The following is a 128556-nucleotide window of genomic DNA, read 5'->3' as shown; positions in this document are numbered from 1 at the left end:
GGAAGAAAAATTGACGCAACGTGACGTGACGGAACGTGAACGTGACGTGGATGTTGTATGTGAATCGCACTTTAAACATCGAACGAACCGAAGAATGACGAACGTATCCAATAACACGAAATTTGACATTTGATTCGTATGTTTGGGGCTACTCGCCCGTTTAAAAACAACAAACTTTGGAGTAGATCGGCGGCGAGTAGCTCCATACATACAAATCAAATGTCAAATTTCGTGGTATGTGAGCGTTTGTCATTCTTCGGATCGTTTGACATTTACTCGCAACCGAGTAACTCAGGCCCCGGCCAAGAGGACATGATCCGCGAGTCAAGATGTGTTGCAAATTTAGCTGTCATTGCCAAACTATCAAACTACTCGGTGAGCTCATGGCAGATCAATAGAACAAGGTGCGCCTATTCGCTAATCATATTTAACTCGTAATAATCATCAAATTCGGGAAAATTTAAAGAATGCAGTTTTGCAATCTTAAAATTTGAATGGAGATTCTTAAGTTATTCGATTACTCAAAACACGACGCTTACTTAACCATTTGGCTATATATTTCACAACAAACAACATCTACAAAAACTCGACATTATAATATAAAATCATCATCAGACACAATGTCAGTTCAATATTATTTCACAATTTGCGAGAATACGCAATACTGTGTTGCATAGAATACATATTCGATGTATAAAAGTATATTTTCATTCATTATATTTTATTTTAGAAGTGTGTTGATTTCATCCTGTAAATTCATGGCTATAGAGTGGTTTTCACAATTGCATTTGCGACTCGGACATATTTGACGCTGTTAAATGCTATGTATTAGTATATGGATGTCCTAAGGGTGGAGTAACTAACAGTTCGGTTCTTGTTTTTAAAGGGACTTTAACCCAAAGGTCATTCGTCCCGGTGAGTAACTAACAACGTCTGCTTTAGCCCCGCTTTAGGCCGATGACGTATTAAACGCGACGCAATGCATAGTGATCGCTTTAGATCGAGCGTTTTTTGACGTATCAATAATATCACAAACAAGTCCATTCTACATGCAAACAGCCCACCACAAGGCTAGATATGATAACATGTCTTCATTTTGTAATCAATTGAATTTTTGTGAGATATTGAATTTAGTGGAAAAAATATAAACATTCAAGTCAATTCTTTGTTTTTAAGAGGCTTTAAATTTTGTAGCTCATTTGCCTCTGTTATAGTATGCGATATTTTTCTCAAAAACACTTCAACCGAACATCTAAACTGGAAGCATATCAATTGAAACATTTTCTCTCAGAGGCATTTGGTTACTTCTTCTCCAGTGTCTCATATTATTTTTTTTATTTGCTCAATCAATGGCAATTTTCATTTTCATTTGCATGTATTTTCCTGAAAACTTTATGGTAAGCCGCGGTGAACGATATTGAAGATCTTTTTTGTAAACATTTTTTTGTAAGCCCGTTGTTTAATATCGTGTTTTTTTAGAACACTCCCCAAACTGTTTCGCCGCATTAAAAACCGCATTGCTTCATGTTAAGGGGGGACCTCGGTCTAGAAGGTCTGGAAACAATCGATTTTTTTGACGTAGGACTACGTCTTACATTAAGGGTGACAAATCAGAAAACAGGTCACGTTTTTATGAAATAAAGTTAAGGTTAATAACTATTTTTGCTGTGAACGGATTATAATGATTTGCATACCAATCGAATCGGAAATTTTCTGAAATTTGTTTGATATGCTATACATTACAATCCCATAGTCTGTATATGGTTTGAATTGATGAAAATTGGAAGCATTCCCATTTCCCCATAAATTTGTTCTGTCCATTTGTGTGCTTTCCCGAACAGAGCTGTCAATAACGGGCAATTTATGCAGCCACTAGAAAAGAAACAACGAAGGAGGACAGCGAAAAGAGAATATTTGCGAAGTAAACTCCACCCTTGCATAGTAAGTAAGCTGTTGCTAGCGTATAAGTATTGCATCGCTTCTGATAAGCTTCTAAGTATTGCATCTCCTCTCAGAATTTTTTGTGCCTGAAACAACAAAGGTCGCTTATTTTGCTCGTTTTGTGTTTTACGTTTCCCCTCGAGTTGTGAACGCTAGCGAATATTCCTCTCGAAGTGCATCGGGCATTGCAAGAGAAGAGTGCAAATGATTATAGGTCGCTTCTAGCCATCAGTATTTGGCTTTGTGTGTGCTGCTTGTTTTCGTTGCGCAAAACATAGAACTAGATCTTTTTCCTGTACGCGTGAATAGCACACCTTCGATATTTTTAGTTGCCATTCGTATTTGGTCTCGTGCGCATCGGCTCTGTTCTGATGCAACAAGCTCCTAGCTTTGTTGACGGTTTTGACCGAGAGTCGAGAAACGAATTTCCGTAAACGGTCATTCTCGCGATGTCTCATTTTTATCGTTGCAACTGTGTGCATCTATTAGACGCGTATTTGATTTCAGTTGAATGGCGATGCACGGAAGATGCCTCTCCTTAAATATTCAGTGCAATACGTGCAATGATATAAAGAAACAAATTGCGACATATGACCAATTAGTGTATTGTTCTCACAAAGACAAGAAAGAATCGTTGCTAGTTATTTGTGAAATTTCGACGTATTCGCAAATAATATCCGAATAATAAACCAACAAATTTAAAAAAAAAGGTTGCGTAGTCCTACGTCCTAAGCGGTCGTGTCTCAGATGCAACCCCTCGAGTTTTTTATATTTGCATTTTTGGGAAGCATATGTCATCAGAAATGTTGCCCTAAAGGGATTTTTCGATATTCGATTTAGTTGGAAAGTTACAACCAAAAGTATGGAGTCACCTCAGGGGTTATTGCTATACGAATTTTAAAACGCGTTTTTTTCTTGAATCCATGTTTTTTCAGATGGTGGTGGAACAAATTTTTAGCCAAATCAGTCGAGTAGATCCTGAGATATCGCGTTAATTTTCTGCTACAATCTGTTGCAGATGTGATCCACGTACCGTGTACCGTCACACATACAAAATCCGTCCAAAAAGTATCATGACTTTTGAATGCCCGCGAATTACGTATATTCGATTTTCGATTTTTGTGACGTTATGTTGGTACCCATGTCTCTCACTAATGCCAATAAGTTCGGCCACTTTGAATGTTCAGTTAATTTTGGACAGCTGCTTCGCTTGCACGTATTTTGGTTCGTCCTCGATCTTTGCCTATTCAAAAAAAAAGTAGTGGTGAGCAGTGTTGAAACATTTTCTTCTGTACCAGAAGGGAAAACCATTTTTCTCATCTGTACTTTTTCTTTCAAAAATCTGTACGGTATAGGTTCCATCGGAATAATTTATTGTAGAGAAAAATCATGAAATATGAAAAAATATTCATTTATTTACTGGAAAATATTCTATTTACTGCATTCTACTTTTACTACAAATACTAGTATGTATTAACGCCATCGGGAATTTTTATCATGAATTTATTTATCCGTAATTCTGGGGTCAATGTAAGGGGGCGAAGTACCCATCTAACGAGGATAAGGAATCGAGACGGCCCCAAGCCGCCGAGGTGACGCAATCCGAGTCGAATTTAGCATACATTAAAATTTGCTAGCCTCGAATCACTCGTGTGTTTGATCATGCTTATACATAGTCTTTCTAAATATAGATTGCATATTACCATTCAATACAATTATCGATAGAAATTTCATACGCGGAAAAAATCTGTACCAATCTGTACTTTTTAACGAAAATCTGTAATCTGTACCCTACTGAATCTGTACCAAAAATAACGAAAAAAAATCTGTACTTATCCAGATGAAATGATTGATCAGTTTCATAAGGGCGAAATTCCTTACAAGTATCGTCTGAAAGGATTCTCGTCGGACGGTGCGACGTATGTTTTGCCCCAGATCAACAGATTGAATCGTTTGTTCCAGGCTGAAAAACCGGAATGCACGATGCTACATAAAGAGCTGATAGATTTTTATTTGATCATTCTTACTAATATCTGCGAGGCATCTTACGTTGTTTCAATGTTCAATAATATTAAATCTGAAGATCATTTGAAAAGCGACAAGAATTTTAGGTTGGACTCGCAGCAGAAGAAATTATCATATCAACGGACAGCGAAAGGCATCATTTCTATGTACATTTGTCACAGTTTTTTTCGTGGAGCTGATCAAACAAATGAGAAAAAAAATCAATTTTGATGATTCGACGCTCAAATTTACGGCCATGGTCAATCCCCGAGACTTTTCCAATTTGACTGGCATTAACGTTGTGTCAGAAGCGTTTCCAGGATTCTACAATGAGAATCTACAAGATGTGGAGAAATAATTTTGTAGCCTAAAGATAAAATTACACCGTAAGGAAATCACAATTTCAGAAAACGAGCATCTGCAAGGTTGATGGACTAAAATTGTATGCCTAAAAAGAATTGACGGTTCGCTCGGTTCGCTCTTCTTACTATGCCTCACTCTTCGGCAACTGTCGAGCGATTTTTTACTAAATATAATCAGAACAAAAATAAGCTTTGAAATCGGCTCAGCAACAATACGATGAACGCTATTCTGAGATCAAAGTGTTTGGTCAAACATCGTGGTGGCAGTTCGAAAGTTTAAAAAATGAAAGTATGCAATTTAGATTCAAAAAAACCTACGTATAAGCATCCTCAAACACACGAATGATTTGCAAATGTAAATGTAGTATTTTTTAGTAAATAAATGAATTTTTTTTTTAATGCTAATAGTTTTTTTTCTCTACAACGAATGTTTTCGATGGTACAGATTTTGGTACAGATTTCTGGAAAAAAAAGTACAGATGAGAAAATTTTTTGACCCCTCTGGTACATATTTAAATGTGGCAACGTTGGTGGTGGGTTATATCTGTGATTAAACCGCAAGGTTGACGTAGGATTACCGTAGGCTTAGTATAGGATGGGGAGTTTTCCACAAAAATATCGATCTTGACGAATCGATTTTCTAAACGGCGTACGTATCGACTAACTGGTTAATTCGGTACCACAGATTCGATTTTTTCCGAATCGACCTTTGAAACATCAAAAGCCTTTTACACAATTTATGTACTTATTCTATATGAGTGTTGTCATTTCTTTAAACAAGGAGTAAAGGTTTCATTTTTCTATTAAAACATCAACTGTCCACGAAAAGCCCACAAAAAGTCCAGAAAAAAATTCCAAGGAAACATTTAATTAAATAAATTAATTGAAAAAGTATTATTAGAAACTCAACAACTGGTATCTGCTGTAAACAAAGCCAGCCGTGTCGTACGCCTGGAATTTAGTCGAAGCCGATTCTTGGTTTTAGCGCCAGCTATAGAAAACAACCTTTCGACTGGGGCTGATGTCACCATCCAGTTCAGTGAGCGTATAAACCACAGGTTACAGTACACCGCACGGAAGTAAATCGTAGAAAAATCAAACTGTCTTTGCCTACAATTTCAATGAAGCGATCCAAATGTTGACATTATGTTTATAAAATTCCTTAGGTGATCTTTTTTTGAGATGTACACTGAAAAACAAATTTAGAAAAAGTTCGAAAAAATCGAAAGAAAAAAATAGATTTTCGCAATTTTTCGAGTACAAAGAAGTCGGAAATCGGCATAGAAAAAAACGATCTTCTAAATATCGATCGAAGATGGGCTCAGGCCCAACGAATTTAATTGTAGAGCCAAATCTTGCTAAGAGATAGGCTTTTCCATAACCTTCTACACCCCAATGACTAGGCACCCAGTGTAAACATCGTTAATAGCAATAATTTGTTTAAGTACACTGACTAGACGTCCCGCCTTACGCGCTTCCAATGAATCCGAAGATTAACACGTTGAGCCAGTTTCATCGCACCGAAAGTGGACTTTTTGTTTAGAGAGTCTCTACTGGGAACGATCGCAACAATATTGGAAAATGATTTTTATAAAGTGCCCTATTGATCCACAGGGACCGACGTGAGTCAGATGAAAAATTCATTCTTGGTCCTCTAGCTCGGTCGGGGCTCAACGTGTTCAATAAGCCGGAGGAACTAATGGATGCTAAATAGGGAGGAATGTTTGAAAAAAGTATCGTGAATGAAGAGCTGGACGGCCTTACGGCCGGAACCTCAACCATGACCGATGAAAAAATGGATGTCGACATTTCTTTAACCTTTTCGTGGCTTTGGGGTCAGCTGTCTCTCCGTTTTGACCACGTAATTATAGGAGGAAATCTATCGTTTGAAGTTCGCACAAATTTCTTCTATCCTTTGCAGCTGGGGGGAAGTTGGTAATGTTGGCTGTCTTCACTACAATGTTTATCTCCAGACGATCCATCTCCTCCAGTAATCTCATAGCATAATGGGCCGCTGCCAGGTTCGACCTAAAGACCACATCACCTTTGCGTGATACCTCTATGAAGGCAGCAACTTCCGGCAGGCACTTCATACTGTATATCTCCCCGTTCACCGCAAGACTCGAAAGAAGAGTGGCTTAGACATTCGCTTCTCGCCAGAGAAGGATCATCTTCGAGAACTTGGTGTGGAATATCCTTGGTGTATCCGGTCCCTTCCATTCCTTGCATTCTAACGTCAAGTAGGTTTCGTCATTCATTATGAGCACGATAGCGCTTCGCCGGAAATTTTTTTTCCCCAGCACCTCCAGCTATTCCATCTGACCTCGTCTGACTCTTCCGCATAAAAATATTCATTCTGGCCAGATTCTTCTCCACCGTTGGCTGGTCGCTTCGATCTCCCGGCTTAAAGAACAGCAGGGAGAGGATGTTGTAAATACCAGATCGGCTATATCCGGTGGATACAAAGTGCCTCAGGATGTCCATCTTCTTCGCTTCGGGTGGAGCTGGCAGTATAAAAAAATCATCAAGTTGCATGACTGTTTTCGCCATGGCTGCTGCCTGCGAATCACCAGCGTTGAGTCATTTTGTTGATGGCTTAAAAAAAGTAAGATTCAAGGGAAATTTGTTCCATTGTGAATTATCTTTTCTAGTTTTTTTTTCCATTGCCATACGATTTTTTTTTTCATTTTTTTTGTATACGTTCACACTAAAATCGTTGAAAAATGACTTCGAATTTTCAAATATTCCATTCGGTAATTTTAAGAAAATGGTAGAATTAAAATCGTGCTTGCCAGGCTTAAATGCTCTGACTGAGCGAATTTTTCTCAGACGTAAACAAAATCTGGACCACCGAAAAATTACAACTATGTGCCGATCCAACGGCTCTATCTACATAACGGCTATAACAACGATCCAACACTCTATGTTTTTCAAATACCTGGGTGTATATTTTGATTCTAAATGTACCTGGGGGAGACACATTGCGTATTTGAAACAGAAATGCCAGCAAAGAATCAATTTTCTCCAAACAATAACCGGAACATGGTGGGGCGCCCATCCAGGAGACCTCATTCAGTTGTACAAAACAACGATATTGTCAGTGTTAGAATATGGCAGTTTTTGCTTCCGATCAGCTGCCAGGATTCATATTCTCAAGCTGGAGAGGATACAATATCGTTGCTTGCGTATAGCAATGGGGTGTTTGCATTCGACACATACGATGAGTCTCGAAGTTTTGGCAGGAGTACCCCCGCTTACTCTTCGGTTCACAGAATTATCCTACAGATTTCTCATCCGTTGCAAGATCATGAATCCATTGGTGATTGATAACTTCGAAAATCTACTCCAACTGACTCCTCAGTCAAGTTTTATGTCTTTATACCATGTGTTCGGATTTCTTCCACCAATTCGATGCAAATCAGCTAGTTTTTAGCCTGATCAAAGCTGAAATTATATTTGTTTTTTTTTACAGTTCAAACTTGAATTATTTTTATAAACCTTACAAATTTAGTTTCTGAATCCGTGTGACACCTCTTGCAAATATGATTCGGTTTTGTTGATACAATTATAATGTTTCCTATAGGGAATTTCACAGTTAAACATATTTTCAAGTAATCAACTCATTTACTACTTACAAATAGCAATGGAAATAATCCCTAATTCAATCTATTTTTTTTATAATTCTTGTACCTTGTATTTTCACCTCTACCTTTGATTCTGTTCGCTTTGTGATGTTTTTATTTACACCTTCTCTTTGTTTCTCGCCGTCTGTCAAGACAAATTAACTGCCTCACATTGCGACAGGGACATCTTCATCTGCCCTGCGGTTCTGACCACAACATGCCCCGGCCCGTGAACCTGGTCCGATGGCCACATCCGGTCCAGCGTCACCCTCATTAATCTCTAACACTGCAAGCTTCGCTGTCGCTCGCTTCAGTACACCACTGTTTGTACGGATCCAGGCCTGACGTACTCTTCCATCTCCAGCTACTATCGGTTCCTCAACGATTCCGCGCACCCAGCATTTTCGTTTTCCCCCCTCAACAATGTACACCAAGTCACCTCGCTTCAAATTCGTTGCTTCACCAAACCACTTGGTACGCTGATTTATAGATGGAATATATTCTTTTATCCACCTCTTCCATAAGTTTTCGACTATCTCCTGTGATCGCTGATATGAATCCCGCAGGGCTACTGCTGGATTCACAGGAGGTGCATTGAGCCTCGGTTCGTTTGGAGCCATACCGCGAAGGAAATGTTTGGGACAAAGGGCTTCCAAGTTTTCCGATTCCTGCGTAACATATGTAAGCGGGCGGCTGTTTATAATTTCCGCCGCTTCGGCTATCACAGTTGCCAGGATTTCATCCGTCAATCGCTTTCCATCGTCAATTGTTTCGAGTACTGTTTTCGTTGAACGGACAAGTCTCTCCCAAACTCCTCCCATGTGGGGTGAGGCTGGAGGGTTGAAACTCCACTTCGTCTGAGCCGATGTCAATTCTCCTGCACATTCTTCGTTGATGCTGTGTAATTGGTCCAACAACTCCCTACTGGCCCCTTTGAAATTAGTGCCATTGTCCGAAAATATTTCCAACGGCGGCCCTCGAAGAGAGACGAAGCGTGTAATGGCCATCAGGCACGACTGCGTTGTCAGAGAATATGCTATTTCGAGGTGAACGGCCCTAATTACCAAGCACGTGAACAAAACGACCCACCTTTTCTCACTTCGGCGACCGAGCGACACTGTTATCGGCCCAAAGTAGTCGAGCCCCACGAAGCTGAACGGTCGCTGGAAAGGAGTTACTCGCTGCACTGGTAACGCAGCCATCCGAGGACATCTTGGACGGCTCTTGGTGACCTTGCACTGGATACAAGCTTTGGCTACTTTCGCCACAATACTACCCATTTGCGGGATCACAAATCGTTGTCTCAATTCATTTTTCACGGTTTCTCTGTAACCGTGGGCGAACCGTTCGTGATAATGCTGCACGATTTTCCAGGTGACGGCATGGTCCTTCGGCAGCACCACCGGGAATCGAAGATCGAACGGCAGGAAATCAGCTGGTCCCGCTCGGCCATCCATGCGCAGAAGGTTGTTTTCATCGATGAGAGGAGTTATCTTGTAGAGGAAACTGGTTTTCTCGATTTCCAACCACGCCTCGATTGGAAGCTTCGAGTTTTTTATAAGAATTTTCAGTTCGTCGCTAAACTCATCCGATTGTGCCATCCGCATTAGCCAAATTTCCGCCTGCTGGAACTCTTCCTGTTTCAGTGGCGTCCGTGACACCGCATGGGCAATCGGAATAATCTTCTTCATCTGCTTTTCTGTCGGTTTCAGCGTTTCTAGCGGCAACCCCTTCACCTTTTTCCGGCAATTTGATACAAACCGAAACACGCAAGCCATCGTTCTTACCAGGACCGTCCACTTCGAAATACGATTTACATCTATAACAGAGGCGGGAAGCTGTACGTCATGGACATGTAGATGTGCTTTCAATTCTTCCTCGGTATCTGGACGCGGCAGCTTCTGCTTCGGCCAATCTGCTTCTGGCAGATACAGGAATCTAGGCCCGGTAAACCAACTGCTCGTAGAATTTACTTCAGGATCTCTCGTCCACTTAGTTAGCTGGTCTGCGACGTTCATCTTCGTAGGAACCCAACGCCATTCCGAGAGGTTTGTCCGGGTTAGAATTTCTCCAATGCGAAGACCAACAAACTCCTTGTAATTGCGTTGATCAGATCTGATCCACGAAAGCACGGTCGTTGAGTCCGTCCAGAAAAACTGCTGCCTAATACTGAATGAATGACCGTTTCTCACCGCAAAGGCCACCCTAGCTGCCAATACTGCCGCTTGTAGTTCGAGTCGAGGAACGGATATTGGCTTTAATGGTGCCACCTTCACCCGACTAGTCACCAACACACACCGGATCGTTCCACCAATCACAGCTCGGAAATAGGCCGCACACCCGTACGCACCTTTACTAGCGTCAGACACCACGTGCAGTTGAAGATCTTCGAGTTGGTCCCTTCTGACGTCTCCGAAGTAACTTCGGGGAATTCGGATCGCTTCTATCATCGGCAGCACTTTTGTCCAGCGAACCCACTTCTGAAATGACTCCTCGTCGATTTCGTCATCCCATCCGCAGCCAGTTCTCCACAGGTCTTGAACTAACATGCGACCAAATACGGTAAACGGAGAAAGCAGACCTTGAGGGTCGAACATCGCCATGACACAGCTCAACACGATCCTTTTGGTTGGTCGTTTAACCCCTTGCAGAACTGGTTGATACTCTTCTCGTTCGGCGGTCGAAAACAAAAAAACATCCTCGTTGGGCTCCCACACGATTCCCAGAACTCGCTCAGTGTGCGTGTTTTTGTCCCGGCTGAAGTGGACAGTAGGATTCACTCTCTGTTCACCCATCGCTTTCAGAAACTGCTTGGAGTTGGACACCCAGTTCCTGATCCTGAAACCACCTTGAGAGTGAATATGTTTCACCTGTTTCGCTAGATCTATAGCATCTTCGATGGTGTCCACACTATCATAATAATCGTCCACGTAGTGCTTTTGAACGATCGCATCCGAGGCTCGTGGAAACTCAGTCGCAAATTCCAATGCGTTGAAATTTTTGATAAACTGCGCCGAACAGGGGGAGCAGGAAGCCCCAAACGTAGCCACGTCCATGACATACACTGTCGGAACATCGGCAGGATTAGACCGAAACAGAAACCGCTGAGCCTGTTTATCTTCCGCCCGTATGCGTATCTGATGGTACATTTCTTGTATGTCCCCACCGAACGCGATTCGCCGTTCGCGAAACTGGTTGATCACCGACGGCAGAGACTGCAACATGTCGGGACCTTTTAGTAGCTCGGTGTTGAGCGAAATGCCATCCACCGAGGCTGCTGCGTCCCACACTAGACGAACTTTGCCAGGTTTTCGTGGGTTGAGCACCACATTCAAGGGAAGATACCACACCGCATTCTTCTCTGTTCCAGCTAACTCCTTCTTCGTTACTTTATGCGCGTAACCCTTCGCCTCATACTCCTCTATCTGTTGGTGGATATTTTGTTGAAGCTCCGGATTTCTCTCCATTTTTTTCTCTAGCGCCTTCATCCGTCGGACCGCCATCGGATAACTGTCCGGGAATCTTCTCTTGTCTTCACGCCACAGTAGACCCGTTTCGAATCTATTGCCGATCCGTAGCGTCGTTGATTCGAGAATTTTACGTGCGCGAAGGTTGTCAATGGACTCTGGGACTGCGATGCAAAGAGAACCGGTGTCCTCCAGCAAGTACTGGGTCCGCAGCATCTCATGGAGATCCTCGTTGCTGATCGGTTCAATGGAATGAACGTTCACATAATTTTCCGCAACGACAACTGCTGCAGGAGTTTCTGGCCCATAGATGGTCCACCCTAACTTAGACCTAACGGCGATCGGCTGACCAGGCTCGCCGACGCGCGTTTCTAAAGGAGCGAATACGTACAAGTTGTCTAGACCGATTATAATACGAGGTTCTTCCAAAGCGTAACTCAATACTGGCAACCCCTTCAAATGTGGATAACGACTTCCGATCTTCTCAAACTGCATCGCTTGATTCGGCATCTTTAACACTTCCACCGTACGTACATTCTTTAACGGGAATATTTCACGGGATCCTCTAGCCGAGAGCTTGAGATCCACCTTCTTCGACTGATTCTCGTAGCGCTTTACATTGCCCGTCCACGTAACGACCAACGGTTCAATAACTCCTTCCGCATTCAATTCGTTGATTACGAACTCCTCTACAAGTGTTGTGGATGAACCTTCGTCCAAAAAGGCCAGAACATCTATCGCGTAGTTTCCGAAATAGAGTGTAATTGGCACCATACGAAAGATAACGGCACGATTTAATAGTCCGTGAGCATGACACTCAACATTAAGCAGCTGGACGGTTCCCTCGGCTCGATGCAGCAAAGGATGATGTTCTCCTTGACATCCGACGACATTACATCGAACTTTGAAGTTGCATCGACTTTTGCCGTGGTTATTTAGGCACAGCGCGCAGAGTTTATGTTGCTCCACTGTTTTCAGTCGATCTATGACACTGAGTTTTTTAAAATCGTCACAGAATCGCAACTTGTGATCTGTTCTCTTGCAAACCCAACAAGGCTTGAGCGTCTTTGACATCGTCAGAACCTCGGATTCATTCGGGATTGAACCGTGAACATGAAGGAACTCTTTTTTCTTTGGGTTTCCTTTCTCGGAAGACGAAACTTCGCTCAGACTGAGCGCCGAGAACTCGGACACTTCCGACACATCGGAAACGATGTCGTTCATAAAATCAGTGAAAACGCGTAGCGGCGTTCCTCTATTCTGTCTCTTATACCGGACCCATTCCAGTTTATAATTGGACGGAAGTTTGTCGACTAGTTCGTTCACCAACATCGGATTATTAAGATGGTCCGACAGGTGAGCTGCCTCAAGGTGATCACATAGTTGCTTCACCGTGATTCCGAACTGGATGAACGACTCCAGACGATCGGCTTTCGGAGCTTGAGCGCCGCGCACCTTTGTTAACAACATCTTGAGAAGTATTTCTGGTTTGCCGAAAAGACGTCGAAGATCATCGATAACGTCAGGAACAGAGTCGGGTAGAACAAGTCGGCTCCTTACAGCCTCTAATGCACTCCCCTGCAGGCTATCCTACAACCGCTTCAGGTTGTCCAAATTTGAGAACCCACACGCCTGCGTGGTGTACTCGTAACTACTAATAAAAATAGGCCACAACTCTGGTTCACCCCTAAAAACTGGCAGGTTTTTGGAGAAGGCTTGTCGAGCGGCTATCTGTTCTCTGGACAACTTCTGGACACATACATCCATTTGCTGCGAACGCCTTTGTTGCTGCTTCTTCGTCGACGATTGTTGCTTCTTCACCGACGGTTGCTTTTGCTTTTTTCCGGTCAGCAGACGAGCAAGTAACTCCCTTTCCTCTCGAGACAGCTGCAACTCTGCTTCACCCACCTCTTCCTCGCTATCATCTTCGGTGTCATCATCGTCTTCATCCTCACTTTCGGCTACATCTTCTTTATTCTCTTCACGTGTAACTGGAACATTCTTGGACGGACCTGCTATCTGATCCTGTTGCTTGGACGGACCAGCTATCTGATCCTGTTGTTTGGAGGGGCCAGCTATCTGATCCTCCTGCTTCGATGAAGTCGGTGGATAGTTTTTCGTGACAGACTGTTTTTTCAACCAAAATTTCACCTTTTTCTCGGTGAACGTTTCATTTTCCTCCTTTGCATCACCGACAGCGCTTTCGTCGTCAAGAGCCGGTTCTGAGACGGCCTTTTTCGCCTTCAAGAAGTCGTCGAACATCCTTTTGCGTCGATCTTGAAAGGATTTTTCCTCAGCCAATTCATTTTCCAGCATCTCGCGCTCCTCTTGCAGCTGACGCTCTTTTAATTCCCTGTCCTGCTGCAGTTGCTTCTCCATAAACTCTTTCTCTCTTTGTCGACGTTTTTCCTGCAGAGCTCTTTCCATTTCGAGTCGCTTTTCACGCAGGATCATTTCCTCCTCTAAGGCTTTTTCTTTCGCACGCTGCTCCTTCTCCAATTTTCTCAACGAATCTTCAAGCGTTCCGACGCTCTCCGAAACAGACCCAACGGACGATCCACAATCGCTCTTCGTTTTCAGTCCTGTCGTCTTTTTGGCATCGCTCCTTGTAGTTTTCCGAATTTTCGGAGCCTGCAGCGTGTTAACGCATTTGCTGCAGTTCCACTCCTTCTCCTTCACTGCTTCCGTAACGCCAGCACACGAGTAATGAGCCCACAGCTCGCACGTATCGCACTGCACCATATCGCAGATTTCGTTGGGAGCATTGCACATCAGGCAATCTCTTTTTTCCGAATCCATCTTTTGAGGTTAAATTTCTTTGATTTTGTTCGGATTTCTTCCACCAATTCGATGCAAATCAGCTAGTTTTTAGCCTGATCAAAGCTGAAATTATATTTGTTTTTTTTACAGTTCAAACTTGAATTATTTTTATAAACCTTACAAATTTAGTTTCTGAATCCGTGTGACACCTCTTGCAAATATGATTCGGTTTTGTTGATACAATTATAATGTTTCCTATAGGGAATTTCACAGTTAAACATATTTTCAAGTAATCAACTCATTTACTACTTACAAATAGCAATGGAAATAATCCCTAATTCAATCTAATTTTTTTATAATTCTTGTACCTTGTATTTTCACCTCTACCTTTGATTCTGTTCGCTTTGTGATGTTTTTATTTACACCTTCTCTTTGTTTCTCGCCGTCTGTCAAGACAAATTAACTGCCTCACATTGCGACAGGGACATCTTCATCTGTCCTGCGGTTCTGACCACAACACCATGAGTACCTTACCCACGACGTGCACCCTTCACCAGGCATCTCCAACCAAGTTTGCTTCCCATACTTTTGCAATTCCTCTGTCATTTTTATCTGTCCATGCGACAAAAAATCCATGGAATACCAGATCACCTACGCTCCAATGTTATTCCGTCGATATTTTCGGAAAAATATGGGAAAGTTGGATCTGATAAAATGTTCTTTACTGACGGTTCATACATAAACGGGTCCACTGGCTTCGGCATCTTCAATGAAAATTCCAGTGCCTCTTTCAAACTCAAAGATCCTTGTTCCGTGTATGTCGCAGAAATGGGTGCGATATACTATGCTCTAGGGATCATTGAAACACTGCCCATCGACCATTATTTTATTTTTTCAGACAGTCTCAGCTCAATAGAGGCAATCCGCTCAATGAAGGTTGATAAACGCTCATCTTATTTCCTAACAAGAATAAGACATCTATTGAGTGTTTTGGTCGAAAAATTATTCAAGATTACCTTAGCATGGGTTCCCTCTCATTGCTCGATTCCGGGGAATGAGAAAGCGGACTCGCTAGCTAAGGTGGGCGCTTCAGAAGGCACACTTTTTGAAAGGCAAATTGCCTATAATGAATTTTTTCACATTCCTCGTCAGGACACACTCGTTAGTTGGCAGCGCATGTGGAGTGAAGATGAGTTCGGTCGTTGGTTACACACGATTATCCCTAAGGTCTCGACGAGTGCATGGTGCAAGGGATTGAATGTAGGTCGTGATTTCATTCGCGTGATATCTCGGCTTATGTCCAATCACTACAACCTAAACGCGCATCTCTATCGCATTGGGCTCGCAGCAAACAATCTTTGTGATTGTGGCGATGGCTACCACGACATCGAGCATGTTGTCTGGTCGTGTATCCGGTTCCATGCTGCTCGCTCTCAGCTCTCTAGAACACTGAGAGCACAAGGCAGACAATCGGATATCCCCGTCCGGGATATCTTAGGTAGCCGGGATCCTGATCTTCTGCTTCATCTATACCTGTTCCTCAGAAACGCCGATGTCAACGTTTAATGATGTTTCCTTCGTTGTATCCCCGTTTCATATCCCTCCTATCCAATCGATAAACTTTTACTTAGTCGCGGCAATACATACACACACTGTTTACAGATGCACGGGCCAAAGGTTGTGCAGTCCACTGATCATTCAACAAGAGCCAAAGGTTGTACCGCTCATGACAACTCTACACGAACTGATGATTGCGCCGGCTAGTGACCATTTTCTGGACTCCTCGAGTCGAGAAAGACGCACCACGCTAGATATGGGGTACAGACTAGGGAGCGTTGCTGATTAATGGTCAGCTGCATCCCAATAGGAAGTAGCCCGTGTCGGGCACACGTATAGAGCATCGAAGACTGCAACATACCAATTATGAGAACACTTGTAATACTAACCTCGAGCCAACCGCGAGTAATCGGTTACATATTACTAACATAGTTGTAAGACAAAAATTGTCAAAATATTGGATTCCCGGCCCCGTCAGGCTAACGCCACATGTGCCTTAATAAAAAATATATTTTGGAAAAAAAAAACTATGTGCCGATACATTGAAGAAATGATACAGATCAGGTTCAATTGCAAGGACACGTGTTAAGAATTTCATGAATGAATGAGACTCGCTAAACTATAGCTTACGCTCACATAACGTATATACATAAAGTTTTTTTTGGGTGTTCCGCGTTAGACCTCTGACTATATGTTCACTTTATTTCAAAGTATAATACAATCCCAAAGTACACCCATATAAATTCTGGTAAAAGAAGCTACCAAAGCATTAGTATTGCAAACATTAATTCTTCTTCTTCATGAATTGCCCTTACGTTCCTAAAGGAACTCCGTCGTCTCAACGTAGTTTTTCTTGCGTCATTTTTTTAGTACTTAGTTGAGATTTGTAAGCCAATTAACACGCCTTGAATGCATTCTTAGTCGTATGCTCTAGAAAACGCGTGACCAGAACGGGAATCGAACCCGAACCTCCGGCATGCTAGGTGTGTCGGCCACGAAAGCACACCATGCAAACTTTAGTAGAATGTATATTAGGGTGCCAATGAAAATGGTCATCTCGAATTTCAAAAATTTACTCCGTAAAAATGTTCACCACCTCATAAAAACACACTATGCAATATATCAGCTCAATCGTACTTGAGGGCGAACCGCTGTCTAGAAGGTCGGAAAATAATGAATTTTCATGATTTTGTTTTCGGATGTTAAGAATAAAGTGAAGTGTTCGGGTATTTTGGTTATTGTTTAAGGTATATTTGAAGATATTTTTTTCCCATTGTTTGAGTGCACAAATAATGATTATTACGTTGTTGACAGCTGCATGTGCAGATGTTGTCTGAAAATCGATACCTTGATTGTGGTATCGGTTCTGAAGCAACGGGGTGTCGCAGAACGAATTCCAATGAATATTTTGAAACTTTAGGACAATACCTAAAGCGTTACATAGCTGTTTTTGAAAATTCGAAAAATTGTCAAAAAGGCCGCCAGTTTTGTTAAATATGAGTTATATTTAATGAAAAATAGCTGTTTGGAAGCTCATAAAAAATCGAAAAAATTAAATATCAAAAAACGGCTTTGTAACGCTTTGGATAATTCATTTTTACACGTTGATAAAAAATTTCAGCCAAGTCGGTCGAGTAGATCCTGAGATCTCGAAACCACCAGCTGAAAAACATGGTTTCGAGAAAAATGCGTTTAACATGTTAAGCCCCGATGTTTTCCTGCTGCGCTTTCCATTCAGCCTGCATCAAGAGCGTTGGCACAGTATCAGTGTCGGTCCCAGTTTCCAAAAATACTTATTGTATAAATAGAAAATAGTCGGCAATTCGACTAGAAAGTAGTCACATTTTGTAAAATACCCGAAAACTTAAGTTTTTTTTTAATTTCAATTTTAATTTAATTTCAATTTAAGAAAGTTAAAGAAAACAAAGCATGAATTCATTTTCTATCCATTTTTACAAATGATTTTTGGAATTGTCTAAGTTTACTCTTTGAGAAAATTTAACAATAGCGAGTAACACTGTCAAAACTTCTGCCTTTAAAACAACACACGATCCTTTAATGTAAGGCTCCAAACTTGCAGCGCCGAGTCGTTTTGCCTTATTAAACAACTAAACCGAGTCATTCAACAACTTTCGAACGAGAGCTTGTGGGTGCGTCAACTGCAAACCTTGAAAAGAAATTCATTCGGTCAACACATACGCCTTGTTGTTTCACTGGGAAAACCTGCACACTCGAATCCAATGTGCTCAGAAGACCTTTAAGGACAAAAAAGACATGCTCCTAAGCTCAGCGTTTACCACTCTAATTGATGTTTGGCCTAAACACAATGAGTGAGAGAAATAAGTGGAAACAAAAATACACGCATTTCACTCTTCACTTCCCATACCCCGGCAGCTGGAGGCAAATGAATCGAAAGAAAGTGATATTTTTTATTCACCAAAACGACCGATGCAAATTTTTGCCTCTCTACCCTTTGATTCGAATGCTCGGATACCAAACGTTGTATTCCGTTGGTACCGAACGTTGGTGGCTGATTGCGAGAGCTTAGTCGAGCCGCGGTCATGCAGTTTACCATCTCTCAGACGCGTACAACCAATTAAGCTGCGAACACCTCGTTTTTGCGCTCTTAAGTTGTGGACATCATCGGAAAGCAGCATTGTCATCTTTCGTTGGGTGGATATCGCCGTGCAAAGACCTGTTCAGTTACAGTGCAAGTGTTCAAAATATTCCGTGTCCTACGCAAGCTTGACTCACTGGCTGGAACAAAGTTAGGTAATATACGCATCACCAAACTGGACAAGGTCTTCGATCTGCTCAGTCACTCGACATCGTCGAAATCGCGCGGTTCCGGTTAAGTTGACGGGTTGCATATATTGAGTAATAGGCCTTGTTTCAGTGTGATAGCCAGGGAACTCCGCGAACGTTAACGCAAATTGCAAATCAAAGTGTAATGAAGAGAAGAGAGCGATGAGATAACTTATCGAAAGCTATCGCTGGTGCCGACGAGGTCGCTTTTATTCGTAGCGCAGAGCTTTTGCAGAAAGTGAATTTGTTGCACTCAGGAGTTCGCCAAAGAGAAATTTTCAAGTGTTCGAGTCTTACGCGGAAATACGAGCATGGGTGAGGGCGGTGGCGGCACCACAATGCGAAAAATGAGGTTAAACTGTTTGGTGCTACTGCTGACGATTGTTTGGAGCGTTACGCTGCAGTTGATAGCACGAGTTGATGGGATTTATGTGGTGGAGAAAGCCGGCCGGAAATCGTACGTGAAGCTCAGTCCCGCACAGTGGACCGAACCGGACGATGGCGGACTGTGGTCATCCCTGCTTGAGGAATATACACTTGGGTGAGCGAAAGATTCTAAACATTATGGAAAATGTGATCGTTTTGATGCTGACATTCACATGATAAAGCTCGACAAACAGATTTATTCTGTCACCCTTAAATAAATCTGAGATAAAGAGTCGCGTTAAATTTCATAATCGTTTTTTATGAGGTTGTTGCATCCGGGTCGTTGACGCCAGAACTGCCTCGCAGGGTTTTGTCGTAAGCGGGTCGGGATGACCGCAATTTTCTGAGTCAACAATGGGCCGCAGGATTTCGTATCCAATCTACCTTGAATGCAGGATGTTGATGGTGTGTAGCCTGACCTACATAATCCTTGTCAATCATCTCAGCCTATTCGTCAGGCTTTGAACCAAGTTGTGGCATGTTGAAGTTTATATCCCGTTTCACGAATATACAGTCAATCGCAACATTTAGTATTCATCCCGTGTTGGTTTGTCCCATATCAAGGTGCTAATGCAAATCCCTGGGGTTATAACTGTGAAAGTCACTTCCTCTTTCAACTCTATCACACAGCTATGCTATCGAGGCAGCAAACCGTTAACTACTTTGAAAATGAACACCATAGTTAAATAAACAATCCTTTGCTTCATGGATAATCATTGCAGAGCGTTCAACATTAAAGATGAGGAAGTGAATTTGTTACATTTTAGTATCAACCGCATTATTTTATTTTGCAAACGGTGTAATCTCGATATTTGTGATTCATTTCCAGAAATCCTGTGTCAAATCAGATATTCAAATGTTCAAAACATATAAATAAAATTGTCTTTTTCATGATTTACAGTAGTTTTATAGTATATTTTTACGGATTCACATGTTTATAAAATTATAAAATCCACCGTCTATTGGTGTCATGCACCCCTCATTTGAACTCATTTTTAATCAATCATTTTTAATTTGAACTCATTTTTAATCAATCACCAAATTGTGCACGTATTCGGACCTTTCATGGATTATAACACTTACAAATATTGTAAACATCATGCGTGCATACCATTTGTGTCAGATTTACGTAGCTAAACCATGTAAATAACGCATTTTGATGACCTCAATTCTGATCATGAATTGTCCGATTCCCTAATGTTGTTTTGTCCAGATGATTTCTATGGCAACTACTTGGCGCGCTGCAGTTTGTTTATTGTGTCCTTCGAGCATAGCACAAGTAAAGTTTGCACAAGAAAAGGCAATATTCTGAGCCTAAATTATGAATGAATCAATATGATGACAGTAAACTCAAACAAAAAATGTTCGAAAATTCGAATGTTTTCATTCAAAAATGGTGATTTCTAAAACCGGACAAACCGTGATCATTTTTTGGACAAACAATGATCAGAGGTGGACAAACCATGGTCATAATTTCTCTTTGAGCAAAATCGTTAAAAACACAAAAAATTTAATAATTTCAACGCCTTGTGGTAGTATTAGCAACTAGAGACTTAGGACTTTTGAACAAATCCAAACTCGTGTTGATTATATGTGATTTTCATGAAAAAAAAAATCGATTTGCATTTACTGGTCGCGTGAAAACAACCTAAATCAGACAAACCAAGATCATTTACCCTATATATGCCATAGCAATATAAGAGCAATATGAACGAGCGAAACAAGAGACACATTGCAATAAGCACGCATTAAACCTTTTCGCATACTTGCCACATACACGGCCCAGACCCAAAAAGGGTGTAGGTTCACGTTTATGCTTTCCTTTCCACTCATAGAAAACACTTTCCAAATTTTATAATGTGGTGTAATATTATCACGCATTTATGCAACAGCATCAGTGGCTATGTGGATAGCGTGGTCGTGTAAAACAGCCTTGCATTCCAGCCGGCCTTCGTTCGATCCCCGCTTGACACCGTTTGGACTTTTTTTTTGGGTACAATTCCAAGCTGACGTTCAGTGTGAGAGAAAGAGATGTCTGCTCCTGTGTCAAATCTGCACATACAAACATTTTAAAACTTTTGAAAAAGTTGCTACATATACCGTGTTTTCGACATAGTACTCTGCAACATTTTTCAAAATTTCACACAATATATTTGATCTACCGAATCATCCATATAAAAAATCGCTTAGACAATTCCAATTGCTTATTTTCTGTCTTCCGTATCCGTTCCCATTTCTGTTGCATTTGTGCATGTGCTCCTTTACTATCGCTCTAGTGCGATCTTCCTCTCTAACACTTTATTTGTCTAACTTCATTTTCGGTATTTTAGGGCCGTTTTTAGTGAACCGAAAGCCGCCATATTCTGTTCCAAAACGGCATCGCAATACAAGAGTCGATTTTCGCTGTAAGGGCTCATCCATTACCCATATTTTAGGGAATTTCCATCGTTACTGATGATTCAGAGCCAAAATCAGTAAACCGGAAGTCAAAACAAGATTATATTCGTTTTCCTCTCAACAACTATTTTCACTTGTTACCTATATATAGGGTTGGGGAAAAAGAAATGTCGTATTTCTGATCGAAATTTGACGCTTTATTAAACATACTTAAAATTATCCAATTTAAGTCAAATATGCGCCGTTTTGTTCGCAAACTTGTTGCCATTCAGAAGGCGTTTTGCATGGACCGGAAGAGATGATAATCACTTGGAGTCCGGACTATACGGTGGGCGCAATAGGACATCCCATCCGAGCACCCGTAGCCTCTGGCGGGTCATCAAAGATGTGTGAGGCCGAGCGTTGTCCTGGTGGAAAACAACACCATTCCTATTGATCATTTCTGGACGCTTCTGGTCAATCGCCTGCTTCAAACGGTCAAGCTGCTCACATCAGAGAACCGAGTTGAAGGTCTGGCCATAGTTGAGCAGCTCATAGTGGATGATTCCCTTCCAATCCCACCAAACACACAACAAAACCTTCCTGGCCGTCAATCCGGGCTTGACGATGGTTTGGGCCGGCTCACCGCGCTTCGACCACGACATTTTTCGCTTTAGGTTGTCGTACGTGATCCACTTTTCATCACCAGTCACCGTCTTCTTCAAAAATGAGTCGAGTTCGTTCCGTTTCAGCAGTGCATCGCAGCCGTTGATTCGGTCTAAAAGATTTTTTTGCGTCAACTCGTGTGGCACCCATACATCCAGCTTTTTTTGGAATCCAATCTTCTGCAAATGATTCCAAACGGTTTTATGGTCTATACCCGGTTCCTGGCCAATCGAGCGAGTGCTCACATGCCGGTCTACTTGGATGATTTCAACGATTTTATCAGTTTCCACGACGATTGGCCTACCAGTACGGGGTGTATCTTCGACAGCCACTACACCAGAACGAAATCGAGCAAACCAACGCTGTGCTGTGCGAATCGTTACAGTATCGGGTCCAAAAACTACACGATTTTTTTCGACCGCCTTCGTTGCAGTTTTACCTCGTTTTATTTTACGTTTTTACTACCTAAAAACGTAAAATATTTCCAATTTCTTGCTTGGTGTACTCCATCTTTGACGCGCTATAATTGAGACTGAGAAGGACAATCACAACACTGTCAAAACGACAATTGTAGCACATATTGTCGTCTTTAAATAGCCGTATAGTATGACCCGATGCGATAAGTACAACACAAGATATGTTTAGGTGTTGTCATATATTGACAATATACGACATTTCTTTTTCCCCAACCCAATATCAGGTGTACCGGTAAACTTTACAACAGATGGCGTAACTTAATTATTATTATAGTGAATCTAATTTCCAAACATTCGTTGGAAAGCTACTGTCATTGCGCGTTTTTCTCAGTATATGTCAAAAAGTTGAAGCATAAACAACGTAAACAAGCCACTTCGAATATGTCGAATTTCTTTCCAACGAGATTGTTTTTGCGGGGAGTGTTACTTCATTACTTCATCATGAAGAAACAAGCTGCGGGAAGTCATCACATTTTGGTAGAAGTTTAAAGTGACCATGCTCAAACTGAGCGAACGAGTCAGTCGTGGTTTGCACGGTTTAAAAGTGGTAATTTTGACTTGGAAGACGAAGAACGTTCCGGACCACCAAGAAGATTTGAAGTTGAAGAATTGGAGGCTTTATTCGATCAAGATCTGTCACAAACGCTACAAGAACATGCATATACACTTGGAGTAGCTCAGCAAATCTGCTCCCTTGGCCGAGTGGTTAGCGTCATAACTAACATGCCGGGTGTTCGGGTTCGATTCCCGTTCTGGTCGGGGGAATTTTTCGTCAAAGAAATTTCCTCCGACTTGCACTGTGATCATGCGTATTCTAGAACTTGCCACTCAGAATGCATTCAAGGCGTGTTATTTGGCATAGAAATCTCAACTAAGTACTAATAAAAATGACGCAAGTAATACTACGTTGAGACGGCGAAGTTCCTCTAGGAACGTTAGTGCCATTGAAGAAGAAGAAGAAGAAGAAGCTCAGCAAATCATATTCAATCGTTTAAAAGCAATGGGAATGATCCGAAAGATAGGACATTGGGTGTCGTATGAATTGAAGCCACGAGACGTCGAACGCCGTTTTTTCGCGTGCGAACAACAGCTCCAATGGCATAAAAGAAAGGGGTTTCTGCATCGAATCGTTACTGGCGATGAAAAGTGGGTCCATTACGACAATCGTAAACGTAGGGCAACGTATGGATACCCCGGCCATGCATCAACATCGACGGCCGCGCGGAATCTTCACGGTCAGAAGGTTATGCTGTCTATTTGGTGGGACCAGCAGGATGTAGTGTACTGTGAGCTGCTAAAACCGAATGAAACCATTACGGGGGACCTCTACCGACGACAATTGATGCGTTTGAGCCGTGCACTGCATTATCATGCTAGGGGTTCGGGTTCGATTCCCGTTTTGGCCGAGGGATTTTTCTTCTGGCTTGCACAGAACTTGCCCTTCCAGAATACATTCAAGGTGTTTTATCCGGCATAGAAATCTCAACAAAGTGCTACTAATAAAAATGACGCAAGTAATACCCACGTTGAGAAGGCCAAAGTTTTCCGCAAATGGATCTGTGAATTGCCAGAAAGATGGGAAAAAATTGTGACTAGCGATGGGCAATACTTTGAATATTAAATTTGTAACCATTTTTGCAGAATAAAGCATTAATTTTTGAAAAAAAAACCAAGAAACTTACCAGTACTCCTATTAAATGGAGGGGGTTGGTCAGTTCAGGCCAGTTGGGAGTAGATTCGCTGCAAAAAATATACAGTCGATTTCGGACCATCATTTTTGAAAGTGACGTAAATAGGGGCTAGCATTTGAATTCATAGTTATTGACACATACTAGGTTGAGGGTTTTGCAGTATTGCACTAAAAAAAATTTTGTTTCAAATAAAAAAAATCAAAAATCGGCTCCATAAACACCATTTTCAAATTCCGCGGTCTAGCTTGCATTTTCGCCTTGATAAAACAAAAGGTGTAAAATGTACCGAGTTTTCTTTTTTTTTTGACTTCCATTGTTAACACACTGTAACTCAAAACACAATGGAACAAACAAAAAACAGGAAAAGACAATTTTTTGTGTGAAATGTACCCTTTATAACGATCCTAAACTTGAAATTGTATTATCAACATTACCCGAGATCACTACAGCCAGGATTTATTTTTCCTCATCCTAATATAATCTATGTATCCCACTGCAATTTAAATCTAAGCGTCTTCAAAAACTTGAATTTTTGAAATATTTTTTTTTCTGGGATCCTGGTGGATCCCAGACATTCGACCTGATAGCAATCTCAGGCAGCTCAACCCTTTGATTAAATTCAAACACAGGCTTAATTATTATAACGCAGATTACGCTGTTTTTTTATGCGAATTTTCAAATTAACGCGGTTTTTTACGTGGTACGTAACCCCGCGTGAAAAAAAAATTGTAATGGGTTGTACTCAGGTTGGGTTGCTCAGTTTTCGACGTAGAACGTATTATTCATTCCACTTGTTTATCACTTCGGATATCATTTTAGAATGCATCGAATTTTTTGTAATATTTTTTTTAGATTAAAAAGCTAAATAATTTTTTATTACTTCAGTAGACTCGAAAGAGTGGAGTAGAGTCGGAACCTATCAGCGCTTCTCGTTTATTTGGTTCAACTCGCATCAGACTTTCTCCTTCCCACTCAGATATCGATCACAAACTATGAACCCTTTAGCTTTTATATTCCGCATGAGATGTGATCGAACCCCACAACATGCAACTGTAAGGTTACCCTGCTGGAATTTGAGAGCATACTTTCATGAAATATACGATTATCAAAATAAATGCAGTTTATATCTATATTCCAAATTTCTAGATACTCTTCCATATCCGCACTAGCACAAAAAATTCTGGTATGCTGCTCTTCTTTGTCGTAGCACACCTCGATACAGAGGACTTCCTCTTCTTTTATCGTGCTGTGTGTTTATGTGTGTGAAATAAGCATTATGCATGAACGATATCCGTTCGTTGCGTTATGCTAACTCAGTTTTCATTCTATTCTATTTTTGCCTTCCGCCTCTAGCCCTGAGAAGGGCCCTTGTGGAAAGAATCTCTATTCCATACTCCTCCTTCACCCGACAAGAAAACAATCCTTTCCTGTTCGACGCTCTGTGGCAACCATGTTGCTTCGATGACCACCAAACGAGAATTGGCTTCAAATCGCGAATGGCCTATTTAAACCAAATGTGTTGAAAACGGGCAGAAACGAATGTATCAGTTACTCGCTATTGACAGCTCTGTTCGGGGATGCACACAAATCGGCAGAACAAATGTATGGGAAAATTAGAATGCTTCCGGTTTTCATTAAATTAAACTGTGTAGGCATTAGTGGATTGTACTGTATTGTATATCAAACAAATCTTAGAGAATTTTCGATTCCATTGATGTGCAAAGTATCAGAATTTGTTCGCTTTGAAAACAGTTATTAACGTTAACTTTATTTCACAAAAACGTGACCTGTTTTCTGATTTGGTACCCTTCCTGAAAGACGTAGTTCTACGTCAAAAAATTCGGATGTATTAATGTTTTATGTAACATACGTTATGTACTTATATTTGAACACGTTCGTGTGTGATCTAATTGGAGATCTAATCTAATCTAATAATCGATTCCACCTTTTTCTCTGCAGTTTCAATTCATCCTACCGTAGCCCACGTGTGATGCAGGCGACAGCCGCGGTCGTCAGTCAAACGCACCAGTATATTCCCGCTTCTAGCTTCTACATCAATAAACGTGTCGGGGAAGCCGTCGAACTGAGTTCGCCCACGGCGAAAGTCATAGGGCCATCTGGGTATGCCGAGAATCAGCTGAATCCTCCTAGCGGGCAGAATACTTTTACGCCCATGCGTCAAACTTTCGGTGGCGCCAGTCCAACCGAGCTGCTCGCATCCCCCCGGGAGGTATCGGAAACGGATCTGTATCTGCTGGGTGCGATCGAAAAGTTAGTCTACCGTGTAGATTACATGGAAGGTCGCCTACGGCGGGCAGAGCAGATCATTTACTATTTGATGGCGGGGAACAATCAGAAAATAGGTACCAAATTTCATGTTGTTTATGTGTAATAATTTAATTCTTTCTTTCTTTTCAGAAACATGTCCGGATAATTTCACCAGAGTACACGATATTTGCTATCATTTTGGGATCGAACGAGGCCTCAACTGGAAGTCAGCGAGTACACTGTGCAAATCATATGGAGGCCATCTGGCAGAATTTGAAACAAGTACCGAATTCCAGGATGTGGTTGCTTACATATTAAACAATCAGGCGAACCGAGGAAAAGAATACTGGCTAGGTGGGCTTAATCCCGGCTTATTATGGATATGGACTCAATCGGCCAAACCTGTCAATCCGAATACCAATCTAACGTCGATAACGGCCGGTAGCAAAATGTCAACATCTTCCTCAAGTACAACGACAACGACGAGTAAACCTGATTCCAAGCGGGAGGGAATCAAAATCGTAAACAACAAGCCCCAGAAGCAAATGGAACCCATTCTGGAGATCACCGGTTCTGGTCGATGTCTGAAGTTGTCATACAATGGTGCTCTGTACACCTACCACTATACTGGACAGGATTGCTCGTCACGATACAATTACATTTGCGAACTGAAAAACAAATCCCTGGATAACGAAATTTCGCGCATAGCGAAACAGTTGGAACTGGATTAGGAATTAAAACAAATTTAGTTTAAATATATTTATTTAACAATTAATTTATTGACAATAAACTCGAATAAAGCTACAAGAGTGTTTATTTCAAGATTCTTTCGACGATGAACTTGAATGCGCAGCCGGTACTAAACATTAGGAGGCCAACGGTGGTCATGAACAGCAATCGATCGCTTGGTCCACCCTTCAACCATACCGGGAGTCCGTCGTTCTTCTGAAATTTGGCCTGTTTCTCCTTCAGAAGCTTGTAGCCGACAGGGATATTATCTTTCACAGGTTTGGATTGTTCCGCAGGTTTCGGACATTTTTTTGTGAAGAAATTTCTTGTTTGCCATTGAAGAGCTCGCACATTGGGGCTTCGAGCCCCGAGTGTATGCAGAAAAGTCGCCATTTCTCAATAAGAGTTGTCAGAATGGTATGGAAAATTAATTTATCAACATCCAGGGTAACTAGATTGTAGAGAACCTTCAGGAATTTTTCAGATACGCATAGAATAGAGAAACATCGGACACGTCATTTATCAATTTGTTCCATAATACGATATTAGGCACATCCATCATATGAATAATTTTATGTGAATAATTGTATTTCAGTGTAGTATTTTTGCGCTCGTTGACTATTCGACGCCACGATACGATTTGCAACCGTCTGGCTGAAGCTAAATATTTCCTTTCGTTAGTCTTTTTCCGCATAGCTGGTTTCACCTTCCAGTAATCTGTAGCTTACACATATATAGTACAAATAAAAATATGAAAATATGAACATTTTAATCTGATTTACATAGCTCCGATTTCGTTTCTTTTTTTTCCATAATGACTGATTTGAAAAAAAAACTATTTCTCTGAAATATGTGAATTCTAACTTTTTCACAAACGGTTAAAAAATTAACACTTATCAATTAATTTGCACTTTTAGTTTTTTTCTTACCACTTCGCGCTAATTATAAACATATTTTTCACGAAACAACAACAAATAGTAAGACAAGGAAAACAATTTTTTAAGCCATTGGCAATCTTTTTTTTTTCTCTGTGTGTGGATTTGCTCACCCCACCCTTACTTTGTCAACACTCAATCTTACATTCATATACATGCTACTTGTTATGGGGTGTATTTAAGCTGGTTAAGTCTAGCGCTAGATTTCGTCGGTAGTATACAAGTTTAGAACGAGGTTCTCATGAATTGTGCGTAGGGATCTGTGGAATCCCTTGGGGTTATCAGAAAATTTCTAATTTTCGACATTCAATATGCTTACCAGACTAATAAAATTTTTGGTCCAATTTGTTTTATAATGAAATCCGCAAATAAAAAAAGAATTGTTGTAGTACGGTAGTTCGTGAATACTATCTAATGAGTTGATTATTTGTTCTACTCTTCCTATTCAAAATGTACACATACATATGTTACCTGCAATGTTCGGAATTGTGTTTTATTTAATATTCAGCTTTCACACAACTTTAATGTTCCATCGTCTCAGAACATTATACCAATTTTAATGCTGTCCAAAGAGTTGAAGTTCTTGTCCTTACGATAATTTACCAGAGATCTGAACTAGTGATAATCTGAAGGTACCCAATACCCGAACAAACCTTGAAACAAAAAGCCGGGTTCACAAAGAGACATGATGTTTGACGTTGCCCTGGTGGAATTCTATAACTGGTCTGGATTGCTCGACTATTTGCTGGAATCTATCGATGGGTTGCTGGTTGTTTAGGAAATAAGACACTGATTTCACAGAGTAGTCGGCCAAATATGATCACGCAAATTTTATTCCCTCGCAAAAACAACCAGGGAAACTTCACAAAAGAAATTAACCCCAACGTTGCACAACGTGATTCATTTAGAACAGCTATACTCAACGCAAGACCTGCGTGTCGCATGTGGCCCTCTTGTGTTAACTGTAACTCCAAGTAACGAAATCATTCCCTATTTTTTTTGCCGTAGGACTTCGTGTTTCAGTAATGGTGCCAAATAAGGCAACGGGACACGTTTTTATGAAACCGATATAGTAAATGCAGTGTTCGTTCTACGGGCAATGTGAATAAAGGAAATATTGCAATTCAAGCTCCGTCCGTTTTCAATTTTTTGAATATAAACAAGCGATTCGCGATTTCACAACTTTCATTATTCAAAAAGACATTCAGTTTGCGACCAGACGGCAACGAGGTTTTCCGAATGGCCTTTCTCAAGACTGATAGATAATATAGTTTAGTTTTCAAAATTGGCCTTTTTCAAGGCTTTCTAGGTTGAAACATTTAAGAGTACAATCTCGCTCAGCTAGCAGGCAGTAGTCTTCCTCAATGCTGGAAAACAAATCAACACATCTGATTTGTTTGATACAAAGGAAGAATGGAAGAGAGATACCGCACATAGTGGTGCAATTTTGTTTGGTGGAGGCTTCGCATCCATTTTCACTTCTTCTGGTGGAGATTGCTTCTGTGTTTTTGCATCACATCATTTCGGTATCTGTACCGGGAGATAGGCTTTAAATTTCCAAAACGGAAGCGTTATGTTTGGGGTACAAGAAGTTGAGCGCTAATATTTCGTTGCTGGCTGAACGAAGTGGAGTGACAATCACTTTCGAAAGATGGAAGGTGTGTGAGTGATGTTTATTACCTATTGACCAGAAACTTTTCTCCATAGCTCAAAAACTGCTTTGAAAGCAAACTGTTGAAATTACAAAAATCAACAAATATTGAGGAAATCACAAAAATCTATAAATATGTTTGAATTTCCATCGAAGTCAAAACTGGTCGAAGCATATCGTCGAAATTATCAAAAATATTGTGCTCGCTCCGGCCAACCTCAGCTTCTATTTTGTTACTGTGTTGAACAGATTGCATATTTTTTCGATTGCTTTCTTAAGGCGCGTCCATATTATGCTGAATGATGCCGATCGGCCTGTACCAGGCGGTATATTCGATTCGTTATGTAATGTGGACACCCCATCGGGTGCACGAAACCGAAGTCCCATCGGATGCACGAAGCCGTCACGAACACACGAAGCACAATGTCGTCAACGCTAATTTATTTCGTTTTGTTTTGGTTCGACTTTCTCGAATCGGACCCATTTGTTTCGGGTTGGGTTCGGTTTGATTCGAGTCGGTTTTCGGCACGTCGGCAAGCCCGGGCGGTACGTCCACATTTAGTCGACATTACCGGGCGGCCAAGGCCGATTGGCGTAATGTGGACGCGTCTTTAGAATATGCCCGAAACAAGCATAGTGCAAAGCTTGAACTGACGGGTAGAAGCAAAGCAGAAGAGAAACATTAAATAGCGCGTTGGCTTTCATACTGTTATGTGGAGTTTGATTGTATTTGATTGAGTCACACGTACAAATTGTTGATCTTATGCGTTATCAACTATATAACGATGGTGGACGAACAAATATGTAATCGTCTCGGACCGCACTGTGTCTAGCACGAAAGAAAAATTCACGATGCATACTGAGTGCGCTACGTGTATCGTGTATTGTTCTCGCGAAGACAAGGATGATTCATGAATCACCCATCTTCAACTGCTTCTACAGAACCACGCAAACGGTACTTTTTAGGGACTTTAAAACTTTCGACTGCAGAGTTATTCTAAATCTCGATGCATTCTGAAATAATATCCGAAGTATTCAAAAGCGAATTGATTTTTATATACTTTCTTGATAGAAGAGAGAGCATATTTGGATTTATTGGTGTAACGATGAAGATGTTTTCAATGATAGCGGTTTTCTCAGCCTCTCAGATTTTTTCGGTTCCTTCACCTTTAACCTTGAATAAGTCCAATTTAGAAAACTAAACTGAACACTCGGCCTTGAGCAAGACCATTTGTAAAGCCTCGCTGCCGCTGTCATCTGTTCGCTAGCAGGATGACTGATTAATCGTGATTGGTGACTTAAATTTGATTTTTTTAAATTTTTCAACTAATTTTCGTGAATTCGAGTATTGTTTCCGGGTTAAAAGTGGGTCAAAGTGCAATCCAATGGAGATTTTCTGTTTGCCTTTCTTTGAAGCGTCGCGAAACGTTCGCGCCTCTCACTCAGCGAATGAATTCGTTCATGGGTCATTGTCAGTATTATCAAACGTTCCATTCTTGAATTTCAATAATGACGTAAACAATGTGGTCGTTTTTTGCCACCAACCTTCTTTATTTATTAGGCCGTATGAATAAAAAAGTATTTACTTATTCTGCCCGTTTCCAAGTAAAGTAAACTTTCCTAGTATTTACTTGAATCCGTATGAATACAAGTTTATTCTACTAGCGAAGTATATACCTGATAAATGTTGTTTTATTCATACGAAATCAAGTGAACTTCCATTTTAGAAAAGTAAATGCTTAGTTGTTACTTTTATTCATACCAAACGTAGTGAAAACTCAATCTCACTGCTCGACTGCTCGATTCAGGTAAAGTAAAGCTGAATTTTGTTTTTATTTATATGACCTATTGTTTCTTCTGCGGTCCCCGGCACTAACACATGTTTATGGCCCCGGTTGAGTACCACTTATTTAGAACATTTGAGCATTCGTCACTTGAGAACAGCTATATTAATCGATTTAAAGGTTGAACACGAAACATCCGCCGAAAACGCATTTTTAACCGAAATTTGATTGAATCAGGCTAAGAGTGCATAAAATTACAGTAGGCCTTGGTTGTCAGGATAAGTTTATTTGGTTACATGAGGGAGCAAGCGCATCGCCATTCGGTCCTGCACGATCGAAACGAAAATCCCGGTTCACCCAAAGGCAAAGAGGCGCTCGAGGAAACTGTACGAACATTTGTTCTAAAAAGTTCATGGGATTCTTCCCATGTTATACTTCGGTTGACCGGAAGAATTCTAAATCAAGAATTTGTGTCAATATGAAAGAAGCCCAAATTCCACAAAAAGTACTTTGTCAGGCACTCAAACTACAGTTGTGAACTGAAAAGTGAATCTTCCGTTACTTCTGGGACCATGAACCAAGTGTGTACAGAAGTGGCTACTTCCTTTTCTGGAACAACATGAGGTGGATTGCGTATTCTGGCTGGGTTTGGTAAGCTGCCACTTCCACCAGACAGTGGTACAGCGAAAATAGTGTTTCCCAATGAGATGAATCCGACCAATACTCCGGAACTATTCGGCGTCGAATTGGCCGAATAATTCGGCATTGTAGAGCCCTGTGACCGTTTGGTCCTTCTCCAGGTAGTCGATGTAGATCACACCTTGTAAATCCCAGAAAACGGTGGCCATCACCTTTCCGGTCGATAGGACAGTCTTCGCTTTCTTCGGAGCACGTTCAACGGGTGAAGTCCACTGTTTCGACTGTTCCTTGATCTCTGGTGTGTACCAGTGGATCCATGTTTCGTCGACGGTCACGAAACGACACAGAAACTCCTTGGGCTTGCGCTTAAACATCGTCAAACACTGCTCTGAAGTGGTCTCATGGTTGCGCTTGTTGTTCGGAGTGAGCAAACGCGGCACCCATCGCGCCACCATTCTCATGCCCAAAATTTCATGCAGAATATGACCCACGCGGTTTTTTTAGATGCCTACTGTTTCAGCTATCTCGCGCACCTTCAATCGGTGGTCTGCCAATACGAGATCGTGGATTTTTGTCACGTTACCCTCCGTGGTAGCCGTTTCGGAGGAGACGGACCATTTTCGACGGGGTAAACGCGCCATACGTCGTGATATTGAATGATATTCATATCAAATAAAACACAATTCTTCTACCCGTCTCTTTTCACACAGATGCCTCGAAAGTACGTAAGGAAGTCGTCGCGGATGCAATGGATGTTGGATTAGCTGAATATGGCTACAGCGGATAACGGCATATCCATCAGGACAACATCAGTCAGTTTTGGGATTCCTAGGACCACCCTTTGCCAACAAGTCAAAGACAATAAATCACCGACGATGAAGCTCGAATTTATTGATCCAGTTTTTACCACTGTTAAGGAACAAGAACTGGTGGAGCATTTCCTGCAGCTGGTGAATCGATTCTACGACATCACAATGCGAGATGTCAAGGAACTGGCGTTCGAGCTCACTGAACGAAACAACATACCTCTACCATTCAACAAGAAGGAGCGAATGGCGGAACAATAGATTTTAAAGGCTAAATAGATTTTTAAAGCGCAATCCGACATTATCTTTCCAGAAGCCGGACACTTCTTCCGAAAATTTGGTAAATTTTTCACGAATATTTTCTAAACACTGCACGTGGAATATGGATGACCTTTACAGAAATTTTTGTGTAGTTTATAAACAACCCTAAAACATGTAGTATTTTAGACAACACTATTCCTGTTATTTCTACTAGAATAAACTGCTTGAAAATTATCTTGGTTCGTCATGGTCCGTTTTACCCAAAGGGCAGTCCTTCTTACCCCGCCAGCAAAATAAAAAGTAATTTTTTATCATTTCAAAAATTAATGAAAAAACGACAAAAAAAGTTATAAAATCAATAGCTACACATTTTTTAGTAGTACATTATTATATAATCAATGATATGCAGCACTACAAATAGGGAAAATCCTAGAGGACGTTCAACTAAAAATTGGTTTCCTAATGGGGTGGTCTTACCCCGTCTTCCCCTACCTGTTAAATTGAACTCTAGATAATGAAAGGCAATTTTTGAACCCCAACAAGATTTTCGTGTTCAACCTTTACTTGAAGAACTGACATGGCCTTCCATGAAAACAGGAATGCAGAAAAAGACGGGGCAATATAATTTAATTCCCATATATCAGGGTATTTGGGTGACCAGCAAAGCCAACGCATCGGGAGCAGCACATGTAAGTACGTGCAATTCGCTGCTCCTCAGATTCCCGTTCCATATTGCTCGCTCCCACTGTAAGGCAGGAGTAATGACCACAAGGTGCGTTTTTACGAGTCAACTATTTTCAAGGTTAACGTCAGCATCCGAGCTGCATAGAGTATACCCACCCGATACGAGCTGGAGAACGGACAGGGCAACGACATGTTGGAATATCGCTTTTATTGAGAAAACCAACTGTTAAAAAAACAATATAAGTATTTATTCTATCTTTCTTGAGGAGTATCGTATGCGATCGACTAGGTCAAGTTATGAAATATCCACATTTGTTGGCGAATCTGAAACACATATACAAATCCTAACTTTTCAACTTAAATCGTTGATTTACGCTACGCGTTTGGATAAAAGTACAACGGCACCACGGCGCCGGTAGCGCGCACGCTGTTCTCCACACTATGTGTAACGGCACGTGGAGAATAAATTACTAACAACTATCAATATTGCAGGCAACAATGTATGCTAAGTGAATCGGCGATTTCGAACGCGCGCCTAGACCCCCTCCCCTCCAATCCCGTTCTCTCTTTTCTTTCTATAGATAGCGCAGTGTGTCTGACCCGATGAGCGCATCGGTAAGACTTTCGATGCCTTCACTAAGAATGGACATCTCCGATCCGGAAGCGGACGGCGGCGGAGGAGCGGTAGTTCCGTTTGCAGATCCCGTCGGACCTATCGATGCTAGGCTAGTACTGGCATTATTGTTCCCACTACTGGCGGCCGATTGATTTGGGTAGAAAGACGCCAATTTGACTGTCCGATCTACGGAATTCCCGTTGATCAGATAATCACGGGATGTTTCCGGGCTATACTGGAACAGTGACTCTCGACCGTTTTTCAATGCAATAGGTGTGGATGGAACTGATTTAGGCAATTCGAATAGAGATTTGGAGTTCGAGGATGATTCTAGATTAGACCTGCAGTTCGGGTTAGTCTGGCTGAAGGATACGTTGTGATGAGGAAGCGGAGTCGATGGTACCGATCGGGAGAGACTAGTGTAGGAGATTGAAGCTTTCGGGAATATATCATCTTGATCGAGAATGTCAGATATTATTGGCTCGGATTCTTCGAGCTTAATCGAGTGTTGATTATTGTTCGAGGAGGTGGAAGGTTCGTTTAGCATGTCTAGAATATTGTTGGGATCGGAAAAATCGTCGCATTCCGAGGGAACAGGAGTCTGAGAAACAGATGTGAAATTGGAATGCTGATATCCATCATAGTTAGGAATCAGTGGTACACTACTGGACCGGGACTCAAGCGACATGGAAAGATTTTGATTGGGCAGCATTTGTGAAGAAGGTCCACAAATCGGTTGGAATGAAGGAACCGTATTTGAGCAGTTCAACGGGTTCGGGTTTACTCCAAACCTATAGCTTTGAACAATAGACGGACTAGGAGGAGCAGATGCAGGCAGCTCATTTTTAATATAAGGTTGTCGTGGTTGATATCCTTGGAGGGATTGTTGGTTTTGTTGCAAAATATTCAGGGTAAGACCATTGCTTGCCCCTTTTGTTTTGCGATGAATCGGTGTGTTCCGAGGACTTACAAACGGACTAGCATTGGGGGTGTTATTAAGGTTTGAAGACTTGGCCACCGGTACCCGCGGGGACCGAGGTCCTCCTGAAATTGGTACAAAACCATAGCACCCATCATGTGACAATTTCAAATTCATGTTATGATTCTTCTTACTATCTGCGCTATTACTAGTCGCACTTTCTGTGCAATTCATAGAACTACTATGGTGTCGCTGTGAAAGCATCGCCAGCGATGCTGAAGCTGATCCGGGTTGAAGACACAACTGGTTTTCTCCGACGGACCCTTCAAACCCATCCAGCTGTCCACCTATCTGTGGTTTGTCAGGCCCACCTTGACCCATGTTCTGTTCCAGCATACTTCTCAACTGTAAGAGCTTCACGTTCGTGTCGGTGTCGTCGAATATTCCACCGTAGCTTGTGTTATTGAGTGATGAACCAGAACTCGAACCAATGTTTGCCACCGTGTTCGCCAGACCGCCATTATTCTCCTCCGGGAAGTACTGCAATAGTTCCTGATCCTGATCCTGAGAGTTTTCCTCCTGACAGTTCAAATAGTCATCCAATGCATTCTTGTCCATGTTACAAATACTGATGACCCTCTCTCGTGGGATGATGAAATCCTCTTTGCTGCTTGTTACTAACTCCTGCGAGTCAATCAGTATCAGATTACCCATCTCATCATACCGTGGAGCGGTGTTATTTTGGGCTTCGATCGACTGTTGCTGCTGCTGCTGCAGTAATCTAAGCCGCTTCTGACGGGTTGAATGCGCTATGGAGGCTGCACGTTTGGCCGCTAAACACGTAGGTTTCAGCGAACTGGAAAGGGCTTGCTGCACTTGGTTTTGGGCGGCTGCCTTAAGTTGTTGCGCCTGGCGTACCTTTTTGCAGAAAATGTTGTACTCCTCGGCAGGGCTACGCAGTTCTCGTGAAACTGCGGCGGTTGTTGCCATGTTGTTGCTGTTGCTAGTATCACAGTTAAGATTTGTACTTTGCAGTTGCTCCTGCTGCTTTTTGAGCATTTCGCATGTGCCTCCGACGGATACGTTGTTATTGTCTTCGTCGGTGAAGTCTTTCCGTTCGTGTTTAATCGTTTGCTGAAGTACATCTCCGGGGTTTGCAGTGTTGGTGGAAACAGTAGGAGCAATTACAGGTTGATTTGTACTTATATTGTGCTGAGCGTTACTATCACGTGGAGGGGGCAGAACAGCGGAGGACGGAGCCGCTGGTTCGGATGGCGCTGCTTCTGAATCGATACTGCTTGAGAGAGTCTTTAGACGCTTCCTCCGGCGTTTCTTTAATGCAGCGTTCTGGGGGAGAAAGAAAAAAATATTACTATTCCAAAATTCAAATGTTTATGCCTCCAAATCATATATTATTAAGAGATTTCAAGGTGAAATCTAACATAAAAAATTAAACATAACAAACACACAGCACAACAAAAAACTGCTCATACGCTTATCAACATTACACGCTTCTCGTCAATGCCTTTGGAAAGAAAACATCAGACTAATCGCTTTTAGCCAATTGCTCTAAATCCGCTCCCTAGGATTAACAATCAGCAAAAAGCACAATGACTGCAGTCCGCGGGCACATTGGTGTTCACCCACGACTGCACCGAGACCGATATATGCGATGGTTGATCACGTTTCTCACATTCGCGTACCTAATCACTTCTCGCTGCTAAGTGTAACATGTTGAATTTTGTGAGGCTAGTAGAAGAAAACTGAGACGCTAACTTACGGTAAGCTTCTTCCTCTCCTTGATCTCCCGCTGAAGCAACTTCTTCTGCAACAGTTGTCGGCTCGCTATGCTAGCCGGTGAGTTGAGATTGTTCTTGGTGATGAAGCTTGCCAGTTCGTTGATCGTTCCGAACGAACCGGGGAGCATTGCTTCCGCCCACATCTTGACTACCTTCCATGCCTCCTCGTCGGTAGGAATGTGATCCTCTGGCACGACTTTCTGCTGAATATAAACATAGCATAGGCACATGTTACAGCGATTCCATGAATGAAGGATAGACCGGAAAAACTTGGCCACGTTCTTTCTCAAACCAACTATATTTTTCCATTATAGAAATGTTTTATATCCTTTTTTGTACCGCTGAATTGGGATGGTCCGAAAAATCGACTTTTTCGTACGCTTTTTTCGCAACTTGTTTAAACTCGTACCTTTTGAACCACTGAATTGATTTTTGATCTGTTACAAATAAACGGGAAAAAAGTTTGCAGGTGAACTTTATTGAGATGTTGTGACAAAAGAGACCCTAGCGGCTAAACCTCAGCTTTTTCGGAAAGCATAGCTGCTTTTTCATAACATATAAAAATAGTTTTTTTTTTATCTTCGCTTATTTTTCGTCGGCCTATTTCCGCCACTTTAGTGCCAATCACCGACATCAGGGAGGCGACTCCACCTGTTCCTACCTATCAGACTCAACAACTCATGAGCCGGGCCAACTTCTTTTACTTCCCCTCTGAAGGAAGACGTAACCAGAGATTTTTCGCCTCAGAAAATCCCAACGACGCCAGCTGGGATTGAACCCAGGCCGATCGGATTATGAGGCTGTTACGCTAACCATATAACCACTGGCGCCGTCGATAAAAATAGTTTAATTTCTGTGATATTTAATTTTCGTCTGGCAAATGAATTCAGGATGATGCACTCTAAGGCCGAAACAAAAAAAAACGTGTCTCAAGTTTTTTGAAAAAAAAAATATAAGAGTTCGACCAAAATCAGAAAAAAAATTGCTGTACATTCTGCCAAATATTGGGAATTTGTGTTTTTGAAGAAAGTTATCGCCTTAAAAATAGGCCCTTTCAGAAGCAATACACTTTTTCCAACGAACAATCCAATCATCGAAACACTTTTTAATGCAGTATTCAGGAAGTTCCTTCAGTTCACGCAGCGAATTTTTTTATGTCTTCGATGCTGTCAAAACTGGGACCTGTAATTTGAGTTTCGGTTACAGGAAAAAGTCACACAGCCCATATCTGGAGAGTAAGGTCCTTGTTAATCACATTCGTGCCATTTTAGGTCAAAAATTCGTTCACAAACGTCTCTCAAACGCCTCACAACGCCAAAGTTTGGCCCTCCGGAAGGAAATCCGAATGGACAACACCACGAATATCTAAGAAAACGCTAAACTTTACCTTCGCTTTTGATCGATACCCCCTAAAACCTCCACACGCCAGATTTGGCTCGATTTGCTCGATTAGTTCTTGAGTTATGCAGAAATTTGAAACGTCTCGTGCTCTCCAAAACCTTCACATGCCAAATGTGGCTCTATTTGCTTGATTAGTTTTCGTGTTATGCAGAAATATGTGTTTCATTTGTATGGGAGCCCCCCTTTAGAGAGGGGGAGGAGTGTCGATTCACCATAGAAACGTTTCTTGCCCCCTGAAACCTCCACATGCCAAATTTGGTTCCGTTTGCTTGATTAGTTCTTGAATTATGCAGAAATTTTTGCTTCATTTGTATGGCAGCCCCCCTTGGAGAAGGGGGAGGAGTGTCTATTTACCATAGAAACGTTTCGAAATTTGGAAAATCGGAAATTTATTTTCGATACCGAATGACTTATAAATGCATGAAACGTTGAGATCTGGTGTCATCTCGAAAAAAAAATTTAGATTTTCCAAATTTTCTTTACCCACCCCTTGGAAGATTTTCGAGGATCAAAAAATCAAAACTTTGAGCGCTTTGAGGCACCCCTACATCATGCCCGATTGAGCATGAAAAAAGTGTATTGCTTTAGAAAAGACCTATTTTTAAGGCGATAACTTTCTTCAAAAACCAGACTATTGATCGCGTTCGGGAGATTACATATCTTGGCGTGATTATTGATGACAAACTTAAGTTCAATACTCACATTGACAATGTCATCAAGAAAATTACCAAGAAGTATGGAATTTTGTGTCGACTAAGAAACGATTTAACTATTTGCAGTAAAATACAGCTATACAAATCAATTATCTCTCCTCATCTAGATTTTTGTTTTTGGCCAATGAAACGCAAATATCGAGATTACAGCGCTTGCAGAATAAAATAATGCGTTTGATTTTACAATGTAGCAGGTTCACTTCCTCATATTTGATGCTGGACGCTCTGCAATGGTTATCTGTGAAGCAAAGAATTGTGTATTTAACTATGGTGTTCATTTTTAAGGTAGTTAACGGTTTGCTGCCTTGATATTTGTGTGATCGAGTTGAAAGGGGAAGTGACTTTCATAGATATAATACTAGAAATGAAATAAGAACACCACATTTCTTAACATGTGCTTCACAAAATTCTCTATATTTTAAAGAAGTAAATGTTTTCAACTCGATGCCAAGACATATCAAACGTGCAACAACACTAGCAGAATTTAAGAGAAACTGTATTTCACACGTTAAAGCTGTATTTTCCTAACAGCCAACATTTTTTGACGTAGGACTACGTCTAACCGGAAGATATAGGGGGTGAAATGGAAATCTAGGCACTGAACAAGTAGGAAAATGCAAGATTTGGAACGCTTATAACTCGAGCATTTCTCAATAGATCGCAAAGGTTTTTGCATCAATTGATAGGAAATATATCTACGCATCTATCATAACGAATAACATTTCATTTTTCTTGAGATAAATAATTGAATAATTGTGAAATATCAAGCATTGTCCAAATGCACTATGTGCCCATTTTTGATTGGTCCATTTTGTGCTCCTCAAATCGTACCGACCAAAACGGGCAACCAGAGCAGCAGCGAAATAGAATGAAGCACGATTGGAAAGGAAAAAGAAAAAAAATTAACGAAACATTGGTCGCAGTCTCACACATGCGTAATTCTCGAGCCAGCCAGTCTGCTTAAAAATTCCCCGCTCCGCTGCCGTAACGATCATTCTCATCCAAACCGTACACCACATCGGTTCACATCACAACACATCAACAAACCAACCCAAGCAGCCATGTCTGGACATGGTAAAGGAGGAAAAGTGAAGGGAAAGGCAAAATCCCGCTCGAACCGTGTTGAACTGGAGTTCCTCGCAAGGGTAGCTAGGCCGAGCGCGTTAGTACCAGTGCACCAGTCCACCTAGCTGGCAATATATAGTTTCGGCCGCCGAAGTGATCGAGTTAGCTGGCAAAGCTGCTCACGACGATAAGAAAACCCGCATTCGGAACAGAACACATTCGGTTCGGTGGACATCAAGACAACAGGCAGTTGCAGCGAGTGGCGAGTGGCAAACGCAATCGCAAAACGGCAGCTGGTAGCAGAAGAAAAAAGTTTGTTCTTTATACAAACTGCTTTGGTGGCAAATCCAGAACAAGGCGGCATCGAGGGCGCTCTAAATGGTTTTTTTTCAAAACCACGAGTACTAAGTTTTCTAAATTGGAACCATTCCATAAAACAAGGCGCTTTTCAGGGCCATTAAACCTTCCAAAAAAGAGTTTAGGAAATACAGTTCAATGCTTTCTAAAACATTATCCAAAATAATAAGAAAACACAAATTGATTTTTTCATAATTTGTTTGCCAGGATCTGATGAGTATGTAAATTTGGCAGTTGTTCTGAGCTCATTGATTAAAATTTGTTTTTTAATTTTTTTATTAAATTTATCACCAATTCTTAAATTGTTTCCAGATTGAAAGTACAGTAATTTACACTGATCTCGACATTTAGCTAATTGGACGGACCTGTAATGCGACATATTTAGTTGGACATTTTTGTAAACATAGAGTTCGGGGTCCAAATTATGACCCCACATTGAAAGTCGACACTGTACCACTGTCATCGCAAATGTTCAATTACAGGTTAAAATTACCTCCAATCCGACACTGAGTGGTGGTAATGCGACGTGCCATTGAATGTAATTTACTGTACAATATGTCACAAGCTGGATGGGAAGAAATTTCCCAACTGTGAAAGCTGTGGCGGACTCTCCCACTAAAAGATCGCTTCAATTTATTATCTCTTCGGTTCTTCATCCGGTGTAAGGTTATGAACCCATTGGTGATCGGAAATTTTGAGCAGCTGATCGAGCTAAATTTTCACTCCGGATTCATGAGTTCATATCATGAATTCATCTCCATGCAGGTTGATCCTTCTTCGTATATTCCCAACCGTGTTTGTTTCCTTGACTACATCAATTCCTCTGTGCATTTTGATCTGTCCATGAAGCAAGATATCCATGGATATTCAGATTACCAACGATCGAGGATCGCTCCAACGATCTTCGATGAAAAGTATGGGGGTATCAATTGTGATAATATGTACTTTACTGATGGGTCCACTATAAACGAGTCCACAGGATTTGGAGTGTTCAACGAATTTTTTAGCACCTCACACAGTCTTCAGAATCCTTGCTCAGTGTATATTGCTGAATTGGCAGCGATATACTGGGCGCTGGACAGCGTCGCCTCACGACCTGTTGAACACTATTACATTGTAACGGATAGTCTTAGCTCTGTCGAAGCTATCCGTTCAGTGAGGCCGGAAAAGCACTCGCCGTACTTCCTTGAGAGAATACGAGAAATTTTGAGTGCTTTATCCAGACGCTGTTATGTCATTACCTTTATCTGGGTCCCTTCACATTGCTCCATTCCGGGTAATGAGAGGGCTGACTCATTAGCAAAGGTAGGTGCAATTGAAGGCGATATTTATCAGCGTCAAATCGCCTTCAATGAATTTTATTCTTTAGTCCGCAAAAATACCATCGCTAACTGGCAACGCAAGTGGAATGAAGATGAATTGGGCCGGTGGTTTCACTCGATTATCCCTAAGGTTAGCCTCAAACCATGGTTCAAAAGTCTAGACATGAGTCGGGACTTTATTCGCACCTTCTCCCGACTCATGTCCAATCACTGTTCGTTAGACGCGTTACTCTTTCGTTTCAATCTGGCCGGTAGCAATCTCAGCATTTGTGGCCGAGGTTACCACGACATCGAACACGTTGTTTGGGCGTGTGAGGTGTATCTTGTTGCCAGATCGAATTTAGAAAACTCCCTTCGGGCTAGAGGAAGGCAGCCCAATGTGCCGGTGAGAGATGTGTTGGCTCGGTTAGACCTTGATTACATGTCCCATATCTATGTTTTCCTTAAAGCTATAGATCTTCGTGTATGATTGTCCCTACATCCTTATACCCTCCTTTCCTTCCTTTGCGGGTAATTCGTCCCCTTGCTATAAATAGTAGAATATGTTGAAATGTAAATACACTATAGATATACGAATAGATTTAAGAAATGAGTGTTCATCAACATTGTTACAATTTCCTTATATCCCATCCTTCTCCTAAAAATATGTCACCTTCCTAAACTCGAGTACACCGCGAGTAATCGGTTTTCCACCTTACTAACCATAGATCCAAGAAAATTGTTTATATATATAGTTTTAAAATTATATTTAAGAATTCGGCTCCTTGCAACTTAAGTAACTGAGCCTGTAAAAATAAACGAATTAATAAAAAAAAAGCTGTGGCGAGTGGCAAACGCAATCGTTAAACAGGAAGGTTTAGCCGAACAAGATGGGGATATCGAGTGATAACAAAACAATAAACTCTTTAGATTGAAGATAATTTTGTGATCCTGAACGAGCGAACAAATCGTAATGAATGTATTTTTCTTTCTTCTTTCTTTGTTTTTAAGAGGCTTTTAACTTTGAAGTTCATTCGCATCTAGCCCAGTGGAGAGCCACAATAAAACCAGCCCAGAGGGGACTGTCGAAAGGGAAACCAAAAAAGGCAAAAACACAACGCCAAAGGTTCTTTTCAGAACCACCAACATGTTCATAAAGAGTAAACAGTACACTAATCCATTTTTCAGGTAGATAGGTAGGTGTTCACGTAGGAGAAGAAAATAAAACAATATATTTAAAATATATATTTAACAAGAGCTGTCCCCTTTGTATAGTCCTACGTCACTCCGGTTATGTCCCCGACTTTACCCACCCGTCTTTTTTATTTTGATAACGATGTTGATTGACGAAATTTTATACGAACGGATATCTTAAAGTGAACAGTTTTTTGATTTTTTTTTGTTTTTATTATTCTCAATGTATGACCTGACGAAGTTTTGTTTTAAACGGATGATATTGTTTAGACAATTTTGAACAATTTTTCTTTTATGTTATATTTTTTGTGCGTACGAAAAAGTCGATTTTTCGGACCATCCCAATTCAGGACGGTACAAAAAAGGATATAAAACATTTCTATAATGGAAAAATATAGTTGGTTTGAGAAAGAACGTGGCTAATGCACAGGCCAATAAACAAAATGTACATGGTCGGTTTTTGAAATCTGACATGATCATTTTCGCTGCCACCCTGAATATAGATATATTTGTTTGATATATCAACAGGCACATTACTGCCCTAATGATATTAGTGAAAATTCTTGATCAGTACAAAGAAATTGTTGCCGAACTGCACTTCGCGAATTATTGTAGTCGAAGCCTGAAGCTATTTTTTTTAACAAAGCACCATTCCCTGAAATTTTCCATTTGCCGCTGAAGAAATAATACGTCAACCTCAGACCTCACGTGGAAAAACAGATTTAGATCGTCAGCGAAGGAAAGCCGAGGTCCCTCCAGTAAGGGTTTCCAACATTTTCGGAAACGAAACATGAAAATTAATCTTCCTCTCAGTCGCTTCGTTTCGAGAAGGTACATTTCCATAAACGTCTCCCTCTCTCTTGTTATTGAGTCACAATGAACGCATTTGCTGCCAAGCATGACTCGTTCATCAGTTATGTTCACTTTTAACGTTCGTTAATTCATTTTATTTTAACGTCCATATAAAGTGAAACGAAAATTTGATATTTCTGATGCAAAACAGTAGTTACACCATTAATGAATGGCTCCATTGTTTACCTACCGTGAACTTATCTACAATTTGTAAATGAGAGAGAGAAACGCATTCAGCCTGGGTGTGCGGTCATTTCGATATGTCGTGAAGTTCATTTTACGGTGAAAAATAAAATGAACACCGACGGAGTAAAAACATTTAGGAACGAAAGCATCCGAATGGTTTTTGATTTATGTTGACAGAGAAACTGCTGGAAGAATGAAAAACACATTTTCAATTGAATGCGAAGGTTGATGGTTTCATAGTCCCATGGCGATTTTCAGTTGAATGTGAATTTGCCAGGCCCTGCCTCCAGTACAAGATTTACATCATTGAAGAAGATCAAAATTATCAAAGGACCAAGATGACGACTTTCTTGGGGTATTCCTGATGTTGCTGAGAATTCATCAGAAAGGCAATCGGCAATTGCCACCGTTAGGGAGCATTCGATTGAATAAGATTTCAGCGAATGAAAAATATTTTCAAACAATGTCTTTGACTAACAGAATTAACCATATCAAAAATCGCCGACCAAAAAAAAAGTAAACTTGTTCTGAATGACGCTGTAAACAAACTGAATGGCATATCGCGCTCAAAATTGACATTGATATTAAGACCACTGACAAAAATATTGAAAAATGTTCATCGGGAAGATTTAAAAATACAAATTCCCAGTATTTATTTGACAGAATGAATATCGATATAGGATCTCACCTCTCCCGTACTAGAAGTTCCGAGGTCCGGTAACTTGGGAGCTGCCAGCTTGGTAGCCTTCCGCATCGCCGCGTAGCAGTAGCGAGAATGACCGCGCGTCCCCAACCGCCGCGGCCGGATGCCGGGGAATACTTGCTTCATAACCTTTCCGAAATCTGCTGTCGACAGTGGTTTTATGTCGATTCGTTCACAGTAGGTTCTGATGTATTTAATTTTATTGCAAACGGTTAGTTCATGATTGGCCGCGGCAACCGGTTTTATTGTTACTTACGTGTAATCATCGTAAACCTCCTGCTTCGGAATGGACACGTTCGGATCATGCTCTAGATGCGAGCGTACCCAGTTAATGGTATGGTTAATCTCAGACCGGGTACCCAGTGGATTTTGAGACTGTCGCAGAGGATCTGCTGGAGCGGCCGAAATATGGATAGTTAGCAAACCGGAACTGGAGAAAATAGAGAAAATAGTGTAGCTCACCTGTTTCGGGATAGCCACCGGGCATACGCAGGTAAAGAAGTAGCCGTTCGGGTGGCCGGAGGATGGAAATCTTCTCAAGAATCTCAACAATTTGTTTTTTTGAGCAGTCACTGAAAGGAGAAGGATAAACAAATCAACCATGTATGGATATGCGGCATGATATTTGTATTGATAATTTGCCATACACTCTTGAATATCGCCACTGGTAGTTACTTCAACTTTGCTAAATCGGAAGAAAAATCTTCAACGCAAAATCCCTCTACTAGAATGGGAATCGAACCTGAACCCTCTGACATGATATGGGTGACGCTAACCACTCGACAACGGGAGTATCCACCGCCATGGGAAGCCTAATCAATCAGCTGAAAGACGGCCGATTTCGACGGAACCCTAGTTCCATTTCCAGCTTCTACATGGTGGTGGCTGTTCTATTAGCTTCTATTAACACCTTGATCGCCCCGTCACCCAGATGTGTGTGACACCTTTCTCGTTCAATTTGAATTCTGAAATTTGGAGCACCCCTTTATCTCTGCTGTCGTTATAAACCTGTGTACTCTATGATTTTGAAAATCCAAGATGGCGGCCGCTACAAAATGGCGGACTACATATTTTATCAAAACCCCATCAATATGGTTATCAAACGAAATGACTTGACTAGTAGAACATACCCATTTTAAATATACTGTTGAAAAATCAATATCTTTATGTCGTCTATAGTAGGTTCTTCTAACATATTTTCCAGGTCTTCACTTGCCTATAGTTCCTCAATATCCCAATCGGAACTCGACGAGATAATACTCGAAACTTCTAACGCTTCGCACTATTTCGTCGTTACTACTTTCCTCGCTTTAGGATTTAATGATGAAAAAAATCTTCGCAATCAATTGAACAGAATATTCCATATACTCCGATAAAATTGTAGTTATTCATCGCCATCGAATATAGTATATAGAGCAAGTACGTTCGGTTGAATTTCATTTTTTATTATCATTTCCAACACTGTATAATTGACTGAAAACTTATTTTTAAAAGGGGGGTAGGGGGGTCGAGGTTGCGTTACTTTCTGTGTATTAGAGATAGGAAATTGCGTTACGTAGGGGGTGGGGGGAAGGTGTTTCAAAATCCGGATTTTTAGCGTTACGTAATTTGTGCACGAAAAGTGGTAGCTTATTTTAGAACATTTTCGATGTGAACACCCCTTTTTTTAGAAAATGCCTTTTAAGCGGTGAACAATATTCTTTATGCACAACTCTAACATCACGACTTCGATGCTGTTGAAAATCCGAGTTATTTCTTCTTTAAGTTCCTCCAAATTTTGTGGCTTATTAACATAGCAACGGTCCTTCACGTACCCCCAGAGGAAGTAACCGACGACGAGAAATGTTGAAATTCTTATCATAAGAGGACAAAGTTTTATTAGGGCTTCGGTTGCTCGAGTAATACGATTTCACTAAAAATACACGTTCTTGTAAATTGTACATCTCGATACTAAAAACCATCCGATCAGACTGAAGCGCAATAAGAGTACAATTGTACGTTTTCTCAGAATCCCGAAATCTATAGTGTCATTAAAAGACCTGGTTGTCCATCTACCGTGTCTTCAAGAGTAAAAAAAGGAAATATCGCGTTTGGCTGCGAACCAGAATATGAGTGCATGTCAAATCAAGTCCCTGTTGACATTCTTAGTGACCAAACGAAGAATTTTACAAATTTACACAAAACTGCCAGATTGGATTTTGCAGAGCTTCACATGTTTTGGGAAAAGAATTGAAATTCTTTATTTTTTTTTTCAGACGAAAAAACGTTTAATTTGAACGCTCCTGATGATTGTCAGATGTATTGGAAATATTCGGCGAGAACCTGCAACGTGCCATTCTAGAAATTTCCAAGGAGGCTCAATAATGGTGTGGGCTGCGTTTGGTCGCCTGGTTAAATCCCCAATTTGTTTCATTTCGCACAAATGAACTCAGAAAAGTACATAGAGCTGCTAGAGAATAGTCTGTGATAGTCTGTGGGGTGAAAAATTTCAAAATTGAAAATTGAAAAACAAATTCAGCAGGACTATGCGGCAATTCATTCTTCAAGGCAAACCAAATTGTTTCATTCATCATTAAATATTGATGTGATGGAATGGCCGGCTATAAGCCCAGATTTGAACTCTATGGAGAATTTGTGGGGCATCTTATCACAGATGCAGATGATTTATGCAATCTGACTCTCTATTACAGCTCAAGATAGCAATTCAAGAGGAGTGGTCAAAAATTTACAATAACGTCCTTGAATCTCTTGTTGATTCAATGCCAAGACGTCTAGAAGATGTCATCAAGATAATATGGTCAAGTTTCTGAGGCGAAATAAGCTATACTGAACTGTATGCTATAATTATTTAATATGAAATGTTTTATGATCATCGAGTACAAGAGGAACAAATAAATGACATTCAACAAATTAACTGCAGTTTATTCTTGTGTAGCTCGAATATTCAAAAACAAACATGTTTTTTACAAAAACAGGTTTGAATCAGTATTTATTAGTGATGAAACGAATAGTCGTTTGGCCGGATGCCGGATATCCGGCAAGCTTCGAGACCAGATAGCCGGATATCTGGCGGCCGGACATTCGGCTCTTTATTTGCGAATACGAATACTATGAGAAATTGCATGTGTGCAAGAATCTAAAAAAAGATTACATTTTAGGGGTAATAAACACATCTTTACATAAAAACAATGAACTATTATTAAATTTTCTGTACTGTATAGAATGAACATCTCTTAGTAGAGTATCATGTTTCTGCAAGGAATATTGAACACATTTTGTTCTGTCAATGATTTTCTATTGAATGATAAATTTTTTGGCAGTGATGAAATTTTTGAAAAATATTGAAAAAAAATTAATACTAGTCGAGTTAGAGTAAGAGTTCAAACAAACAAAAAACATCAATCAATTATTTTCATTCAGGATTAAAAACTGTCTTAAGCGATAATAATCTGAGAGAGGGTACAATTACACTTCAAATCAAAGCGAATCAAATTAAACAGAGCAAAAGAGACGAAAAACTGAATTAACCCTGATATGCGAAGCTCACAACATCCTTTAGGTAAACAGTCCTAAACGAAGTGGCAAATGAAAATGATAGTCATTGTCGTGTTCAGGAAAAAATCTCATTGCTAACGAAATCAACTGATAAGCGAAAACAATTCGACTGGATCGCAATCACGTTCCTTACGTTTGATAGTCATTAAACTCTAAGCAGTACCCAGATTGGCAAGATTTGCTGGAGTTTATCTTTCAGCTATCTACAGGAGTGTTTACAAAGAAATAAAAGTGCTCTGGCCTGGCCTGGCCTGGTGTAGGAAGCAAAGCGTAATCGGTCGGATGAAAAATTTATAATGAAAGTAATAGTGTTAATGAATTTATGTTATGAGTTAATATCAATTTAATTTTGAAAAAAAAATGGTTTATCTTGTGTCGATAAGAAATTATTTTCTATTTTCTAATTTCCAGTTTCCGGTCGGATAGTATGCCAGTTACCGGATATCCGTTCCATCTCTAGTATTTATTCACAAAATTTTCATTGCACGCTATAATTATTTCGCACACTGTAGTGGTGCGGTGTAGGACTCATCAAAATGGAATTACGAATTTTCGAAAATTTATAAAATTTTATTACTTACCATTACAAAAAAATCTACAAATCTGATTTAAACTGAACGAATTTTCAAATAAATGAACTATCAAAAAGTTCAAATCTTGCCGGTACATGATTTCAGCGGTTTGTCTGCTCCTTGTCACGTTTTGAGTGAAGTTATCCACTATGCTTCACTTGACATATGCGAAGAAAAACAGGGTTGTACCAGAGAAGAGAAGTGGAACTTGAGTGAAAAAAGTGGCAACGATTTGTGGGGGGTGGAGTATCTAACCACCATAAAAACATTTATTGCATCCTAAAACCTCCACATGCTAAATTGTATTTCGTTTGTTTGATTAATTCTCGAATATTGCAGAAATTTGTGTTTCATTTGTATGGCAGCCACCCCTTAGAGAGGGGGGTGGAGAGTCTAACCACCATAGAAATATTTATTGCACCCTAAAACCACCATATGCCTAATTTGGTTTCATTTGCTTGATTAATTCTTAAGTAATGCAGAAATTTGTGTTTCATTTGTATGGCAGCCCCCCCATAGAGAGGGGGGAGGGGTCTCAAACTATCACGAAAACCTTCCCCGGCCCCAAAAACTCCTACATACCAATTTTCATGTTGATCGGTTCAGTAGTTTCCGAGTTCATAAGAATCAGGCAGACAGAAATCCTTTTTTATATATATAGATGTATAATGTCGTTAATATTTGCATTATCAAAATAAACTCATATGTATTGTAATCATAACTTGCTGTTCATAACAACATTTATGGTCGTATTCCACCAATGATGACAAATGTGTAATTTACGAATGAAGCTTCGCCATAGAAACTGGACATTGGATTAAAAAATCAAAATGTGATAAGAGCATCAGTTGAAATATGTTAAAGCATTCTCATCGGAATAAATTGAATGATACAATAATTATACGACCAAATAATGTATGTACGCTTAAAAAACAACATAAAAATAAGATTTTTGAATAAATTTTAATTTTTTTCCGTTTCGGACGTACCCCGTAAAAAGCCATTTTTATTTTTTAAAATACTTTCTGTTGGTATTGTATCTAGAATTTACAAGGTAATGAAACGTTAACATCAATTAATTTCTACTAATCAGCTTTTTAGTTGCCGGGGAAATTAACATCAAACTATATTTTTTAAGTGTTATATATATTCCATGTCAAATCGATATAGGTTTTCAGATTTTCGTGTAAATTGATAAATTTGTTCCTTATCGCAAAATATTAGATCCCATTCCATTTTAGGGTGGTTCAAAGAATCTAGTTTTTACCCTTTTTCCAAAAATAACTTTTTTCAAAAATTAATATCTTTTGAGCTACTAAACCGATTCAGATGATCGACATATCAAATTGTCGTTGTTCAAGGGCGCTATATTTTTTTATTTTTTTCTCGAAAGCTGAGGATTTTTTAAATAACATATCCAAAAATGTGTTCTTCGTTTTTGAATTATGACTTTTCAAATTTAACCAATTGTTCAAATAATCATTTCTCTCCTTTTTTCCAAAAATGACGTTTTTCAAAAATTCATAAAAAAAGGACGGCGCCAGTGGTTGTATGGTTAGCGTAACAGCCTCACAATCCGATCGGCCTGGGTTCAATCCCAGCTGGCGTCGTTGGGATTTTCTGAGGCGAAAAATCTCTGGTTACGTCTTCCTTCGGAGCGGAAGTAAAAGAAGTTGGCCCGGCTCATGAGTTGTTGAGTCTGATAGGTAGGAACAGGTGGAGTCGCCTCCCTGATGTCGGTGATTGGCACTAAAGTGGCGGAAATAGGCCGACGAAAAATAAGCGAAGATAAAAAAAAAAAAAAAAAATTCATAACTTTTAATCTACTGAACCGATTCAGATAATCGACACAGTTAATTGAAGTCAATAATTTCACACTTGCAAAAAGGGGAATTCTATTCGCATATATATATATATATATATATAGTTTAGTCGCATAGGGTGATCGAACGAATCTTAAAAACATGTTAACTTTGAAAAATCATAACTCAAGAACGAAAAAATCCTCAGATTGCGAAAAAAAAGATAAAAAATATAGCGCCTTGGTCCCGAAACCATGTAAACTATAAAAAACAAATACAATTATTAATCACGAAAACAAAATTCATTTTTTTCGCAAGTGCAATATTCCAAAAAATCCAAGCTCATTGGCTTTAATTTGATATATCGATCATCTGAATCGGTATAGCAGTTCAAATGTTATGAATTTTTGAGAATAGGAAAAAGGGGAAGAAATTAATATTCCGAACTATCGGTTAACTTTATAAAATTATAATTAAAAAAAGAAAAAAGAACACATCTGATTTTAAGTAAAAAATGTAAATGTGTAAAAAAAATCCTCAGTTTTCAAGAAAAAATATAGAAAATTATAGCGCCGTTGGTCTCGAAACCATGTAACCTTTCAAAAAATGGATACAATCAATAATTACGAAAATAAGATTTAAATTTCTTGCAAGTTTGATATTTTCCAAAAAAGACTAAGCTAATTAACTTCAATTTGATGTGTCGATCATTTGAATCGGCTTAGTGGTTCAAAAGTTATGAGTTTTTAATAAAAGCCATTTTTGGGAAAAAGTGAAAAAAATCGAATCACCCAAAAAAACAGGGTCAATGTTTTACCATAACGAAAACAAACTACCAATTTTCACGAAAATCTGAAAACCACTATATCAGTTTGGCATAAAATGGCTGAAGTGATACTGCAATAGTTCACAAATTTCAAAGTTCACGTTTCTCTTGTTGTCTTTCATGTCTTTTAGTGCGGCCATAATAATAATTAGGATTACTGCATTTGGATTGATGCTAGAAAATATGAGTATCATTAACTTCCTTGAATAGTGGATGTGATTCACTTTATATATGTATATATATATTTATATATATTTTCAAACAAAAACATGTGTCAAACTGCGAAACTAAAAACTTTTATACTGTGCCTTCATTTTTTGAGTTTAACACTCAGAGACCCCTTCAATAAAAATGGCATTGGAACAACAGAGTAAAACTGACATACAATTATGACGCTTTTGATGATTGCTTTTTGATTGGCGCGTGCTCCAACTAGCGAACCGTCAATTAAAAAGCACTCCAACTTAAAAAGCGCCTATAAGCGAATGTGTACAGTAAAACTGTAAAAAATATGTCCAAATTATACAATCGAAGACTCTTTTTGTCGTTTATGAGTTTTTTTCAAGTTACTGCTAGGCATGTTTACGGATTAATAGAAAGATATGATATGTTGATCCTTGAAATATGTTTGAAAGTTAAGAATTGGAAAAACAAATATAAAATTAATGTGAATGGAGACGACTTTTGTGTACAGCACATGCCACTGGGGCCTTTTGCTGATTAAGTAAGTAAGATTTCTTCCAATATGTCATAAATTTTCAACCATTGAGTCAATTTCAAAAATCGAAATATCCAATGAAATCTTATTCTTCTATGAACAACTTCAATCTGTCATTCAAACATACTCAGAAATTAAATACTACAGAAAAACTTTAAAGCTTAGAAAATTTTCCACTTGATGTTCTACAATTCGCTCTTTCACACCAAATTTCTATCTTGTCGCAATTTAAACCTCTCAAATTGAATTGTCAAAATGATAGGTCAAAGAACGAAAAGTATGAAAAATTAATAAGGGAGGGGTAAATAATAAAGCGAAGGTAATCATGGATTTTTAATAACCATCTTAAAAAAAAAACATTTCTTTTTTAATTTCTCTTTCAAATTTTGATAAAATTACACTGTATAGTTGAAAAAGGGCAATATTAATACTTGAATAAACTTATGTAATTATAAACATGTTTATATAAACCTTCCCATCTCATGATTCTTCATCAAAGACCTCGCGTCAAGACAGCAAGAAATCCATACACGCTCAAATCAAGTGTGCCTGAATAAATTATATTCTTCAAGTAAACAAGCGATGAAAATATGGACACTTTTTAGTCAGTGAATTGTATGGAGTTCCACTGCGGTGGTTGTACGAAACTCTCTCAACGAGACTGCCCAGTGGTTTCGTAACACTAGGATTAACCGATCTGAAATCCGATCGAGTCAGAATAACAGAACGGTCATTTTGGAATTCGATCGAGTCAAATCCAATCGATGGGTACAAATGTGGCAACCTAGCGACGGAATTCGATATCCAGCTTCGTGTTGCATTTCTGTGAAGCGAAAATGGTAATGGATTTCAAAATGAGAATTCACTTTTCCGTATCTACTATTGGGTTGGGGAAAAAGAAATGTCGTGTATTGTCAATATATGGCAACACTTAAACACATCTTGTGTTGTACTTATCGCATCGGGACATACTATACGGTTATTTAAAGACGACAATCTGTGCTACAAGTGTCGTTTTGACAGTGTTGTGATTGTCCTTTTCAGTCTCAAGTTATAGCGCGTCAAAAATGGAGTCCACAAGCAAGAAATTGGCCATATTTAAATTTTTCTACTACCTGCGAGGTAAAACTGCAACGAAGGCGACCGAAAAAATTCGTGCAGTTTATGGACCCGATTCTGTAACGATTCGCAAAGCACAGCGTTGATTTGATCGATTTCGTTCTGGTGTAGTGGCTGTCGAAGATACACCCCGTACTGGTGGGCCAAACGTCGTGGAAACCGATAATATCGTTGAAATCATCCAAGTTGACCGGCATGTGAACACTCGCTCGATTGACCAGGAACTGGGTATAGACCATAAAACCGCTTGGAACCATTTGCAGAAGATTGGATTCCAAAAAAAGCTGGATGTATGGGTGCCACACGAGTTGACGCAAAAAAATCTTTTAGACCGAATCAACGCCTGCGATGCACTGCTGAAACGGAACGAACTCGACCCATTTTTGAAGAAGATGGTGACTGGTGACGAAAAGTGGATCACGTACGACAACCTAAAGCGAAAAAAGTCGTGGTTGAAGTGCCAACCATCGCCAAGCCCGGATTGACGGCCAGGAAGGTTTTCCTGCATGATTGGATTGGAAGTGGGATTGGAAGGGAATCATCCACTATGAGCTGCCTAACTATGGCGAGACCCTCAACTCGGTTCTCTACTGTGAGCAGCTTGACCGTTTGAGGCAGCCGATTGACCAGAAGCGGTCGGAAATGATCAATAGGAATGGTGTTGTTTTCCACCAGGACAACGCTCGGCCTCACACATCTTTGATGACCCGCCAGAAGCTACTGGAGCTCGGATGGGATGTCCTATTGCTCCAAGTGATTATCATCTCTTCGGATCCATGCAAAACGCTCTTGGTGATACTAAGTTGGTCTCAAAAGAGGCTTGCGTAAACTGGCTGTCTGAGTTTTTTTGCAAATAAGGAGGGAGGTTTTATAAAGGGGGATAATGAAGTTGCCTTCTAAATGGCAACAAATATGCGCGAACAAAACGGCGCATATTGGACTTGAATTGGATCATTTTAAGTAGGTTAAATGAAGCGTCAAATTTCGATCAGAAATACGGCATTTCTTTTTCCCCTACACTATGTGTTCTATGCAACAGAGAAACGCATTTTCTGCAGGTGACTAAATTTTGAACGAAAATTGTGTCATTAATTTTATATCATTGATAAAATTTTAGAAACCCATTCGCTATCCAACTCTTGACGAGTAAAGTTCATTGTCGGTATTGTGCGTTGCCACTTTTGCTATTGTGCTATTGGTACGAGTGAATCGTGTACGAGTGAAGGTCATTGCTGTCCGCTTTCGACCTGACCTTTTGTGAAGTGGAACGAAGGAACAAAGGAAGCAGCGCTCTTGCAGCGAGCCGGATTGCGGCTGTTGAACTGATTCGGCATAACGGGATCGCCATCGCGTGACTGTCGCAAACGGGATTCATCATCACGTGGCTGCGTAAGCTATTCTTGCGCTATTGTGTTGTCTCCGTAGCGCGTAGCCTCTGTCTCTCCCTGATTAGGGCAGTAGAGCGCATTATTGGAACAACTTATATATTAAGGTACACATATTTATTATTAATATTATTATTCAATTCATTTGTTCATTGTTTGATATTATTATCATAATTTTTTTTTTGCTATTTTTTTTTAAGATTATTGTTAAAATCAATAATAATTTAGAAATAAGACAGAAATTTTTGTAAAATGGAGAATAGTGGAGGATCTCCAGAGATGGAGATCTCCGATAATGAATCTCATACAAGATCTGGGAAAAAACATAAACGAGTCCCTCATAAGGAAGATAATTCTTCTGGGGACGAATCCGCTCATCCTACCAAGCCCCCCTCTAAGAAAATTGCAAGCCTCCCTTCTCAACCCACTGTTACTTCCACTCTCCCTCTCCCATCATCGATTTCGCTTCCCCCTTCTGATGCCTCCGATCCAACCCAATCCTCGTCCTCGTCCTCATCCTCATCCTCGTCCTCGTCTTCCCCCTCTGTTGTCTACGCTTCACGTGTCAGAGTTTATCCAGAAGATGCACCTGGAACTGGCCCTTGGGTTGTTATCCTCCGGCCAAAACCGAAAGGAAAAAACCCTAACGTGATTCAGATCATGAAAGATCTGGCCAGATACACTTCTGTATCTGAAATTCGCAGGGTTAGACCGAACAAATTGCGAGTTGTCGTGAATGAACGGAAACACGCAAACGAGATTGTTGCTGATCAACATTTCACTCTCGAATATCGAACATTCATACCCTCCCATAACGTAGAAATTGAGGGGGTGATATCTGAAACGGGTCTGACGAGCGAACAAATAAAAGCAGAAGGAAAAGGCAAGTTCAAGAAGCTCCCCTCAATGGAAGTGAAAATCTTGGACTGTCGCCAACTCGGGAAACTTTCCCATGATGGGGACCAAACTAAATTTACGCCGTCCGACTCGTTTCGAGTCACCTTTGCTGGTGCCGCCCTCCCTGACTACGTTATGGTGGACAAATTGAGACTACCTGTGCGACTCTTCGTGCCAAAGCCCATGACTTGCAACAAATGCAAGTCAGTTGGTCACACTTAGGATTATTGTGCCAACAAGGAGCGCTGTGCCACTTGCGGAGAGCAACATGAGGGGAAATCCTGCAGTGCGACTGAGCATAAATGTCCATATTGCGGGGGATCCCCACACGAGCTCTCAGTTTGTGAAAATTACAAGAGTCGCTGGGAGAAACAGAAGCGCTCTTTGAAGGAACGCTCGAAACGCACTTTTGCGGATATTTTAAAGGGCGCTTCTCCACTGGCCCAACAACAACAACCAATCAACACACAAAATGTCTTCGCCACGTTGCCCGTTGACGAAATAGAAGCGGACACAGCTAACGGGGGCACACCGTTCATTTTCCAAGGGAATCCCCGGCGCAAAAATGTGACCACTCCCAAAGTTCAAGGACAAGCCCCTCCGGTGATACCCCCTGTTAGCATGCCTAAAAATCGAGTGCAGCGGACAAGCAAAATCAGGTTCCTCCTGGTTTCCGTGGGAATAATTCACCTTCGAATGGCCCAGCACTCGAGGGACATCAAAAACCCCAACTGTCCCTGTTATTCCGTCCAGTTCAACTTCCCAATCGGGATTTATAAAGTTGTCTGACCTTTTGGACCAAATCTTCAAGTGTTTTAATGTTTCCGACTCCATCAGAACCCTTGTCATCTCAATGCTTCCAGTATTAAAGACAATTTTGCAACAATTGATGCAAACATGGCCCCTCCTTGCAATGATTATCTCTCTTGATGTCTAATAGAGAGAGATCGGAGATATCACTGTTTTACAGTGGAATTGTCGTAGTCTTATCCCTAAATTGGATACATTCAAATTTTTAATTCATAACTTCAATTGTGATGTTTTTGCTCTGTCCGAAACTTGGCTTTCTTCGCGAGATGATATCTCTTTCCACGATTTTAATATTATACGCTTGGACCGTGATGATAGATACGGAGGGGTGCTTTTGGGGATCAATAAGTGCCACTCATTTTTTAGAATTGACCTTCCAACTATTGGAGGGATCGAAGCTGTTGCTTGTCATGCAAACATCAGAGGCAAAGACCTCTGTATTGTCAGCTTGTATTGGCCTCCGAGAGCTGCGGTTAGCCGCAAACAACTTGATGACATGTGCTCACTCCTTCCTGAGCCACGATTGATCTTGGGAGACTTCAACTCTCACGGAACTGCCTGGGGGGAACAGTACGACGACAATCGTTCATTGTTGATATATGACCTTTGTAACAGCTTCAATATGACCGTTTTGAACACTGGGGAAACAACACGTGTACCTAAACCTCCTGCTAACCCAAGTGCTCTTGACCTCTCGCTTTGCTCGAATTCACTATCGTTAGATTGCAAGTGGAATGTAATCCAGAACCCCAACGGTAGTGATCACTTGTCAATCAAAATTTCCATCACCATTGGGTCGAATTCTTCTGAATCTATAAACATGGCATATGACCTCACAAGACACATTGACTGGAAAAAATATGCGGACGCGATTGCTCTAGCCATCAATTCCAGAGATGGTTTACCTCCATTGGAGGAGTATAACTTCCTTTCTCGTTTGATCTATGACAGCGCGGTTCGCGCTCAAACGAAACCCATCCCAGGTTCCACCATTTCCCGAAGGCCTCCCAATCTACGGTGGGATAGCCAATGTTCCAAGCTTTATGTAGAAAAATCGAATGCATTTAAAGCTTTTCGGAAACGTGGAACCCCTGAAAATTTTCAAACGTATTTAGCCCTTGAAGATCAATTTAAAAACTTAATCAAAGGGAAAAAACGTGCTTATTGGCGAAATTTCGTGGGAGGTTTGTCACGAGAAACGTCAATGAAAAAATTATGGAAAGTGGCTCGAAACATGAGAAATCGCTCTTCAACGAATGAAAGCGAAGAATATTCACATCGATGGATTTTTAATTTTGCACGGAAGGTTTGTCCTGATTCCGCTCCTGTGCAAAAAATTGTTCGAGATATACCACAAGGTAGGTGCGATCTTGATTCCGAGTTTTCGATGGTAGAATTTTCTCTTGCTCTGCTCTCATGTAACAATTCTGCTCCGGGATCGGATAGAATTAAGTTCAACTTGCTGAAAAACCTCCCTGATGTGGCGAAACATTGTTGAATTTATTCAATCGGTTTCTGGAGAATAATATTGTTCCAGATGATTGGAGACAAGTACGAGTTATAGCTATTCAAAAACCCGGAAAACCCGCGTCCGACTTCAATTCGTACCGCCCAATAGCAATGCTGTCTTGTATACGGAAATTGTTCGAGAAAATGATCTTGTTTCGCCTTGATCGATGGGTTGAAACGAATGGCCTACTCTCAGATACACAATATGGGTTCCGCAGGGGCAAGGGGACGAATGATTGTCTTGCGTTGCTTTCTTCAGAAATTCAAATGGCTTACGCCGAAAAAAAACAAATGGCTTCAGTATTCTTGGACATAAAGGGGGCCTTCGATTCTGTTTCAATAGAGGTTTTGTCGGACAAATTACACTCTCAGGGTCTACCGCCTCTATTGAATAATATGTTATATAACTTGCTTTGTGAGAAACATTTGAACTTTTCTCACGGAGATTCGGCAGTAAGTCGGGTCTCTTACATGGGCCTCCCCCAGGGCTCATGTTTAAGCCCCCTTTTGTACAACTTCTATGTAAGCGACATCGACAATTGCCTTACACAAAATTGCAGCCTAAGACAACTTGCAGATGATGGAGTGGTGTCTGTCGTAGGACCAAACGAATCCGACCTGCAAGAACCCTTACAAGATACTTTGAACAATTTTTCAACCTGGGCCATTGGGCTAGGGATCGAATTCTCCACGGAGAAAACAGAGATGGTGGTTTTTTCTAGGAAGCATAGACCAGCAAAACCAAAGCTTCAACTTTTGGGTAAACCGATCACTCATGCTATGTCATTCAAGTATCTTGGGGTCTGGTTCGACTCTAAATGTACTTGGGGGGCCCATATTAGGTATCTGAGTAAAAAATGTCAACAAAGAATAAACTTTCTCCGTACAATTACCGGCACCTGGTGGGGAGCCCATCCCGAAGATCTTATAATGTTGTATCGAACGACTATTCTCTCAGTGATGGAGTATGGCAGTTTCTGTTTTTAATCAGCTGCCAAAACACACCTCATTAAACTCGAGCGAATTCAGTATCTTTGTCTCCGTATCGCGTTGGGATGTATGCCCTCAACGCATACCATGAGTCTCGAGGTTTTGGCAGGCCTACTCCCACTAAAAGATCGCTTCAATTTATTATCTCTTCGGTTCTTCATCCGGTGTAGGGTCATGAACCCATTGGTGATCGGAAATTTTGAGCAGCTGATCGAGCTAAATTTTCACTCCGGATTCATGATCTGTCCATGAAGTCTGTTGATCTGTCCATGAAGCAAGATATCCATGGATATTCAGATTACCAACGATCGAGGATCGCTCCAACGATCTTCGATGAAAAATATAGGGGTATCAATTGTGATAATATGTACTTTACTGATGGGTCCACTATAAACGAGTCCACAGGATTTGGAGTGTTCAACGAATTTTTTAGCACCTCACACAGTCTTCAGAATCCTTGCTCAGTGTATATTGCTGAATTGGCAGCGATATACTGGGCGCTGGACAGCGTCGCCTCACGACCTGTTGAACACTATTACATTGTAACGGATAGTCTTAGCTCTGTCGAAGCTATCCGTTCAGTGAGGCCGGAAAAGCACTCGCCGTACTTCCTTGAGAGAATACGAGAAATTTTGAGTGATTTATCCAGACGCTGTTATGTCATTACCTTTATCTGGGTCCCTTCACATTGCTCCATTTCGGGTAATGAGAGGGTTGACTCATTAGCAAAGGTAGGTGCAATTGAAGGCGATATTTATCAGCGTCAAATCGCCTTCAATGCATTTTATTCTTTAGTCCGCAAAAATACCATCGCTAACTGGCAACGCAAGTGGAATGAAGATGAATTGGGCCGGTGGTTTCACTCGATTATCCCTAAGGTTAGCCTCAAACCGTGGTTCAAAAGTCTGGACTTGAGTCGGGACTTTATTCGCACCTTCTCCCGACTCATGTCCAATCACTGTTCGTTAGATGCACTACTCTTCCGTTTCAATCTTGCCAGCAGCAATCTCTGCGTTTGTGGCCAAGGTTATCACGACATCGAGCACATTGTTTGGTCGTGCGAGGTGTATCTGGTCGCCAGATCGAATTTAGAAAACTCCCTTCGGGCCCGAGGAAGACAGCCCAATGTGCCGGCGAGAGATGTGTTGGCTCGGTTAGACCTTGATTACATGTCCCATATATATGTTTTCCTTAAAGCTATAGATCTTCGTGTGTGATTGCCCCTACATCCTTATACCCTCCTTTCCTTCCTTTGCGGGTAATTCGTCCCCTTGCTATAAATAGTAGAATAAGTTGAAATGTAAATACACTATAGATATACGAATAGATTTATAAATTGAGTGTTCATCAACATTGTTACAATTTCCTTATATCCCATCCTTCTCCTAAAAATATGTCACCCTCCTAAACTCGAGTACACCGCGAGTAATCGGTTTTCCACCTTACTAACCATAGATGTAAGAAAATTGTTTATATATATAGTTTTAAAATTATATTTAAGAATTCGGCTCCTTTAAACTTAAGTAACTGAGCCTGTAAAAATAAACGAATTAAAAAAAAAAATTTAGAAAAAAAGAAAAATTTATTAAAAAAAATAGTTAAGTAGAGATTATAACTACTTGTTCATAGTTTTCAAACAATAGGTAATAATAATGTTTTTTCAAATTTCAACAATTTAAGACAACCTGTTAATACCATACAATACATGGAGGGTGTACTGTAAGGAGAATTTCCATCAAATGTCGTACGTTCGAAGGTTCAAAAATGACTGCATCGAGCTGTGGCGATAGATTATATGCAAACTCGCAACCAACCAGCATAGTAAATACAGTAGTGGGAGTAATCCCAACGCAAGAACACAGACTTACATCGCGCGAATTGAGCACCCATCGCATGACATAAACAAGACAAAATTCTCCATGCCGAAAATAGACACACAACAAATCGCCAGCGTTAGCACTATCTAAGGTTCATTTTCTCGGTCGGCGCGTTGATAAACAAAATCGAACGATAAGCGTGCGCGGGAGCCAGATAAGCAGCGCACATGCAAGAAGAAGCATATCAGCTGTGTAAGAACCACAAAGCAAAAACAAACACAGAGAGAATAAAAGCACAACCAAAATGAACCATCATCACAGACTCGATGGGGAATGTTAATAAAACCAGTCTGTGGCAGTGCACAGATCTGTATTCGTGTCAAGAGAAACTAAAGCATGAATGATTTGTTTTGATAAGTTTTTTATTCAGATTTTCAAAATCAAATTTGTGAAAATTGGAGCGCATAAAAACAAGTTTTCTGCTGCGGCAACTTTATGTCATGTAAAACTGGAATGTTGAAATGTACAGGAATTCATTTCTCATTTCATTTGATTGCAGTTTTCGCATATATGGCGTTAAGCTTCGTGTCTCGTGGACGTCAGGATTTTCAGATGGAATAAACACATTTCTAGAACCAAAACTATAAATGATAATTAATTTCTCCGTGTCGAATAAGTGTTCTCGATAATAGAGTCAATCGTTTTCTATAAATGACAAAAATCTGGAACGAAAATTGTGTTTGCTAATGATTTAATATCATAATAATGAGGTTCTAGTGGAAATATTAGAAAATTCATAAGAACATGTTAGGTGAGGGTTAGGAATGGTTTTTTAAAAGTGCATATTCAAAATCATTGACCTTTCTCTCAAAAAATCGTTACTCAAAACCCATATTTCTGATAAAAATATGATGTTATGGTTCTCATAATATCCCAGCTCGAAAATTCACAATTACCAGTATTTTGTGCTATAAACTACATCTACATTTGAATCAAATTCCTTGTAGAGTCCAAACATGCCTTTCATGCAAGTGTGCCTTTTGTGATGGAGCCCTTCTACTTAGCTTTTTGTAATAAATGAAATTAGAAACCATTTAAACGTATCCCATATACGAGGGCAGTCCGATAAGTACTTAGCCTACCAAACAAAACAAAAATTTTGGAAAAGTGTCGTTCTTTTCTCAACATAGTCTTCTTTTAACTCGATACACTTGACCCAGCGATGCTCCAGCTTCTTTAATCCATCTGAAAAATACGTTTTCTCGAGGTCTGCAAAGTAGGCCTCCATGGCGGCGATAACCTCCTCATTCGACTCAAATTTCTGCCCGGCGAGTGACTTTCTCAAGTTTGGAGACAAAAAAAAAAGTCGCGCAAGTTTTATGCGATACTGACACCATCGGGCGATGAGGCTAAGTACTTATCGGACCGCCCTTGTACTGTTCTCTTTTCACTGCGCTGTGATGAAGGTAGCGAAGCAATCTCGTTTCTTATGTTGTAATTGCTTCAATTTCTGCATTACAAACATCAATTATTAATGATTAGTAATGAAATGAAAATAATATTGGTTCTCAGAATTGTTACTCATCAAATAATTTTCTTATTTTTATCATAATCAACTACATAAATGAACAGCCCAGGTTCGTACGTTATCAATAATAACAATAGTTCTACAGACTAAATGTTATGCAGCCGATGATTTAACTATTCAGCCTAAGCTACCTAAGCTACTGTATAGAAATTTCACTGCAAATTCAGCTGTTCAATTGATATGCGAGGGGGTCTCCGTAGCCACAATGGTTGCGCGTTCGCTTAGTAAGCGATCGATCGTGAGTTCAAAACTCAGGGCCCTCATTGAGCATCTTTGTGTTGTTACAGAATAGCTACGTCCACGCAACAATCATCAGCGATGGAGATCGATCCACGGTCGAAATAAGATCGATTCATCCATACAACTGCTCTGCTCTGCAAGACACATCGGGCTGCTGTTCTATAAATAACTCAACAATGATCAATCAACTGTCTCCGCTGTCCGGTCTAACTGGATAATGGAAGAACAGATAGAAAACTCTTACGCCTAAATGGCTATTGTGTGAATGTACCATATGTAATGGTATAGAAGGAATACTGGCGAATGGCAACTGTGTGTAATGTGCTAATTATAGATATGATAATCATGTGACATGTACACGATTAAAATTCGGCTCTGTTACAGCTAAAATGCTAATGAGCCTCAAATAAATAAATGGAATAAAAAAAAATTGATATGCGAACATCTATTTTGAATATTTAACCTAAGTTTAAAAAACCAAAACGATCTTTCAAACTTATTTCACATTTCATTCATAGTTTGATAATCCAACATGGCTACAGGTCGGACTCGATTATATACTGATTATATATAATTTTAGACTCGATTACATACAGTTAAAAAAAATGTTTTATATTATACTAGCTGAACCGGCAAAATTCGTCCCGCCCAAAATTTATTTTTCGTTATCACATCCAGGTTTTCTTACTAAGCGCTGTTCATGGGTCCAATCGCAGAATTATTCATTGATTGATCTTCTAATCTACCGTTTAAAATTACCTTTTACTATAAAATTCCTAGTACTTCTACCAAAACTCGACATTATAATATTAGACTATTTTCAGACACAATTCTCGTTCAAGATTTTTCAACCACTTGCAAATAACATGTTTCTCCGTTACGTTACAAGCCAAATTTGGTTTTATTTGCTTGATTAATTCTCGAGTAATGCAGAAATTTGTGTTTCATTTGTACGGCAGAACCAACCCCCCTTCCCTTTAAGAGAGGGGGAGGAGTATCTAACCACCACAAATTCATTTATTGTACCCTAAAACATCCACATGCCAAATTTCATTTCATTTGTTCGATTAATTCTCGAGTAATGCAGAAATTTGTATTTCATTTGTATGGCAGCCCCCTCTTAGAGATGGGGTGGAGTGTCTCACTACCGTAAAAATATTTGTTGCACCCTAAAACCAACATGCCAAATTTGGTTTTATTTGCTTGATTAACTCTCGAGTAATGCAGAAATGCCTGTTTCATTTGTATGGCAGCCCTCTCTTTAAGGGTGGGGCGGGGGTTGGTGTTGTCTAGTGTATAACCACCATAGAATCATTTACTGCACCCTTAAACCGCCATATGCCTAATTTGGTTTCATTTGCTTTTAATTCTCGAGTAATGCAATTTGTGTTTTATTTGTACGGCATCACTTGGAGCGCGCGATATTAGTAATACTCCTTCCGAGTACCCACGTAACCACTGTGGTGTCGCCGGACGCCAAAGTTATATGTATAATACCTTAACACCTAAACCACTAACTTTAAATTTTTTAACTTCTAAAATTTTACTTAAATCCACTAATTTGGAAGTTTCACAACTATATCCTGTATAAAATTTTCTCATCTTTCAATTGAAAGCAACAGAAATGTCCTACGTAACGTAGTTTTTGAATTAGAGCCAGTTTGAGGCAACAGAGTCCGAAACAAAAAAAAAGTTCTATAGCTCTGTCATTGTTGAAATTCGAACATATGCGTAGAAGATTTTTTTCAATCAAATATAATCCTCTATCACCTTCCAGAAGAATTCTGATTTTTTGTATGAGAAAGATATATTATGATCCTATCCCCCGCACAAAAAAAAAGGTTTGCCTGTAATCGAGCCCGCCCTGTATTCCTAAAATGTCCAGTTTATGGCAACCAATGAAAACACAACGCAAGGCCATTGGATAAGGTCAACATTGCTCGACAAGGATCAAATATGTCGTTAAAAAAGACACTCCAATAAGCCAGAACCATTGCCTTGTAGCATGTAGCAAGTTGAATAGATAGAATTCCGCCTTAACACTTTCGTCGACCCGTCACCCAGATATGGGTGACACTTTTCTCGTTCAAATTGAATATGTGATTTAAAAGGAATTTGATTAAATAGGCACCTGAGTGTAACTATAGGATAGGTAGAAAAATAATAAAATTATATCCATATTATTATAATGTTTATACTATACTTTTTATTAATTTATAGTATGGATGATTTATACTGCAGTTTTTTGCGAAACCCGCATAATGTGACATTGATATGTATTATCATCTACAAACTAAGTTTGATCTTCATTTCATAATTTATCCGCAAGTTGTCCGGAAAAGAAGTAAGGGGTGTTGAGATGTGAGAAAACGTTAAAGCAATATGAAGAAAGTATTAGAGCAAAATGGCCGTAATAAAATTAACATAACAAAATGGCCGTAATAAAATGGATATAACATAAACTGAAACGGAAATGGAAAGAAATGTAACGTAATGTAACGTCGACGCTCAACGCTCAACACTAAACGCTCAATGCTCAACGATCAACAACCAATACGTAAACACAATCGCCCACATACAAAGCAAAACCAAAGGACCGGTTAGATGCTCTCTGACTTTTGACGTGGGGCAACGTCTAACCTTTCAATATAGGTTATTTTATATAAGTCGGTTGTTTCCAACTTCGGATATTATGCTGTGAAATTTTAGAAATAACTGTTTAGTAGAATGGTTTGATCGCTCTGAAATGGTTTTGACGTAGGACTACGTCTTTCATTTCTATACCGGGGTGTAAAATAAAAGTTTCGAAAACGAAAGCATTACGCCGGAGACCGAGATTTTGAGCGTTAATAGCTTTTAAACAACTGAACGAAATGGTATGATAAACATTTCATTCGAAAGATAAAATGTCTACGCGTTCTATACTTGTTACTTTTTGATCCAAAAATTTGTTTCAATAGTCTTAAAATTGCTTTCAAAACAAGCTATTGAAATCACCAATCGGTATATAAGCGAGCGCCGCTCGGAAATCCACTCAGTTCTAATTGAACAGCGATGGGAGCATGTTGTCGCTGTTGTGGTGAAGCTCTTCGTTTATCATGAAAGCGCGGATGAACGGTGTCACCAGAAGCCTGTTTGTGCACCTTAGGCCAGAAGGGAATCCATCAGGAGGAGAGTGATGCCACAAACGGTTCCCTGGGAAGACATCGCTACACACACATACACGCGCGGAATTCTTTCCGTTTGGATGCCATTCAGCATCGAGAAAGTTCCGGAAAGATCTAATCATTTCTGGAAAATAATCTGCCAGTTCCTCTGGGAATTTAAAAATACATTCATGTGAAAGAGTTTATTTGAATGTTTTCTAACCATACAACACAGCGATCAAATACGTTTGATTTTGTAATTTTTCAACCAAGTGTAATTAGCAGGAAAGCTTCTGAAGATTATTCTTCCTCATCAGTAGGATATTTCCGTATCAAATATTGTATGCGTAAGCAATCGATTATTGCTCAGTCGCCGAAAGTTTCGAGCTCAGAGAGTTCATTCCCCTCTAGTATGCCTTCCAAATTGCCATCGTAAACCACACCTTCTCTCGATTCAATCACACAAAAAGCATACTTAAGCGATATTCTGGTGGTGAGACACATTTATTTTTCGTGAGGACATCGACAAGACAACATCGTTGCCTAACGTGCTGGAAGAGGTGGACGGCGAAGGATCGACACATACACGCGCAGAATTCTTTCCGTTTGGATGCCATTCAGCATCGAGAAAGTTCCGGAAAGATCTAATCATTGCTGGAAAATAATCTGCCAGTTCCTCTGGGAATTTAAAAATACATTCATGTGAAAGAGTTTATTTGAATGTTTTCTATCCATGTAACACTGTGACCAAATATGTTTCAATCAAGTGCTATTAACAGATGGTTATCGAGTTAGCATTAACCACTGGTGGGCTTCCAGTATCGAGGAAAATGTGGAAATATCTAATCGTTACTGAAAATAATCTGCCAGTTCCTCTGGGAATTCAAAAATACATTCATGTGAAAGAGTTTATTTGAATGTTTTCTATCCATGTAACACTGTGACCAAATATGTTTCAATCAAGTGCTATTAACAGATGGTTATCGAATTTGCATTAACCTCTGGTGGGCTTCCAGTATCGAGGAAAATGTGGAAATATCTAATCATTACTGAAAATAATCTGCCAGTTCTTCTGGGAACTTAAAAGTACATTCATGTGAAAGAGTTTATTTGAATGTTTTCTATCCATGTAACACTGTGACCAAATATGTTTCAAGCAAGTGCTATTAACAGATGGTTATCGAATTAGCATTAACCACTGGTGAGCTTCCAGTATTCGAGGAAAATGTGGAAATATCTAATCATTACTGAAAATAATCTGCCAGTTCCTCTGGGAATTTAAAAATACATTCATGTGAAAGAGTTTATTTTTGAATGTTTTCCATCCATGTAACACTGTGACCAAATACATTTGGTTTTGTGATTTTTCAATCAATCGCAATTAACAGGATAGCTTCTGAAGATTATTCTTCCTCATCAGTAGGATATTTCCGTATTCAATATTGTATGCGCCCGCAATCGATTATTGCTCAGTCGCCGAAAGTTCCGAGCTCAGAGAGTTCATTCCCCTCTAGTTTGCCTTCCAAATTGCCATCGTAAACCACGCCTTCTCTCGATTCAATCACGCACAAAAAGCATACTTAAGCGATATTCGACAAAACTAACATCGTTGCTGAGGATGCTGGACGGCGAAGGATCGAGATCTGCCCTGAAACGCGAGCAGTTTGTTTGAAACTGTGAGGGAGCACAGAGAAACTGATCCTTCAGGAGAAGAGAAGGTGACCATCGAAGCAGCCGCTACACATACACATACACGCACGGAATTTTTTCCGTTTGGATGCCATTCAGCATCGAGAAAGATCCGGAAAATAATCTGCCAGTTCCTCTAGGAATTTAAAAATACATTCATGTGAAAGAGTTTATTTGAATGTTTTCTATCCATGTAACACTGTGACCAAATATGTTTCAATCAAGTGCTATTAACAGATGGTTATCGAATTAGCATTAACCACTGGTGAGCTTCCAGTATCGAGGAAAATGTGGAAATATCTAATCGTTACTGAAAATAATCTGCCAGTTCCCCTTGGAATTGAAAATTACATTCAAGCGAAATAGTTTATTTTAATGTTTTCTATCCATAAAATATCCATATAATACATTTAGGTTTGTGATTTGTCAATCAAGTACAGTTAGCAGGAAAGCTTCTGAAGATTATTCTTCAGAACAAAGTTTTTCGTATCCTATATTGGATGCATAAAACCTTGTGCCTCCAACGTAACGCTCTTGTTTACGAAGTCCCCCAAATATTCATTTATTCATTCATTCAGAATGGATTTAGATTCAACTTCAAACAAATGATCTCTAAATCAACGATAGTCCTACGTCACCCTTGCGGTTATACCATAGATATAACCCACTTCCTGTTTTTTTTTATTGTAAAATCAGTTGACGATAGTTGATTGATGATCCATTCTTGCCCTCGCCGAACAATTCACTAGCGTATCGTATGTCGCAATTCGTTTCATGTCAATGTATTGAAAAATTTACCTCTAACGCTATTCCGGTGGCCTTTTTCGCAATTGACATACACTCAGCTGCAGGCGGTTATATACTTGTTGCACCAGCACCATTATTCCACATCACATTACTACAATATATATTCTTGACACCTCATGGAAACAATGACAATACTTGCAAGTATCAAATACCGTTCCGAATCATATTTCGGACAACATCATATTTCGGGCACTTTGTTCTAATATCTTCAAATGCTTAATGCACTGATAACTATGAAATTAGTATCACAATTGCTTCTTTAGAGTAATCTCTTGGTTTCACTATCATTTCATATGAGAACTACATTTGCATTATAACATAATCGGCAAAAATATGACAACACTACCAATTATCATTTGTGTTTGACGTTTGCTCAGCGTGAGCACGTAGAATTTACCCGTTCATCAATATTTAAATTTCTCCCGTGTTTCTTCAGTTCTCATCATCGTTAACAGTTTACTCTGATTGCTTGGTCAGTGTTTCGCAGTTGACTATAAAATATAATCAAGTGTAATATAATTTTCGTTCAAAAAATTACAAAATAAAGTGTCCGAAATTTGAGTTCAATCTGTCCGAAATTTGATTTAGTGTCCGAAGTTTGATTTTTATTCGCTTCATTTGAAAAGCATTTTATTCGATGATTTATTAATGTTATCAATCAAAAGGTACCAAAGTAGAAAGCTTAAAAGCATATTGAACTAATTTGTTAAAAATATCAACCAAATAATCCCTGTGCAAAAGTTTAGATCTGTTTTCTGCATCATATGCCTTAAGCGTTCGAAATATGATTCAGAACGGTACAATGCTATTACCTCGTATTACCTCGGTGGAATCGCACCTCTAGGCATCTTTCGTACAACGTAAACCAAGCTTTCACCGTAGCATGCATACAGAGCCATACATTGGTGGCTTGAAGCTACTATAAATATAAGCACTAGTTCATTTTGCGCTATTCTCAAAAGAAACGCTTCTGTTTGATATTACTGGCCTCGAAAAAAATTGCATTACTTTCTCATGCTCGAGATAAGCGCAGCTGTTATCCTTAGTGCAGAAAGTTTTGCTACTGGCAAGCGAAACCAAACCACATACAAAATTCCAGAACGACATTTACTTTTTTGATAAATAAACTCTTTCTGTTAATCTCAACAATCAGTAATCCTGTTTCAGCGTAGCGAAGAGTCAATATTTTTACGCACGGGTAATGAAGCACGCACGTACGCACACAAATATCCATACATCGATGGCTTGAAGCAACTATATATACACATACTTATCTTCGTTTTACGCTCTTCTCAACAAAGGCCCTTTCTGTTAATATTGCCGGTCTAGACTAGCTTAGCCAAATCACAGGTAAAATTTCAGAACATTTATTTTCTTGGTGAGCCGACGATAGCCTAGCTTGATGATTCCTCACACAATTGTGTAGCTCAAAACATTAATGCAATGGCTTCAGTTGGATGCAATGATTGCAATGCCAGCGACATCAGATAGTGAGTAATTTGTTCGCGTCCACAGCTCAATCCGAAACGAAGACATGGGATGGCACAAAACAAGAAAGAACAAGAGATGTTCATTGCTTCGTATCTAGAAGCGGCATGAACACAACGCTTGGTTTGGCTTGGTTAGTGATCCCCGATTTTTGAAATTAATCGTTCATCAACTAATCGAATACTTTTCAGCAGTTTGTTCGATACGATAAATCGCCCCAGATAACCGATTAATCGATTAATCATCACACTGAGAGAAATAATTAGTTAGACTAATATTTCTCATTTGCAAGAAAGCCATCTGGAGCTTGAGCTTGAGCTTGGGTAGACTGTACAATTCGTAGTTGCTCTCCGTGATTGACCTGAACCATCTAAATTGCACACAGAACACACAGAATGACGCTTGGGACTAGCAAATCATTCTCGTTGTGCAATTTTCGGTGATTCGAGCTTTAAACGGTCAATAACGACGCCGGCCACGTCCTTACAATCACCAGAGGAAGGGAAGGAATGTTAGTATGATATTCACCGCCCGAAGGCCAGAAGGGTCGCCTCTATAGCGTGGTTCCCTAGCGTTTATCATGGAAGGGATAGTTGTTAGTGGGGAGGATTAAGAATCAGGATTCACTGCGGTAAGTGATGTGATTTTTTTAAACGCGAATTCTCGCGGGAAGGATAGTGGTTTATCGTGCTGCGAACAATTTCATTTTTACTTATTTGAATCTATAGACATCCTGAGAAGGATACCGGGAAAACATTTTATAATATAATATATCGTCAATGAATTGCGTGGGTTATCATGTCGCGAACTATTTTACTTTCAACATATTTGAGCACCTGACGGCGGAGAATATCCGTAGGCATCCTGAGAAGGACACCGAAAAAGAAATCGGAAATATGACTACTCATCGATATACTTTGGAGTTTATTGTGTCGCGAACTATTTCATATTTGACATACATGGCCATGGATATTTATAGGCAACCTAAGAAGGAAACCGGGAAAATTTCTTGATAGTATAATGAACTGTATTTTTGGCCTATCGCGTCGCGAGCTTTTTATTTTTATTTTAACATATACGCATACATAAACACACACCTAGCCAAATATTCACAGAAACATACAGTATTCACAAAAATATACAAATGCAGAGCTACTAACGAATACAAAACACTTTTACATATTTATTTTAATAAACACCAGACCTATTCAAAATTTTATAAATTTGAAAATTGGTCATGGTTGCTCAAAAAAAAAAAAGATTGCAATTCTGAAATAAGAAACATTGTTGCTAAACCACGTACCTAGACATGACACAACTCACAACTGTTACTACAATATTTGGAACTTATATCGGAATTTATTGATTAAGTCTATAATGGGGAAATGCGGAGCAGAATAACGGGGATCATAGATTAGACATGAATTCTAAGCGAGAAATAGACAATACATGGAGATACATTATATTTGTTCTACATACGTATGCACTTGTAACGAGGGAATAGAGAACAGAAATATATTCACCAACACTTATTTGCATAAGAAACTCATAACGTTCTATATTTCCACATTTGTACACAGCCGCAAAAATATGTTGTATATGCCGAGAGTACGTTGCCGTCTTTTTTCAAATAACGACACATCAACAAAACAGTATTTGTAATGAGAGAAACAAAATATATGTTATATAGTACAAAAAAAAATTAAGAAAAATAAACTTAGCGCATTAGTTTTATCGTGCCGCTCCTGTAGGCACTCATTTTAACGATCGGTAATATTCTAAGTACATACTCCCGCGCTTGAAATGAACAACAACATTGCACATACAGATGCATGTCTGAACACGGAGCTTCTTAACCTCACTTGTATACAGGGTTGCCAATAACATTAAAAAAAAAACTGGAAGATTGGTCTTTAAAAAACTGGATCCTGTAAAATCGTTTTATTTTAAAAAGATTGGCTTGGCTCATCAAAAATGCTTTCCAATGATTGGAAAATATATTTTTTTTGAAGTTTCGTGTAATATTTAAATGTAGTTCTTGAAAAGGCGAAATAAACCATTAATGATTCATACAATTCGAGCAGATCAAAATAACGTTTCCAACAACTCGAACATGACTGTAAAACAATATTTGAAGAACTTTTCATCTAGAATCACTAAAATGCTTATAGATGAAAGAAAATCGTCGCAAAACTGCTCGATAATGTGATTGATTGAAGTGCATGGGGATACGGTTTCTGGTTATAGATTACTACATCGAACTATACCTCTGTTCTTTTTCATTTTGACATTTCTGGAGCCAAACAAAATACTCAAAACTATCAAACTGACGCCTCCGTGAACTGATTTATGCAGTGATCTATGTGTAAAAATACTAGAATAATTTTTGATAAGGTCCCACAATATTATTCCATCACTAAAATGAGCACATCCAATATCAAAACAACACCGCTCTAGTATTAGTTTGATATTAAAATTATCAAATTTTGGTATTGAAAAACTACTTCTCTTCAACTTTTTGGTTTTATTTTTTGGTATTTTACTTTTTGTATCAGAGTTGCTCAAACAAAATTTTGGTATCAAGATCAAAAGGAGGTATCCTCAAGTATTTCCTCCTCCTTGAGGAAGTATTTTTGAAAAAATATACATTCTGTCAAATATATACCGAGAATTTGTAATTTCAAGTCTTCTCGCTGATCTATTTTCATTTTTTTAAGTTGTTACTGCTGTGAGTGGTATTAATGTCAATTTTGAGCATGATCTGTCATTTAGTTTGTTTACACCGTCATTAGAAACAAATTATAACTTTTTTGCTCTGCAATTTTCGGTAGAAATAATTCTATAGATCAAAGATCTCATGTGAAGTTTGTGTTACAAACAAAATTTCTTGTGCCAAAATGTTGAAAATTTTGCAGAATATATTTGGTGACTCAACTATGTCGAAAACACGGGTGTATGAATGGTGTAAGGAATTCAAAGACGACCGAGAAGAGATGAACGATTTTCCACGTCAAGGACGACCATCCTCCTTTGCAACTGAAGAAAACTTCGACAAAATAGAAGGTATGATGCTCGGAAATTGTCATTTAAGTGTGAGTGCTAGCTTTTGAATAAAATATCTCTCACGAGACCGTTCGTCATATTTTGGTTAATGTTTTTGGCATGAGAAAAGTCGCAGCACGACTAGTGTCAAAAGAGCTCAATTTTCATCAAAAATTTCATCGCAATAAAGTGGCTGAAGACTTGTTTGAACGATCCAATTGTAATACCACGTTCATCCAACGCATAATCACTGGCGATATGGCCCGTGTCACTTTTACTTACTCAAATTACCGCTACGTGGGATTGTTGTTTTATTTTGAAGGCGGTAATATAAATTTAGATGACAAATAAATTATTTTATTTGAAATCACAAATTCTCGTTATATATTTGACAGAATGTACATGTTATTGAACATGTACAACATGTTATTAGGAGAGTTTAGATCATACGTAATATTATGCTATTAATAACTTAAAATCTTTTGAGTGACCAAGAAAAACCAATATTCTTTTGAAATAAACGGAAGCAAGGTTCAATGGAGCACATCGTCTCTGATTTTCTGAACTCACTTGGAGGACCCATAACATCGGATGGTTATATCAATTCAAAGCCAGCATACAACGTAGGCTCAATGAACTATTTTGGGTAAGATTTCTTGCTATGTACATAAAACCAGTTGTGATCGAAATGGTAGTTCAAAAAGCACTGTGCGCTAACCGTTATGAGTTCAGAAGTGTAAGCTGGAAATAACATTGAATAAAGAAAGATCAATCCAAAGTAAATATACTTTGGATCTAACGAACGATAAATGTCAAAAAACAAAATTCGTCAGGGGATAGGAAGGGTGAAGGAGGATAATATTAATACATTGTGAATTTATTTTACATAAAATGGGTAAAACTGAAGACCATATATAAAAAAAACTGGATCAAGCTGGATAATATTTTGAAAAACTGGAAGATTTTAGGATTGAACTGTTTGACTGGATCGAGTAAAAAAAACTGGAAGAATCCAGTTTAAACTGGAACATTGGCAACGCTGCTTGTATATCGCTTTAGCTTACACTCGCGAATAATTACCACACTACTACAAAGCATTGAACTCAAGATAGTTGCGCGAACCCCAACGGTAGTGATCACTTGCCAATCAAAATTTCCATTACCATTGGGTCGAATTCTTCTGAATCTATAAACATGGCATATGACCTCACAAGACACATTGACTGGAAAAAATATGCGGACGCGATTGCTCTAGCCATCAATTCCAGAGATGGTTTACCTCCATTGGAGGAGTATAACTTTCTTTCTCGTTTGATCTATGACAGCGCGGTTCGCGCTCAAACGAAACCCATCCCAGGTTCCACTATTCGTCGAAGGCCTCCCAATCTATGGTGGGATAGCCAGTGTTCCAAGCTTTATGTAGAAAAATCGAATGCATTTAAAGCTTTTCGGAAACGTGGAACCCCTGAAAATTTTCAAACGTATTTAGCCCTTGAAGATCAATTTAAAAACTTAATCAAAGGGAAAAAACGTGCTTATTGGCGAAATTTCGTGGGAAGTTTGTCACGAGAAACGTCAATAAAAAAAAAAATATGGAAGTGGCTCGAAACATGAGAAATCGCTCTTCAACGAATGAAAGCGAAGAATATTCACATCGATGGATTTTTAATTTTGCACGGAAGGTTTGTCCTGATTCCGCTCCTGTGCAAAAAATTGTTCGAGATATACCACAAGGTACGTGCGATCTTGATTCCGAGTTTTCGATGGTAGAATTCTCTCTTGCTCTGCTTTCATGTAACAATTCTGCTCCGGGATCGGATAGAATTAAGTTCAACTTGCTGAAAAACCTCCCTGATGTGGCGAAACATCGCTTGTTGAATTTATTCAATCGGTTTCTGAAGAATAATATTGTTCCAGATGGTTGGAGACAAGTACGAGTTATAGCTATTCAAAAACCCGGAAAACCCGCGTCCGACTTCAATTCGTACCGCCCAATAGCAATGCTGTCTTGTATACGGGAATTGTTGGAGAAAATGATCGATGGGTTGAAACGAATGGCCTACTCTCAGATACACAATATGGGTTCCGCAGGGGCAAAGGGACGAATGATTGTCTTGCGTTGCTTTCTTCAGAAATTCAAATGGATTACGCCGAAAAAAACAAATGGCTTCAGTATTCTTGGACATAAAGGGGGCCTTTGATTTTGTTTCAATAGAGGTTTTGTCAGACAAATTACACTCTCGGGGTCTGCCGCCTCTATTGAATAATATGTTATATAACTTGCTTGTATATGTAACTTGTCGTGTCTCTTACATGGGCCTCCCCCAGGGCTCAAGTTTAAGCCCCCTTTTGTACAACTTCTACGTAAGCGACATTGACGATTGCCTTACACAAAATTGCAGCCTAAGACAACTTGCAGATGATGGAGTGGTGTCTGTCGTAGGATCAAACGAATCCGACCTGCAAGAACCCTTACAAGATACTTTGAACAATTTTTCAACCTGGGCCATTGGGCTAGGGATCGAATTCTCCACGGAGAAAACAGAGATGGTGGGTTTTTCTAGGAAGCATAGACCAGCAAAACCAAAGCTTCAACTTTTGAGTAAACCGATCACTCATGCTATGTCATTCAAGTATCTTGGGGTCTCGTTCGACTCCAAATGTACTTGGGGGCCCATATTAGGTATCTAAGTGAAAAATGTCAACAAAGAATAAACTTTCTCCGTACAATTACCGGCACCTGGTGGGGAGCCCATCCCGAAGATCTTATTATGTTGTATCGAATAACTATTCTCTCAGTGATGGAGTATGGCAGTTACTGTTTTCAATCAGCTGCCAAAACACACCTCATTAAACTCGAGCGAATTCAGTATCTTTGTCTCCGTATCGCGTTGGGATGTATGCCCTCAACGCATACCGTGAGTCTCGAGGTTTTGGCAGACCTACTCCCACTAAAAGATCGCTTCAGTTTATTATCTCTTCGGTTCTTCATCCGGTGTAAGGTCATGAACCCATTGGTAATCGGAAATTTTGAGCAGCTGATCGAGCTAAATTTTCACTCCGGATTCATGAGTTCATATCATGAATTCATCTCCATGCTGGTTGATCCTTCTTCGTATATTCCCAACCGTGTTTGTTTCCCTGACTACATCAATTCCTCTGTGCGTTTTGATTTGTCCATTAAGCAAGATATCTATGGATATTCAGATTACCAACGATCGAGGATCGCTCCAACGATCTTCGATGAAAAGTATTATCACGATATCGAACACATTGTTTGGTCGTGCGAGGTGTATCTGTTCGCCAGATCGAATTTCGAAAACTCCCTTCGGGCCCGAGGAAGACAGCCCAATGTGCCGGTGAGAGATGTGTTGGCTCGGTTAGACCTTGATTACATGTCCCATATATATGTTTTCCTTAAAGCTATAGATCTTCGTGTGTGATTGTCCCTACATCCTAATACCCTCCTTTCCTTTCTTTGCGGGTAATTCGTCCTTTTGCTATAAATAGTAGAATATGTTGAAATGTAAATACACTATAGATATACGAATAGATTTAAGAAATGAGTGTTCATCAACATTGTTACAATTTCCTTATATCCCATCCTTCTCCTAAAAATATGTCACCCTCCTAAACTCGAGTACACCGTGAGTAATCGGTTTTCCACTTTACTAACCATAGATGTAAGAAAATTGTTTATATATATAGTTTTAAAATTATATTTAAGAATTCGGCTCCTTTAAACTTAAGTAACTGAGCCTGTAAAAAAAAATGAGTGGGTTATATCTATGATATAACCGCAAGGTTCACGTGGAACTACCTTAGCTTAGCAATCATTCGTTTGTATTGATTAAATTCTTGATTGAATGAAACAGTTTCCAAATTCAATTGAGTTCAATATATTTGCTCTGTGAGTGAAAAAACAGGAAGTGGGTTATATCTATGGTATAACCGCAAGGGTGACGTAGGACTATCGTTGATTTAGAGATCATTTGTTTGAAGTTGAATCTAAATCCATCCTGAATGAATGAATAAATATATATTTGGGTGACTTCAAAAACGAGAGTGTTACGTTGGAGACTCAAGGTTCTATGCATCCAATATTGGATACAAAAAACCTTGTTCTGAAGAATAATCTTCAGAAGCTTTCCTGCTAACTGCACTTGATTGACAAATCACAAAACCAAATGTATGTGGTCGCAGTATTATATGGATAGAAAACATTAAAATAAACTCGCTTGAATGTAATTTTCAATTCCAAGGGGAACTGGCAGATTATTTTTCAGTAACGATCATTTCTTTCCAGGTTTCCTCTCGATAACCAGCAAACGAAAAGAGTTGCGCGCGTATATGTGTGTGTGTGTGGCGGCTGCTTCTATGTATTCCCGAGGAACCGTATTTCGATGCTGATACTCTCTTGGTCACGAGAGTATCAGCATCGGCTTTTCTGCGCTCCCTCACAGTTAAAACAAACTGATTGCATTTCAGGTCAGGTCAGGCCAGTTAATGAATCTCTCGATCCCTCGCCGTTCAGCTCGTTCAGTAACGATGTTGTCTTGTCGATGTCCTCAGGCGTCGTGCACAAATTACGTAACGCTAAAAATCCGAATTTTGAACCACCTCCCCCCTTTCGTAACGCAATTTCCTATCTCTAATAAACAGAAAGTAACGCAACATCTACCCCCTCCCCCCTTATCGCGTTACGTAATTTGTGCATGACGCCTCACGAAAAATGAATCAGTTTCACCACCAGAATATCATGTCAGTATGCTTTTCGTGTGTGATTGAATCGAGAGAAGGTGTGGTTTACGATGGCAATTTGGAAGGCAAACTAGAGGAGAATGAACTCTCTGAGTGTGAAAATTTCGGCGACTGAGCAATAATCGATTGTAAATTATATAATTTTCGCGATACGAAACATTTTCCGTTTTTCATGTTATGCATCCAATATTGGATACGAAAATATCCTACTGATGAGAAAGAATAATCTTCAGAAGCTTTCCAGCTAATTCCCCTGGTTGAAAAATTACGAAATCAAATGTATTTGGTCGCTGTGTTCGTCATATAATTAGAAAACATTATAATAAACTCTTTCGCATGGATGTATTCTTCAATTCCCAGGGAACTGGCAGATTATTTTTCAGCAACGATTAGATCTTTCCGGAATTTTCTCGATGCTGTTTGGCATCCAAACGAAAATTCTCGTTTCAGTTTGGCCTGCAAAAAACTTTTCTAAACTCTAATCCATCAAATTTGGAGCCCTGAAAAGGGCCGTTGATTATATGCTAAGCTTATATAGCACCCTCTCCTTGGATTCGATGGGCCAGCTGAATGTCCTTGGGCATCATTTGACGCGTTTTGCGTGGATAGTACACAAATTTGTATCTTCGAATAAACCGCTTGCAGCGTCATAACCGCGGAACTTTGGAAGCGCAAGTCGGTTTTGAAGTCCTGAGCAATTCCACGATCCAAAAGCTGCAAAGGTAGCTTGCGGATCAGCAATTCGGTCGACTTCCGATAGCGATGAATTTCACGCAAAGTTCCCGGTCGATAGCGATGTGGCTTCTTCACCTATCCTGCGGCTGATGCGCTTATCCGAGCTGCTTTCGTGTGCCTTACCACTGATAGACTAACTAGCTATCTGCTTGGTCCCAAACAAACGAGTCGTCACGGTGCGAGAGTAGAGTAAGAAATGAACGAAAGCAAAGGAAGCGTCATTTTATAAACCATAAAAGTATAGAATCTAAACCCCACCCTTATTATATTCGTTGCTTACCCTGAGAGAGAAACGAATAACATCGAAGTAAGTATACAGTAATGTATTTGAATCCGGACACTTTGCGTTACATTTAATACCATACCGCAGCCACAACATTTTCTGCATGTTGAATTAATGCGATTGATTAGTAACTATCAAGAAACTATCAGTAACTATATTAGCAACTATTAATCGCATAAATTCAACATGAAAAAAATGTTATGGCTGTGGTATGATATTGAATGTAATGCAAAGTGTCCGAATTCAAAAGCATTACTGTAAAAAAGAGTTAACTCGACTGAAATTTTTTCGGTTCGGCCTGCAAAAACGAAATTAAGAGCCCCCGCCGACTGCAGACTGACTTGTCGACCGATAGTTCGGTCGGCTTCTTAATCAGTACGGAGAAAAAAAGTCTGTAGTGTACAGCATAATGCATAGACGTAAGTATGCGCTTCCCCATCTCACATTCCAATAAGATTAATGGGTTTCCAAGTGGGCGCGCTACATACGGATACGAATGATTTCAATAACCTGTTTTCGAAACTATCATTAAGCTATTGAAACAATTTTTCGACTCAATAAATAGCAATCATATAACTCTTGGACATTTTATCTTTTGTATGAAATGATTATCATACTGTTCCGTTGATCCGAAGCAGAATGAATCACGCTTAAAGAAGGAATGGATTTTTTCTTGGAATTTAGTCAGCAGAAATAATGCCCTTTCCCAACAATTAAAAACGACAAACGGTAAACAGTTTCATCAAAGTGATTTGTTCGATATGGGGATATATTCACTACATCATGTCATATATTTCATATTTTTCATTATGAAATCCATATCCATGGCACCTATCGGTATCGAATTATCATCGACACCACGATTTTCGCTGAATGCTCCTTTCAGTTCGGCCTGTAAAAAACTTTTCTGAACTCTAATCCATCAAATTTGGAGCCCTGAAAAGGGCCGTTGATTATATGCTAAGCTAATATAGCACGCTCTCCTCGGATACGATGGGCCAGCTGGATGTCCTTGGGCATGATGTGACGCGTTTTGCATGGATAGCACACAAATTAGTATCTTCGAATAAGCCTCCTGCAGCGTCATAACCGCGGAACTTTGGAAGCGCAAGTCGGTTTTGAAGTCCTGAGCAATTCCACGAACCAAATGCTGCAAAGGTAGCTTGCGGATCAGCAATTAGGTCGACTTCTGATAGCGACGAATGTTCTGCGAAGTTCTCGGTCGATAGCGATGTGACTTCTTCACACTTCCTGCGGCTGATGCGCTTATCCGAGCTGATTTCGTGGTGCCTTACCACCGAAAGACTAACGAGCTGTCTGCTTAGTCCCGATGAAACGAGTCCTCACGGTGCGAGAGTAGAGTAAGGAATGAACGAAAGCAAGGGAAGTGTCATTTTATAAAACATAAAAGAATCGAATGTAAACCCCACCCTCTCTATTGTATAAGCTTACTGTATACTCACGAATATAATAAGGGTGGGATTTAGATTCTATACTTTTATGGTTTATAAAATGACACTTCCTTTGCTTTCGTTCATTTCTTATTCTACTCTCGCACCGTGAGGACTCGAGCTCGTTAGTCTTTCGCAGACAGCTCGTTAGTCATTCGGTGGTAAGGCACACGAAGTCAGCTCGGATAAGCGCACCAGTAGCAGGATAGGTGGAGAAGCCACATCGCTATCGACCGGGAACTTTGCGTGAAATTCATCGCTATCGAAAGTCGACCGAATTGCTGATCCGAAAGCTACCTTTGCAGCATTTGGTTCGTGGAATTGCTCAGGACTTCAAAACCGACTTGCGCTTCCAAAGTTCCGCGGCTATGACGCTGCAGGAGGCTTGTTCGAAGATACCAATTTGTGTGCTATCCATGCAAAACGCGTCACATCATGCCCAAGGACATCCAGCTGGCCCATCGTATCCGAGGAGAGCGTGCTATATTAGCTTAGCATATAATCAACAGCCCTTTTCAGGGCTCCAAATTTGATGGATTAGAGTACAGAAAAGTTTTTTACAGGCCGAACTGAAAGGAGCATTTAGCGAAAATCGTGGTTTCGAAATAATTCGTTACCGATAATCTCTTTCTGGCAAAACGATGTGGTATGAATCACATTATTTGAATGATAGAATGAAGAAGTTTTCTGCCAATTTCCTTCAACCTCCAAACGTATCTTTCTCCCGTTTGTCGTTTTCGCGTTCGCTAATCCTTTCTCACAACACCCATTTCTAGTTTGAGAAATTGTTGAGTAAACATTGTTTGCCAGTGCGCGTAGAGTGGGAATTCCTAAAGATTCATTGCACCTCTAATAAATTGCCGAAAGACGTGGTCTTACGTTGATCGCACTTGATTGAAAAAATCCAAAACGAAATGTATTTGGTCGCAGCATTGTATGAGTAGAAAGCAAATAATCGCTCGAAAATGACTTGATTTTCGCGTTGTGAAACATTTTCCGTTTTTCATGTTATGCATCCAATATTGGATACGAAAATTTCCACTGATGGGGAAAAAAATATTCAGAAGCTTTCCTGTTAATTGCGATTTATTGAAAAATAACAAAACCAAATGTATTTGGTCACAGTGTTATATGGATAGAAAACATTAAAATAAACTATTTCGCATTAATGTATTTTTCAATTCCCAGGGGAACTGGCAGATTATTTTTCAGCAACGATGATAGCAACGAGAATTCCGCGCGTGTATGTGTGTGTGTGTGTGGCGGCTGCTTCGATGTTTCAAGCGGAACCGTGGCATCACTCTCCTCCTGATGGATTCCCTTTTGGCCTTAGGTGCACAAACAGGCTCTTGGTGACACCGTTCATCAGCGCTTTCATGATAAACGAAATTAGCTTCCCAACAACAGCGACAACATGCTCCAATCGCTGTTCAATCATAACTGAGTGGGTTTACGAGCGGCGCTCGCTTATATACCGATTTTTGATTTCAATAGCATGTTTTGAAAGCAATTTTAAGACTATTGAAACAAGTTTTTGGATCAAAAAGTAACAAGTATATGACGCGTAGACATTTTATCTTTCAAATGAAGTGTTTATCATACCATTTCGTTCAGTTGTTTAAGAGCTATTAACGCTCAAAATCTCGGTCTCCGGCGTAACGCTTTCGTTCTCGAAACTTTGGTTTTACACCCCGGTATAGAAATGAAAGACGTAGTCCTACGTCAAAAATGAACAAATGCCGTGTAAAGTCAATTCATTTGTTGTGATTGATTGTTCTTCGTTACAAGTAAATTTAATGACGGACCTTTTACGTTTGGTATGATGACTAGAACAAAATATATGTGTAAAATATATGTCATTCGCTTCTAGTGGCTGCACGATTTTCCCAGGTTCCTAAGTTTAGAAGATCATGTTAGGACAGACATATTCCACTCTGCACCAAGGCAAGCGAGGACAAAAGTACTCGCAGTTTGCATTTATGTGCAGAGCCGATTTCCCCAGAAACCTCGGTTTTGAAGTCTGTGTTAGGGAAACACATTTCAATCGGAACAAAAATACCCCCGATTTGTATGAATTCGCAATGCCGATTTCCCCACGCTTCATGGATTTGAAGTCTGTGTTAGGGAAACACATTCCAGTCGGAACAAAAATACCCCCGACTTGCATGAATTTGAAATACCGATTTCTCCAGGCACCTTGGTTTAGAAATCTCTATTAGGGAACACATTTCGGTGGGAACAAAAGCTCCCCCTACTTTCGTGTGTTCTTTTTCTTCTTTTTGGCTTTAAGAGGGTTTAAACTTCTCAGTTCACTCGCCTCTAGGCTCTTTCGTGTGCATGCAATGCCGATTTCGCTGCTTGGTTTTAAAGTCTGTGTTAGGGAACATTTTTCGATGAGAACAAAAGTCCCCCTACTTTCATGTATTTGCAATGCCGATTTCCCCAAGGCTGCTTGGTTTTGATGGCTGTGTTAGGGAAACCGTAAATCGGGCCAATCAAAACGAGGCAGTTAGGGCGTTTAGATAACGCCTAATATTTTACAGTTATTCAATTGTTTATCTAATGTAAAACAACATTTTGTTAGTTGCGATAGATGCGTAGAAATATTCCCTATCAAGTGATGCAAACATCTCTTATCCAGTACGAAATGTTCGAGCTATAAGCATTCGAAATCTTTCATTTTTTCCTGCATGTTCTGTGTTTAGGTTTTCATTTTACCCTCCATATATTCCGGTTAGACGTAGTCCCACGTCAATAAACGAAGAAAAAAAAAAGATAGTTGCGCTTCTGTCACTGTACTTTTCTAATGTACACACATATAAATCAGCTCTCATCCAACATAGTGAAAAAAAAACACATTTATACTGAACAATATTGGACAATTATTTTTTCACCGCCAGCGCAAATCCGATATGTACACATTATAATTCACACATTCACAATTTATAGAATTATTGAATGAAGTACTATTATTTGGCGGAAAACTATTTCGGAGTGGTTTCGAAACAGCACTTTTAGATCACTAAACCACTAATAACTAAGAGTACGAGAAACAGGTCTTTACTCGACGACTGCCCGCGACAGACTCCCATTTGCAAGGAAGCCATCTGGAATAAAAAAAAGTGTTCAATCCGCCTTAAAATCAATTATTATCTTTTACGACTTCCCAAACTTGTAAACGAAGGTCAATTCGCGTTGACGGCATTGAGCTATTTTTACGTGTTTAGGGGAGTTTCAAAGATAATTATTGAATTTCAGGATAAAAGTGCAGCGGTCGTACTTTTTTTTCTTTGGGTTTGGGATCGCTTAATTGACGTAAATTATTCGTTCGCTTCGATTATTGGTTGCGCAGTACTCGTTCCATTTTTATTCGATTTCTGTAGGAAATATTCGATTAATCGATTAATCGAACGATTATCGGGGATGACTAGGTTCGGTTATGCACTGCATTGAGAGATATTCCTTCATGTTTTCAGCTCACTGAACTTCTACGTATACCGTTTGACATTTTGATAACAATTTGCTGCGATAACGTCGTTTGAATAATATGCGTTCAACTAACATGCCAAAATCAAAACTATTTGCCTGAAAATCATCAAATCAAGCGAATATGTACAATAAACTAGTAGTAGTACAATAACTTAAGAAAGAAAAGTAATAAAAATGAAGATGTAAAATGGTAGAAGTCCACGATAATTTGATGAAATGGACAAGGCTTCATGCCATACGACTTGAAAAGAAGAACGTAATCTATCACAACACATGAATTATAGTAAATTGGGATTTGTTCGCAAATTGAAGAATATATAACTCGCCCATATTTTCTCCTAAGCATCGAAAACACAAAAAGGCGCTAAAACGTTAGAATGAAGCGGGCAGAAAATAGATCACCATACAACCAAATTGTCAGCGTAGTGGCATCTTTCATTTGGCACTACTAAAAATTCGACAGGTAGCACCATTCCTAGGGGTGTTCGGTACAGGTCCACCGGTCCGATTAGGGCAACCTTCCCCTACTTCATTTGAAAATATCTTCTGAAGGAGTCTTGTACCACTGCGACCTTTAGTTTGATCTATTTGAAAATATTCGTACGAACATAGTTCACGATACAGGAGCATACTGATGTTTACAAACAAAAGAAGTAAACATTGAAGTTGGCTGCAAAGCGGTTTCAGAAAGATGACTCTCAATTTGTATTTATCACATATTGCGCACGATGTTAAATACTTTCATGCGAAAAGAATAGCCCCACTTATTTATTTTCAAATAAAGCATGAAGAAATATTGTCCGTTTGTCAATTTTTCCAAACCAATTTAAAAACGTATGTTCTTTCTCTACGCAATTAAAATGTACGATCGTAGCTTCTTGTTTTACGCAGCACACGCTATTTGCCATCCATACCACACTCATGTACGAAGCAACGCTGTCTGACGGTAACTGTAATCTTGGTTTTATCGTATCGTGCGTTCATTTAGAACTCACCCAATTGCGTTCTCGAACATTTGATGAATTCGGAGCTCGCGCTCCTTGTCACTAGCACAATCATCAATCGGAAATTGCTGCTGTCCGGCCTGATGAGGCTGGTCCTGATCCAGCCCCGTTCCGGAGGAAAGATTCGTTAATCCATAACTTGCGCCAAGTTTACCCAGCATCAACCGATTCGCACCCAACTGGGAGAGAAAATCGTTTAGAGCACTGCTGCTGACTGATGATGATGCCGAACCATTGGACGACGAAATTCCCGAAGTCGTAGAAGAAGCTATTGAAGATTGTTCCACCAGTGGTTGAATGCCCATCGTTCCACCAGTGGGGACACGGCTCAACACAACTTGCTGCAACTGGATTGATTGCTGATGGGCAGCCGCCGGTAGATTTCCGTAACCATTGTTGTTATTGGCCGAAGCAATCGAGGGTATTCCGATAGAACGATTTTGCTTCCAGGGCTGAAAATGATTCGGTTGGGACATTCTCAAAGTGCACTTCACATCAACTCTGTCTGCCGGGAATGCTACACTCCGAGTCGCAATCACCCACAGTCAATCTTCTTTTATTTGACTCCCCGCGTATCAACCTCTTCCTTTGCACAATTACATGTTGCTCCCACAAGATGAATCTTATTTTTCCAGATCTTTTTTGCAGACTGAATCCGTGTTCTTCCTTCTCAGCACTCTCTTCACAACCGTCTACCCGACGTTAAGTGATAAATTGAGCAAATATTGGCAAAAACGAACGACACGGCGAACAGCATATCAGACGTCGAATTCGAGGTCAGAGGCTAGAAAATTCATATCACACTTCTCAACTCGAGATTTTGAGATAATTTTCACACAAGGAAACTTTCCATCGCTTCACCATTCGACGAAACGCCAACGTCACACACGGCCAAGGTTTCTCATTTGTTCAAAACGAAAGGAGATGAAATTATGCGTCTGAATGAACAAAACGAAAACATCTTCAGAGATTGTCAATTCGTGTGATAGCAGTAGCGTAGGAATATAAATCATATGTGAGAAACAAGAATTCAATAAATCGCACTAGAGTGAACACACGCACGACAGACTGACGGACAGCAAATGAAAAGAAAATTGCTTTTGATGTGAAGGAGATGATAATTCGGGCGTGAGTCTGACAGTTTGCATCAGCTGGTCATGGCTCAATGTTTACTCGTTGGATAGGTTTATGTGGGTTGAGGGGATTCTCTACGATGAAAAGAAGGAAACTTTTTTTACACTACACAGCAAGTAAAGTAATTTACATTTAATGCGACATTTTGCTAATTGGACAAACCTGTAATGCGACACGTTTGATTGGACATTTTTACCTCTTAGGCGGCTGGCACACCAGAGCAACAAGCAACTAACAACTATCAATATGCAATAAGCAATATGATCGCCAATGGGGTTTTCCCATTGGCTATCACCTTTGTAGAGCAACACATCCCAGCAAACATTAAATCGTATAATTTTGCACGTGCCAAGTCTTACAAGAAATCCGAATAAATCAGAATCGGATATAATATCTATCAAAGTATGTATCGTGTATATTTGAAATCGCATAAAATGTAAAAACTCGATTTTATATACCATGATCAAATTAAGTCGCAATTCGGTATAATAAACATCAATTTTATGATGTATATTGTCGTAAAATATATTTAATCCGCATCATATGCGTATATTACGCTGATGCAGTTTATGTGTCGTATAAGCGTATAATTTTAATCGATTCAGTACTGTAGTAAATCGTGTTGCATGCTGAAGAAAATCATGAAACAGTAATCATATTAGATCCTAATAAAGAACATATTACATCATATTGAAATGTCAATGAAATGCTGATGCACTTGAAAATTTTAACCGCTGTTGAATTAAATTTCAGATAGCCGCGCGAGATAGCTGGTGGATGATAATCCAGACGACCGGAGTTCGAACCCACATCGGAGCAGTTTTCACCAAACATCAATCTGTGTCATTTTAAACATTCATATTCCACTCCAAACTTAAGTCAATCAATCAATTATTATTTCTACGAACATAAATACTCATATATAAAAATGGCGATTCGTGATAAACATTTCTCGAAAATATTTTGCGCCATTGGTTTTTTTTTCTATGTCTGTAATCAATCGTATATGAGTATGGTAAAAGTCGTATTTCGTGCTTTGACAATTCATGAATATATTCATATTAGATCGCAATTCAATTCCAACATAATCACTATTATAGCCGGTCAAAATTGCATATTCATCCAAACAAATTCGGTAAACATTTGCCATGTATGTATATGGCCTCCACTTTTGCATGCATATGCCAGTTAAGCGCATAATATGCCAACCAAATTGTAGGGCATATGATGTTATATATACGCTTGTTATGCGATTTAATGTTTGCTGGGATATTGCTAGCAACACAACGTGTCGGTTGAAGAGCAACTTATCGCCCATAATTTGACAAATTTCGTTCATTAGGCAGGTTGCTTGCATAATGTCAGGCGTTTTTATTGCTTTGGTATACGAAGCACAACAAAATATGTTGCCTGTTGCATTTGGAATATTGCAGTATGCTAGTTGCTCATTGCTCCGGTCTGCGAGCCGGCTCATTGGACATTTTTGTAAACATCGAGTTCAGAGCCCTAATTATGGCCCCACATTGAAAGTCGTCACCAGACTCCAACACTGTATCACTCTCATCGCCAATGTCCAATTACAGGTCAAAATCCCCTAAAACTAAGTGGTGCGGACTCAATCCACTTCATTTTCAAGCAAATTCATGCATGTTTTCAAGCGATTTCTTGCAATAAATTCTCAGACCACCAGAGATGCCAGATTTACAAATATGTTTGTAAATTTACAGACATATCTGTAAAACACATTTTATTTTTGTTGTAGACTTTTTGGATATAACAATATTTCACAGATTTTTGAAAAATAAGAGGCTCTATTCATCACATCAAAGATATTCGACTCACCATATGACATTTTTCCATAGTTTTAATACAGAAAAGTTATTATATTTAGTTTATATCAATACACATGACGTTAGACCAGCGATACTCAACCTGCGGCCTGGCAGTTTTTCTGGTTGGCCCATCTGGTGTGTATGAAGTTTGGAACTCATACACATAAGTACTTTTGCCCTGACATCATTGCAGACGAAAAAGAAGATACGATCATTCACAAATAATGAAAAATGGCATTCTCTGCAGGTAGGGAAAAATATTGAACGAAAATTGTCTCTGATAATTATTTTCTGTTCTGGATGAGATTGTTTTACTGAAATGCAAGGAGATTTATAGAAAAATAGTTAAGTTAGGGTCAGGACTATGTCTTTTAAGTATTTAAACAACATCGAATAAACATTTTCATTCTATTTCCAACAACTTACATTTGCTTTCGGGTCTGCTTATGACGAAATATGGGATACTGTTCGATATTGTTACCACAGACATGGTTCATGGCCGTGTGGTGATCTAAAACTTGTATAGCCTTGCATGGCGGATGGAAAATATACACAGCATTTTCTTATAAATTTCATCAACGACAAAACCGCAAGCCTTGGTGGATGTCCAATATATCAACGAAGAAATACTGATTTTCATAAAAATTAACAAGGCGTATGTATGTGTATGTATGTATGTGTAGATCGTTGAAACATTTAAACACACTTACAACACATAAGTTATTAAGTGGTCCAAAAAATAAATTTTTTCCACTTTTTCCCAAAAATGATAAATGAAAATTAATAACTATTGAATCACTAAACCGATTTAGATGATCGACATATAAAATTGAAACTAATGACTTAGCCTTTTATTAAAAAATATGTAACTTGTGAAAAAAATAATTAGATTTCAGTAATTATTAATTGTAGTGTTTTTTTTATGACTTTGGACTAGAGGGCGCTATATTTTTATATTTTTTCTTGAAAGCTGAGGAATTTATTTACATAACATATCTTGATATCAGAGATGATATTTTTTCGTGTTTTAGATATGATATTTCAAAGTTATCCGGTGGTTCGAAAAATCATTTTTCCCCCTTTGTCCAAAAATAACTTTCTGCAAAAAATCATAACATTTGAACAACTGAACCGATTTAGATGATCGATATATTAAATTGAAGCCAATAAGCAAAATTTGAAAAAAACGTCACACTTGCGGGAAGGATTCTAGTAGCATAGGTCTAGTTTAGTCACATATGAATATTGATCGAAGACTTAAAACATGTTAAATTTACAAAATTATAACTTGAAAACGATAATTATAGCATCTCTGATATCGAGATATGTTAGGTAAATAAACCCCAGCTTTCCATAAAAAATATAAAAAAATATAGCGCTCCTATCTTTAACCGAGGAAACTATGAAAAAATAACTCAATCAATAATTACAAAAACAAGAATTCATTTATTTCGCAAAAGTTATATTTTTTCAAAGAAAAAAAAACTCGTAAGCTTCAATTTGATATGTCGATGATATGAATCGGTTCAATAGTTCAAAAGTTATGACTTTTTTGAAAAATTGTTTTTCGAACCATCGATTAGTTTTGAAAAATCATATTTCAAAAACGAAAAAAATAGCATCTCTGATATCGAGATATTTTATGTAAAAAGTTCTCAGCTTTCAAGATAAAATATAAAAAAACATAGCGCCCCTAGTCCAAAGCCATTAAAAAACGACTACAGTCAATAATTACGAAAATAGGATCCATATTATCTGAAAATTCAATCACATTGCGATCTAACGCCCGAATGTAAGCTAAAAGATTGCTCGTTGCATCGTCGAGGAATGCGAGTTGTTAGTGCAATCAAAAGAACACATACCCATTTTAATCGTCAAATTGTTAACTTTTTTTTTACTAATGTTCATGTTGAAGACTCAATTCTGGAATAATATAATTATACTGTCTTTCGTTTATTTCAATCTTTTCTCTTTTAATCGTGTTTTGAGACTGACAAAATGGTTCTGTTGAGCAGAGAAATCTGACATACAGAGGTGTGTACAAATTAGGGCTGGTACATACTGGCAAAATCGAGGGGTTGTCAAAAGTTTCGTTTTCTTATACGCTTACAATGTTTTGTGCAAAAAAATTGCTGGATAAATTTCCTGTCTAATGGCGACACAACATATATCGCAATAACGATTTTGAGTAATATGGGTTTGAAAACTCTCAATGAATCGTTACATTTTTCGTAGAGTGACCCCCTATATAGAAATCAAAGACATAGTCCTATGTCGATACATATATGTTCTGCACGGAGAAAAGACGAACCGTCTGCAGCAGTCCTAATAGAGCTTTTAATCATAATTAATAAGAGCTCACTTGAGTATAACTTGTATTTCGTGTATTGTGTAGCTATTCGTAAACGAATTATCTACACTGTTTGACACTTTTTGACAGATAAATTATCATCAACGTGTACTTATGGCATTGATCAAATGAATTTGACACAAAACACGACAAGCAAATATTTAGTTTGCTTAAACTACTTTTGGTCCTGTTCCACAAGCCATGTGCTAAAGGTGGCCGTACACTGTTTGCCCGGAGGTCAAATATTTGATATTTTTTGACAGATAAGGTTTGATTTGATATTTGTACAAACACTATTTTGTTTGCCACTCTTCAATTTTCAACAGTGGTAAACAATGTCAAACACCGAACATGGCAAAAATCGGCTGAAATATTCAAAGTAACCTAATCATGTACCGACAGGTTCGAAGAACAGACTGAAAAAATATTTTAGACATCCAATAATTGAATATTTGCTTGACGTGTTTTGTGTAGAATATATTTGATCAGTACACGTTGACCAAATTTTATCTGTCAAAAAGAGTCAAATATTTGGCTTCGGTCAAACAGTGTATGAGCACCCTAATACACGTTAAATATTCCGGCCAATTTTTTTCTATGTTCGTTGTTTGATATTATATGCCGCTGTTGATAGTTGGAGAATGATGAACAAAGTAGTATTTGTATTGAGTTTCAACTGAATTTTATCTGTAAAAAAGTATGAAATATTTGACCTCCGGTCAAACATTGTGATTATACCTTTACATCCGCGATGTGATTCAGAAAGTTGGCTCACCTTCTATTTATCATTCTTGCTTTTGAGCAAGTTCAGCATTCGTAAACATATTTTTTGCTTGTGCAACCAGATGAGTGAAACATATTATTTTGCAGTATTTATTTAATGTTAGTAATCTATGAAATGAGATTCCTACAAAAATATTGAATACGAGCCATCAGAACTTGAACGATGGCACTACGCTTGCTGTTGAATCTCCAAGAAATTCCAACAATAGTGAGGTAATTTGCCTTTCGAATAGAATTAATTGGTGGCGTAATGTACGAAACGTTTTACTACTTCAGCTCGCGCTCGCTGTTTTGCTGCCGGAGTCAGTTCCTGAATCCATCTAAATTCAACCGACAAGCATACACAGTTCGTTTTACGCGTCAAACACGCAACACGCGAGGCGAGTCATTCGCTCCCCGACAGACGATAGTTCCCAGTGATGTGAAGGGAATCATTGACTCGGGCTATATTGATCCCTCGAAGCTTTGGAGATCTGTCGTATTCACGGTTGCCTTCAGCACGGGCAGTTTCGTTGGAGTGACCATCTGGGAGTACGAAACGGTTCGATCCAGAGCAATAAATGCTTTGCGGAGTAAGTTGAACTTAAACTGGTTCAAGGAGAAGGTGAATTCGAGTAGGCAGGAAGTGGATCTGTGGCGTAAAGATATCAACAGTTGGTGGAATAGGTTGACTCCGGGAGAACGGATTTTTGCACCTATCTGTGCTTTAAACGTAATTGTGTTTGGCCTGTGGAGATTGCCACGACTGCAACCTATGATGATTAGATATTTCGCATCAAATCCGGCAGCGAGTACGTGAACGTAAAGATATTTTGTCCCTTTTTCTGATGTTTTTATTTTTCTTGCAGAAGCCGTCTGTTGGCCAATGTTTCTTTCGACCTTCAGCCATTATTCGCTGTTTCACATAGCCGCTAACATGTACGTTCTGCATAGCTTTAGCCACGCTGCAGTGGCCACTCTAGGCAGAGAACAGTTTCTTGGGCTTTATCTGAGCGCTGGAGTGATTGCATCCTTCGCTAGTCACCTCTTCAAAACAGTGATGGCTCAGCCTGGACTCTCGCTGGGCGCTTCCGGTGCAATAATGGCAATCCTGGCCTATGTTTGCACTGTATACCCCGACACACAGCTTAGTATCGTGTTCTTGCCAATGTTTACGTTCTCTGCAGGGGCTGTAAGTAATCATCGGGTTTGCGTGCTGTATAACGAAATATAAATGCGCATAATTCTCACTTCAGGCAATTAAAGTAATCATGGGCATCGATTTGGCGGGAGTGGTACTTGGGTGGAAAATTTTCGATCATGCGGCTCATTTGGGAGGAGCTGTGTTCGGAATGTTCTGGGCGTATTACGGCAGTCAGCGGATTTGGCCTTTGAGGGAACACTTTGTTGGCTATTGGCATGAACTGCGAGGACCACCGAAAAAATAAACAAATTTTTGTACGATAATTATTTGGCTATAATATTTTTATCATTCAGTTCAGAGTCGTATAGTTCATAATATAATGTAACAATACAATTGTTATGGCAATAGAAGTATTGTGTATATATATTAACTGCATAATTGGTGTTTTTCTTTAGCAATTGTGGAAAATATATGAGACAAAATGTTTATAATACCAAAATAGACATCCCTACGTGTATGTTATGTTTCATCCATGAAACGTCAATTAACCCAATTAACGGTCGCACCTGAGAGAGAGGGCCAGCTCGCGTTTGTTGTGATCAAGGTGGCTATATAATATCTATATCAGGTGAAACAATCATATGATATGTGCTTTCAGCCATATTGGAATTGCTGTCGGTATTGTTTACAAACAGCATCGTTTGCCGGCTATGTCACCCACGGAATACATTGATTGAGATTTACCACAATCCATTTCGGAGTCTAAGCTCGTTTTCTGTTTCTTATTTATCGATTTTGTAGCAAGTGATCTTCAGAGAAAAGTGTTTTGTTGAAAATCATACCGAGAATGGTGGCAAAGTTTCGTCCCGTTGTGGTTCGGCACGGTGAATCTGAATCTACAGAACCAGAAAAATCTTCTGTGGTTGGCTTGATGCTAACGAGGGTAAAATGTTGAATCAAGATAAATATGAACTGTGATGTAATTTTATTTTACGTCTTTAGGAAAGCAGAAGCCCTAGCTGCCGGTGTGTGGTCGAACAGGCATCCCCACAGAGAAAACTAGGTGTTTGATTAAACGCAACTGTGGTGAATCAACCGGTTTAAACAAGTTGAAGTTGCGGAAAAATACAATGAAGAGCAGTTCTTTATTCGGTGTCGTAGTTTTGAAGTACCACCATCGTACAAAGAACCGAATCCTGTGTTTTACGTATTTTACGACGTAATCATTAAAGAAATACGCTACAGAAGAATCGCTAACCGGATAACTTGCCAATGGCGGAATTCTTCCAGCTGACAATGAAACGTATTCTGTCCTATTGAAACGAGGGTATCAGTCGACAACCGCAGTCAGGAAAAAACATCATCTTAGATCACAAAAAGTCTGCGTGGAATCGTCCGATCCAAATTTTGACCAGAAGAGCGATGTAGCTATTTGAGGGCCCAAATTTGCCAACTGGAATCCTTTTTGTTTATGAATCGGATGAGAATTTGAAACCCGTTATATTTATGCATTTCCTTGTAGACGAAGAAACAGTAAGAAAAGCCATTGAATCAGCCGCTAATCAGGCGAAACTAATTAAATCATTTTAGTATCTCTACGAACTGTATTACGGCTACGAATTACGAAATTATGAATATAAAATGTAATGAATTTAATCTTCATGAAGTAGGAAAGTAAATAATATTCCGATATGTGTATAAACGATAATTAGAGTAGATCATGGATAGCCAGAGCATGGTGAAAAAAATTTGTATTTCTATGAATAGAACAGAAATGGTGGCTGAGAATTTGGATAGGAAATTTTTAAAATTTAAATGAATTTATCAGCATTATCTGTTTGGCTTATACTTTTTTGTAATTTAGTACCATTTTGCAGCAAATTCCAACCACTTCACTTTTAAATGTAATTTTACTAAACTTTTATGTTATGAATAATACACTGACATTCTTTGGGGTATGGGCTTCATTTTAACATCATTTACAAGAATGGATACAGCCTATAATTTATAATATTAAACATTTCAGTCAGTCGAAACCAATGGTAAAGTATTTGCGTAAAAAACAAGCATCGTTAATTTTTTAGTTTTTGTAGTTGTTTCAATTTTTGTATATTTTGTTTGCTCTTTTCATGTTGAGTGCTAGAAAAAGTAAGAAACTAATATAAATGGTCAAAAAAAAAGATCTTTTATGCAGAAATCTACGTTGAAACTAGTATTCAAGTAGCGTTCGGAATTTGATCCAAGTTCGGAAGCATGATTCAAATTCCGAAAAGAAGATATTTGAACACACTATTTTCAGGCAAATACAGCAATAATTCACAAATTGGGGTACAAGGATAATCCAATTCTGGAGCATCAATGTAAAAAAGGCCATTGTTAAGAAATGTTCAAAAAAAAACAAAGCTCTTTCCTTGCAATACGTATGTCGTAGGCGCAAACCAACAAGAGTAAAATAGAAATTGATTTTCGTAGTCAGGTTTTCAACTGAAACCACAGTAATGGAACCGGCTTCCTGAAGTAACAGGACGGGCTCGTTTATATAATGACTGGATTATATATGATTCGATTCTATATAATATTGGAGTAAAGTTTTTAATTGCAAATTTAATTCCAATGAGCTACCGCAACCAAAACATATCAAATTAGGAAAATCATAACTCAAAAACCAAAAACCACTTCTCTGATTTTTGAATATCTTATGTAAAAAAAAATTAGTGGGTTATATCTATGATATAACCGCAAGGTTCACGTGGAACTACCTTAGCTGAGCAATCATTCGTTTGTATTGATTAAATTCTTGATTGAATGAAACAGTTTCCAAATTCAATTGAGTTCAATATATTTGCTCTGTGAGTGAAAAAAATGAACAAATGCCGTGTAATGTCAATTCATTTATTGTGATTGATTGTTCTTCGTTACAAGTAAATTTAATGACGGACCTTTTACGTTTGGTATGATGACTAGAACAAAATATATGTACGGAAGAATTATCAAACGTTTGATGAACCAGCCTAAGGCTGAAAATCTTTCCAATAAAGACAACAAAAAATTATCAAACGATTATTTTATTTTACATTTCCCTCTGAAGTTTACATCCCAAAAGTGTACATACTTCTCGAATCTCGAATTTGCTTGAAACTGGGAAGTTCATTCGCTTCTAGTGGCTGCACGATTTTCCCAGGTTCCTAAGTTTAGAAGATCATGTTAGGACAGACATATTCCACTCTGCACAAAGGCAAGCGAGGACAAAAGTACTCGCAGTTTGCATTTATTTGCAGAGCCGATTTCCCCAGAAACCTCGGTTTTGAAGTCTGTGTTAGGGAAACACATTTCAATCGGAACAAAAATACCCCCGATTTGTATGAATTCGCAATGCCGATTTCCCCACGCTTCATGGATTTGAAGTCTGTGTTAGGGAAACACATTCCAGTCGGAACAAAAATACCCCCGACTTGCATGAATTTGAAATACCGATTTCTCCAGGCACCTTGCTTTAGAAATCTCTATTAGGGAACACATTTCGGTGGGAACAAAAGCTCCCCCTACTTTCGTGTGTTCTTTTTCTTCTTTTTGGCTTTAAGAGGGTTTAAACTTCTCAGTTCACTCGCCTCTAGGCTCTTTCGTGTGCTTGCAATGCCGATTTCGCTGCTTGGTTTTAAAGTCTGTGTTAGGGAACATTTTTCGATGAGAACAAAAGTCCCCCTACTTTCATGTATTTGCAATGCCGATTTCCCCAAGGGTGCTTGGTTTTGATGGCTGTGTTAGGGAAACCGTAAATCGGGCCAATCAAAACGATGCAGTTAGGGCGTTTAGATAACGCCTAATGTTTTACAGTTATTCAATTGTGTATCTAATGAAAAACAACATTTTGTTAGTTGCGATAGATGCGTAGAAATATTCCCTATCAAGTGATGCAAACATCTCTCCTATCCAGTACGAAATGTTCGAGCTATAAGCATTCGAAATCTTTCATTTTTTCCTGCATGTTCTGTGTTTAGGTTTTCATTTTACCCTCCATATATTCCGGTTAGACGTAGTCCCACGTCAAAAGGTCTGTCCAGACTCAGTTCCAGCCCAACATATTCTTCGAGAAACGTCTCCGAGCGGTGGACCTCTGGACAGACCATTCTCAATGCTGGAATTTTCTATGGCTCTTCTTTCATCGAACAACTCTTCACCCGGAAGCGATATGATTAAATTCGTTCTTCTAAAAAATCTTCCCGATATCGCGAAAAGACGCTTGTGCCACCCGAATGGAGACAGGTCAAAGTGATAGCAATTCAAAAGCCTGGCAAACCAGCGTCTGACCATAACTCATACCGTCCGATTGCTATGCTCTCGTGCATTAGAAAATTGCTGGAGAAAATGATCCTTCGAAGACTCGATCAATGGATCGAGACAAATAATTTGCTATCAAGTACACAATTTGGGTTTCGCAAGAGCAAAGGAACAAGCGATTGTCTAGCGTTGCTTTCTACAGATATTCAACTGGCCTTTGCGCACAAGGAGCAACTGGCTTCAGTATTCTTGGATATTAAGGGAGCTTTTGATTCAGTTTCCATAGAAATTCTGTCAGACAATCTGAACAGATGTGGACTTCCTGGAATTTTGAATAACTTCTTGTACAATTTGTTGTCAGAAAAGCAAATGAACTTCACCCTTGGACAGCTGACAACTTCCAGAAATAGTTATATGGGTCTACCCCAAGGCTCATGTCTCAGCCCCCTTCTTTATAATTTGTATGTGAAAGATATTGACAGTTGTTTGGCAGAACAATGCACGCTAAGACAACTTGCAGATGATGGTGTGGTTTCCGTCAGAGGTCCCCATGCCGAAAACTTGTAAAGACCATTGCAAAATTCCCTAGATAACTTGTCTTCTTGGGCAAGGAACTTAGGGATAGAATTCTCGCCGCAGAAAACAGAACTGGTAGTGTTTACTCGAAAGCGGTCCCCAGCCCAATTGCAACTTAAGCTTTTGGGGAGAAACATTACCCAATCATTGACCTTCAAGTACCTTGGTGTCTGGTTTGATTCAAAATGCACTTGGAATACCCACATTACGTATTTGAAGCAAAAATGTCAAAAAAGAGTCAACTTTCTCCGCTCGATTTGCGACACGTGGTGGGGAGGTCATCCGGGAGATCTCATAACGCTTTATAAAACAACTATTCTATCTATTCTGGAGTATGGCTCTTTCTGCTTTCTCTCAGCAGCTAAAAGTCACCTTCTAAAATTGGAACGAATTCAATATCATTGTCTACGTATAGCTCTCGGCTGTATGCACTCAACGCATAACATGAGTCTCGAGGTTCTGGCAGGAGTAACTCCTCTACAGAACCGATTCTGGGAACTTTCTCTCAGAATACTGGTGAAATGCGGTATCACGAACACACTTGTGATTGAAAACTTTGATAAAATGCTTCATCTAAATATACAATCTCGGTTTATGAGAATTTATCATCACTATATTTCATCAGATATTTGTCTTCCATCGTTTACTCCAGACCGTGCTCACTTCACCATCAGCAGTTCCTCAATTGAATACGATCTGTCGATGAAACAAGCAATACTTGGGATTTCAGATCAGCTTCGACCAACTTTCATTCCCCGTATTTTTAACCGAAAGTACCAAAAAGTCAATTGCATGAAAAGATACTTCACTGATGGGTCTCGCCTCAATGGATCCACTGGCTTCGGTGTTTTCAATGAAAATTCAAGCGCCTTCCGTAAACTGCAGGAACCTTGTTCCGTTTATGTTGCTGAGCTGGCAGCAATCGACTTCGCATTGGGGATGATCTCCAACAAGCCTGCAGACCATTACTTCATTTTCTCGGATAGTCTCAGTTCGCTTGAGGCTCTCCAGTCGATGAAAACTAGTAGGCACCCATCTTATTTCCTCACAAAAGTGAGACAGCAGATGAGTGCACTGATCGAAAGATCTTATAAGGTAACCTTTGTTTGGGTCCCCTCTCATTGCTCAATTCCTGGCAATGAGAAGGCGGACACTCTCGCAAAGGTGGGTGCCCAGGAAGGCGAATTGTTTGATAGACAGATTTCATACGATGAATTTTTCCAATTACTGCGTCAGAGTTCCCTCTTGAGTTGGCAAACCGATTGGGACACTGGAAGTCTTGGACGGTGGTTATATTCAATTATTCCAAAGGTTTCTTCGGGAGCGTGGTTCAAAGGTTTGGACTTAAGTCGTGACTTCATTCGTGTAATGAGTAGACTTATGTCCAATCACTACTCGCTAGATGTGCATCTCCACAGAATAAATCTTGTTCAAAGCAACGTCTGTCGGTGTGGAAACGGTTACGATGACATCGATCACGCAGTTTGGCAATGTACGGATAATTACGCAGCCAGAGAGTACCTTTTGAATGCCCTTGAGGTCCAAGGAAGACAACCCTATGTTCCTGTTAGAGACGTGTTGGGAACTCGCGACATCTGCTATATGCAGTTGATCTATATGTTTGTGAAACGGTCTAGTATAAGTATTTAATGCTTTTGTGTTTTTCTTTTTCGTTATTAGTTTGTTTGTCTTGTCCCCCCATCTCACCGTCGCCCACCCTCGACAGCTAGTCGAACACCAGATGCTATCCCTGGTCATTATGCACAATGCTACAGTGCGTGCGGCAACCCTCGGTTGAGACAACGATACCTCATATCCATATCCCCAACCTGACCCGTCCCACAAAAATGTTGCCCTTTTAACCTCGAGTAAACCGCGAGTATTCGGTCGAATCCTACTAAACATAGAAATTAGTTGAAACTTTGTATAAACAAACCTTGAATTAGCGGCTCCGCAAAGCTTATGCGATTGAGCCTTACAAATAAATGAACTGGATAAAAAAAAAAAAAAAAAAAGTTGATTTTTCGAAGGCTCTCAGTGTCGGTGTGTATGTTGTGAGATAATAATCGCCAATTAATCAAAATTTCACCGAAAATGTTACTGTTTTCGAGAACTAAGCATACGACTGCTCTCTGGACCTTTTCCGCGTTGACGGCAGTGAGCTTCGTTTACTAGTTTAGGGGAGCGTTAAAGAACAGATGATACAAAAAATGTTTATGAAGACAACTTTATATTATAAAGAAAAAAATCAGCAACAATGTTAGAATTGTATGACCATATGGTTGAATGAAAGTCAGAAATACGTGTTTCTAATAATTGAATAACATAATGTGAAAATTTTCATTCAAATTTTAAAATTTGAAAACCGGCTTCGTGTCTTCTAATCTGGTAGAGATTACACTAACGATTTTGGGACCCAAATTATGACTCAAACTTGAAGTCGCCACCAGACGTCGACGTTATCGCGAATTACCAATTTACCACCATCTGACATATCGTGATGTCGATGATGAACTTTTATGGGCACCTTACACGATCAACCGGATTGACAATAAGTGTCTTCAATATCGTGACAGCTAGGCTTTCAACATCTGATCTAACCTCAATCAATATTTTTCCACCTTACACGGTCAATATCGCCCTCAACCCGAGACAACGAAAATATCCGCGATGGCTAGTGGCGACATTTGAGTTTGGGATCCAAACTATTCTCTATCAGATTAGAAGGCTAAAAGGCAATTTTCAATTGGTAAAATTTGAATGAAAATATCTACTTGGTATTATTTAATTAGTTGAAGCGCGTAGTCCTAACCTTAACTTAACCTATTTCCCCTGAATTTTCAGATATTCCTACTAAAATGTATTATTATAATATAACGTCAATTTCAGACATAATTTTTGTATGGGATTTTCTCACCACTTGCAGAAAAAAAGTGATTTGCATTCACATAGAATACTAATTTGATTTGGAAAAGTTAATTTTCATTCATAATTTACACTTTAGAATTCGGTTTTTCTTCTAAAAAATACATCATAATACTCGTTTCACAAATATAGACTGTTCCTTTCAGTTTCAGAGATGCCAGATTATTTTAGTTTGCGAAAATATATGCAAGTTATTTTATCTGCAAGCAAATGTTTTTATTCCATAAATGAGACTATGACAGTAGAACCCCGATTATCCGCGAGCGGGTGATCCGCCCTGCGGATTATTCGTGACTGCGAGTTCCATAGTAAATCAATAGGCCTTTCCGGAATTTGTTAGTGAGTGGTAGGCCCATGCTCTTTTGTTGTGGTCATGGCTTTTACATTATTTAGCCACTGGTGTACACGACCTTATAGATGAATAGTTGATTGATTTCTGTATTGATAGAACATAGTTTTTATGTTGAAACATCTCTTTTCGTGTTTGCATTTTTTGTCCTTTAATGGGTCATCCTCGATTTTCGTTAATCGCGGTGAGCTTGCCCGACTATTCCGCGGATAATCGGGATTCTACTGTAGCTTGAATTAACACATGATGTTTTTTCATCTGTGATTTTCCCAGATCTTCTTATTCTCCAAATTTTATAGCGGAGTGTGAAGAAACACACAACCCGCTCACTAGCGCAGAGAATGACCGAGTTCAACGTTAAAAAATTCCTAAAACGTTGTTAAGTTTCATCCACTCTCTCACCATCACATTGTCAGTTTACTTTGAAGTTTTGATTTGTATCGTGAAAAGTATCGTATTTTGCTATTCAAAGTATCGGTTTTCCAAACCAAAAGCTTCCATTTATGATTCCTACAATTTCAGTAGTTTATAAATTTTATTTGTAATCGCAAAAAAGACTAACAAAAATTCAATGTGCGCTTGCATATCTGGCAACTCAGTCTGGAAGTCCGTGAGGTAAAACGTCAACATCATGCATCCATATGAAATGTCACGATATTGATGCTCGGAAATCAGAAAATCCGGATTTCTGCGTTGTCGGCCATGTTCAGCTGTCATTATGCTTTCAAATGTCATCATATTGTCAATAAAGTTGACCGTGTAAGGTCCGCTTTACAGCAGAGGGATAGTGAGTTAGGCGGTGACGGTAGGTAGAGTGAGATAGTGATAATCGTGTCATACACCTGATTACGATACGATATTTTGTTTGCCAATACAGATACACTTCGCCTACTGCTCCACCTCTATATGTTCTCATTGCCTTCAACCAAAAGCCGGTTCGTGCGTGTACATATTTTGTTGTCCTAAAACCAGGCCCCGGTCAAGAGGATATGATCCCCGAGTCAAGATGTATCGCAAATTTAGCTGTCATTGCCAAACTATCAAACTTCTCGGTGAGCTCAAGGCAGATCTACGTAACAAGGTGCGCCCATTCGCTAATCAAATTCAACTCGAAACAATCGTCAAATTCGGGAAATTTTAAAGAAGGCAGTTCTGCAATTTTAAAATTTGAATGGAGATTCTTAAGTTATTCGATTACTTAAAACACGACGCTCTCTTAACCATTTGGCTATATATTTCACAACACACAACATTTACAAAAACTCGCCATTTTAATATAAAATCATCATCAGACACAATTCCAGTTCAATATTACGTAATACTGTATTGTATGAAATACATATTCGAAATAGAAAAATAAAATTTTCATTCATAATTTTTTATTTTAGAAGTGTGTTAATGTCATTCTGTAAATTAATGGCTGTAGAGTGGTTTTCACATTTTTACCCACCTGGCAGTATGTTAAGCGCCTTGATTTACACCAGCTTGAGAGTTTGGCAGTTCTCGCGAGTGACAGTGGTCGCAAATTGCATTTGCAACCCGGACATGTTTGACGCTGTCAAATGCTGTGTATTAGTATATGGATGCCCTAAGGCTGCCTAAAACTTATTAGAATCGTTCGAAAAAAAATCTCAGTGGGACTGTATTGATTGAACGTGTGTTTTATTCATCAACCAATCTGTATTTCAGGCATTTACTACAAACCTCGAGCAAATTGAACGGTATACAAATCATCGAATGAGCACAATCCGTGAAAAACTATTTTTTTTCGCATTCTACAGCAATGACCGTGATAACGCTTATCTCATCCAATAAGTGCTTCGGCGGGTTACAGAAGATCTACTCGCACAAGTCGAAGGAGTTGGACTGTGAGATGAAATTTGCCATATTTCTACCGCCGGCTTCCGATGGGGGATGTTTTCCAGTTCTCTATTGGCTTAGTGGATTGGAATGCAATGAAACGAATTTTATTCAGAAGGCAGGTGCCCAGCGGTATGCTGCGGATAATGGCCTTATTGTGGTATGTCCGGATACCTCTCCACGGGGAGTATCCTTGCCGGGGGAAGATGATTCGTGGGATTTTGGTAGCGGGGCCGGATTCTACGTGGATGCCAGTGTCGATCCGTGGAGTAAACATTACAAAATGTTCAGCTATGTGACACAGGAATTGATTGATGTCATCAACACTAATTTTCCAACTATACCGGACAAACAGAGCATTGCTGGACACAGCATGGGTGGACATGGGGCGTTAATTTGTGCGTTGAAAAATCCAGGAATGTATAAATCTGTATCCGCTTTTGCCCCTATTTGCAACCCTTCCAAATGTCCATGGGGTTTGAAGGCTTTTGGTGGATATTTTGGGGAATCTAACAAAGAGGAATGGAAGAATTGGGATGCCACTGAACTGGTAGCGGGATACAATGGTCCTCCACTAGAGCTTTACATTGATCAGGGCTCGGAGGACACTTTCCTAAAAGACGGTCAGCTGCTGCCACATAATCTGGTGGATGCCTGCAAGGCAGCCCAACTGCCATGCGTCCTCCACATGAGAGAAGGATATAATCACAGTTATTACTACGTTGGATCTTTCATCGGTGATCATATTGCGTATCATGCTAGACACTTGAAGTGAGTTGACTGACGCAAAGATTGTGAAGACTTTTAAGGTGATGATTAATGTAATGTAAATGTTATTAAAACTGTACGGCTATTTTTTTTCAAGAATCCGAATGTGTGAAATAAATTTCGAGAGTTTGTTTAGCATAGAATGATCCACGTTTACGTTTACGAAATTGAGCTTCTTATGGATAGATAACAGTTAATCTCAACGAGTAATGCAATTTTAAGACATTTGGCAATAACATTTTTTTTGAAAACCCCGATTTTCGGTGATCCTTCGTTTTTCAAAAAAACTCAATTTTTTACGTCTGTGACACTAATAAATGAAGTTCGAATGAGCTAATATTTTGCAAAGGATATATTCTCGTGCAAATCAACATTTCGCAGCAAGTTTCGAATGAAAAATCGAGATAATTATTTTTATTGGCAACCAAAACCATACGTTTCGTTTCGTATTCCGAGAAAAAACTAAGTCCCAGAGTGTCGATTTTTGACAAAAATTTTTTTTGTTGAGATGACACTAGATCTCGACGTTTCATGCAATTTTAAGACATCTGCCATTAACAAATTTTTCGAAAACCCCGATTTCCTTTCTCCCCCCTTGGATGATTTTTCGATTTTCAAAAAACTCAAACTTTGAGCGTTTTGCGCCTTCCTTAAGTCCGATCGAGCTAATATTTGGCATAGGGTGTTTTTTTTCGAGGTGGTGAACATTTTTTATGAGGTAACTTTTTGAAATTAGAGATGACCATTTTCATTGGCACTCTAGTATGTATGGCACTACTCGCCCGTGTAGTTCGTGCCCGGCACCGGCAAAATATTCTTTTCGAGAATTCCTTCATGCATTTGTCTGGAACATTCTGTGCATGCCCGGAGCCGTTCCACTATACATACGCATACACATTTTAAACACACGCAATAATATTTGTCTTGCATGAAAAGTGCCGTGCCGGTTACGCTACGTGCCTGATAGTATAATATTACCTTTATACCTCTCTTAGCGTAAGCGTAAAGGCCCATTTATACGTTGCTAGTAGCGACTTGACAGTGAGCAGCTATTGGCCCGTGAATTCGCTTGTTAATTGGTTGACTCGCCTTGTCCGTTCACACAGTGTGAGCTGTTCACCAAGGCGCCTAGAAGTATATCCTAAGGTGGGCCAACTTGTTAAAACCACTTTTCAGCTTGTAAATGAAACACAATACGCTACTGCCGAAGCTTGCTCGTGATCAGTCTGTCTCTTTCACGCTACAAGCGAATAATTCCCCTTCTGCTTTCTTTCGTACTGTTCTCATATACCGCTCCCCGAACCAACTTAGTGACGAAACGGCCTCACCTTAGGATATATGTCTAGGCACCTTGCTGCTGACGAGAAACAACACTCTTAGGAAACGTTGGTATATATGACGAATTTTTTGGTAAATATAACAAATAATTAGTCAATTTTTGCAATACGAATTATTCGTACATATTACGCGATAACAATGGTGAACAAATGTCAAATCAGCCTGTATAACCCAGTATAAGATGTCGGTTCAACGTTGGTTCAACATAAGTTACAGTTCAGGGACTTCGGGGTGGCTTTTTAAAACGCTTATGGTAAGCTTGAAGAGCCAAATGACACTTAAATATATTTATTTCTGTTTCAATTACAAAGTCCTCGATACAAAGTTATGTTCCCTAGCTTAGTTAAAAATAAATAACGCCGGTTGCTGATGCTCGGTAGAAAAGTCAGGATTTCCGAAGAATCAACACCACAAAAATTGATACCAAGGCGCGTGGAAGTATATCGTAAGGTGGGCCAACTTGCTAAAACCACTCTTCAGCCATCTTGGAAGTTAACTGTGTTTTGTTTGTAAACAAAACACAATACGCTAGTGCCGAAGCTCGTTCCTGATCAGTCTGTCTCTTTCATGCTTCAAGCAAATAATTCCCCTTCTGCTTTCTTCCGTACTGTTTTCATATACCGCTCCTCTAACCAATTTAGTGACGAAACGGCCTCACCTAGTACCATAGACCCGTCTTGGCCAATACTTGAGTTCGAAGTGACAGCGGCCAAACCAAAGGAAGCGGCTAACAAATGGCATGCAATGAGGACTATGTGTTTGTGGCGTATAAATGTTGTTTTTGTTTACACTGTTGGTATCATAGTTGTATTTCTGTGACTGCTGCAAGTTATTGTTTCCATTACTGTTTTACGTGATGTGAGGGTTATTGCCTTTGCTGCTGGAATTGGCAATTCTGCGATTGCGGGAGCTGTGCTGCTAGTGCCGTACTGCTCTCAAGCGGAACTTACACGGTCAATATGATTGTCAATATGATGACATTTGAGAGCATAATGACAGCTGAACACAGCCGACAACGCAGGTATCCGGATTTTCTGATTTTCGAGCATCAATATCGTGACATTTCATATAAATGAATGATGTTTACGTTTTATCTCTCAGACTTCCACACTGAGTTGCCAGATTTACCAGATTTGAAAGCGTGCCTGTAAATTTGCAGACATTTCGTTTTTGTTAGTATTTTAATACGATTGCAATTGAATTTTATAAACTTAAGAAATTCTAGGAAACATACATGTTATTTTTAATAGCAAAATACGGTACTTTTTGCAATAGAAATCAAAACTTCAAAGTAAAATGACAATGTGATGTTGAGAGAGTGGATAAAACTTAACAGCGTTTTACGAGTTTTTTAATGTTCCGAATTCGGTTATTTTTAGCGCTAACAAGCGGGTCAACCTTTTTAGTCTAAGTTGTGTGTTTCTTCACATTCCGTTATGAAATTTGGGGAATGGGAAGATGTAGGAAAATCACTAGCAGGAAAAAAACTGGCGTTAATTTAAGGTATATGGTGAATATGATCTGTAAATTATATATGAGGGGCTCAAAAGGAAAGGGGTGACTTGATCGATTTTATTTTCATCAACTTTTTCTTTCGTGAATAACTCATCTGCTCGAAATGTGTTTGCAGTTAAGTTATAACCAAAGTGACCAGAGTCGATGAAGAGAAACTCGAACATATCACTTACACCCTTTTCCTTCTGAGCCCCTGATATAATCTTATTCATAAAATAAAAACATTTGCTTGCAGACAATATTGCATATATTTTCGCAAACTAAAAAACTGGCATCTCTGAAATTGAAAGGAACAGCCTGTATTTGTGAAGTGAGTATTATGATGTGTTTTTGAGTAGGAAAAATGAATTTTAAAGTGTAAATTATTAATTAAAATTAACTTTTCAGAACCGAATGAGTATCCTATGCGAATGTAAATCACTTTTATTCTGCAGGTGGTGAGAAAATACTCTACGAAAATTGTGTCTGAAATTAATTTCATATTATAATAATAAGTTCTAGTAGGAATATCGATAAATTTAGAAGAAAGAAATTAAGTTTGGGTTATGACTACGTGCTTCAAGTAATTAAATAATGCCAAGTAGAAATTTTCATTCAAATAATACCAATTTAAAATTGCCTTTGAGCCTTTTAATCTGATGGTAAGAACTTTAGATCCCAAACTCGAATGTCGCCACTAGTCATCGCGGATATTTTCGTTGTTCGGGTTGATGACGATATTGTTCGTGTAAGGTGGCAACATATTGATTGAGGTTAGATCGAAACGAAAAGCCTGGATGTCTCGATTTTGAAGACTCATATTGTCAATAATTTTGATCGTGTAAGGTGCCCATAAGTTCTATTCGATTTGGTCACATTAGTCGTTGGCGACCCATTACGATTGAGTGAGCGCAGCGGTACTCTGTTCGCTCGCGCATATTCAGGCATGTAATTTTCCGGCGACCGCTGCTTCAGATGGAGATTAAACTGATCTTGCAGGTTGTGTGACACTACAGCTGGTGTGGAAAAAACGCTTTGTAGCATGAAAATTAGACCTGGTTTGTTTATAAACACAAATAGTCACTGTCATTTTTCATCCCCTCTCGCATCTTCCACGCCTCATCATCATACTGTCGAAAACGAACCACCTGTCAATTCCAACTCCTTGCTACAGCATTGGCTTACCAGGGATGCCAGATGATTTTTCAAATGTCAGAAATAGCAATCAGGTCCGAATTTGATAGATGATTGATCTGAAATCGACTTCTCTAATGGCAGTTTACGTCTCAGGTTTTCAGTTGCATTTATCATTACGCAATTTTGTCGCCAAATACACGCTGACTGTGTATAAAAATACTTTATGCTGAATTTCTTCTTATGCTGAAACTGAAGATACTATCCGAAAAAGCAGGAAGGCAAATGGATTTGGGTTAGGAATTGGATGCAAAGAAAAGGAGCAACAAGTGTAAATACAACGCCAAGATACACTCATGAGAGATGCTATACTTGCAAGAGTGAAATTATAAAACGACATTGATGTTCCTTTCTTCTGGAATATCGTTCAGATTGTTGTCGATATCTTTTAGAATTTCGAAAGCATCCTAAGATAATTCCGGAAGTATGTGATGCTATAAATGGCAGTCTAAAAGATTTTTTTAAATTTTTTTCGCCTTGTCAGCAGTTTCGTGTACTAATTTGTGAAATGAAAATTATAGTAGATTTGCAGGTGGAATATATACGAGTTAAAAATTAAAATAATGAATGAAAATGTACTTTTTGAAATCGAATATATATTTTGTTTCTTAGAACAATACTTTTTTTGACGTGGGACTACGTCTAACCGGAGTATATGAGGGGTAAAATGAAAACCTAAACACAGAACATGCAGGGAAAAATGAAAGATTCGGAATGCGTATAACTCGAACATTTCTTACTGGATCGAAAAGATGTTTGCATCAATTGATAGGGAATATTTCTACGCTTCTATCGCAATGAATAAAATGTTATTTTTCATTAGATAAACAATTGAATAACTGTAAAATGTTAAGCGTTATCCAAACGCTCTAACTGCCTCGTTTTGATTGGCCTTATTTACGGTTTCCCCAACACAGCCATCAAAACCAAGCAGCCTTGGGGAAATCGGCTTTGCAAATACATGCAAGTCGGGGGTATTTTTGTTCCGACTGAAATGTGTTTCCCTAACACAGACTTTTAATCCAAGGAGCGTGGGAAAATTGGCATTGCGAATACATGCAGGTCGGGAGCATTTTTGTTCCGACTGAAATGTGCTTGCCTAACACACACTTCAGAACCAAGATGTCTGGGGAATCCGGCTTTGCAAATAAATGTAAACTGCGAGTACTTTTGTACACGCTTGTCTTTGGGTAGATTAGAATGTTGAGGCAACACAGTCTCCTAAACTTAGGAACCTGGGAAAATCGTGCAGACAATAGAGGCGAATGAACTTTGAAGTTTAAAGCCTAAACAGTAGAAGTTGAAGTTGTTTATTCATGCAAGTCGGGGGTACTTCTGCACCCACATGTTTTTTTGCACTCCGAAAAGTGTTCTCCTAACACGGATTAAAAAAGCGGGCACGAACACAACGCTTTGGCTCGGTTATTGAAGACAATCTTCTTACTCACAAAGCAAATATATTGAATTCAATTGAATTCGGAAATTGTTTCATTCAATCAAAAATTTAATCAGTACAAACATGATTGCTAAGCTAAGGTAGTCCCACGTCAACCTTGCGGTTATATCATAGATATAACCTACCCATTTTTTGCAAGTTGTGAGTGAATTTTGAATTAAAATTGTGCCTGATAAAGATTCTATATTAGAGATTCTCATGAAAAGTATCATAAACAGAAAGCCAGCGTGCAAAACAAAATAACAACGATTTCGTTTAGAAATTAATGTTCAAATACCTTCAACATAGAGACATTTCTTTACATTTGCCATCCCTGATTCGAACGCCAAATTCTGTTTTTGATATTTTGAGGGATGCGAGTGTGAGTAAATTCAAAAAACTTTGAAGTAGCTCGCACGTCGGATTACACATGACACTAAGGCAAGGCGCAAATTGAGACGCATATAGCGCGAGTAACTTGGCGCGATATAGCGCCTGTTTTTGTGGCTAATGAAAACAGATAGAACGGCGCAAATTGGCCAGATGACGCGAGATGGTGGAGCGCTCGTGAGACACGACTCGCGCGACGCTGTGGCTGAACCACAGTTTCTCGTGCTGGTCATGCCGGTTGTGGTAGTTGTGTTGGTGAACAATCATATAGCGCCGTGGTGGGGGACACTGTATGGCTCTCTGTGTTAATCAGACGTTGTATGCGAGTGGCATGTTATTTACACCAAACTGCGACTCAATATGCGCTCCACCACGCTACGTTTGTGGCACGTATGAGTCGTGTTGGTAGTCTCGCGTTCGCTTACGAGCGCTATACGCTTCTCAATTTGCGCCTAGCCTAACTGGCATGATGTGTTCACATGGTGTGAGTAGCTGCACTGCAGCAACTGACTAGACCAGTGATTTCCAACCGGTGGGGAATTCCTCCCTAGTGGGGAATTTGGTCATTAAAATGGGGGAATTGTGCAAGGGAATATTGCACATTAGTTCGCTTTGAAGATGACAGTGATTAGCAAAAATTGCCACAAAAAATTTATTGGATAGGCTTAAATTTGCGATCCTCGGCAAACATGTCCAAACCTGAAATGTAATGTTCAATTGAATAACTTCGCAATGTTTGAAAGTCTTTCGTCAGCGAATGATGATGTACCAGACGACGAAACAATACAAAAGACCATACAAAAGGAAATTGTACAGCATTTTTCAAGAAGTTAAGTTCAAGTTTAAGTTAAACTTGAAACATATTTTCCTTATATCAAAGAACAAATTTGAACATGGTTTGAAATGCCTTCCGACTGGCAGTGATGAAAGTTTCAGATCAAGCTCAGAATAAACTCATCGATCTACAAATGATCGATTCTTATCCTGATATGCGCAATAAGCGTTACGAGTGTTGTTGTCTTTTGCGTAGTATTTATGTGAATCTGGATTTCCTACAATGCTGTTGATGGGAATAAAACAACGTAGCAGAATGGATTTCGAAGACATGAGGAGTGATTTTCGACAACGTTTTCAAGAAGATTTTGGTGGAAATCGTTCAGGCGCAGGTGCCATACTGACTTGCCAAGCTTTATATAACTACAATCAGATACAAGTATAAAATCAAATTTGTTGCGAATATATCTTGAAAAGCGTTTGTATTCTTACATTATTTTATTGGTATGCTACAGACTTTCTTACAAAATACTGATAGGGGTGAAGCACTGGGATTATTTTTCGCAAAGGGGAGAATTGAGCAAAAAAGGTTGAAAACCACTGGACTAGAGCGACTCGCATGCTTACTTGCACCGTCTGAACCCGGCTTAAGGAAACACTGGAAGGCTCCCCGGGCGGATACTGCCGTCGCGGGGCCTCGATAATGGAATGTGAATGAGATAAAACACACAAGATGGGGCGGGTGTGTACGGTTTCAAAATAACTGTTGTACGGTTCTTCATTCGCTGCGGTGGCTCGATGGAGATGATGCACCGCAACGGTTTTGTGAGAGTATTAGTGCACAAAAAGCAAGGCAATAATAAATGTACTATCAGGTGAGCCGTGAAAACCACCATGCGGTCATGTAGCTGCGGATCCTTGAATTCCATTCAAATTGTCGAGAAATGCAATATTTCAGAACGTTGTGATCAACTTCTCTCTCCCTCTCGCTCAGGTGAACATCCCCTCTTCCGTTTTCCACCATTCTGTCTTTATATACCACCCCTCTAATCCGCTTACTGCCCAAACAGTTGTACCTTGTACCGTAGACTCGTCTTGCACCGTCTATAAAAATATAATAATGGCAGCTAGTGAAGCCGACGAAAGCCGCGGAAGAACCCACTATACAGCAAAGACAATCATAAACAAGTGGAAATACGAAGGAACCATGGAAAATACCCCGAGTAGAAGACACAACCGTATCCTGTCTTCTGATGATGAGCGAGTAATTGTGCGAACATTTCGAAAGGACTCTAGAACAAACATTCCTAAATTGACTACCGAAGTAGTCGGCATCATTGGAAGACCTGTCAGCACTGATACTGTTCGGAGAGTAGTATACAGGAAGACTCTGAGAGGTCTTGTTGGCCGTGAAAAGTCTTTCATCTCAAAGGCGAATATGAAAAAACCACTACAGTTTGCTAAGGCATATGTAAACTGACCTGAGGAGTTCTGGAACGAGGTCATTTATACGGATGAGATGAAAACCAATCTCTTTGAATCGGACGAAGCACAGATAGTGTGAAGGAAACTTGATAGTGTAAAGGAAACTGGATTGATGCTTCAGATTTAGCATTTGGTTCCCACAGTAAAACACGGCGGCGGCAGTCAGATGATGTATGGTACGATGGCGGCTTCTGGAACTGGAACCATGGAGCTTATCGATTCGGCGATGGACAAGATGGCTCCATTGAACATCCGGAAACGTAGCCTTCAGTGTCCTCCCTCGTGAATACTACTTTCAACAGAATGATGATCCAAAGCAAACTGACCTCATCATGCGGGAATACCTGCTCTATTATGTCCCAATCAACTCAAAACGCCTCCGAAATCACCGGACTTCAACACTATTGAGTATCGTTGATGGGAAATCAAGAACCATCTGAAGAATAAAAACTCAGGGAACAAAGCGGAACTCGAAACGACGATTACGGAGATCTGGTAGGCACTTCCGTCTACAGTGACCATAAATCTCGCCTCGTCGCTTGCAGGAAGTGCTGGACGTCAAACGGTGGCCATACCAAATACTAGGAGTTTAATTTTTGTTATCTGTTAACATTTCTGAACTGATTTCAATATTCTTTTTAAGGAAAACTCACACTCAATTTTGCAACCTCTGAATCAAAGATTTCTTGTTTGTTTTTTGAGTGAATTGACATGAGAGTGAAAAGGATCAATTTAACGATGACTGTGAGTCGCTTTTAATTATTTACTTTTTAACTCCGAAGAAATCAAAAATAACAAACCAACACGAGGTGTATACTCAATTTTGCGATTGACTGTATATTTGTTTTTTCTTACTTTGTAACTGTTGGACCCTATGACCAATGCTATCCAAACAAAAAGTTCAATGTCGATCTCTAGGGATCGACGCTCAACGTGTTAAGACAGGGCCGGAAAGTTACCTAGTTAACTATGCACATTCATCAATTTGACATCGTGATCCAAAATGAATGCAATTATGTCTCTAATGATGGGAAAAGAGTTCAGTAACGGCAACGGGGAGAAATGCTCAATCCCTGGCGACGTCAAGCTAGGCCACTGCCTTTGCGTTTACTGAATTCGATTCTCCTATGCGGATGAGGTGTAAAGCAGAAGAAAATTTGAATTTAGCCTCGAGGATACTGGGAAAAGCCAATACTCAATTGCTGCAACGACAGGGATGTCAACGACAACGACGACGACGGTGAGCAACAAAAACTGTTCGAAATCCTTAAACAGTTTTTGTTGCTCAAATTAAAAAAGAGACACAAGAACCCGTCCCACTATTAATACTGCAATCGTCATTATGTCGTCTAGTGCCAATTGGAAAGTCGAACGGAACAGAATGGATCTTCCCGGGAGTAAAATCTGAAATCATATTTAATTCAATCGGCACGGAAGAGTGAAGAAATGACATTGAGAGCGTAATTGAATTCTACGATTGGATCCTTTCAATGATAGGCACTCGGTATCATTCGACGGCAGATGACGTTAATTTGAACGATGAGGCCAAATGAATACGATTCGTTGATGAGATATTTAAGGTGTGAAAAGCGCATAATTTAGAGCAACTTTAAAATTTCCAAACATACCCATTAGTGGCCATTCTATGATCTCATAATGAAACATTCAACTTTCAGCGAAAACCGTTCTAGTTTATTCACTTGCTATTCCGTAGGAATAGGTCGAATCGCATTATATTTAATTAGTTTCACGCAAAATTGAATGTACATTCAATTTCAAACCGAAAATGTGCGTACATTTTCATTTGGGTTTGAATGTTTAATTGTGTGTACCCCGAAATGCAGTGGTGGTCACCGCTGGCAACAGGAACATTCATAGAATCAACTAAACGCATAAATCAACTGTCCTCGGTTTGCGTTGTTCCGTTCGAGTTAGTTGAACAAACCGGATCGGATCGGGTACCGTTTGGTATTTTGCGCTGGCCACTCGCGGAATGAAGTTGGCTGGCGGTGACGAAATATTGTATTAGATTCGGCATGAAGGATATCATTATATCTACGATCATTGGCTCTGATTTTCGACCGCTCATGATGATACTAGCCTGAATCTACGCGTTTCGGTACGACCATGGCATGTACTCGACGCTGGGTTGAATATTTGCTTAATTAGCAGAATATGCAATCGGTAGCGCCTCCTTCTACTGTTCAAAGGAATAGGAGGGAGATGGTACTGGGCAGGAAGCTAGCTTATGCGGTTTAATGTTGAATCGATGAATTGTGAGCTAGAGCAGGAAATAATGAGAGAAATGAAGCTGTATTTTAGGACCGGCTGCAGAGGTATGATGTTTCCATTGATATCAATACAGTTTATTTTGCCGATTCTAATATTACGATTGGGTAGTTCCATCGCGTATGTATGATTGCGTTTTGCAGTGCAACAGTGAACTCTCTGAAATTCCAACGGTAATCACAAATTTTATTAATAGAATCATCATCGCTGTTGTGTATAAAATATTTTGCCGGTTGCTAGCAACGGCAAGCGGTTGTTTCTATCTGAGACCAAGACGGGTCTATGGTACTAGGTGAGGCCGTTTCGTCACTAAGTTGGTTAGGGGAGCGGTATATGAAAACAGTACAGAAGAAGGCAGAAGGGGAATTATTTGCTTGAAGCGTGAAAAAGACAGACTGATTACGAGCGAGCTTGGGCACAAGCGTATTGTGTTGACGTAGGACTACGTCTAACCGGAAGATATAGGGGGTGAAATGGAAATCTAGGCACTGAACAAGTAGGAAAAAATGCAAGATTTGGAACGCTTATAACTCGAGCATTTCTCAATAGATCGCAAAGGTTTTTGCATCAATTGATAGGAAATATATCTACGCATCTATCATAACGAATAATATTTCATTTTTCTTGAGATAAATAATTGAATAATTGTGAAATATCAAGCATTGTCAAAATGCATTATGTGCCCATTTTTGATTGGTCCAGTTTGTGCTCCTCAAATCGTACCGACCAAAACGGGCAACCAGAGCAGCAGCGAAATACAATGAAGCACGATTGGAAAGGAAAAAGAAAAAAATGAACGAAACATTGGTCGCAGTCTCACACATGCGTAATTCTCGAGCCAGCCAGTCAGCTTAAAAATCCCCGCTCCGCTGCCGTAACGATCCATTCTTTGTGTGGACACCGACTGGACAACATCGTTGCTGGACGGGCTGGACGGCGAGGGATCGAGTGCCTTTCTCAAGGCAAGAGGGCGGAGGTGGTTGCGCTGGAGTAGAATAGAGTAGAGTTTTCAAAGGGCCTTTCTCAAGGCTAGAGACGAATGAACTGCAAAAGTTTAAAGTCTCTATAATACAATACCTTACCGTAACGATCATTCTCATTCAAACCGTACACCACATCGGTTCGCATCACAACACATCAACAAACCAACCCAAGCAGCCATGTCTGGACATGGTAAAGGATAAAAAGTGAAGGGAAAGGCAAAATCCCGCTCGAACCGTGTTGATCTGGAGTTCCCCGCAAGGGTAGCTAGGCCGAGCGCGTTAGTACCAGTGCTCCAGTCCACCTAGTCGGCGTTATATAGTTTCGGCCGCCGAAGTGATCGAGTTGGCTGGCAAAGCTGTTCGCGACGATAAGAAAATCCGCATTCAGAACAGACCACATTCGGTTCGGTGGACATCTAGACAACAATAGGCAGTTGCAGCGAGTGACGAGTGGCAAACGCAATCGCAAAACGGCAGCAGGTAGCAGAAGAAAAAAGACGGGTGGGTAATGTCGGGGACATAACCGGAGTGACGTAGGACTATACAACGGGGACAGCTTATTCTAAATATATATTTTAAATATATTGTTTTTTTTTCTTCTCCTACGTGAATACCTACCTCTCTACCTGAAATATGGATTAGTTTACTGTTTACTCTTTATGAACATGTTGGGAGTTCTGAAATGAACCTTTGTTGTTGTGTTTTTGCGTTTTTTTTACAAACTTTCTCATTTTTTTCTCACTGTCTTATAGTTGATTCTTGATTTTTTTCCGAAGGCTTTGTACTCATTAAATGTTCAACGCCGGGCATTTTTCGGCGTATGCACAAATCGTACAATAAAAATGATGACTGTGATAAGGAATGCATAGGTGGTCGTCAGCTCATTGAGCACATTACCGTACCTTAAACTGTGGTTTCGGAGACGAATGAATTGTAATATTTGTAGTCTCCGCAAACAAAATAAATAAAAATGAAAAAGAACTGAGGTTTTGGAGACGAACTCTACGATCTGTCGAGGAATAGACGAGCTATAAACGTTCTGAAAAACCAACGTGACGGATGACCTTCCAATTAAAGTCCTTTAAAATAAGAACAGAGTAGCAGGAAATGCATAGCTCATCATATTGCTCCTTAGTTATGTTTCTATACAATGCAGATGTAACGTCAGTCAATTTTCAACATCAGTTATCAACTAAAGAAAGCAGTTCTTGCTACCGAGTCCAACGAGACGAACGAATGAGCGTTAAAAGGCAGCGATGGCAAAACAATATATTCATTACGATTTGTTCGCTCGTTGGATTCACATGCAGGTGTTTCTAACAAACACGAAGGCACCGAAGACTAGTGGAATAGTGGAAAAGCCGCCAAAAAGTTCGGCACGGCGCAGAAGAATATCTCGGAAACCGACAAGAAGAAGGAGAAGGAAGCAAACGCTAAAAAGGGTCCTTTTCAGGTCCACAAAATCATCTTTAATCTAAAGAGTTTATTGTTTTGTTATCACTCGATATCTCCATCTTGTTCGGTTAAACCTTCCTGTTTAGCGAGTGCGTTTGCCACTCGCCACAGTTGGAAAATTTCTTCTCATCCAGCTTGGGACATGTTGTACTGTAAATTACATTTAATGCGACATGCCGAAGCACAACTCAGTGTCGCATTGGAGGTGATTTTAACCTGTAATTGAACATTTGCGATGACAGTGGTACAGCTTTCACAGTTGGAAAATTTCTTCCCATCCAGCTTGGGACATGTTGGGTCATAATTTGGACCCCCATAGAGTTTACAAAAATCCAATTAGCTAATTATCGAACTAAAATTACTGTACTTTCAATCTGGAAGCAATTTAAGAATTGGTGAAAATTGAATAATCGAGAAAGTCCCCAACCATCAATAAGCTCAGCACAACTGCAAAATTCTCATACTCTTCATATCCTGGCAAACAAATTATGAAAAATAAATTTGTGTTTTATTATTATTTTGGATAATATTTTAGAATGCATTGAACTGTATTTCGTAAACTCTTTTTTGAAAGGTTTAATGGCCCTGATAAGCGCCGTGTTTTATGGAATGGTTCCAATTTAGAAAACTTTGTACTCATGGTTTTGAAAAAAAACCATTTCGAACGCCATCGATGCCGCCTTGTTCTGGATTTGCCACCAAAGCAGTTTGTATGAAGAACAAAATTTTTTCTTCTACTACCTGCTGCCGTTTTGCGATTGCGTTTGCCACTCGTCACTCGCTGCAACTGCCTATTGTTGTCTAGATGTCCACCGAACCGAATGTGGTCTGTTCTGAATGCGGATTTTCTTATCGTCGCGAACAGCTTTGCCAGCCAACTCGATCACTTCGGCGGCCGAAACTATATAACGCCGACTAGGTGGACTGGAGCACTGGTACTAACGCGCTCGGCCTAGCTACCCTTGCGGGGAACTCCAGATCAACACGGTTCGAGCGGGATTTTGCCTTTCCCTTCACTTTTTATCCTTTACCATGTCCAGACATGGCTGCTTGGGTTGGTTTGTTGATGTGTTGTGATGCGAACCGATGTGGTGTACGGTTTGAATGAGAATGATCGTTACGGTAAGGTAAGGTATTGTATTATAGAGACTTTAAACTTTTGCAGTTCATTCGTCTCTAGCCTTGAGAAAGGCCCTTTGAAAACTCTACTCTATTCTACTCCAGCGCTACCACCTCCGCCCTCTTGCCTTGAGAAAGGCACTCGATCCCTCGCCGTCCAGCCCGTCCAGCAACGATGTTGTCCAGTCGGTGTCCACACAAAGAATGGATCGTTACGGCAGCGGAGCGGGGATTTTTAAGCTGACTGGCTGGCTCGAGAATTACGCATGTGTGAGACTGCGACCAATGTTTCGTTCATTTTTTTCTTTTTCCTTTCCAATCGTGCTTCATTGTATTTCGCTGCTGCTCTGGTTGCCCGTTTTGGTCGGTACGATTTGAGGAGCACAAACTGGACCAATCAAAAATGGGCACATAATGCATTTTGACAATGCTTTATATTTCACAATTATTCAATTATTTATCTCAAGAAAAATGAAATATTATTCGTTATGATAGATGCGTAGATATATTTCCTATCAATTGATGCAAAAACCTTTGCGATCTATTGAGAAATGCTCGAGTTATAAGCGTTCCAAATCTTGCATTTTTTCCTACTTGTTCAGTGCCTAGATTTCCATTTCACCCCCTATATCTTCCGGTTAGACGTAGACCTACGTCAATAATCTGCCAGTTCCTCTGGGAATTTAAAATTACATTCATGTGAGAGTTTATTTTAATGTTTTCTATCCATGTAACACTGTGACCAAATATGTTTCAATCATGTGCTATTAACAGGTGGTTATCAAATTAGTATTAACCACTGGTGGGCTTCCAGTATCGAGGAAAATGTGGAAATATCTAATCGTTACTGAAAATAATCTGCCAGTTCTTTTTTTTTTTTTCAATGGCACTAACGTTCCTAGAGGAACTTCGCCGTTTCAACGTAGTATTACTTGCGTCATTTTTATTAGTACTTAGTTGAGATTTCTATGCCAAATAACACGCCTTGAATGCATTCTGAGTGGCAAGCTCTAGAATACGCGTGATCACAGTGCAAGTCGGAGGAAATTTCTTTGACGAAAAATTCCCCCAACCAGAACGGGAATCGAACCCGAACACCCGGCATGTTAGTTATGACGCTAACCACTCGGCCAAGGGAGCACTAATCTGCCAGTTCCTCTGGGAATTTAAAATTACATTCATGTGAAAGAGTTTATTTGAATGTTTTCTATCCATGTCACACTGTGACCAAATATGTTTCAATCAAGTGCTATTAACAGATGGTTATCGAGTTAGCATTAACCACTGGTGGGCTTCCAGTATCGAGGAAAATGTGGAAATATCTAATCGTTACTGAAAATAATCCGCCAGTTCCTCTGGGAATTTAAAATTACATTCATGTGAAAGAGTTTATTTGAATGATTTCTATCCATGTAACACTGTGACCAAATATGTTTCAATCAAGTGCTATTAACAGATGGTTATCGAGTTAGCATTAACCACTGGTGGGCTTCCAGTATCGAGGAAAATGTGGAAATATCTAATCGTTACTGAAAATAATCTGCCAGTTCCTTTGGGAATTTAAAAATACATTCATGTGAAAGAGTTTATTTGAATGTTTTCTATCCATGTAACACAGTGACCAAATACATTTGGTTTTGTGGTTTTTCAATCAATCGCAATTAACAGGATAGCTTCTGAAGATTATTCTTCCCCATCAGTAGGATATTTCCGTATCCAATATTGTATGCGCCCGCAATCGATTATTGCTCAGTCGCCGAAAGTTCCGAGCTCAGAGAGTTTCATTCAATCAAAAATTATAATTAAAATATAATTAAAAATTATAAATTATATATATATATATATCGATTATATATATATATATATATATATATATATATATATATATATATATATATATATATATATATATATATATATATATATATATATATATATATATATATATATATATATATATATATATATATATATATATATATATATATATATATATATATATATATATATAAACAAATGATTACTAAGCTAAGGTAGTCCCACGTCATCTTTGCATCTTTGCAGTTATATCATAGATATAACCCACTCATTTTATCATTCGGAAATTGCTGCGTAATGTTGATTTGCACGATCATATACCCAATGCAAAGTATCAGCTCAATCGGACTTAACTAGTGTCGCAGACGTTAAAATTTGAGTTTTTTTGAAAACCGAAAAATCCCAAGGCCCAGAGTGTCGATTTTTGTCAAAATTTTTTTTAAGTTTTAAGACATTTGGCACATCCCAAAACCGCGATTTCCTTTACTTCCCCGTTGGGTGATTTTTCGTTTTTCAAAAAACTCAAACCGGAAACTTAAAACTCAAACCTGACCGCTTTGCGCCACTCTCCCTTAAGTCCGATTGAGCTGAATTTTAATTTAGGGTGTTTTTTCAAGTTGGTAACATTTTATATGGGATAACTTTTTTTTAAATTTTAGGGTCGATTTTTTCTCATACACTCATTGGCACCCTGGTGCGGACCTAACTGTTGTCGTCCAATAATTTTTGAAAGAAAAGCAAATTAGGTTCAGTCTGCTTACCAAATATTATCTTCGAAACGTTATACACGAAATTTCAAGTTTTGTTGGAAGCTGGACAAATACCTTTTTTAAAACAAAATGATAAATGCGAATTTTGCCCCATAGTGGGGGCAAAAGTTTACACTCATTTAAATGAACTTTTAGGATAATTTGTGACAAAAAAATGCTTCATTATTAGTTGTCGGTGAAAACAAAATAATCTTAGCTTTAATATCATTGATTGGCATAGTTATTATGCATTTGACGATGTTGATGGTCCAACCTTCCAGTTTTTCCTGTACATTGTTAGTTTTTCCAAATATCCAGTTTTTTTTTAATTTTCACAATTTTATCCAGCTTTCTTATTTTTTCGGCATTTTCAAGATTTTTACTCTCCAAAATTATATTCTACTCTTCCAGTTGTGAGAACCCTACTCCGCTTCACATACATCGAAGATCTTTATGACGATTATGTCACCTGTTCCTCCCCGTTTGTCGTGTCAAATTCTTGCTCAGGAAATTATTTGAACTCTGTCTTGACGTAGGTTTCATTGTCCATCACCACGCTACACAGCTTCCGGAATCGTGTTTAGCCGTCTTGTTTTGTTTATTGTACACTCCTAAGTTTAAGTCGACCAAATTTTGTTCGCAGTGCCCTTTATTATTTACTTGTCTGACTGTTACTGTTTCAATCTGTTTCTAATATATAACAATTTGTACTTGTAAAGAAATTTTCTTCAAAAGAAGAAGTTGTAACAGTATACGGGTATTTTGAAAGCCTCCCGAAAAATTACTCTAGGGATGGGATACATGAATTGGAGAATCGCAGGTTAAAGTGTATATATTGAAGACCGTCATTCCGCATCTAAAATAACATCTCAAAAGAAGGCTCTGTTTTCAACTAAAATAAAAAAGAACCGAGCAACTTGGCTTGTCTACGCAGAAACATGAAATTCGATTAATAATCGGGCTAAATTGGAAGAAAGCTAAAATCATTTATTTTTCGGATATGAACAAGCACTAGAAACAATCATTGTGTCACCTGGGGCCAAATCGTGCTGCAGTCTAGTGCTGTCCACAGGGACACTTTGGCCTCACTTTGGCATCGGCGTAAAGGCGTGCTTTTGTTTCATGCAAGTCAGTCGTTCCGTAAGGCCCCCCCAGATCCGTTCTACACAGCGCAAAGCTAGAATAGTGTTATACCACTGAACGGTGATGGAGATGAATAGATACCGGCAGCACGATTGGATTGCTGCTCGGAAAATATTATAGCAGCACAGCAGCGGATGCATCGGACTGGCAAAAATGACACTATAATAAGCTCAGCCTATGTTTGAATGGAGGAATTAATCTAGCGGCTCTAGGACCGGTAATCTGTTGAGATCCGGTAGGATGGACGATTTGGGGGAAGAGAGTCAGCTCTGGATACAATTTGTCGGCGCAAGGCGAAACAAACCGGAGAAACGATTTGCAGGGAGCTGGGTCGGACGCATAAAAAAAACCCTGAAAGAAAATGAGAAAAATGAATACACAAACAAAAGCAGGCGGATTCATTTTTATTATTGCTGGGGAATAAATCCTGGCTCCCTGCTGCAACCGAACCAAATTCAAATTGTTTTGCCAGATGGAAAAAGAGTGGATCTGGATAATAACATCTTGGCTCTCGGATGAGATGAATCATTCACTGTCACTGGAATATTAATATCATAGACAAGATAAGATAATGTAACGTGAATCAGTTATGTTTGATGAAAAGTGTGAGTCTTGAAAAATTTAGTCAATGTTTAAATGGTTATAATTTTTTGAGAAAAATGCTCTTCAGTTGGTTGCATTCGACGGGAAAATGTTCTTAGCTTAATTAGTCTGCTTCTGACTTTAGAAACCGCGGATGGTCCGAATTTTCGGGGGCATATTTCCATCGCTTTTATTTTTTCCAAATATTTTTCTTCACATTCTTGCTAATTCAGGAACTAAAATTAAAAACTGATTTGATGGTAGCCGGAGTTATGATTATTTGAACATTGACAAACATTTTCTAGTTTCATTATTTTTTTAACACCTGTATTAGCAGCGTTGTCTTACTGACTTTTATAGATTATCCAGACCTCCAGACTATCCTTTGTCTAGTCCAAACATTTTATGATTCGTCCAGATTTCTCCAGATTTATCGCAATAATATAACATTAACTCTTCTGGTTGGTTTCAATTTCCAGGAAAGTTAATAAGTTTTAGCAGTTTTTCAATGACTTCCATTTATAGCAACTTAAGCTGTATTTCCTTGCGAAGCAGTAAATTCGGCGAGATTCATGAATTCCTGAAAATAAAACCTCTGAGGATGTCACATCCATGCGCGAAAAGATGACCGTTATTTGAAGCAGTTGTTTAGAGCTTCTTGTTAGGTTTGATATTTTTTAGTTTTTAGTTTTAGTAAAAACATAACAAAAAGGAATAAGTTACATATATCTTTTGGTTCCATTGATAGTTTTCCTCGAGCATATGGGTTCATCACTCAGACGTTTAGTTATTATGGTTTTATTGGGTTTATTGGGGGCAATGTTTGTTCACCTAATCAACGATTTATCATGAAAAGTTTTAAATCTATATATATAAATATATATATATATATATATATATATATATATATATATATATATATGTATTTCCAATAAAGTAGTTGTTTTGAATTACTCATTTTCGTTCAATATGTGAAGACCCTTTTCATGCCGTGTTAATATATTCAAAACAGTCATCTAGCATCCCTGGATATGAGTTCAATGTTTACATTTGCTTGTGTTGTTTGGAAGAGGCCCATTTTAAAATCTGTAAAATCTAGCAATTACTGAACTGAATTTGATGGTTGCAGTTACATACATTGCTTATGCAATACTAGTTTAGCCGTGAAACAATTTTTGAAGATAAAGGCGGAGCAGAAGAATACCGATGCTTTCAATCAACAAGGTGAACAAACACATCAAACAAACTAGGCGATTCGACTGATTCATCGACGAGCGCGGCCAAACGGTCGTCGAGCCAGACGAGTTACTAGTCTGTTTTTAGTCGAGCTCGGCTTCTGGAATATGAAAACAAACGAGACGAGCGCTCGTCTGTTCGTCTCGTTTTCTGGAATAGAGCCCTATATTGTATGTTGTCCAATCAATTTGTGCTCAATTCATGTTTTTATCGTATAGGTCTCACTACTAACAGTTTGTGTAATTGTGGTCCAGGATGTCACAATATCGAGTATGTTGTTTGGTTATGTAAAAATGCAATAAATAGATTTAAATGGCTGCTGATTTTGAAGATCGGAAGCGTATACCCACGTAAATCAGATTATGGGCCTATTCCAGAAAACGAGACGAGCAATTTACGTCAAACAAACTAGACGATTCGACTAATTCATCGACGAGCGCGGCCAAACGGTCGTCGAACCAGACGAGCTACTTGTAGAATAGGGCCCTATGATAGCTTGAGTAGGCGCGATCTTACAGGGCTCTAAAGTTATTAATGCTATTCTTATCTATAATATATTTTTGTAGCCATAGATTGATTTTTTTTATTTTTTTATTCTTTATTATAGAGACTTTCATAGATTGATTTGACTCAGGCTTGTATTTATGTAGGTCTTAACTATTAAGACTTGTGTTTAAAAATGATACATGATGACTTTTTGTCTTCTTCTGCATGATTGAATAAACAGAAGTAAAGGGTAGTAATGGCTTTAATGGTATTTTTGTGTACATTTTTGAACATAATGCGGTATTGAATTTTACCACGTTATGTCATCTAACCCGTTTAAAGGATACAAGTACATACAGGAAACGGTTTTTCCAGGGCACCAATTTGATGTATCAAAAGAGAAAAAGTACAGATTTTGAACAATGAAAAACGCAATTTAAATGCAATTACTACACAAAATCACAGTTCTATGTCAAGGTCCCGTCCGTGCCCCTAGGCTCAGACCAATCAACTTTTTTTCAAAGAATAGTATTCACATTCGCTTAACACACAATCCGTGTCAATCTAATAGTTTTTTTTTAAATAAAATTGACAATGAAACATTCTTTTTTCCATGATTTTTCGTGTGTGAAAACATTAACAAAAAAGACCGAGTTGCCAACCTTCCAGATTTCCAGTACACAGAAGTATGGTATGGTGATTTCTTAATAATTTGCCTCCCTTTTATTGATATTCAGTTCGATCAGGAAAATTATGTCAGTACGGAGAATGTTCATCGAAATCTATCGAAATGTTGATCAATGAATATTTGTCAGTATGTAAAATTTCGCACAATCTTCTTCTTCTTAAATAGCACTAACGTTCCCAGAGGAACTTTGCCGTCTCAGCGTCATTTTCGTAGTACTTAGTTGAGATTTCTACGGCAAATGACACGCCTTGAATGCGTTTTGAGGGGCAAGTTCTAGAATACGAGTGGCCACAGTACAAGTCGGAGAAAATTTCTCTGACGAAAAATTCACCCGACCAGAACGGAAATTGAACCCGAACCCCCGGTATGTTAGTTGTGACGCTAACCACTCGGCCACGGGAGCACCAAAAATTTCGCACAATGCCGTAGCTGATTTTAAGACCAATTCGATAAAGATTTACATTACTTGAGAATACAAAATAATACTACGCGCGAAAAGTCATATAGAAAGTCGCCGATTAAAGTCACTGTACAAGAGTTCTTTTGATTACCTTCTGAAGTAGCCCATTCATAACCTTCAGGGAAAACAAAGGAGCACTACGCACGAACGATCTCATAATATATCATCGATTGGAACCGTCATATAGGAGTTCTCTCGGTTACATTCTTAGGTGGCTTAATATTAATAATGTTCGGCGTCGTGATTCGAGAATACAAAAGAATACTAGGAGCGAAAAATCATATAATATGTTGCCGATTCGAGTTATTAATTTCGATGATCCTTTAATCATCAACATGGCGATAATTGATCTAACTATTTTCATAAAAAGAAGCATATGTCAATTGTTCCCATTCTATAAAATCTTCCAAATATTTGCAACCGAAATGATATTCAGGATATTGAGATCTCAAACCGACGAAACGGGTAAGTACCTATTGTTATGAATTGTATAATGTACATAATATAATAATGTTTTTTTTTATAATTATAAATATAAATATAATATAAGGTAAATATTCCTGGTGAAAAGGTAAGTGGCGATGAATATTATTGTGTATATAATGTACTTTTTAATCCTATTTTTCCAGGTGCGGATCCAGGATTTTCGTCGCGGAAATTTGAGTGTTTTAGTATATGTTTTTGTGTAGTTTACTTTTGTAAACAAAGTGTTTGTTAATTCAACGCGTGTTCTCTTTCTTCCTTTTTTTTGAATCCTAAGTACGGTCTGGGTCGGGCCGTAACACTATGTTTTAGAAATCATTATTCTATCAATCTGTAAGTTCGTGTATTACAAAAAAAAAATGAAGGGCCTACCACTCACTGACGGATTTTGAGAAAGTTTATAGAATTACTATGGAAATCGTTTCCGCGGATAATCGGGGTTCCACGGCATAAACAAAATTAAGAAAAAAGGTTCTATCAGTTTTTTCCCGCTTTTTAGAATTTCTCTAGCTTTTTTTTCAAAAATTTGATTAGTTTATCTGGTTGTAGCGGAAACTTTAAACGCATTTCTAGGATGAAGAAATCTCAGAGAACTTTGTTTTAGATTAACTTTTAGTACATTTTTCAAAACTGAACTATATGCAAGAATGAACACTTCCGATGATTTAATATGATTCTAGTGGTCATTTAAATCATAAAGCTTACAGTGATGAATTTCCTAAATGCAATTTGAGATACCGTCGATGAGAAAGTTAATGTTAGTAATATCTTGCCAACTATTGCGAATATTTTTGAAAGCTGTGAGCCGTTTAATAGGAGACATATTTCCACAACTTCCAATGCATAATACTCAAATATAGTACAAATAGTTATTATTTAATAATTCATCAAAGTTTGATGTGTAAATAGCCATCAAATAACACCTCAGAAAAAATCTCATGCCCAGCATTATACAGAACTACTAAAATTGTAAATATTGGATAGAATTATTCTTCAAAGTCTTGCCAGATGAGTTAATACTGACATCCAAAATTTTTTTCCGTTCGAATTTCAATATTTTCGAAATAATCTCTTATTTACACTGAGTGGATGTGAGAATGGGTCAAGCACAAAATTGAATTCCATGACAAACCGATATAGCGATTGTCAGATTTTCATGATAATTGGTAGTTTTATTCCTCATCGTAAAATATCAGATCTGTATTTTTTTATTTTTTTTATCAGGGCGGCCATTTCCATTTTATTGATTTTTTATCCGAAAAATCAACTTTTCCCCCTTTTTTTCAAAAATGATCTTGTTCAACAAATCATAACATTTGAACTACTGGACTGATCTAGACGATCGATACATCAAATTGAAGCCAATGAGCTAGTTTATTTAAAAAATATTACACTTAAAGAAACCCAGATTTTGTTTTCGTAATTATTGATTGTGATTGTTTTTCGTAGCTTACATAGTTTCAGGACCAAGGGCGCCATATTTTCATATTTTTTCTTGAAAGCTGAGGTTTATTGACATAACACATTAAAATATAAATATATAAAATGTATATAAACATTACCATCGCACTTCTAGGTGGATTGACACCATTTTCGTAACCCAAATAATCATTCAAGACACTTACATGTAGTTAAATTATATTGAAATTATTGAGAAATTTATTTCAAAATACAATTCTTAATAGAATGTAATATCCACTACTTTGATCCATTGTCACCCCCTCTAAGGGGTGAGATAGGGCCAACTTTTATTTAATCGTAGTTCAGTGAAAAATCAATATTATCCAACAATTTCTTGAACACTTACGAGTGTTCATCATTAGAGAACATTTCTACGTAATCATAATTGTGTTTTACTCTAATTTACGATTATTTTTTATTCTTTATTATAAAGACATTCAGCCGTGTAGGCTGGGTTATTTGCGATAGTTATCCAATAAAAAGTTCGAAAACTACCCATTTTCATCCCCATCGACGGAATTTCAAAATTAGGCACTGCATGTTTAACACAAGTTTGTAGTAATAGTTGACGAACATATTTCTTTTGCATAAGTTATTCACGTTTCTCCAGCGACAACAACAGATTTCTCTAAATTTGTGATAAATTTATCCAATTTCTCTTTGACGTTAAAACTAAATGAAAAAATCCCAAGATACAGGGTTAAATAACTTAAACAACGTTTCTTATAGAGCAATTCCATGCCAAATCTTCCGAAAACCAACAAATTTCGACGTGACCAATTTAAGTTACGACTGATTTTTTAAAGTGTGTATTCAAATCATTGATCTTTCTTTCAAAAATTCGTAACTCAAAATTCAGATGTCTAATGAAATATGTTTGTAATGTTTGATAAAGTTGTTGCAAATTAATGAACTATTTAGGAAAAATAACATTTTAAATGTACTATTAAAAAATCTTTCTCAAAAATTGAATTTAATATTAAATGCTTTTATATCTCAAAACAATCGAAAATCGTGTTATTCGACATATAAAACGCAACTAAACGCAACACTACTAATAAAATGAAAATGAAAATACCTGCATTGTGATGGTAAAAGTTTCACTAGGAATGTTAGTGTTATCAAAAAAGAAGGATGGTAGGCTATTTGTTGTTTGTTGATTTAAGATTTGTTTGAAAAATTCCATCATTTAAACTCTTTGATAATAATTTGGTAACCCTGGACAAGATGGCGTTCTGTATGGATAACGTAATGAAAAGTATATGGAGGTCGAATGAATAATTGCTCGTTTCATTTATGCTTGCCCTCGCGTGAACAATACACAAGCTGGTGCTTACCTTGCATTGTTTTTCTTCTCTCGCACTGCATTTCGAGCGAGTGAGTGATCGCAATGGTAGTGATATATGAAAACTATTAAATCAGATGGACCAATCAAAACGTGGGATTTAGTGCAGCATAATTTCAAGGATCAAACGTATATTTCATTGCACAGTCCCGTATTCTTGCAATGAATGAACAACTGGGAGGAGAGCACATATTGCTTGAGCTAATCGACCAATCAGAAAGTGGGATTTGCGTTTAGGTAATGCTTGACATTGCAATTGTTCGACAGTGTGTTTCATGGAATATCTAATTTTCATTGTTCTAATTGCTTGTTAGAGTGTGTTCAAATTGATTGTTGCAAAAAATCTCGTAAATCCACCATTACATTACAGAGCAATAATCACTCGAAATTGGACAATTTTCTTGATGCAACCGATTTTTCGTTTTTGACGTAGAACTACGTCTTTCAGGAAGGGTGCCAAATCAGAAAACAGGTCACGTTTTTATGAAATAAAGTTAACGTTAATAACTATTTTCACTGTGAACGAATTCTCACGATTTGCATACCAATTGAATCGGAAATTCTCTAAGATTTGTTTGATATGCTATACATTACAATTTACTAATCTCTAAACGGTTGAAAACTGGAAGAACTTCGTTTTTCCCATACATTTGTTCTGCCGATTTGTGTGCTAACCCTACGCGTATTTTGAATGCTTATAACTCGAACATTTCTTAACAGGTCGGAAAGATGTTTGTATCAATTGATAGGAAATATTTCTACGCGTCTATCACAATTAATAAAATATCATTTTTCATGAGATGCACAATTCAACCTGTAAAATATCAAGCGTTATTTAAAAGTCCTAACTGCCAAGTTTTAATTGGCCCGATTTACGGTTTCCCCAACACAGACTCCAGATTCGATGTACCTGTGGAAATCCGCTTTGCAAATACATGCAAGTCGGGGTATTTTTTGGTGTTGAGTACTGTTGTACTCGCTTGTCGTTGTACAGACCGGAATATGTTTCCCTAAAACGTGCTTTTAAACTGAGAAGCCTGGGAAAATCGTCATTTCAGATACTAGAGGTGAATGAACTTTCGCGGTTCGAGAACTACGTAGACATGAGATGTGCAATGATTTCAGAGGAAAATGTAAAATACAATGGTCGTATGATAATTCTTTCGTTTACATATTTTGGTAGTCCTAGGCATTATATCAAACCTAAAAGAACGTTCATTAAATTTATTTGTAACGAAGAACATAATCTATTACAAAAGTTTCGATGCATTCTAAAATAATACTCGAAGTTTTAAACAAGTGGATTACATATTATAATTGCGTAGTTCTACGTCGAAAATATGCGGTCGTGTCCTAGATACAACCCCTTACAATTTTTTTAATTTGCACACCCAACATGTTCCAGAAAAAGGTAAAAGGTACATCAAAAAC

General features: G+C 39.1%; 6 protein-coding genes across 8 annotated transcripts; 3 read left to right on the top strand and 3 right to left on the bottom strand.

The window, feature by feature from the left end:
• Window positions 1-8097: 8097 nt before the first annotated feature.
• On the bottom strand, window positions 8098-12867 carry LOC129774298 (uncharacterized). Its single transcript, XM_055778016.1, has one exon. It carries the CDS (start codon window positions 12865-12867, stop codon window positions 8098-8100), a length of 4770 nt encoding a protein of 1589 aa, XP_055633991.1.
• Window positions 12868-12987: 120 nt separating this feature from the next.
• On the bottom strand, window positions 12988-14196 carry LOC129774297 (golgin subfamily A member 6-like protein 7). Its single transcript, XM_055778015.1, has one exon. It carries the CDS (start codon window positions 14194-14196, stop codon window positions 12988-12990), a length of 1209 nt encoding a protein of 402 aa, XP_055633990.1.
• A 4097-nt stretch (window positions 14197-18293) lies between these two features.
• On the top strand, window positions 18294-27229 carry LOC129775599 (uncharacterized). Its single transcript, XM_055780516.1, has 3 exons — window positions 18294-19060; window positions 26114-26517; window positions 26573-27229. Exons 1-3 carry the CDS (start codon window positions 18831-18833, stop codon window positions 27151-27153), a joined length of 1215 nt encoding a protein of 404 aa, XP_055636491.1. The 5' UTR covers window positions 18294-18830; the 3' UTR covers window positions 27154-27229.
• Window positions 27230-27660: 431 nt separating this feature from the next.
• Window positions 27661-85832, bottom strand: LOC129775598 (putative uncharacterized protein DDB_G0291812). 3 transcript variants are annotated; one of them, XM_055780512.1, is made up of 6 exons: window positions 84732-85832; window positions 45480-45589; window positions 45274-45409; window positions 45003-45201; window positions 37227-37448; window positions 27661-36793 (listed from the first exon to the last, which is right to left on the bottom strand). In XM_055780512.1, the coding sequence occupies exons 1-6, from the start codon at window positions 85214-85216 to the stop codon at window positions 34487-34489; spliced, it is 3459 nt and encodes a 1152-aa protein (XP_055636487.1). In that variant the 5' UTR covers window positions 85217-85832; the 3' UTR covers window positions 27661-34486. The 3 variants fall into 3 exon arrangements, with proteins under 3 accessions (XP_055636487.1, XP_055636489.1, XP_055636488.1); XM_055780514.1 differs by having other exon boundaries at window positions 37227-37445; XM_055780513.1 differs by having other exon boundaries at window positions 45274-45406.
• A 5028-nt stretch (window positions 85833-90860) lies between these two features.
• Window positions 90861-92465, top strand: LOC129777520 (presenilins-associated rhomboid-like protein, mitochondrial). The gene is made up of 4 exons (XM_055783828.1): window positions 90861-91052; window positions 91116-91630; window positions 91688-92010; window positions 92075-92465. The coding sequence occupies exons 1-4, from the start codon at window positions 91003-91005 to the stop codon at window positions 92264-92266; spliced, it is 1080 nt and encodes a 359-aa protein (XP_055639803.1). The 5' UTR covers window positions 90861-91002; the 3' UTR covers window positions 92267-92465.
• A 9143-nt stretch (window positions 92466-101608) lies between these two features.
• Window positions 101609-102792, top strand: LOC129776241 (S-formylglutathione hydrolase). Its single transcript, XM_055781779.1, has 2 exons — window positions 101609-101811; window positions 101872-102792. The coding sequence occupies exon 2, from the start codon at window positions 101874-101876 to the stop codon at window positions 102723-102725; it is 852 nt and encodes a 283-aa protein (XP_055637754.1). The 5' UTR covers window positions 101609-101811; window positions 101872-101873; the 3' UTR covers window positions 102726-102792.
• Window positions 102793-128556: the final 25764 nt, after the last annotated feature.

Source organism: Toxorhynchites rutilus, chromosome 3, assembly GCF_029784135.1.
Source record: "Toxorhynchites rutilus septentrionalis strain SRP chromosome 3, ASM2978413v1, whole genome shotgun sequence".
Classification (NCBI taxonomy): Eukaryota; Metazoa; Arthropoda; class Insecta; order Diptera; family Culicidae; genus Toxorhynchites; species Toxorhynchites rutilus.
The sequence above is the reverse complement of the archived record's forward strand: the minus strand, read 5'-3'. Positions and strand labels throughout refer to the sequence as shown.

Coding starts and splice junctions, on each gene's coding strand:
- LOC129774298 (XM_055778016.1), bottom strand. CDS start 12,867: ATGTTGTTAACAAAGGTGCGCGGCGCTCAAGCTCCGAAAGCCGATCGT.
- LOC129774297 (XM_055778015.1), bottom strand. CDS start 14,196: ATGGATTCGGAAAAAAGAGATTGCCTGATGTGCAATGCTCCCAACGAA.
- LOC129775599 (XM_055780516.1), top strand. CDS start 18,831: ATGGGTGAGGGCGGTGGCGGCACCACAATGCGAAAAATGAGGTTAAAC. Junction 19,061..26,113: donor CTTGAGGAATATACACTTGG/GTGAGCGAAAGA, acceptor TTTTCTCTGCAG/TTTCAATTCATCCTACCGTA. Junction 26,518..26,572: donor GGGGAACAATCAGAAAATAG/GTACCAAATTTC, acceptor CTTTCTTTTCAG/AAACATGTCCGGATAATTTC.
- LOC129775598 (XM_055780512.1), bottom strand. CDS start 85,216: ATGTCCCAACCGAATCATTTTCAGCCCTGGAAGCAAAATCGTTCTATC. Junction 45,590..84,731: donor ATGTTCGAGAACGCAATTGG/GTGAGTTCTAAA, acceptor TTCTCCTTTCAG/TGACTGCTCAAAAAAACAAA. Junction 36,794..37,226: donor AGGAGAGGAAGAAGCTTACC/GTAAGTTAGCGT, acceptor TTTCTCCCCCAG/AACGCTGCATTAAAGAAACG.
- LOC129777520 (XM_055783828.1), top strand. CDS start 91,003: ATGGCACTACGCTTGCTGTTGAATCTCCAAGAAATTCCAACAATAGTG. Junction 91,631..91,687: donor CGCATCAAATCCGGCAGCGA/GTACGTGAACGT, acceptor TTTTTCTTGCAG/AAGCCGTCTGTTGGCCAATG. Junction 92,011..92,074: donor TTACGTTCTCTGCAGGGGCT/GTAAGTAATCAT, acceptor TTCTCACTTCAG/GCAATTAAAGTAATCATGGG.
- LOC129776241 (XM_055781779.1), top strand. CDS start 101,874: ATGACCGTGATAACGCTTATCTCATCCAATAAGTGCTTCGGCGGGTTA.